The sequence below is a fragment of the Phocoena phocoena genome, chromosome 3 (assembly GCF_963924675.1).
Source record: "Phocoena phocoena chromosome 3, mPhoPho1.1, whole genome shotgun sequence".
Classification (NCBI taxonomy): domain Eukaryota; kingdom Metazoa; phylum Chordata; class Mammalia; order Artiodactyla; family Phocoenidae; genus Phocoena; species Phocoena phocoena.
This window is the reverse complement of record NC_089221.1, coordinates 137,494,948-137,639,126: the sequence shown is the minus strand read 5'-3', so window position 1 is coordinate 137,639,126 and position 144,179 is coordinate 137,494,948. Positions and strand designations below refer to the sequence as shown.

Genomic DNA, 144,179 nt, shown 5'->3' with positions numbered 1-144,179 from the left:
GATAACCTCCTCACAAGCTCTCTGAACAGTCACTGCGTCACCTGGACAGGGGATATCAGGGACCCCACCTGTACGGAGTCACCAAGACCCTCCAACCTCTGGTTCTTCAGAGTCTGCATCACCAATGAGGCAGGAGTTTGCTCCTGCACTGCTGAAGCAGCCAGGTCACAGCGAACTTCAACTGCACAGCCAGAACCATTTCTCAGCCGGAATGGAGAACAGGACAGAGCAACTCAGCAAAGTAATTGCCTCCTATTTACCGGGACGTACTCCACATTAGGAGACATTTTATCAACTTCATGAGATGTGTAGTCAGAAAACATGGAAACAAAAGAACAATACAAAGGCCTTTTAACCACTGACTGTTCACATTTATCAACACTCCTGCTCTACCCATTATAGCACTTCCCCAGTACAGAGCCCAGGAAACCTAAAGTTGTATTAAATCAATAAAAACCTGAATTCTCTTTTAAGACAGAACTCCATTGTGTAACTCTGTTGGGTAAACGTATGGAATTTATCCTACGGAAAGAAACCCACACCTGACTTGGTCTTGGTGTGTTATGATAGACGAATTATTCATTTCCGTTTCCAAGAATTCATGCCCTTCTCCTTCATGCGTTTTACCCACTCTTTGAGGAAAAAATAAAAACTAACCCAAAAGTTGTTATAAATAAGATTTTGCCGCCCCAAAATTACTACTGTGGCACTTTGCTCTTGCTATATACACTTAGAATATAGGAATGAGTTTCTAGTATGTGAGGCTTTTAGGAGAACTACTCATCTGGTATAACTTTGCAAATCTAAAATCCTTTCAGAGCTAAATGAATCCTGGTCTTCCAGTTCATTTCCCAAAGGTATAAAGGAGATGCTTCCAAATTGCTTTATATGCTCGCTACTAAAAAAACAGTCCCTTACATAGCACTTTATTTTTTTCTTTTATCTTAAACAGTCTGAGTGATTATCTCATTTAGGTCTCCACGCACAGCCTTAGGAGGAAAGCTGGAGCAGACATGGCCATATTAAAGAGACTGAGTTGACAAATCTTTGCCAGTAAGAAACTGCAGGGTTATCCTCCAGGGTTGAACTTCACTAGCCCTTTGTGTAAAACAAAATCCCCTTATAAACATGAGGTGAGTTCCTATGAAGAGAAAAGAGACTTAAAACACAACTCGCCAAACAACTGATTGCAGCCCATGCACGGGAAGAGGGTCAGGGAGGCACCTCTAGGCTCTAGGGCCCACTCGGCCAGGAATCAGGCAGAGCTTACTACAAAACAGGCTTAAAGTCTGCAGAAACTGATGGCTGGATTCACTCAGCAGAAGTGGGAGATACTTCTCTCTCTGGTCTTCCAGCCTATCCACTTTAAACTTGGTAACTGTCTCCTATGGGGGGGGGGGGGGGGGGAGGGGAGGATTCTAAGTTCCCTGTCCCTGTTTCCATGGCCTTGACTGTCTCTCCCTCTATCCACAGGCTCTGCCATATCCAGGGTCCATGCCCTTGTGGTTACTAGGGTACCAGTCTCTGGGGACTTCTCTGACTCCCTCCCACTTCCCCAGCCTTCGATGCTCACCTGTCAAAACACTAATTTCCAGAGTATTAAACTCTTCGGAGGCACAAACTGTAGAATTTTGACCTGAATGTACTCACAGAGGACACTCAAATAAATGATAATTATATAATTACCATAACAGCTAAGATGTATTAAGTGCTTATTATGCACCAGCCACTGGGCTAAACGAATTATCTCACTTAAAATTCACAAAAAAAAGCTATGAGGAAGGTACAATCATCAGCATCATTTTAAAGATGAGAAAAGGTTCAAGGGACTTGCCCAAGGCCACACAGCCAGCGAGTTAAGGAACTGGGATTTCAAGCTAATCATTCCAATTCCCGAACCCACGTCCCCAACAGCCCAGCTGCACAGGCTAAGTGAATTAACCAAGCTTCACTGAAGCCAGCAAACTAATGAGCCCCACCCAGACTCCAGCCCCTCCAGCTCAAGCCAGGGCAGTCCTCGCCTCTTCAAACCACTCCTGGTTTCACTGGAGGAAGTGAGCCCTTTGGACGAAGGTAGAAAGAGCCCACACCCCCTCCCCCATATCAGCCAGCTCTTCTTACACACTGGAAATAATCATCCCCATGAGAGGGGTTCTCGGACAAGCTTAACAGCAAACATTATGGTTTTACAAAAGCTACTGCTACAAAAGGGGAAAAAAAAAAACCTCTGGGTGACTAAGTCACATGAATTGCTGGAAGACAAGTCTTCCATCCAGCCCTCTCTGAACTGCAAGATGATGGTGTGTTTCAACGGTAAATGAACACAGCATTTCCAAAGCCACCAAGTGAATGAATCGAGCAAATCCTCAGTCTTCTCCTCATCCCAGATTTCTCTCTTCCCACTGGCATTACTGTCTTGCTTAGAGAATCGTTTCTGGGCCTTTCTGCTGTTCCACAAAGCTGGACTGTCACTTAAAGGCCTGTTCGCTAACTGGAATTGCTCTTCTGTAGCTGCAAATAAAAATCACAGGCAGCTCGGATGGGTTTATCATGGGAGCTGATTAATTAGCAGTTACAGAACCCTGAAAATAGAGTTCCATTTCATTAACATGTAACTTTGGGGCAAATATTGTTATGCTTTAAACACCTTTGCTCTGTGGTGGGGAAGCTATGGAGGTAGTAGAAAGATGGGAAGTCTGTGTGTTTATTAGAAGTGTGAGCAAATATAAAGGGCTTTTTAAATAACAGTAATAGCTAACATTGAGCTAGGATCTGTCCCACCAGTGTCTGTTCTGAGTGTTTTATGTGTATTTGCCCAAATGGTCAAATGGTCTCCTAGGACCATCCCAGGAGACAAACACCATTATTGTTTGCATTTTACAGAGGAAGAAACAGAGGCACACAGCTGCTGAACGGTGGAGCCAGGGTTAACGCTCAGGCAGCTAGAACCAGACCGGTGGTTCTCAGCCGGGGTGAGGGTGAGGCATGCAGGTTGGTCCCCGGGAGATATTTTCAGTGTCTGAACATAACTTGATTGTCGTGAGTAGTTAGGGCTGTTAACGCCTCTGGTGGGTAGAGACCAGGGATGCTGGTAAGCATCCTACAATGCATAGGACAGCCCCACAGCAAAGAATGATCAGTCCCAAAATATCAGTGGTACTAAGGAGGAAAAACCCTACCCCAGAGCCTAGCCCGTGTTACTGTGTCCGAGGCTTGCGCTCAAGGAACAGGGCATTCTCTACAAGACGCAGGTCACCAATGATGACCCCTCCCTGTGTACTAGAGAGGTACATGTGTTCCTTCCTGGCCAGTCACTTCAGCAGCAGTAACACCCATACACAGGGCTAATACTGCCTTCCTTCCCTGAGGTCCGGACGTGACCTCTTAAAAGCCTTGTAAGATCTCAGATTCCCTAGCAAAAGCTATGAACTCTCTAGAACTAATATTAATTAAACATATGACGTTGAGGCAGAAATAGCAAATGCATCAATAGAATAAAAGTAAGATGCTAGAAAGACATCTGTGTATATGTGGGAATTTAGGACCAGGCAAAAATATATCCTTTCAAGTCAAAAAGCAGCCGAGGGGAGTACACAGGAACTCTCTGTACTCTCTGTGCAAATTTTCTGTAAATCTAACGCTATCCTAAAGTTAAAAGCTTATTAAAAAACAAACAAACGAACTGCAGAGGGGGAAACTGGCATCTATAGAGGAAAATATTAACTTCAGATCTGTCTCACACCTTATGAAAAACACACTTCAGCTGGATGAAAGAGTTAACTGCAAATAAAATAAATATAAGAATAAATCTTTATAGCCTTCACTTCAGAAAGGCCTGTCTAAACAAGGCACATAAGCCATCAGGGGCAATACTGGCAGGTTTGAGACCACCTAGGTGGCCATACAATCACACACTGAAGACAGAAGGGGTGTCAGTTCAGTAGAGAAGGAATCAGAACTGTTTTCTCAACTTTCCTCTGGGAGAAACTTCACAGCCAAAGCTCTGAATCTCCAATTACAGAAGTCAAAGGGAAAGGGCCCAGGTGGACTCCCGCTGTCATTCCTCTCTAACTAGCTTTAGATTTAGAAGGGAAATTCTCCTTCCTGGTGTCACGGGGCTTCAAGGAAGTCTCTGGCAAGCAGATGGAGTGTTACTGGTGCATAGAGCCTAAGTCTTGGCTTTGGGAGAACAGGAGGCTCTTTCCTTGTGATTTTAATATCCGAGCGGATCTGGATGACAGTTCCTCAAGCAGTGGGAGCAGTGGTCACAACTACTGTAGGCCAGGCAACCTCTGGTCCCCGCACACCAGGCCCCCGGCCAAAAGATGGCACCGCATGCCTCTCCCCATACCTCAGGAGACAAAGCTAGAGACAGCTGTTCAGCTACACACGCAAAACCGTGGTATTAGTTTCCTCTGAGATCTGTGTGGTTTCATGCCTACACCTCCAAGAAATACTAAAAATCCAAGACAGTCATTTTTTCAGCATAACCTTGAATGTTTATCCCCAATAAGGAACATATCCAGACAGTCATGACCTTAAAGATATAAATTTCTGGCAGAGTAAGGAGCCTAAGAAAAGTCTGTATAAAGGGGTAGGGAAGCTCTTGGCCACCCTTTGATAGTACAGGCAACTGTTTGCAGTTTCTCAGTATCTTTTTTGGAGAATCAAAGACATTTTCCTAGAGAAAAGACAACAAATATCACGTAAAACACTATATCAGAGCCGATCTGGAGCGGAAAAATATCAGAAGATCTGAGTTCGAGTCCCTCCTGGGCAGTGGGGCTTTCAGTAGGTCACTTGACCTCTTTGAGTCTCAATGGGTAAAACGGGGATAATTCATTCATTCAACAAATATTTAATAAGCTCCCATTATGTGCCAATTCAACTGTCTCTACTAACCTTACAAATTTTATGGGAGAATTACATGAAATGACCCAAATGAGAATGCTCTGCAAATTGTAAACCATAAAAATACTTCATTAGTCATCATTAAAATAAAAAGAATGTCTTGTTGCTATTAAGACTGAGGCCAGGACCAAAATAAGGAACTTTTGCCAGATTGTAGAACAACCAGAGGGAGGAATCACCATTTGAATTTTAAAAAGTACCCAAAGCTGGCTTTTCGGGACCACACCCAAGCCTATAAAATGCTGACAGTCAGAGAAAATAAACATTTGCTACAGATTTAGCCCAAAGGCCCACACTGAGAAGGTAAGACTACACTGAGTTTCTTCAGGGTCCTTGGAAAAAGGTGGGACGATAGGAATTCAGAGATAAGAGGATGACCAAGAATCATCACCGGCCTTCCAGTCAGCACTGCACCCCATCCCATGCCTGGGCCTGGACAGATCCTGAAGAAAAGACTCCGATCCCAGCCAGTCCATGTGCTACCAATCCAAGCAGCTCCAAACTATCTGAGCAAACCCCCAAGTCAAGTTTCTACCTTCTTCTCCCTCTGTGAACTCCAGCATAAAGAGTTTGCTTATCTGTTCTCAAAAGTGCTATGACTAAGGACAGCAAGGTGATTTTTATTAAACAAATGAAGAGAAATCCACTCTATTCAAATCCATAGTTTACAACATGGGGGCAAATGTCAGCAGTGTACAGCAATCAGAAGAGTTTGGGGAAAAATCAGGCAGAACTCTGGGTAAGCAAGTGAAATAATGGACACTGAATGTACAGGTCCCAAAAGACAAGAAAATACAATAATACAGTTAAGCCTTTAAGAAAGAAAAGCTACACTATTTGCCCCATTCATATAAAGTCAGGTTCAGCATGTTAAAAACAAACAAAAAAAAAGATTATTTTCAAAACACAAAAACTCTTATACCCAAAGGCAGGACTGAATGAGATCCAATATTATGTAACAACCTAAACGGGAAAAGAATTTGAAAAAGAATAGATACATGTATATGTATAACTGATTCACTTTGCTGTATACCTGAAACTAACACAACATTGTTAATCAACTATACTCCAATATAAAATAAAGAGTACCATATGCACTATGTAATATTTTCATGCTACTGTCGCTGCAAGGAAGTTCATGACTTGCTAAGTAGAGGTTACAGTCTACAACTCCAGGGTTTAAAGCATATTATTTTATCATCCCTATAGGTTCTACGCCACTTCCAGACTCCATCCCACCCCACCCTGAAAATAACGAAAGGTTAAAAATATTTTCCTTGTGGAAATGGAGCCACATCTTAACTAAAGCACTGGAAATCTCTCCAAGGCCCTGACAGTTTTATATTTATAGACCGTGACAAAAGTCTCACCTACTTTTTAACGTCATTCAATATGCCTTAAACATCTTGATTATATCTTTAATGTGCCATTTACTCTGCAATAACCCACTGTACAAAAGCCAGCTACTTTTCAGACAGAGGATACGTACATAATAAATCAGCCTGCCATGATTATTTTTCCCAGCTCATACTCACAGCGAGCTCCTAAAATTTCGTTTTACTTTGTCTTTCCAACACAGCGGCCGTTCTTCCCCTCCTCTGTTTGCTACTCCCTCCTGTCCACCCGGCCCACCCAGGCGTTGCCGCTGCCGGGGTGTTACCACTTCACTCGGCCCTGCTGCCGCCGTCCAGGGAAGGAAGAGCGCTGTCAAGTGTCTTGGAGCAAGAACATCTTTCTGGAGAAAGGCTCTTGCTCGCAGGGGTAGAGGAAGGCACGCAAGGGCCTATTTGCATATGCTTTTATTCCATTTCCACACCCTGCACGCTAACGCTCTCTGGAAAGTCCCTTCTCGATTCCCTCCTGGGCGCAGAGAAGGGGGAAGAGGCTGGGCCGGAATGGAAGGTTCCAGCCTGGCAGGGTCAGCCTCTCCCTGGGGAATAGCCTCAACGTCCCTCCCGCTGCCCGCTGAGTCTGGACCCACGGGCGGGGGCCCGGGACCCTCTGCACGCGCGCTGGGGAAGCCGACGACGCGCTCGGCCGGCGCGCTCTGGAGAGTTCTGGGCAGGATGCTCGTGCTCTGCTCCAGCCTCCCCCGGGGAAGTTCTGGTCAGGCGCTCGGGTCCCGGGCTTCCTGTCTGTACTCTTCGCAGCCCCGCGGGGAAACCCCCGAGAGCTCTAACCGCTGCCCAACGAGCCCGTCCACCTTTCAAGTACGCGCAGCTTGAGTTTCGGCTCAAACCTCAATTTAACGTTAACCATAAATAAGTAAATCAAGAATGAATAAATAAATAACACGTGTGCAGGCATTCATTTAAAAAGAAAGAAAAGAAAAAGAGGAGAAGAAAAGAAAAAAAGAAAAGAGAATTAAGCCTTTGGGGTCAAGATCGGTGCTGCAGATACACAAGGCCTGAATCTGTTTGAACAAATGGGTGCTTTTAAACTGGCTGCTTGAAGTGAGCGCTGACCTGGCAGGCAGGAGACCCGGAAATGTTTTTCCCAGTACTTTTCTCTGAAATGTGGAGATACAAAGCTGCCTCACTCAGCTAAGGATAACAATAATAGCTCAACTTTAATGGGCTCTTACTATGCACCAGGCATTCTGCTCAGTGTTTCACAGGCAAGGGCTTTCCCAATCCCACAGCAGCATGTCAGGGAGCCGGTATTATGATCCCCATTTTACCGAGAAGAGAGTTTTATCTCCCAGGAGGCTGGGGTGACTTGCCCAAGGCCGCACAATTAGGAACTGCTGCCAGGGGGTAGTTTGCCACTCCTTTTCCCAAACTGGAAAGGCCCTCCTAAACCCTTGGAATATGCAATTGCAAATGAAGATCCCCAGACAAGATAAATATACCCTCCCTACACTGGAAATTTACCCGTGGACAGAAAAGAGCCAATTTAAAGGTTTTTGCTTCCAAGCAGAGTTAGTCATTTCCCTTACCTCCCCAGAAGGTGTTCGTTGCTCACCTTGCTGGGCTCCCAAAAGCTTTGTTTGCCCTTCTATTATAGGTAACTTTTTTAAAAGCACATATTTATTGAACACTTATTATATGCCAGACACTGTACATACATACAGGTTCTTATTCAATCCTCCCAACAACACCAAAAAGTATATCCTATTATTATCCCGATTACAAATGAGGCTCAGAGAGATTAAAAACTTGCCCAAGGTCACATAGCCAGAAATTAGCAGAGCCAGGGTTTGAACTGAGGTTCCCTCTCCTGGAATCTCTGAAACCCACGTGCTGCATTACACTGCCGCTGAAGGGCACCAACTTTAAAACTCTGTATTTATGTGAGATTCTCTCTCACGAGAAAGGAGCTCCTTGGGAGTATGGGCCTGGCCCCAGGCATCTGAGTCAGCTCTGGGCTGACTTTTAGGCATTATGTAGCATTTTCTGAAACACCGGATGGATGAGAGGAAGGATAGGTTGACCAGAAGAGTTAAGCGTACTCTTTACCCATTCCACATTGAAATAAGGAGTAAATGACCTATTTGTGAAGCTTTTACAAAGGGTTAAGAGCTACATCATGCCAATTAGTGACGATCTTGTTGAAAGAGATCTGAAGTCATTTGGATCCATTAACTGGGGCTTGACTCAAATGGAATACACAGAAGGAACCCAGGCCTGGCTGGTTTCTGCTAACAAGCTCATTACCCTGTTCCAGTCAGTTAACTTGACTTATGCATTCCTAAGGGCTCCTTCACAACACCTGGGGCTCCTTTGGTATGGTTTTCTAGAACCAAGCAAGTGGATGTGCAGAGCCAGGATTTAAATAGCTACATGCGGCCAGCTGTATGCACCTCCATTGTCCATTACCTGGGTAAGAACAGACTAAAATCTTGAGCCAGGTTTTCATGGATAATATAGGAATTTAGCCTCATCCTTTTATAGTCAAAATTTATATCATTTTTGTTTTATTTTGTTGAGGGGGGTGGTGAACTTAAACACCATTTATGCAATTTATATGCCAGGCAGAGTGCTAGGCACTTTAGCTACATTCTCGTTTAATGCACATAAAATAGGTGTTAACATCCATCCTACAGGTGATAATGTACAGATGACTGACTGAGACTCAGAGGAGTTTCATCACTTCCCAGAGTTACAGTTAGAAAGGTGATGCTGGGAGGAGGGGAATTTTTGAATGAATATGAATCTTCCTGGGTGACAAGAACACTGCCTTTCCTGGTTTGGAGCCCCAAACTAACTAAATGCCATGCTACATTCTTTACAGGTGCTCACAAACACGAAAATTAATAGGATTACTGGGCTGGACCTATTTTCTACCCAGTTACTTGGGAGGCAATGTGTACAACATCAATATGAAAAAGTTTAAGCCCTGCATTGTTTTATTTTAAATCCAAGCAGGGCCACCCTTCCTTTTGAATAACTCACTCACCCATCCCCCACCCTCTACCATTGTATTAGACATTTCTAAATGAATCCATATCCCACAGGAAATATTACATAAGGCAGTCCTTGATTTTCCACAAAACTGTGTTAACTGAGGGCTTCCCTGGTGGCGCAGTGGTTGAGAGTCCGCCTACCGATGCAGGGGACACGGGTTCGTGCCCCGGTCCGGGAAGATCCCACATGCCGCGGAGCGGCTGGGCCCGTGAGCCATGGCCGCTGAGCCTGCGCGTCCGGAGCCTGTGCTCCGCAACGGGAGAGGCCACAACAGTGAGAGGCCCGCGTACGGCAAAAAAAAAAACAAAAAACAAAAAAAAAACTGTGTTAACTGAAACTAACGTTGATATATAACTTGGCTTAAAGTTCATAAACTGATACAATATTATGATGTTATGTTGGGGAGGCATTTAATTAAACATTTATTAGCTTTAATTTTGCAGTTTTCTTTTTGAATTTTGGAGCCAGCCAGTTCTTCCCTAATGAACCCTGGAAAAGCACAAATAGGCAACATCCAGAGTCTCTGATATGTTACCTGGTTCCACGTTTAAGAGATGGCCTTGCTTCACGGTTCACGACGCACAAACACGAAGCTTGAGAATCTTGCCACTATCTGAAAATATCACAGTGTGGGCTCAGGGGTACAAAAAGGTCATACTGGAAAGATGACCTCAAACGTGCCCCTGAGTACGTTAGGGACGTCTCCACCTGAGTTCTTTGGCCCTCAGACGCTTTGATCCAGTACTAGGAAATTGTGACATAGATAGCTATGAAAAATACCTCCAAGTGTCACGATGATGCTTGTGTTTCCAGCCCACTCAGTAGCTGAGATGCTTGGGGTTCTTGAACCCAGGAAATCCCCAAGACAGGCTCTGTTGGGGTGAGGTTAGAGCTGGTGCCTCAAACAGCTTATAGTTCAGCTGGAGCCCGGAATGAGGATTCAACTCACCCTCCTCTCTGCAAGTTCAAGGGAGGGTTAGCTGTCCCTGGTGGACAGCCTCTAACCAAAGGAAAACCCAATGTCACCAAGTGCCCTTCGGCTCAGATGCCTCCTACAGAGCATGTGAGCAGCAGGCCTCCAGGCTGCCACACCCCAGCTTCCCCTCCCTCCATCGTATCGCAGGACTGTCTGGCATGTGTGCCTTGTCCAACGTTTTTAACTTTTCGTTTGTGCACAGCTGGTCTCTCCAACTAGCTTAACACCCTTTAAGACAAGAAGTAGTAGTAGAAAGAGCCAGACCATTAGATTCCAGCTGAGAAAAACTAACTTAGCTTTTACTGACTTCTAACACAACTGGGAATAACTCCTATCTGACAGGGGTGTGTTAAAGCTTAAATTTATTTTAAAAAAGCAGTAAAGTGCCAAACATAATACATGGTCCTTGGCACGCCCTGAAAATGACAAAGCAAAAAGGTCACCTATTAAATAGCTTTGTATTTCTTGTATGGCCTTTCCCCAAGCTGGACCTCCAGAGAGCTAGTGCCCAGTGCAGGGATGGTACTACACTGTGACAGAAACAGGCAGGAAGATAATAATGATGCCCATTGCATTCCTGCATTCTCAGAGGCCGTTCCTGAACCTGAAAACCAAGCAGCTCTAAGGTGGGAACAACACAGTGGGCCTGAAAGAGCAGTAGAGCATCACCATCCCCAGATGTGGAAGACTGACACAGTCGGACCCAGCAAATGAAGGAAGTCATCGATAATGTAGCAAAGATTTGGCCAAAAAATGCTCACGAGTAAAGCTGTCTTAACATCAAAACACTGACAAGTCTAACTGTCAAAAATAGGCAGTTGGCAAAATAAATTATGGTGCATCTACCAAAGAAGTGTATTCACTCTACTTAAAGTGATGATGCCAACCTAAATGTCCATCGACAGAGGAATGGATAAATAAGATGTGGTATATATACACAGTGGAATATTAGCCATAAAAAGGAACGAAATCGTGCCATTTGCAGAGATGTGGATGGATCTAGAGATTGCCACACAGGGTGAAGTAAGTCAGAAAGAGAAAAACAAATGTATAATATCGCTTATATGTGGAATCTAGAAAAATGGTACAGATGAACTTACTTGCAAAGCAGAAATAGAGTCACAGATGTAGAGAATAAATTTATGGTTACCACCAAGAAGGGAAGGTGGGGTGGTATGAATTGGGAGAATGGGACTGACACATACACACTACTACGTATAAAATAGATAACTAATGAGAACCTACTTCATAGAACAAGGAACTCTACTGAATGCTCTGTGGTGACCTAAATGGGAAGGAAATCTAAAAAAGAGTAGATATATGTATATGGATAACTGATTCATTTTGCTGTACAGCAGAAACTAACACAACACTGTAAAGCAACCATGCTCCAATAAAAATTAATTTTAAAAAATACAGTGATGATGCTAAAGAATGCTTCATCACAGCTTTTAAGATCTTATAGATTTTTTTTTTTTTTTTTTTTGCGGTACGTGGGCTTCTCACTGTTGTGGCCTCTCCCGCTGCGGAGCACAGGCTCCAGATGCACAGGCTCAGCGGCCATGGCTCACGGGCCCAGCCGCTCCGCAGCACGTGGGATCTTCCCGGACTGGGGCACGAACCCGTGTCCCCTGCATCGGCAGGCGGACTCTCAACCACTGTGCCACCAGGGAAGCCCATAGATATTTTTTAAAAGGAAATAATACTACAAAAAGCTGTTTTCATGTAATTTCTATAAGAAAAAGTGAAAGCAACACACCAAGAAGAGTAGTTACATGCAAAAGGGAGATGGAACTACATGAGATGTTTCTTAAATTTTCTCATTTGTGCTTCTACATTTAAAAAATAATCCAAGTGTATTACTTTTATAAAAAGAGGGAAAGTGTTAGTTTGAGAGAGAGACAAAGGAAGAACAGGAAGGAGGAGGAGAAGGAAAAAAGGGAAGGAGGTCAGCAAGCAGGGGTTCATAAACATCTTCCCACCAAGCTGCTTCCCCTCTGCAAACCTTTCTGCTCTTCTTCCTTCAAAGCTTCTGCTGAGGAAAAACAATACCAGCAATGCTGCTAGTAAAAGATGCTAGATAAAAGCCCAGGAATATATACCCCATGCATTAACAGAGCGTAAATATTTATAGATCAAAGATAAATGCAATTTAAGGGTAATTTTAAGCAAAAATTACTCTGTCTTTCCCATGAACTCCTAAAAGCATGATGGGACCCTGAAACTGCCCAAAAGCTTTCAACTAAGTGAAAAGATCCAGAGCAATATAGGAACATCATCTTCTTCAAAAAGCATCCCGAGGACTCCCCTGGTGGCACAGTGGTTAAGAATCTGCCTGCCAATGCAGGGGACACGAGTTTGAGCCCTGGTCCGGCAAGATCCCACATGCCGCGGAGCAACTAGGCCCGTGCGCCACAATTACTGAGCCTGCGCTCTAGAGCCCGCGAGCCACAACTACTTAGGCCGCATGCCACAACTACTGAAGCCTGCGTGCCTAGAGCCCGTGTTCCACAACAAGAGAAGCCACCGCAATGAGAAGCCCTCGCACCACACGAAGAGTAGCCCCCGCTCGCCACAACTAGAGAAAGCCTGCGCGCAGCAACGAAGACCCAGTGCAGCCAAAAGTAAATAAATAAATTTATTTTAAAAAATAAAATAAAAAGCATCCTGAGAAAAACTACAGATTACAGCAAATAGAATTAGGGAAGTGACTTTGTGGAGCAGAACTACTTTAGATTCCAACCTGGGTCTGGTAAAAACCATGGTGTAACGCTGAAGCAGCAGGTCCAGAGCCAGACTGTCTATGTTGAATTTGTTTGCTTCCACTTACCAAGTAGGCAACTTACTTGATCTCATTCTGTCTCTGTTGCCTCATCCTAGGGATAGAAAAAATAGTAGTGCCTCATAGGGTTTTCTTTAGCACTAAATGAGTTGGTACATGTAAAATACTTAGAACTATGGCCAACATACAGTAGATACTCAATAAATAAATAATTGATGATTCTAGTAGGCACTTACTATATACTGGCTGCCTAGTATCCACTTCCCTTCCAAACACTGCTGGAGATCTCCTTTGTGAAATCACCACTCCCCCATTCTCAACCCCGTTATTTTGAATGGAATTGCTCCTATGCTCCCCTCCAAAAGTGGTTATGATGGGCTTAAACCACACTTCAGAACAATGATGATTGGTTCAGGAAAGGGCCCATGACCCAAGTCAGGGCAATGAAAGAGAAGCAATTCTGAGGCTCCTTGAGGAATCTCCAAAAGACACCCTCTCTCTCCCCCTAGATGATGTAGTATATGGATATTGGGTCTACAGCTGCCATGCCATTTAGCTACCATAAGGGGCGGTGCAGCTGCCACAGGGACTCACGTAAGAGCTGAAAATGAAGCCGTCATTAAAAAAGAACTGCTAAACAATTCAGTTATGTGAGACAATAAACTGTGTATTACTTAAGCCAGTTTGTTTTGGCTTTCTGTGACCTGCACATAAGAAGCACTAATCGATTCCCTTTTCTGAGATGAATAATCCTTTGCATTTCTTTCCCTGGAACCATGTTCTAGGCATTCTCTACATCAATAGAATTTGAGTTGAGTCTCAGACCCTTTCTATGAAGAAGATGAAAGGAAACAAGCCTTCAGCTGCCTTCACCCTTTCCTGCCTCAACTATTTCAACCCACCCCAATTTTCAAGGTATCCCCCCAAACCAACAACATGAGTTGAAAAATGGTCCAGGCATTTGGAAAAAGAAAAACATAGTCAAATGCATAAAACTCTATGTTGTGTGCATATGTATCTTTTAATGTGGTAACTACCCAAGAAGGAAAACAAGAAATATGTATGTTGTAACATACTTAATCATTTTGATGAAATTCTACTACAAAATGAATGTTTCTGGGATTTCGTGATGAGCTACTTGAAGGACAGGGCACATTATCACACAGCTTTGAATCACCCCAGTACCCAGGCCATTGTCTCCCATCTAACAGATGACAACGATCACTTGTCAAATTGAAATGCCCATCGTGTAGGCTACACCCTGCTCAAACCACAACTACAACCATTTTTTGAGTACTTACTATCCACCAGGCGATTTGCTAGGCAATTCACACACATTGGCTTAGATAATTTACTTCAAAGCACGTGTGCATAGTAAATAGTGAACTTCCATTCCTATTTATAGAGGAGGAAACAGGGTCAATTTGTCCCCGGGCCACACAAGTAGTAAATGATGGCACAGAATCCTGGCCTAATATGTAAAAGACACATTACAGTGAAACACACATCACATGAGTATCAGTAGAAGAACAAAAGGTCACGTGGTTACAAGATGTAAAGGTCAAGGGCAAAGATATTTACTGAGGTGGGAGGAAGCATGATGTAGAGGGAAAAAGCAGCACAAGCTCACACTACTCTGCTATGATTGAACTTCATGAGCTTAAACAAGACAAAGAATCCATTCACTTGTTTGATCAATAATTACTCGTTAAGGCCTACTATGTGCTTAATACTTAGAAAACAAGAGTGAATAGGACTCCCCAGGTGGTGCAGTGGTTAAGAATCTGCCTGCCAATGCAGGGGACACAGGTTTGAACCCTGGCTGGGGAAGATTCCCACATGCCACGGAGCAACTAAGCCCATGCGCCACAACTACTGAGCCTGCGCTCTAGAGCCTGTGAGCCACAACTACTGAGCCCATGTGCCACAACTACTGAAGCCAGTGCCTAGAGCCCATGCTCCGCGACAAAAGAAGCCAACACAATGAGAAGCCTGCGCACCAGACCCAATGCAGCCAAAAACACAAAAAAACCCACAACAACTATATTTCAATAAAAGTTATTTAAAACTTAAAAAAGAAAACAACAGTGAATAAAACAAAACATGGTCCCTCTCCTTGTGGAACTTGTAACCCCATGAAGAGCCTAGAAAATGGAAAGGCCCTTCAGGATCACCTAGTCCAATTCCCCCTTTGACAGATGGAAAAACTGAGACCCAGAGATGGGGAGAGACTTGCTCATAGTTACACAGTGAGTTATAGTCAGTGGGCAAGCTGGACTAAAGCCCAGCTCTTCATACGACCCACTGCAGTGCTTCACAGATAGGAAGAAGATTGCAAATTCCATGGTGGTCCAGTGGTTAAGACTTGGTGCTTTCACTGCCGTGGGCCCAGGGTTCAATCCCTGGTCAGGTAACTAAGATCCCACAAGCCACACGATGCGGCCAAAACAAACAAACAAACAAACAAATGGGAAGAAGATTAACCGCCTGCCCTCACCCCAAAATAGCTCAGATGGAGTATCTGAAAGCAGCTGAAAGACATATAAAGATGTTCATTGCAGCACTGTCAGAAGTGGCATAACACAAAGACACATATACACAAACACACATACACACTGGAAACAACTTAAATGTGCTCCAAATAGGGAGCTGTTAAATAATAAACTATGGCACATTCATATGATGGATGCTTTTGCTATTAAAAAATAATAATAATAAACATGAGTTTCATTGGCTTGGTCCAGAGAATGGCCACGGTGCTTTATGAAGCTTGGGGGAAAGCAAGTTACAGACTAATGAATATAACATAATCCCATTTCTTGTTGGTTTCTTGCTTTCAAGGAGAAAATGTAGATGTATTTATAACTTTTATATACTCATGTTTAAACATAGAGAAAGATGTTAAAAGATATACATCACTGGGTTTTCTCAGGGGCTAGGAAAGGAAGACAGAAGGGACCATTATTAATTTTCTTTATATTCAAATTATATCATCTGACTTGGTACAAGCGTGTATACCTTTTATTTTTGATCATTTTTTGAATAGGTAATATATTCATATGGCTCAAGATTCAAAACAGAGAAAAGTGTATAGAGTAAAAGGGGTCCTCCTCACTCCATCCTCCTAGAGGCTCCAGGTTCCCATGGGCTATCAGTTTCCTCCATATCTTTCAGACATAGTTAATGCAAAAACGGAGATCTCTGTGTGAATGCAAGGTACAAACACTGCATCTTGCATTTTTTCACTTGACAATGTATCTTGTATATTCTATTTTCTCAGTCAACTCAGGCTGCTGTAACAGAATACCAGAGGTTGGCTGGGTTAGGCAGCAAACATTTAGATCTCACAGTGCTGGAGGCTGGAAATCCAAGAGCAGGGCACCAGCAAGGTCGGGTACTTGATGAGGACCCTCCTCCTAGTTTGCAGATGGACATCTTTTTGCCATATCCTCAGGTGATGGAGATCAGAGAGAGGAAAAGCAAGCTCCCTCTGTCTCTACTGACAAGGACACTAATCTCATGAGGGCTCCACTTTTGTGATCTAATTACCTCCCTAAGGCCCACTTCTAAATACCATCACATTGGAGATTAGGCTTCAACACAAATTTGAACATTCAGTCCATAGCACATATCATATGCATACAGAACGAGCTTTCTTTTCTACAGTGCGTTTATTTAACCTGCTCCTTACTAATGCGCATCTAGGTTGTTGCCTGTCTTTGCTCAAATGACCAATGCTGAAAAGACTATTTTAAAATTACATCAGATCATGGCACTCCTCTACTCAAAAACCTCCAGTGGAACCTGTTCTCATTCAGAGCAAAAATGAAAATCCATCCAATGGCCTACACGGCCCAGGGAAATGTGCACCCAACCCACCACCTCTCAGCTCTGGGACCTCATGTTCTGCCATCAGCCCTGCCCTCTCCAGTGGGTGACAAAGGCCTCCTTGCTGTTCCTCAGAGCTCTCCTCCCTACCGTCTCCATGGCTCACTCCTTCACCCCCCTCAAGGCTTTGATCAGCTCTCGCCTTCTCAAGGAGTTGCCCCACATTTTAAACAGCCCACACACTTCAGTACTTCCTGTCTTATCCACTCCCCAACATTTTTTTCCATAGCATTCATCACCTTCTGACATACTATATAACTTTCTTATTTAGTATATTAGCTGTCATCCATCTTCCCCAACTAAAGTGTAAGCTTCTTGAGGGCAGGAATTTGTGTCTGTCTTGTTCACTGATGTGTCCCCAGTGCCTCAAACATAGTCACTGGCACACAGGACAAAGTTAAAGAATGTTTGTTGATAAAGAAGATGTGGCACATATATACAATGGAGTATTACTCAGCCATAAAAAGGAAGAAAATTGAGTTATTTGTAGTGAGGTGGATGGACCTAGAGTCTGTCATACAGAGTGAAGTAAGTCAGAAAGAGAAAAACAAATACCGTATGCTAACATATATATATGGAATCTAAAAAAAAAAAAAAATGGTTCTGAAAAACCTAGGGGCAGGACAGGAATAAAGATGCAGACGTAGAGAATGGACTTGAGGACACAGGGAGGGGGAAGGGTAAGCTGGGACGAAGTGAGAGAGTGGCATGGACATATACACACTACCAAATGTAAAACAGATAGCTGGTGGGAAGCAGCTGCATAGCACAGGGAGATCAGCTTGGTGCCTTGTGACCACCTAGAGGGGTGGGATAGGGAGGGCGGGAGGGAGGGAGACGCAAGAGGGAGGGGATATGGGGATATATGTGTATGTATAGCTGATTCACTTTGTTATACAGCAGAAACTAACACACCATTGTAAAGCAATTATACTCCAATAAAGATGTTAAAAAAGTTTGTTGAATGGATAAATATGAATGAATTGCCCGTGTGTGAGCATCTTTTATTACACACATACTTTTAACAATTAGAGTGAATTAAAGTGTAGGGAAAAGGAAAGGCATATTGTATTTGGAGGAGGGAGCAGGGGAGTTATAGGTACGGACATTGTCTTTCAAAACAAGACCTATGCATATAACCTACCACATATTTCATGAGATGTGTTTGTGTCACCTTACACACACATCTCAGGCAATCCTCACAATGACCTGTGAGTTAAGTACTGTTGTTACCCCCTTTTAGGGTTGAGGGAACTTGGGCACAGACCAGTGCAGTGATTTGTCTAAGGTCACACAGTGGGAAGGGGGAAAGAATTCACAGCAGGGATCCAAATGCAGCGGCCTGGTTCCCCAGCTTCAACTCCAATTTCCACTCAGGCCAGTGGCCTTTTAATGCAAGTGAAATCCTATAAAGCCACTAATAAATCACTCTAGTCCAAACTCTTTACTTTCACAGGTGGACACAGCATCAAGAGAATCGTGCACCTGTCCAGGCTGAAGACACAATGAGATTTAAGTAACTCGTTCAAGGTCACACTGCTCTGTGCAGTGGATTTGAATCCAGACATTCCTCATGCCTGAGCTTACCCTCCAGCACCACACCACACTGCCTGCACTTGGGCCAGAATGAAGAAAAAATAAATTGGAGAGTTGCGTGCCTGTAAACACCAAGGAGCACCCAGGAGGTTCCTTGTCCCCAAGGACTCACATCAGCCACCAAAGCCACACTGTGTGCTCTCTGGAAAGTTCTGACTTACAAGGTTCTTTCGACAGGAAGAGCTGCCAGCTCAGATCTTACCTAGATCAGTGTGGTGTCTGGGAGTTCTCCAAGCCACATCAACAGGACACGAGACAGATAATACTGGGGCCAGCCGTGAAATATTATCTAAGAGGCAGCTGACCGTCATCCTTCAGAACGTCCAAGGGTCTGAATGATGGGCAGCGTCAGCACACATTAGGCCCCTGAGACCCACTGACTGTTGCTCTCCCTATCTACCAGGACATCGTAAACCATAGTTCCATCTGGGCAATGCATCCTTTCGGGGCAGGGGGTAGCCGACATTTAACATGCCATCGACCCAGAGCAGGCTCATGAGTGTCTTGATGCTCTGTTTGCATTTGTGAAATAAAAATGAAACACTGGGGCTATATTTGTTAATGGGTATCTGCCTAGGGTTCACTTACTTTAAAATGCCACTAGTCTGAGAGTTGGTAGACCTGTGTCAAGATGATGTCAATTAGTTTCTGACAGTCAGATGACATCTCTCTGGGTCTCAGTTTTTTCATCTGTCAAGTGGGTGGCTGGCATAAGGGCTGTGAATTTGGGCTCTGTTGCACTCTGAGTTCTGACTCTGGTCAATCCCAGGGCCGGGGACCCCTGTTCTTTGTGCTGCCCCATTCCTCACTCTGGCCACTGTCACAGGCAGGCTAAGCCCAGGCTTTGGGTCTCAGAAAAAAGCAGGGACACCAAAAAAGGAATGTCTTAAAAGCAAAAGATCCTTCAACAAAAACCACGAGGTGGTCCCTGTGGAAAAACATCTGAACTTTTTTATGTTATGATTTTTACTAATGGTGTATGGTGGGGGACATCTTTCCATGTTAACCTTCCAATCTGACCCTGTTCTAAAAATGTAGAATATTCTGACTTCCTTTCTCCCTCCCTCCCTCCCTCCCTCCCTCTCTTCCTTCCTTCGAGAAGATTCCTAAATACTTCTGTACCTTGCTCTCCTATTTTTAGAAGGGGAGAAACTGCCCAGAATTACCTCTTAGTGTGTACCTCTTACATATTTACATGTAAGGGGATACAGATCACTCACCGTGAGGGCAAACAAGTGTGTGCAAGGGTACTCTTTTTTTTTTTTGGCTGCACTGGGTCTTCCTTGCTGTGTGCGGGCTTTCTCTAGTTGCAGCGAGCAGGGGCTACTCTTCGTTGCAGTGCGCGGGCTTCTCGTTGCGGTGGCTTCTCTTGTTGCGGAGCACGGGCTCTAGGCACGCGGGCTTCGGTAGTTGTGGCGTGTGGGCTCAGTATTTGTGGCTTGCGGGCTCTAGAGCGCAGTATCAGTAGTTGTGGCGCACGGGCTTAGTTGCTCCGGGCACGTGGGATCTTCCCGGGCCAGGGCTCGAACCCGTCTCCCCTGCGTTGGCGGGTGGATTCTTAACCACTGCGCCACCAGGGAAGCCCTGCAAGGGTATTCTTCACAGCATTGTTTGCAATAGCGAAATAAGGATAATAAACTAAACATCCGTCAACATAGCACTCGTTAAGCCAATCTCAGGCACATCCGCTCTACAGAACACTAGGTGCCCTTAAAGTGACTGCAGTAGATCTGCATGTGAGGAATAGAACATCCTCCAGAACCCACTTCTAGATGAAAACAAGATGCAGAGCAATGCACGGTAGGCTTCTATTTGTGTTTCTTTTCAAGAAGTCTATATTCATATATGCTGATTTATACGTGGAATATTTCCAGAAGGATAAACAAGAAGCTATTACCAGTGGTTGCCTCTGGGGATTAGACTAGGCGGCCTGAGAGGGAACGAAACTTCATTTTCATTCTATATGCTCTTGTACGATTTAATTTTTTTTATCACTCACATGCAGAGCTTCTATTTAAATAGACAAAAGGGTTGCATCTAGGTACCATGCTGTTATCAATGTTAATGATAGAAGATAATGAAAGATTATAATCTGTCAATATCAATTAGAAAGCATCCATTCATTTGAAAGACTGATGGAGCATTTACGATGTGCAAAGCGATGTCTCTGGCCACGCAGAGGTGCCTGGGAGTGGCTGTTCTCTTTAGGAGGGCGCAACAGGCACCAGCTCAAGCTCTGGAGAGAGGCGGAATAGACTCCAGGTGCACCAAGGATCCACCACGTCCTTGCTGGGCGGCTGTGGGAAAATCAGGTTACCTCCTTGAACCTCTGTCTCTTTATCTGTAAAATCAGGATATTTAAAGAACTGACTCCCCACCCCTCACCCCCCAAGAGCTGTGATGAAGGCTAAAGGAGATAAGGCAGGTGAGATGTTCAGCCCTGGTCCTTATTAATGGTGATGCACACAGGTCACGGTTATGACAGCTGTCTTTCTCTATCTGAACTCCAGCCGCTTTTTCTCTCAAACTCAGGAACGTCTTAGTGCTTGATAACCCACTATCCCTCCTTACCCAAAGATTCTATATGAACTCAGAAGCGAAATAGACTCAGAGAGTAAGGGATATCCTTATTCTTAAGAAGCTTAGGGCTTCCCTGGTGGCACAGTGGTTAAGAATCCGCCTGCCAATGCAGGGGACACGGGTTCGAGCCCTGGTCCAGGAAGGTCCCACATGCCACGGAGCAACAAAGCCTGTGCACCACAACTACTGAGCCTGTGCTCTAGAGCCCACAAGCCACAACTACTGAGCCCACCTGCCACAAGTACTGAGGCCAGCGCACATAGAGCCCGTGCTCCACAACAAGAGAAGCCACCACAATGATAAGCCCACACACTGCAACAAAGACTAGCCCGGCTCGCCGCAACTAGAGAAAGCCCGTGCACAGCGCGCAGCAACGAAGACCCAATGCAGCCAAAAATAAATAAATTTATTAAAAAACAAAAACAAAAAAAAAGAAACTTAGAAGAAGAATCTAAGCTAAGCCTTGCAGGTTAAGTAGGCAGATTCAACAGGTATGGGGGGTAGGGGTAGATTCCTTGCTGAGGAAGCATTATGGGTGAAAGAATAAAGAAATAAAAATGCCTGAGGAATGGCCAAGAGCCCAGTGTGAGTAAGTCCATCTCTGGAGACCAGTGGACCCGTCAGGGCAAGGTTTCAATGAGGAGCAAGGGAGTTGCTTGACACAACACAGAGGTTATGAGGGTACTGGCAGTGAGAATGGAAAGGAGAGATGGACCCTGACAGACCCTAGGATGTGGACTATCTAGGGTCTGGTGACCACTTGGATGTCCAGCTGGGGAAGATGAGGAAGCAGCTAAAGGCAAACTCCAGACTCCCAGTTAACGCAATAAATCTGAGCTCTCCACAACAGTTAGAGGGAGAAATGGGGGTGCATGGGAGTTTGTATGATGTTGCCAAACCTAATTCACACTTTTTGTTTTAATTTCCAAACTATCAGATCTGAGCCAGCTTCTCTTTAATTCATCCAATAAATATTTATGGAGCATTTATTGTACATCAAGGACTACGCTATGAGCCAGGAATCTCACAGTAAAGGAAGTACAGTGCTTGATCTCACAGGCCTTAAAATCTACCGTGCAGTCCAGGCATGGTAACAGGCAATCACAACTGTGCTAGGTCAGTTCATCGCATGTTGGGATTTCAGGTAGGGGCACCTACTCCAAGCTTGGGTTGCAGTGAAGGCTTAGGAAGTGACTTCAAAGCTGAGAACGGAAAGAGAGGCAGGATTTAAGAAGAAAAAGATCCAGAAAAGAATATTCCAAGCAGAGTAGACAGCAAACATGATGGTCGCCAGGTCTGGAGGTGCTGAAGAGGCGGAGCGTGGCTGGATGGAGACGGAGAGGTGGGAGAAAGGAAGCCACAGTAGGACCAGATCACGATGTATGGTGTTAGGCTTGCACGCACAGGTATCACTCCCTGGGCATTTCTCAGTGCCAGCTTCATGTAGCGCAAACCCTGCCCCTGCAGCTCCAGTTTGCACACTTTGGAGAATCGCGTCCTGGTACGTGGGCCTGGGAGCATCTCCCCAAAGCCTGTGCTGAAGCACGAGTCCGGCCAATGAGTCGGAACCAAGTTTGGATTTGAAAATGATGACTTTGCTTTTGTGTCAGATTCCTAAATAGGGGTGTCTTTTTTTTTTCATTCCCATCAATGTCATGGGCACTGAGTTCCCCCTTTCACTCCCTTTAATAAAACCAAAAAAAGACAAAACTAGTGCAAAATCCACGTGAAGGTGGATACCCTGGTATGACGAGGTGGGACATTCATAAGTATGTAACCTTGTCTGCAGATTTCTCCCATCCTCCATCTGACAATAATAACAATTTCCAAGGGCCTTACAACAGTATCTCAATCTCAGGACACAGAAAGTAAGAGCCCGTTTTACTTTGATGTTGGTTCTGATGCTGGAAAATATTTTCTAACTTGCCCAAAGTCATCCAGCAATTTGTGGATCTAAGGGCAGGGCAGTTTGGTTTATTCCATTTTTCTACTTGTCTTTCCCATTTTCCTCCTCTCCATTCACTTTTTCTTTCCTTTCCCACTCTCAGTTGCACATCATAGAGATGTACTTGTTTGCCTTAAGCAATGGACGTAGGGCAGAAAGGGCAAGGGAATTAATAAGGTCGTTCATACAGGGGAAGCTAAGACCCGCAGTGGGGCGGCAGGAAGAGCTGGAACATTCCACACGCTGGCCCTGGGTCCACAGAGGCCCCACAGACACGGCAGCAGGAGGTCCTTGCCCTCAGGTCTCTGCCCTGCCATTCCTGGGATTCAGCTGCTTTCAGGGAGTGTTATTCTCTCTCCTCCACTACCAACCAGCTTTAAAACAATGTTTCTCACATTTTGGTCCTTGGGACATTAAAGAGACATGACAATTAAGTGGAATTCATGACCACAGGTAGGGTCCCGGGCTAGATAAAGGCCACTATAAGGATAACTGGTGAGATCAGAATATGGACTGAAGATGAGATAACAGTATTTTATCAATGTTAAGTTTCCTGAATTTGATCATTTTACTGTCGTTGTGTAATAGAATAGCCTTCGTTTTAGGAAGTGTACACTGAAGGACTTAGCAGTAAAGGGGCTTGGTGTAAATTACTCTCTAATAGTCCTGGGGGAAAAAAGCGTGTTTGTTGTTGGCAGAGTGGGGGGAAAATATAGCAAAATGTTTACAGTTGGTAAATCTGGTTAAAGAGCGTTCAGAAGTTTTTACAATTATTCTTGCAACTTTTCTTTAAGTTTGAAAATACATTTTAAGTTAGGAAACAAAATTAATTTTTAAAAAGCCCAAAAATGTGGTCCTGGACCAGATGCATCCGAATCTCCCAGGGACTGGTTTAAAAATACTGTACTAGTTCCCAAACCCCAACCCAAAGTAATGGAATCTGCATCTCTGGGGCTGAGGACTGGAAGTGGCCTGTCAAATAAGCATCTGGAAAGAATGAAAAGAGCATCAGTGAGCTATGAGTCCCAAGGGTGGAGGCAGGAAGAAAAACTATTTAAAGAAATAATGGATGAAAATTTTCTAAATTTGACAAAAACTATAAATCCAGAGATCCAAGAAGCTCAGCAAACCCCAAACACAAGAAACATGAAGAAAACTACAGGAAGGCACATTATATAACCTAATTACTCAAAATCAGTGATAAGGGAGGAGGGGTGGAAGCATTTGGCAAAAAAAGACTTTACCCACACAGCAACAAGGATAAGAATAAGGGCAGATTTCTCCGAGTTGAAAAAAAATGCAAGAAGAGAAGACAGTGGAGCAGCATCTTTAAAGCAGTGAAAGAAAAAGACCTGCCAACCTCGAATCCGGAACAAAGACTTTTTCAGAAATACAAAAGCTGGAAGGATTCATTATCAACTGACCCAGACTACAAGAAATGTTAAAGCTCTCCAGGCACAAAGGAAAAGATACTAGGTGGCAATACAGATCTACCCAAAGGAATGAAGAGCACCAAGAAAAATTATATTTTCTTATTATTTAAATCTCTTTAAAAGATAATTGACTGTTTAAACAACAATAATGACAATGTAATATAGGGTTTATAACATGTTAGAAAGTACAAAGTTATGACAACGATAGCACAAAGGGTGGGAGGGGAGAGATGGCAGTATATTGTTCAAGGCTCTTATACTATATGTGAAGTGATATAATATCACTTGAAAGCAAACGGTGATAAGTTAAAGATGTATACTATAAACTCTAAAGCCACCACTAAAAAAAGAGTTATAGCTAAAAAGCCAACAAAGAAGTCCATTAAAAAAAAAAATCCGGGGCTTCCCTGGTGGCGCAGTGGTTGGGAGTCCGCCTGCCGATGCGGGGGACACGGGTTCGTGCCCCGGTCCGGGGGGATCCCACATGCTGCGGAGTGGCTGGGCCCGTGAGCGATGGCCGCTGGGCCTGCGCGTCTGGAGCCTGTGCTCTGCAGCGGGAGAGGCCACAACAGTGAGAGGCCCGCGTACTGCAAAAAAAAAAAAAAAAAAAAAAAAAATCCAAAAGACAACAGAAAAAGAGGAACAAAGAACAGATGAAATAGAAACAAAATAAGATGATAAACTTAACCATACCAATAATCAACCCTACAGAAAAGTTGCAAGAATAGTTAGAGAACTCAAAGATACTCTTCACACAAATTCACCAATTTTTATGTCATTTCGTATTTGCTCTATCACTCCCTCTACATATGTTTTATCCTGAGCCTTTTGAGAGTATATTGTAGACATCATGCCCTTTTATGCCTATACACTTTCACATGTATTTATTTCCTAAAAACAAGGACATTCTCCTAACCACAGCCGAGTTAACAAATCCAGGAAATTTAACAATGATGCAATACCCTTATCTAAGAAAACAGTACATTTCAAAATTTCATCATTGTCCCAACAGTATTCTTCAGAACAACGTTTTCCCAATCCAGTATCTGGTCCCAACGACACACTGCATTTAATGGCCATATCTCTTCAATGTGCAAATTCAAGGTGCAGCCCTTTTTTGTCTTGCTTGACCTTGACGTTTCTTTTATACATCTTTATTGGAGTATAACTCCTTCACAATGCTGTGTTAGTTTCTGTTGTACAACAAAGTGAATCAGCCACATGTATACATATACCCTATATCCCCTCCCCCTTGATCCTCCCTCCCACCCTCCCTATACCCCCCCTCCAGGTGGTCACAAAGCACTGAGCTGATCTCCCTGTGCTATGCTGCTGCTTCCCACCAGCTAGCTATTTTACACTTGGTAGAGTGTATATGCATCGATGCTTCTCTCACTTTGCCCCAGCTTCCCCCTCCCCCCACCCATGTCCTCAAGTCCATTCTGTATGTCTGCGGACCCTGACATTTTTGAAGAGTACAGGTCAGTTGGGTATCTCTGTTACTACTGTTCTTGTTTAGTTTGGTTCGGTTGTGGTTCTCTGATAAAAATTAATTTTTTTTTTCTCTACTCTAAATCATATCACGACACTGTCCTACCTACGTGGCTCCCACTGTCCTACCCATATGGCTCCCATGACTACGTAATTACAAGGCCTTTCCTGATCTGACCTCTGCCCTCCTCTCCACCTTCATCTCCCATCCCTCTCACCCGGTCGTGTTCCCGCCACCAGGACGGGCTGGCTGGCTTCTCAGTCTGTTCTCGCCTCGGGGCTGTTGCACACGCTCCTCCCTCTTCCATCAGCTCTCATCCTCCTATCTTGGTTCACAACCACTGTCTCAGAGGCCTCTTCCCTCCGCATCACCACGCCAAAGTAGCCCTCCCCGAGAGCCAGCCTCGGTCACTTCTGTCTGTTTCCTTCAGAGCACTTACCACCAGCACAAATCACCTTGTTGACTTGCTTTCTACTGAACTAAAAGCCTCATAAGGGCAGGAATCTTGTGTCTTGTTCACAGATGAGTTCTCAGCACTTACAATAGTACTGGGCACACAGGCCTTCAGTACATAGTCTTGGAAAGAAAGAAAGGACAGAGGGCACCAAGAAAGAGAGAGAGAGAGAAGAGGAAAGAAATGTACTTTAGAAGAAAAGAAATCCTAGTGACGTCACTAACACCTGCTGGGTTCTCCACACGCTAAGCATTCTTCTAAGCACTGTGTATGCACCAGCTCACTCATGGGATGGTCAGTCTTGAGTAAGTCACTTAATTTCTGAGAACCTAGACCCTCCATTAGTAAAATGAGGAAGACCTGACATTCTGGGAATATCTGAGCAGCTAACCAAAGCCTCAGAGAAACATGAGGAGGTGTGCTCAGGTTATCTAAAGGCACCTCCACAGGGGGAGAACAGTGTAGAACAGCAGAGACCCATCCTGTGTGGCCAGAATGAAGGCACGAAGGGGGTGGAAGCCACCCGTCATGGTGAATGCCAAGCTCTCCTTCCGGAGAGGGACCCTTAGAGCCACGGGAGGAGGCTCCAAACCCCCCATTTTTACCACATGATTCTACCTCCTGGACTGAGGAAATAAAATGTCAGAAAGCAGAAAGAGAAAATGAAGAAAGAGCCCAGAGCAGCAGAGATAACAGCTGGAGGAAGCGTTCCACTGATGTTCAAGTTCCTGGTTCCATGCCATTCACCGTCTGGCTTCCCTCCTGTCTTTGCTTTCATGAAACACCCTACAGCCTTCAAGAGTTTTCTTTACTGAAGCTAACTCTAGCTGGTTGCTGTGTCTGCAGAATGCTTGTTGATTTGGGAGGGCTGCCTTCTATGATTTGGGGAAATCCCCCAATTAAGAGTCTTGGTGGGAAACAAACAAGTTGAAAATGTCAGTCACTCGCTCTCCCAGTATCCCTTGCAGCCGGGATGGTCCAGCACATGGCCCAGGTGCAACCAATCAGATGTTGCAATGAAATGGGGCCCTAGAGGATTCATTTTAACGGTTGCTGGCGACAGCTGCATCTTCCATCCAGCTTCACGAGTGGCAGCAGCATAAGCTGGGTTTGTTTGACGGCAGTGGCATCCATGGCCAGGCTGGGGCTGCATCATCAACTCAGACCACTATTCTGGCTGAGGCCTCGCCTCCATGTCACTGCTCTGTATCTCGTGCCTATTCTGTAGCTTTCCTGACATTTCTGTGGACCACTTGACGTGCTTTCAATAAATTCCTTTCCTGCTTATGTCAGCTGAGTTGGTTTCGATTGTCTGCAACTAAGAACTCCAATGAATGCAGTTACTTTCCACAAGAGTCCTAACTCATTCGAGGATCTCAGTGTTACCTGAGTCTTCTTTAAGTGCATATTTCTAGCCTCTCGACGACCCCTCTCTTCAGCCACTAATTAATACTGTCTACTGAGCCCAAACAGGGAGAGCCAACTTCAGGCCAAGCCCTTGGGTGGAGAATCTCCTGCTGGACCTTATATTTTGGTGTCCAAGTGTATGTTGCAAAGGCTATTACTGGCCCATGACCCACCTTTGTGTGAATTAGGAAAAGGCTTGGCCATCAACTGCGGATGGCTTGCGCAGGGAATAACCTGCATGGCCACATGAAAAGGCCCTGGTAGCACAGCTCTTGCACGGCCCTGCTGAGCTGAGACTGACTTTGCTGGACTGTGAGGGAGAGTGTACTAAACACATGTTTACAAATTGACAAGTTCTTCATTTGGTTCGGGTTCAGCAGGAAAGCCAACTTGGAAGGCAGGGGCTTCATAGAAGCTTGTAAGCTGAATGAAGCACAGAATCAGTGGTTTGCCACCTGGAGTCCACGGAGGGATTTCCAGGGGCGTCTTGGAACAGCCTGAAATTTTATATAAAATGTGTGGGGACCTACATTCTTCTGGAGAGAGAGTCTATAACTCTCATCAGCTTGTCCAAAGGTGCTGTGATACCTACCCCACATGTACAGAAATAACTTATCACTTAAAAACCACTCGTATGATCTAATCTTTCATTTTACAAATAAGGAAGGGAAGAGAAGTGTTCAGAAAGGTCACAGAGCCCATTAGTGGTCAGGTCAGAAAGAAAATCCAGGTCCACAGCTCAAACAACAGAACTCTCTATGTTTTAGGGAGTAGTTGTCACATGATCATCCCAAAAAAATGTCATCAGGGGAACTCCATCTGGTCAGGAATGTCCCAGAAGTGGCAGCAAGACCTCAGAGATAGATGTTCCCAGGACGAGCAATGCCGCTCTTCCAAACGACAGGCTCCCACTGCCCCAGCCACCTGGCCCAGCTCCACGTGGGCCAGAACAGGCCTGTCGTGGTGGGAGAGTGGATCAGGGGCCACAAGCGGGAAACTGTGTCACTCTGCCATCCCCCCATCTCCCCTGTCCCACGCACACACTCACAGGCACCTGCACCAAGGGGCCAGGCCGAGACGCAGGAAACCTGTGGGCTGGAAAGCCACAAGCTGCTCAGCTAATGCTTTAAAAACAAAAAATTATTTTTTTCAAAGTCCTAAAACCCACACAAATACGCTTGGCCCCCCCATTACTACCAAGGCCATGTGTAGGTGGGACAGCCTTATACATTCACACTCACCTTTCTCAGACAAGGCCTCCCCTTCTTGGGCGTCTATAATATTCACTTCATCAGTTTTAAAGATTTTGGGAACAGGGCCACCAAATAGTTTCCCCCAATGGCTTCCTTCCAGGATACCACCAAGTTTCATTAAAAATGAGCAAATGCATCTTAGGAATTATCATAATAAACAGGAATCACTGCTAAGCCACGGGCCAGGCACTGTAGTAAGCACTTGACATTATAATTTCATCGTCACAATAAGGATAAATACTATCACCCCTATTTTATAGCTTGAGAAACTGGGGACAAAACTGCTCAAAGTCACAAAACTTGTAGGAGGCCAAGCAGGGATTTAAATCCAGGTCTCTTGGAATCCAGGTTCTAAACTCTCAGTTTAGAGTTTAGAACTCTGCTATGTCAGGCTAAATTGCCCTGAGGGAGAGAGGGTGCTAGTTGGAATTTCTGAGAATCCATGGTTTTCCCCAGCCCCCTTCAAAGGTTCTAAGCACAAAACAAGAGGATGCTCACCTTAAGTCCTGGATCTCCTTCTGATGAGAATCAGGGCTTCAGAGTCTTCGACTGTTAGATCCAGAAGAACTTCAGAGATCATCTCTTCTAACCTCTTCATTTTACAGGTGAGGACAAAGAGGCCCAGAGAGGGCAGGCAACATGTGCAGGACACACAGCTAGTAAGTGGTCCCTTGACTCCCAAGTCCAGGAAGCCATCTGCTGTACCAATGTCTCCAGAGTAGGAGACATTTTCATCCACTGTTGTGTGGGAGGTGATTTTAGGAGTACAGGTAAAGCTTTAAACAACATGGATTCTCTTAAATAGTGAGAAAAATATTCCCTTTCACTTCTCTCTTAGTTCTCTGATTACTTTAGGCTAGTCTTGGTTTGGTGTGACTCTGTCTTTAACACTTGTTAAACTTCTTTTTTTTATAGAGAGAGACTAGACCTTTGGTGGGAAACCAAAGTACAGCAAGAATGTAGTAACATTGTTTTATTTATTTGGGTTTTTTTAAATTTTTAGGTTACCCTCTAATTATGCCAAGTGATATGTTTTACATTTATATATTCATTTAAGGTTTCTATTTAAATATACGTATTTAATAAATAAATAAATGTATTTAGGTTAAAGAAAAATTAAATCCACTAAAGAAAAAATTAAATCGATAGTTACCACTTGCTACAATACAAAGTAACCTCAAAAATAATTTAATGAAAATAAGACAAACGTGTAACTTCATAATCACTTTTTAAGCAAATGACTCAACAACAAAAGTAAAACTTTAAAGCACATGACTCTGATCATGGCACGTTCATGTGATTAGAAATCTAGCACACCCACTTGGGGGTCAGCTCCATGCTCTGTGACTTCCTCTCTTCACTCCCCGCCTGCCCCCTGACCACTAAGGGGCCCTCAGAGGGAGACAATCACACCACCCCAGGAGGAGTGTGACATGAGACCACTGGGACGGGAGAGGGGAGCGGCCCAAAGGCAACTCGAGGGGAGTCGACTGGGGGAAGGGCTCACAGCCGTGGAAGAAGTACGCCGCCCCCTAGTGGACCATTTGGGGATTTATGCTGGCACTTTCCATCGTCTGGTCTGTGTACACCCGCCAGCCTGATACTCAACTGATAGGTAGTACTGTCCTTCGTATTAGATGTAAGTATATATGTAAACATAGATATATACTGCCTTTGAATTTCACTTCAGAATAGTAAAATGGTTGTTGTAAAATACTTTCTACAGAAAGGGGTGTTTGTGTCTGACAAGGCTGAGAATCACCACCCTAGAGCAGTAAGACCTGCTCCTTGCTTTCAGGGCTCACAGGCAGTGCAAGCTCCTCTGGAGACCATTTCCCCTGCCTGACCAAACTCTCGCTGGTCCTCTTCTGTGCAAATCCTGTCTCCCTGCAGGCCACCCTCCTCTGCCATCAGCACACTTCACCGGGATTTGAACCAGATCCAACACACTGGCCTTCACACAAGTTACTTAACCAATCACAGCCCAGGCTTCCAACTATTAAAAATGAGTGCCCATACCTACGCCCGCTAGTGTTACTCTGAGAGTCCATGAGACGATGCACGTGAAGCACTGAGCACCGCCTAGCATGGAGTCCATGATCTGTAATGTCTGGTGGTGGCGGTGATACCCACAATCTCCTTTCCACCAACGCCTTCCCTCCAGTTTTATTTAAAGAAGTCTCAGTAAACCTGTATCGACTGATAAACAGAGTCGGGATTTTCAGACAAAACGTAGCACACTCACCGAGCTGAGAGTGTCCTGAAGACAAAATCGGGACTTGCCACCCACCTCAGCTAAAAGAACATTTCCAAATAAGAAACAGCAGACGATGAATGAATAAGAAGGCAGGGGGTGCCCTCTAGTGGCATAGTTACATATCTCGGGAAGAAAAGCAGGTTCCGGAAATGGAAAGCAGGAAGGACAGCGTAATTTTCAAGGAGAAGGACAAATCCAAGTGTTAAACTACGTCAGGGGACAGCAGTGCCTGGAAGATACAGCGGGAATTTACCATCTCCTCAGCGGAGCCTCACGGATACCTTTTTTTTTTTAATATTTATTTATTTGGTGGCACCGGGTCTTAGTTGCAGCAGGTGGGCTCCTTAGTTGTGGCATGTGAACTCTTAGTTGTGGCATGCATGTGGGATCTAGTTCCCTGACCAGGGATCAAACCCGGGCCCCTTGCATTGGGAGCACAGAGTCTTATCCACTGCGCCACCAGAGAAGTCCCACAATGCCTTTATTATCAGACTTTACCCACAGGAACTGGCTCGCTCAAGGTGAGGTTGCTGGTCAACAGCTGGGAATTGAACTCAAAGGTGCAGACTACAAATCCAGAAATCTCTACCTGGGCAGCAAACCCCTTCAGAGTAGGAGCTGTGACTTATGCCATTTTACATCCTCCCAGCACTTAGCAAAGAATTATGCATTCAGTCAACTGATGAAGTAATAATCAACATTTTTGAAATGATCATTCTTATACCCAGAACTGTGCAAAGTGGTATTAATGCATTATTTCACTTGTTCACAATACCTGTATAAGGTGGCCTAGCTGATAGACAAGGAAACTAAAGTCTCCGAGAGGTTAAGTAACTTGCTTGAGATCACAAAGCCTGGATTCCTACCCAAGCACACTAACTCCAGAGCCTGGCCTCTTATCCACTAGTTCTCAAACTGTTTGGTCTTAAGATTCCTTTACACTCTTAAAAAGTAAGGACCACAAAGAGCCTTCGTTTTGTTTATAAGGATTATATCTATCGATATATATATATACAGCATTAGAAATTTAAATGGGAATTTAAAAATATTTACTAGTTGATTTAAATATTGTAATAACCCTTTTAATGTTAATATAATTAACATATTTTTATGAAAAGTATTTTCTCAAATAAAAAAACATTTAGTGAGACTGACATTGTTATACTTTTTGCAGATTTCTTTTTTTTTAAAATATGTGTCTTAAGGATTTTTTTTTTTTTGGAGGGGGAGGCCGCATGGCATGTGGGATCTTAATGCCCCGACCAGGGATTGAACCTGCGTCCCCTACGTTGGAAGCGCAGTGTCTTAACCACTAGACCGCCAGGGAAGTCCCCACTTTTGCAGAATTCCTTAATATCTGGCTTACATGAAGAGAGCTGGATTCTTCTATCTGCTGCTACATTCTATCAGCTGTGATATCACACTTCACATAATTTCTACAAAATTCCACTATATGCTTGTGAAAAAGAATGAAAAGGGCAAAAAACATCTTGGTGCTATTCCTGAAAGAGTCTTGACCTCACACACCCCTAAAAGGGTCTCGGGGCCCCTGGGTCCCAGGCACCCTTGGAGAACACTGCTTTGTGACTTCCTATCTGTAGGGCGAATGAGTCACTTCTCGCCGAAGTTCATTCCACCCAAAACATTCCTACTGACGTTTCAAATGCCTTTTCTTCCTTTTTCCCTCCATTCTTTCTCTTTTCCTGGCAACTGCACGTCTTCTAAGTCAACTTTTTCTCCCACTGTGCTCTGGATGTAGCGTGTCAAGGCAATGATGAACCTCGGGACAGAATCCTACAAGCAGTAAAAAGAGGCTCTGAAGACCTCCATCTGAAGACCAAGGAGCATAAACGATTAATTCCTAACCGTTATTCCATTTTTAAGGAAAAGAACTTCTGAAAAATCCTCACTCAATTTCATCTAGACTGAGAAGCCTAATATTAAGAAGTAATAATCCCATTTAGGTTTCATTAAATAAATAAAGTCATCAAGAGCAATATCCTAGAAGTCAATCACATTTCACACCTAGAGGGAACTGTGGCCCCCAGCTGCCATCCCTCCCAGGCCTCCCATGAGCATCAGTGAAGAGGAGGCTTCTGCTCCACTGCTGCTTCCAGACCACATGCCCTCCCTCTGTCCTAAAACCCCAGGTCCAACCTCACGTGAACAGACTACACCATCCATTGCCTGTCTTGTTGCAAACACCTGGGTCAAAAACAAACCCTTCCCTCCTTGAAGAATTTGACTCTTGGCTCACTGCCATTCTCTCTAATACCACTCCTTCATTCTGCTTATTCCCTCCAAGACCCTGCTCTCAAAATTCCCTTACAGTTCTCCTACAATGAGCTTGGCTTCCACCTACCTGAGTCACTTACTCCTGTGGTCATCTCCTGGACACCATCACTACCAATAACTTCAAACTCTCTGCAACCTGATCCTCAGGCACCCCACTCCCCATCTTCCCAGCTCAGCACTACCCTGTCCTCAACAATCTTTTGGTCCTTCAGGAATCTACACTTAAGATCCAAACTAATTTCCATGGCTTTCAAGATTCTACATGATTTAGTCCCGGTCTACCTCTCTGGCACTGTCTCCCAATCCTCTCCCTATTACTCAAACCCCGCCCCCGCCCCAGCCTTTCTGACCTTTCTGCATTTTCTCAAACATGCCAAGTCCACTCCTACCTCAGGGCCTTTGCACTCGCTCTCTCCTCTGCCTAGACAGTCCTAACCCTGGATGTCCTCAGGGCTCCTCCCTCACTTCCTTCCGATCTTTTTTCTAAAGTACCTTCTCAATGTGGCCATCTATAATATGTAAAATTCCAACCCACCCAAAGGACATACCCTCTTCTCTAATTTATTTTTTCTATTGCACCTACCACTTTATAGCATATGGTGTAACTTACTATTATTTTGCAGATAGTCTGTTTCTTCCAGCTAGGATGAAGACAGAGATTTGCATCTGTTTTGTTCAATGCTATATTTGTATCTATATGCTATATTTGTATCTGTTTTGTTCAGTGCCTAGAATGGTGCCTGGTGCACAATGACCACTCAATAGATATTTTCTGCATAAAAAAGGAAACTGGACTATGCAGATTTCTAACACTAAAAATAAAAGGTTATTAAGTCATCTTCTACACAAATTTTTTTTTTTTTTTTTTTTTTTTTTTTTTTTTTTTTTGCGGTACGCGGGCCTCTCACCGTTGTGGCCTCTCCCGTTGCGGAGCACAGGCTCCGGACGCGCAGGCTCAGCGGCCATGGCTCACGGGCCCAGCCACTCCGCGGCATGTGGGATCTTCCCGGACCGGGGCACGAACCCGCGTCCCCTGCATCGGCAGGCGGACTCTCAACCACTGCGCCACCAGGGAAGCCCCTACACAAAATTTTAAACTGCAAAGCATCTACCAATTTTTCAGAATTTATCAAGAATCATTTTTCAAAGTTTTAACAGGTTTAAAAATGAAGTGTAAGTTATGTTTATGTCACTACCACTTAGCTTTGCCTCTTTAATAGAAACACACAATATCTATTATGGGCTGAATTGGGTCTCTCCTCCCCACACCTGAAATTCATATGGTGAATTCTTAACCCCCAGTACCTCAGGATGTGACTACATTTGGAGATGGGGCCTTTAAAAAGCTAATTAAATTAAAACGAGGTCCTTAGGGTAGACCTTAATCCAATATGACTGGTGTCCTTTAAGGCGATTAGGACACAGAGGGAAAACCATGTTAGGACAGACAGCAGGCAGCCATCTGCAAGCCAGAGGAGGGAAATCTCAGGAAGGATCAACCTACCAACATCTTGACCTTGGACTTGTACCCTCCAGAATTGTCCGAAAATAAAGTTTTGTTGTTTAAGCCCCCAGTCTAGGGTATTCTTTTATGGAAGCCCAAGAACACTAATATAGCATCCATGTGAGGATTAGTCTTCAATTACTTAATTTTTAATTACGCAAGGTCTTAGGAACACATCCCTCCTATAAAATTCAACAGGCCTGAGTATGAGTGCCGGCTGGGTGCCAAGCCCTGTGTGGTGTTATGTCTGCTACCTTCTGAGTTCCCAGTTCTGTTTCCTTTTCAAGGTATGAGTCTGGGGACTTCCCTGTCTCTCTCCACCTGACTGCCCCCTTCAGCATCTCTCCACACCAGCCTCACCCCTCTGCCTCTTTCAGTCTTTCTGCAGGACTGAAATATAATTTGTTTCACTGCTCTAGTTACACGCCCAGTTTTCAACCAAGGAATGCACAACACTGCTCAACTAGCTTTTGATCTTTCCAGGAAGACCAAGATGCTTCTTAACTACGCGTCCCGTCCCTGGACTACATCCCTCGGTTAGTCTCCCCACAGTGCCCCCAGTGGGCTGTCCCCTCTGGTGTGTCAGTGCGAGTGTGTAGGACACCAGAAGACAACCGGGGCCTGGGGTCTGAGCAGCATAACAACGGCAGGCAGCTCGCACCCCTGCAGCAGTGCTGCAGCATGGGCAGGAAGTATGGTGCATGCTATCGTCGTGGCAACCCCCTCCCACTCCTCGGGCACCAGAGGAAGGCAGGGCCTGCAGTTTGTTCCACTTCGTGCTCTGGGAAGAGAAGTGGCTCATCCATCCAGGCTCCTCTCATGGGAAAGAGGCCCCTTCATCGGGAATATAAGCACGCATCCTCCTGGGAGCACGTGCACCCAGGGACACAGGCAGCCACTTGGCTGTCATGCTTCCTGCTGTAACTCAATCCCATAAACTGTCTGTCTACGCCAGGCATGGCTGTGGACTTGGAGACTGCAAAGATAAACCACCCCTCAGCAGGCGTTCACTCGAGCTAGAGAGGGATGGAAGATCTGCTATTTCATTGCTCCTGTTGCTTGAGCACATGGGGCTAAGGTCCCCAAAAGCCACGAAATGCAACATGTTCTAAAGTTCGTTCTGGGCTTGCTGAGAGATGCCAGAACCAGCCCCGGAGAGCGTCAACCATTAGGAAAGGAAAGCCTGATAAGAGTTAGCTTTTGGGTGTCTGCAGGGAAAACCCATGTCCATGGTGGGAGGGCGTGGTTCCTCCCCCCCCGCCCCCGCCGTAGCTAAGAGTAGCTCTAAACAAATCACATGTGAAGATTGGGGGACCTGCAAGAAAGAGAAAGTGGTATCTTGTCCCCTAGGTGCACACCTGCTGAGCTGCAGAAATTATAGGCCCCCCTGGTACCACCAGCAGAGCCAAGCATGGTGGGGAGCATTCTGGGTGTCTGAGAATATGGTGGGTGTCTTTTTCTGTCTTCTCACTGCACTGTGGGGAGGGAGGGGGGATCACTGGCGGGTGGGGACTTGAACTCAAACACTGGTGCCTGCTCGTGGCCCAGAGATTTCTCACCTGCCAGAGTAGTCGAGGACTACAGGGTCTGAAGAGCCTCTGACGTGGTGTGCCTGGGAAACCTTCACCCCATCCCATTCTCTGTAGCCCTCGAAGGTCCCCATGGTTATTACTGTGACCCCTTTCCTGTGGAAAGGACCCAGGTGGTTATTAACAGAAGGGCAGAGGCCATGGCTGTGGACCAAGCAATAGGAGGCCCACCTGGGAGAAGTGTGGGAAGAGGCATGGCTGCCTTAGGAGGGACGGGGGTCCACAGCCATAGAGGACTGTGTGATCACACACAGCCCCAGACCCAGAGCAAAGCCAGGACGCTGTTCATAACCAACATGCATCCGGTCCCACGAGCAGAGTCCCTTCTCCCTCCAGGTGCCCACCCTGGCACTGGGCTGCCAAAGGCTCCCGAGGGGCCTGGCAGCTTCAGGGGAGGGGAGGTGGGAGGAGAGCTGAACAGGCACGTGCTTGAGTCCCAGCTCTAGCCTGTGCTGCGGGACAGGGAGAAGAGCTCAAAGTGAGTGTGAGACTGAAGTTTTGAAAGGAACAGGACTGAGGCTTATATTCCAAGCCCCAAATTCATTTTAACCAAAAGTAACCAGAGAGCTAAGGAATCTGTTGAGATTCTGTTAAGCATCACCCATCACACCCAGCCAGGAGAAGAGGTCAACAAAACACCACTGGTAGTAATTACAGAAGAAGGAAAACGGGTTCACATTTCCACCCTGATGGCTGGGAACTTCTCGGAACACAAATGATTACCTACGCTGTGTGGGGGGGAGGCAGCCCCCCACACCTGTGCTCCGCCACCGCCTCTCTGCAGAAACCTTTGATGGGGTTAGGCTCCTCGGCCCTGACTCTGCATGACGCTAACATTGGACATGCTGCAGTCACCGGAACTCTTAAGAATCGGGGACTGAGGACATATTCATTTCAGCAAATACCTGGGTACCTACCACGTGCCAGGTAAGACACAACAGCAGACAGACATCAGCCAGCTCCCAGGGTGGCAGAAGAGACAGACAGCCAAACAGACAGACACAGCTTAGCGTGCTAAGCGCCAGAAGTTTAAGAGTCTGGGGCCAACTGAGCAAAAAGGAAGGAACCTAGCTCAATCTCAGGGTATCAGGAAAGGCATCTGGTAAGAGAAGTATCTCGGTGGAGAGCTAAAGGATGGATAGGCGTGAGCCAGGCAAATTCCAGAGGGCAGTGGGGCATCGTTAAAAAGTAAATGAAATGAGGAATGACTGCATAGGTTTCTTTTTTTGGAGTGATGAAATTTTCTGAAATTAGGTAGTAGTCATGGCTGCCTAACACTGAATGTACTAAAAGCCACTGAGTTGTACACTTTGGTTAATTCACCATTTAATTTTTACTCGAGGGGCGGGGGGGGAAGACACCTAGAGGGAACTTTCAATTCCAACCAAGATGGAGTAACAAGGACCAATTTACCCTCCTGCCTGAAACAACTAAAACCAAGACAAATCTATGAAACATGGTTTCCAGGAGAACAGACATCAGGCAACAAAGGACAGTGATCCCTGAGGAATGGGAAACAAATGAGGTGAGCCCTAGGATTGCCCCAGTGTATTGCTTTGAGAGTTTCGAGGCCACAAAGTGGGGAAGAAAGGAAAGCCAAGCCAGCTCTCTGAGCTGAAGAGACAGAGCAGAAGTCAGGGAATACCATGGCAGCTAGAGTTTGCAGGGCAGAGCACTGGAGAGGAGAGAGAACCCTGGAAATCTGCAGAGGGTCTCCCCTCCAGTGTCCACTGCATGCATGCAAGAAAACTACCTGAAAGGATTAGAGAGAAGAATGCCCAGAGCTCAAACAGGGCTGGGAATAGCGTCTGCTCCCAACAGACAGACTGTAAAACCTCGGAATTCAGGGAACAGTGGACAGACTACTAAGAGTCTTACCTCATTCCTCAAAAATTAAAAATAGAACCACCATATGATCCAGCATTCCTACTTCTAGTACATATCCAAAGGATATGAAAACAGGATCTTGAAGAGACGTCTGCACTCTCGTGTTCACTGCAGCATTATTCACAGATACAAAAACAACCTAAGTGTCCATCAACAGATGGATAAAAAAGATGTGATATACATACATACACACACACACAATGGAATATTATCCATCTGTGAGAAAGAAGGAAATCCTGTCATTTACGACAACATGAATGGACCGTGAGGGCATTACACTAAGTGAAATAATCCAGAGAAAGACCAATATGGTAAGGTATCACTTATATGTGGATTCTAAAAAAGCCAAATTTATAGAAACAGAGTAGAGTGAGATGTTGGTCAAAAGGTATGAACTTCGTTTTAAGACAAATAAGTTCCAGGGATCTAATGTACAGCATGGCATTATGGTTAATAATATTGTATTATATGTTAAGAGTAGATCTTAAATGTTCTCACCACAAGAAAAGAAAAAAGGGTAATCATGTGATGTGATGGAGGTGTTAGCTAACACTATAGTGGTAATCTCAATAAAGCTGAAGAAAAAAAAAGAGAGAAAGAGAGAGGGAGGGAGGGAGAGAGGGAGGGAGGGAGGGAGGGAGGGAGAGAGAGAGAGAGAGAGAGAGAGAGAGAAAGAGAGAGAGAAAGAGAGAGAGAGAGAGACACCAGGGCCAGACAGATATGAGTTTGATTCCAGGCTCCAACAACTGCCAGCTGCGTCACAAACCTCGGAAGCCTCATTTCCTCATCTGTAATATAAGGATTCATTTGATTGTTGTAAAGATAAATGGAAGAACACATGTTAAAAGAGTTTTACTGGGGCTTCCCTGGTGGCGCAGTGGTTAAGAATCCACCTGCCAATGGAGGGGACATGGGTTCGAGCCCCGGTCCGGGAAGATCCCACATGCCGCGGAGCAACTAAGCCCATGAGCCACAACTACTGAGCCTGTGCTCTAGAGCCCACGGGCCACAAGTACTGAAGCCCGTGCGCCTAGAGCCCGTGCTCCACAACAAGAGAACCCACCGTAATGAGAAGCCTGCACACCACAACAAAGAGTAGACCCTGCTCGCCACAGCTAGAGAAAGCCCACGCGTGGCAACAAAGACCCAATACAGCCAAAAATAAAATAAATTAAATAATAAACAAATGAAAGAGTTTTACCTCAGTACTAAGGGGAAATTAACCCTAGCCCTGCCTAACAAACCTTAAAAGCAAGACTCAAGTGAATCAAACTGTTTCCAAATAACTTAACTACATCCCAGAACAAAGTTTAAGAACATTTCTAGAATTGTAAAAATACCCAGCATAAAAAAAAAAGGTAAAATTCACATCTGACACCTAATTAAAAATTGTCAAAGCAGTAGGAAAACATGAACCGTAATGAGGGGAAGAAACAAACATTGAAACCAACACAGAGTTGACATAGATGTCAGAGTGAACAGACAAAAACATTAAAACAGATTATAACTGTATTCCATATGTTCAAAACATTAATAAGAGACATGGAAGATATAAAAAGAAAAGACGGTAATCAAACTCCTGGAGGTGAAAACTTCAGACACCTTCAGGTGTCTGAAGTTAAATGATACCGTCACATTTGCTGAATGGGAAACCTCATCCTGACTGCCGCCTAGAGAATGGCTTTGGGGAAATAATATTAAAGTAGAAATACAAAGATATTAGAACACCCCAGGTGAGAAATGATGGCTGTCTGAATAGGGATGACAAGCACTGGAAGAATCAGGAGTTTGTGAAACATTTAGGAGGTGGAATTGGCAGGACAAGGTGACTGCTCAGGCGTGTGAGGTGAGGGAGCTGAAGGTGACGAGGTGAGACCTAAGACGAAGGGAAACGGGCAGCTCCTCCACTTGAGGTGAGGTCAGAGAGCATCAACCATGCCTTAGATGGAATCAGCAATGGGCAAAGGAAATGCAGTTCAGGAGGCAACTGCCATGAAACCAGGCAACGCCTCCTGCAGGGGCCACACCAGGGGCAGGAGTGGTGCACTCAAGAACTGAAGGACGGGTGCAGCTGGCTTCAGGGGAGAAGGAGTGCAGAACAGGGGACACTGGAGGGTCAGGCAGGGCCCAGATCAGGCAGAGCCTCCAGGACCAGGGAGACAAGTTCAGATGTTACCTGAGGCACGATGGGAATCTACTTAGATTACAATCTAAGCAGGGGATTCACAATTAGATTTGCCTTTTCAAATGTCACTCTGGTCAATGATCTGAATGGACTGGAAGGGGCATGAGCAAAAGCTGAATGACCAGTTAGAGGGCTTTGGTCAGTGTAAGAGATAACGGCTTGCACTGGAGGGATGGGAAAGAAGTGAGCAAACTAGAAACATAGTAGAAGCAGAACCATCAGGTTTGGTTTGGGATGAGTAAATGCCATTTATTGAGATAGAGGAGGCTAGCAAAAGGCAGATTTGGGAGGGGAGAACCAAGAGTTCTAATTTAAATGTGTTAGATTTGAGATCTCAAGTAAGCAACTACAGATAGGGGTCTTGGAGTTCAGGGGAGAGACCTGGGTTAGAGATACAAACGTGGGTTAGAGTTACAAACGCAGTACAGAGGTGGGATTCTAAACCACAGCAGTAGATAAGATCACAGGGGAAGGTTTGTAGAGTGAGAGAAGAGGCCAACACTGAGCCTTACAATCTGACATTTAAGAAAGATGTGGAGATAAGGATTTTTAGAGATGGAGTTGAGACTAGAGAAGCTGCAAAAAATAAAATAAAAAGGAGAAGACAGTGATAACTGACCCAGAGCACAAGTGAAGGGACACTTCTTTTGCAAGATGCAGGCAGCTTATAGAATAAATGATAGCACAATGAGAGCATTCCTGACTGTTGGCAGGAGCCAGTCTCTGCAAGGAGGAGGTACAGTACCCAAGAGGCAGGGGTGCTGGGGAGAAAGGTACAAGTTAAGACAGTAGAGAAGGTATGAAAACATGTGACTCAAAGTGGGAGAATGAATATGAGTGTCAAACTGTCAGGTAGTGTTGTGTGCCCAGGTCAGCTCCTAAAGTTGGTTGATCCTGAATCCTAGGGATGCCAATTGGCCCAGAGGGTGGGGTTTTCTCCAGGAATGATCTTCATTTCTCAAAAGGCACTAATACCAAAGTACCGGGACTTCCCTGGTGGCGCAGTGGTTAAGAATCCGCCTGCCAATGCAGGGGACAGAGGTTCGAGCCCTGGTCTGGGAAGATCCCACATACCACGGAGCAACTAAGCCCGTGCGCCACAACTACTGAGCCTGCACTCTAGAGCCCGCATGCCACAACTACTGAAGCCTGCACGCCTAGAGCCTGTGCTCCACAACGAGAGGCCACCGCAACGAGAAGCCTGCACACCGCAAAGAAGAGTAGCCGCCGCTCGCCGCAACTAGAGAAACCCCGCGCACCGCAACGAAGAATAGCCCCTGCTCACCACAACCAGAGAAAAGCCCACGTGCAGCAATGAAGACCCAACGCAGCCATAAATAAATAAATAATTTAGGAAAAAAAACACCAAGTACCACATCCCACTCCTAGCCTCCTTTGAGGCTGTTTCAGAATCCCCTGCACGATCCCCAACCCAAGTCACAAACCAGGTATTCAGACATCCTTAAGTATCCAGATACCTTAGGAGCAGGTATCAAGGTAAGGCTAAAACCTGACGTCCACAACTCCACAATGAGGTCTGTGGGGAATCAGCAAGAGGAAGACAATCTCTCCAGACTCCAGGCTCTCAAGGTTCCAGAGGGAAGGGCGTTTTCTCTTTAAGTGGTATAATCCTATTAATATACACATTTCATAAATTTAAACTATGCTAATCTCCAGTATTCATACACACACAGGATAATCCTAAGAAGAGATGAACACATAGCTTTACAGATAATTTTTATACCCCCAAATAAACCTAACTGTAACAGTAACTAAAACTCCCAGAGGCTTACTCCTTGACGAGCCTGCTTTGGGCGTTCATGCATTAGCTCATATAATCCCCCTGACAACCTGCCCAAGGTCACAGAATAAGCTGCTGAGCCAGGATCTGATTTTTGAGGCTATACTGCTCACCACTATGCTTTCCTGTCTCATGTAAGCATATATGTATTTAAATAAAAGTGATCCTAAAGACTGTTCTACAACCCATATTGTACACCAAAAAAGTTCCATGGTTATCTTTCCATGTCTACATATGTAGATCTACTTTGTCCTTTTTAATGAGCACATTTTACTCCAGTGTTTAACTGTATCATGTTTTCCCATTATAAATTATGCAGCAACAAACACCTTTGTAAACACACCTGGGGACACTTGTATGAGGGTTTTCCCCATGTACTGTTGCTCTTTCCTGTGCCTTCTCCCCATCATTTGTCATCCTGCCAATTCCAATGCCTGGATCCCTCCCGAAGCCTTAGTCTTTCCTCCACTGTCGTCTCTTCAAGGTCATTTCATCATCATCATCTTAATCTGCAACAGACTCCAAACTGGTCTCCCTGCCTCCAGAGTGAGGTTCTAAAACACAAACCTGACCTTGTTACTTCCCTCCTTAAAACCTTTCTGGCAGAGGACTATGTCCCAGATGAAGGAACAATGTAAAACCCCAGAAGAACTAAGTGAAGAGGAGATAGGCAATCTACCTGAAAAAGAATTCAGAGTAATGACAGTAAAAATGATACAAGACCTTGGAAAAAGAATGGAGGTACAGATCAAGAAGATACAAGAGATGCTTAACAAAGACCTAGAAGAACTAAAAAACAAACAGAGATGAACAACACAATAACTGATGTGAAAAATACACTAGAAGGAATCAATAGCAGAATAACTGAGGAAGAAGAATGGATAAGTGAGCTGGAAGACAGAACGGTGAACATCACTGCCATAGAACAGAATAAAGAAAAAAGAACAAAGAGAAATGAGGATGGCCTCAGAGACCTCTGGGAGAACATTAAATGCACCGACATTCACATTATAGGGGTCCCAGAAGGAGAAGAGAAAGAACCTGAGAAAATATTTGAAAAGCTAATAGTTGAAAAATTCCCCAACATGGGAAAGGAAACAGTCACCCAAGTCCAGGAAGCAAAGAGAGTCCCAGGCAGGATAAACCCAAGGAGGAACATGCCGAGACACAGAGTAATCAAATGGACAATAATTAAAGACAAAGAAAAAATATTAAAAGCAACAAATAACATATAAGGGAATTCCCATAAGGTTGTCAGCTGATTTCTCAGCAGAAACCCTGCAGGCTAGAAGGGAGTGACAAAAGTGAAGAAAGAGAAGAATCTACAACCAAGAATACTCTACCCAGCAAGGCTCTCATTCAGATGTGACAGAGAAATCAAAAGCTTTACAGACAAGCAGAAGCTAAAAGAACTCAGCACCACCAGACCACCTTTGCAACAAATGCTAAAGGAACTTCTCTAGGTGGAAAAGAAAAGGTCACAACTAAAAACAAGAAAATTACAAATGGAAAAGACCACTGGTAAAGGCAAATATACAGTAAAGGTAGGAAATCACCTGCACACAAACATGATATCAAAACGAGCAACTGTGAGAAGAGCAGAGCACACATACAGGATATTGGAAATGCATTTGAAATTAAAAGACCAGCAACTTAAAACAATCTTGTTTATATACAGACTGCTATAACAAAACCTCATGGTAACTGCAAACCAAAAATCTACAGTAGATACAAACACAAAAAAGAAAAAGGAATCCAAATACAACACTAAAGTTAGTCATCAAATCACAAGAGAACCCAAGAGGAGGGATGAAAAAGACCTACAAAAACAAATCCAAAATAACGAAATGGCAATTAAGTACATATAGAAAACTATCTTTATAAACATAAACAGATTAAATGCTCCAACCAAAAGACGCAGACTGGTTGAACGGATACAAAAATAAGACCCGTATATATGCTGTCTACAAGAGACTCACTTCAGATCTGGGGAGACATACAGACTGAAAGTGAGGGGATGGAAAAAGTTATTCCATGCAAATGGAACTCAAAAGAAAGCTGGAGTAGCAATATTCATATCAGACAAAATAGACTTTAAAATAAAGACTGTTATGAGACAAAGAAGGACACTTCATAAGGATCAAGGGATCAATACAAGAAGATGATATAACAATTGTAAATATATATGCACCCAACATAGGAGCACCTCAATATATAAGGCAAATACTAACAGCCATAAAAGGAGAAATCGACAGTAACACAATAATAGTGTAGGACTTTTAACACCCCACTTACACCAATGGACATATCATCCAGAAAGAAAATCAATAAGGAAACACAGGCCTTAAACAACACATTAGACCAAATGGATTTAATTGATATTTACAGAACATTCCATTCGAAAGCAGAATACCCTTTCTTCTCAAGTGCACATGGAACATTCTCCAGGACTGATCACATGCTGGACCACACAGGGAGCCTTGGTAAATTTAATAAAATTTAAATAACATCAAGCATCTTTTCTGACCACAATGCTACAAGATTAGAAACAACTACAAGAAAAAAAAAACTATAAAAAACATAAGCACGTGGAGGCTAAACAATATGCTACTAAGCAACCAATGGATCACTGAAGAAATCAAAGAGGAAATCAAAAAATGCCTCGAGACAAATGAAAATGAAAGCACAGCAATCCAAAACTTACGGGACACAGCAAAAGCATTTCTAAGAGGGACGTTTATCGCAATACAAGCTTGCCTCAGGAAATAAGAAAAATCTCAAATAAACAACCTAACCTTACACCTAAAGCAACTAGAGAAGGAAGAACAAACAAAACCCGAAGTTAGCAGAAGTAAAGGAATCATAAAGATCAGAGCAGAAATGAAATAGAGATGAAGAAAACAATAGAAAAGATCAATGAAACTAAAAGATGGGTTTTCGAAAAGATAAATGACATTGACAAACTTTAAGCCAGACTCATCTAGAAAAAGAGGGAGACGGCTCAAAGCAATAAAATTAGAAATGAAAAATGAGAAGTTACAACAGACACCACAGAAATACAAAGCAACTATATGCCAATAAAATGGACAACGTAGAGGAAATGGACAAATTCCTTGAAAGGTACAATCTCCCAGGACTGAACCAGGAGGAAATAGAAAATATGAACAGACCAATCACAAGTAATGAAATTGAAACTGTGATTTTAAAACTCCCAACAAACAAAAATCCAGGACCACAAGGTTTCACAGGCAAATTCTATCAAACATTTAGAGTAGAGTTAACACCTATCCTTCTGAAACTCTTCCAAAAAATGGCAGAGGAAGGAACATTACCAAACTCACTCTGTGAGGCCATCATCACCCTGATATGAAAACCAAAGATACCACAAAAAAATAAAATTACAGGCCAATATCACTGATGAACACAGACACAAAAATCCTCAACAAAATACTAAAAACAGAATCCAAAAATATATTAAAAGGATCATATACCATGATCAAGTGAGATTTATGCGAGGGATGCAAGGATTTTTCAATATCTGCAAATCAATCAGTGTGATGCACCACATCAACAAACTGAAGGATAAAAACCATATGATCATCTCAATAGATGCAGAAAAAGCTTTTGACAAATTCAACATCCATTTATGATAAAAACTCTACAGAAAGTGGGCAGAGAGGGAACCTACATCAACATAATAAAGGCCATATATGACAAACGTACAGCTAACATCATACTCAACAGTAAGAAGCCAAAAGAATTTCCTCTAAGATCAGGAAGAAGACAAGGATGTCCACTCTCACCACTTTTACTCAACATAGTTTTGGAAGTCCTAGCCACAGCAATCAGAGAAGAAAAAGAAACAAAAGGAATACAAATTGGAAAAGAAGAAGTAAAACTGTCACTCTTTGCAGATGACATGATACTATACAAAGAGAATCCTAAAGATGTCACAAGAAAACTACTAGAGCTAATCAATGAATCTGGTAAAGTTGCAGGATACAAAATTAATGCACAGAAATCTCTTGTATTTCTATACACTAATGATGAAAAATCTGAAAGAGAAATTAAGGAAACACTCCCATTCACCATTGCAACAAAAAGGATAAAATACCTAGGAATAAACCTACCTAGGGAGACAAAAGACCTGTATGCAGAAAACTTTAAGACACTGATGAAAGAAATTAAAGATGATACCAACAGATGGAGAGATATACCATGTTCTTGGATTGGAAGAATCAGTATTGTGAAAATGACTATACTACCCAAAGCAATCTACAGATTCAATGCGATCCCTATCAAATTACCAGTGACATTTTTTTACAGAACTAGAACAAAAAAATCTTAAAATTTGTATGGAGACAAAAAAGACCCTGAGTAGCCAAAGCAGTCTTGAAGGAAAAAAAATGGAGCTGGAGGAATCAGACTCCCTGACTTCAGACTATACTACAAAGATACAGTAATCAAGACAGCATGGTACTGGCTCAAAAATAGAAATATAGATCAATGGAAAAGGATAGAAAGCCCAGAAATAAACCCACACATCTATGCTCGATTAATCTAAGACAAAGCAGGCAAGACTATACAATGGAGAAAAGACAATTTCTTCAATAAATGGTGCTGGGAAAACTGAACAGCTACCTTTAAAAAAATGAAATTAGAACATTCTTTAACACCATACATAAAAATAAACTCAGAATGGGTTAAAGACCTAAATGTAAGACCAGATACTATAAAACTCTTAGAGGAAAACATAGGCAGAACACTCTTTGACATAAATCACAGCAATATCTTTTTCAATCCATCTCCTAGAGTAATGGAAATAAAAACAAAAATAAACAAATGGGATTCAAAAGCTTTTGCACAGCAAAGGAAACCATAAACAAAACGAAAAGACAATCCACAGAATGGGAGAGAATATTTGCAAACAATGCAACGAACAAGGGATTAATCTCCAAAATTTACTAAGAGCTCGTGCAGCTCGCTATCAAAAACAAAATAGTAATCCAATCAAAAAATGGGCCTAAGATCTAAATAGACATTTCTCAAAAAAAGACACACAGATGGCCAAAAAGCACATGAAAAGAAGCTAAACATCACTAATTATTAGAGAAATGCAAATCAAAACTACGATGAGGTATTGCCTCACACCAGTCAGAATGGCCATCATCAAAAACAAAATCTATCAACAATAAATGCTGGAGAGGGTGTGGTGAAAAGGGTACCCTCCTACACTGTTGGAAGGAATGTAAATTGGTACAGCCACTATGAAGAACAGTATGGATGTTCCTTAAACTAAAAATAGAGCTACCATATGATCCAGCAATCCCACTCCTGGGCATATATCTGGAGAAAAACATGGTCCAAAAGGATACATGCACCTCAATGTTCATTGCCGCACTGTTTACAATAGCCAAAACATGGTAGCAACCTAAATGTCCAGCGATAGATGAATGAAGATGTGGTCCATATACACAATGGAGTATTACTCAGTCATTAAAAAGAATGAAATAGGGACTTCCCTGGTGGCACAGTGGTTAAGACTGCGCTCCCAATACAGGGGGGCAGGGTTCAATCCCTGGTCAGGAAACTAGATCCCACTTCCATGCCACAACTAAGAAGCCTCTCGTGCCACAACTAAGGAGCCCACCTACTGCAACCAAGGAGCCCAAGTACTGTAACTAAGAAGCTGGCAAGCCGCAACTAAGGAGCCCGCCTGCCGCAACCAAGGAGCCCACCTGCCACAACTAAGACCCAGTGCAATCAAATTAATTAATTAAATTTTTTATTTCTAAAGAACGAAATAATGCCATTTGCAGCAACATGGATGGACCTGGAGATCCATACTAAGTGAAGTAAGTCACACAGGGAAAGACAAATATCATATGATTTCACTTATATGCGAAATCTAAAAAAATGATACAAATGAACATATTTACAAAACAAACAGACTCACAGTTTTCGAGAACAAACTAATGGTTACAGGTGGGGGGGGGATAGATTGGGAGTTTGGGATTGACATGCACACACTGCTATATTTAAAATAGATAACCAAGAAGGACCTAATGTATAGCACAGGGAACTCTGCTCAATACTCTGTAATAACCTACATGGGAAAAGAATTTGAAAAAGAATAGATACATATATAACTGAATCCCTTTGCTGTGTACCTGAAAGTAGCCCAACACTGTTAACCAACTACACTCCAATATAAAGCAAAAATTTTTTTTTTTTAATTTATGATGCACCTTGGATACAGTATATATGATTTCTATAAGAGCATAAAGAGCTTGTAAGGACTGGAGATGGTATATACAAAAGAGCATTTCTCAATATGGGTCCCTGGAACAGTACAGAATTTTTTCTCTATTTCAAGGGGAAAATATTAGTGAAATTTGTATTTGCAGATATAAGAAAAAAATTAAACACATCAATAGCACAGAAGGATGATATTCAAAGTGTGTATACTGATACAGAAGCAGCATTTACCAACTAACTACCACATGTATGCTCTTTTCAATAAGTGGTTTTTGCTATGTATCTTGTCATAATTTCAAATTTTTCTGTAATGATATTTAATATTTCTAAGTTTGTATACAGTTTAAGATATATGTATAACTATTGCTGAAAATAAGTGTGTACATTTTAGTTTGCTTTATTATGCAGGAAAATACTATTAAATAAATGATAAATGGAAAACAAAATGAAACCTTTCCATGGCACCAAACACCCCCAGGACAAACTCTAAACCCCTTGCACAGTTCAAAAAGCCATATGGCCCCTGCTTCACTGTCCAGACTCCCTTGCTGCCAAACACACTCCTTGCTCAAACCTAAATAGGAGAAAAACAGAAAGGCAGTTTTCACTTAACAAGCTATGTTATCTTGCTTCCTGCCATCTGCAAAAGCTGTTCTCTCTGCCCAGAGTGCTTCTCTTCCATCAAGTCTCCATCCACATGTCCCTCCCCAGGAAGCCTTCCCTGTCCTTCCCTAGACTGGGCTGGGGAGTGCTCCCCAACTCCTGGTCCTCCCCACCCCCACGTGCATCTTCCTGTATCACAATGGCATTTGATACCTCTCTCCCCACTGGATGCCAGGCACCTGAGGGCAGAGGCAATGTTGTTACTTAACCATGGTAGGCGTAGGCTTGGTCCCTAGCACACGGGGCCTCAATAAATGGTAAATGATTAAACTACTGGAAAGAACAAAGTCAACTTACGACATTTCTGCCATAGTATTGACCCTTTTGGAACTTGGTATAGGGACTAACCTTCCTATATAGGTTAGTTCAGAATTAGTCTAATAGAGAATATTAGCATTAATATATTTAAAAGGCTTTGTGTCCCTGTTGAAGGTTAACTGGAATTTGAAATGCAAGAATGGTTAAAGGGAATTTGAAACCTGAAAAATGCCAATGCAAGAATAAGTTAGGTGTGGGACTTCCCTGGTGGTACAGTGGTTAAGAATCCGCCTGCCAGGGCTTCCCTGGGGGCGCAGTGGTTGGGAGTCCGCCTGCCGATGCAGGGGAGGTGGGTTCGTGCCCCAGTCTGGGAGGATCCCACATGCCGCGGAGCGGCTGGGCCCATGAGCCATGGCTGCTGAGCCTGCGCGTCCAGAGCCTGTGCTCCGCAACAGGAGAGGCCACAACAGTGAGAGGCCCGTGTACCGCAAAAAAAAAAAAGAAAAAAAAAAAAGAATCCGCCTGCCAACACAGGGGACACGGGTTCAAGCCCTGGTCCAGGAAGATCCCACATGCCGTGGAGCAACTAAGCCCCTGCGCCACAACTAATGAGCCTGTATGCCACAACTACTGAAGCCCACATGCCTAGAGCCCGTGCTCCACAACAAGAGAAGCCACCACAATGAGAATCCTGTGCACTGCAACAAAGAGGAGCCCCCTCTCGCCTCAACTAGAGGAAGCCCGCGCGCAGCAACATAGATACAACAGACAAAAATAAATAAATAAAATAAATAATCTTTTTCTTTAAAAAAGAAGAAGTTAGGTGTGGATGAACCTTACATAGGTAAGAGCATGTTTCAGTCCAGTGCCCGGGAACTGTGATTGAAAGAAACTTTAATCCTACAGTATTACTGCTTGGACAGATTAGATTTCCAAACAGGGCTTCTCATAAGCTTTCTCAAGTAATGAAGCGAAACACATGCTACTTAATAAACTGTTTACAAACAGCAACAATACCCACAAAAAGAATTATCTATATTAATGGAAAAGCATCTGTTTAAAATTCTCAAAGTCACCAAATATTAAGCACTTTGCGTCTAACAGCAGTGAAGAGAAGATCAATTGTGCCCAGGTCTGACCAAGGACAGTAACTAACTGGTAAAGGACTGACCAGTTGCCTTGCTCCCAGCCCTTTGTTCCCTCCACCACAACAAACCACTTTCCAAAGTTTCTAAATATATTGTAGGGTATGAAAGTCGCTCAAAACTAGGCTTTGCTTTTCAAAGTGGCCCTATTATACCTGAGGATATAAGGTCTAATCCTCTCCCTTAAAGTCAAGTGCCGAGTTGTCTTACTTTATTCTCTTTTAGAGGTCTTTCTACTAATTTCAGAAATCCAGGCTGGTTCAGCTATGTTTACAGGGTCAAAGTTTGAAAGTCAGGGGACTTCCCTGGCAGTCCAATAGTTAAGACTCTGCACTTCCACTGCAGCGGCATGGGTTCAATCCAGGGTCAGGGAACTAAGACCCTGCATGCCAAGCAGCACAGCCAAAACATTTTTTTCATTTTTCCTAAGTAAATAAAACTAAAAAAAGAAGTTTTAAACTCAGGATCAGAGTCTATATGTGTTCCTAGTGTTTCATGCCTAATATCTTGCAGATTCCTCTAATAACGATGGAAAAGGAAAGGCTCACATTCTAACTTGACTATAGATGCTACAGATGTTTCAGGAGAAAGCCTTCCTATATAAGTTAGTATTTAGCAAGGATCAAATTCAATTGGCTGCCTGGCCCAGGCAAGTTAAGTGAGTTACATAGGCTGAGTCACAGAAGACAGAGAGTAAGAGGAATACTTCAGTTCTCCCCTCAAACCATCTCACATAGGGTTCAGAGGACGGAAAACCCACACTTCACGTAAAAGGCAGCCACTCCACCAGGTGTTGGAAACAAGGGCCTACTATAAACAGGTCTGCTTTTCCAAGAGAAGCTCTAAAACCAAAGATATGTGAAACTCTTAATTTAAAATGGTGGCAACAATTAATTTTTTTAAAACATCATCCAGCCCCTCTGCCCAAAAGAAAAAAGAAAAAAAGAGAAAATCCATGAGCAATCTGATATTTTGATTCCAATCTCAGTTATGGAATCAAAATACCAGTTCTATCATTTTCTAGCTCTTCGTGTCTTTGATATATCAGTGAACTTCTGAGCTCCACTGTCCTCATCTGAAGAACAGGGTCATGAACGTGACACACAATAATGCTTATTAAAGACTTAAAAACAATTCCCAACACAGAGTTAGCAAATAAATAGAGTTTCCTATAGGTAGAGAGTGGATCTTACGATCAGTAAATTATCTGCTGTGGTCTTCAGAGAACCCAATTGAAGAGCTCAAGAAGGCAGAATTCTCAGATTTAGAGCCTTTCAAATTCTGATCGCTGAATACAGAGTATTGAAGGCATTAGAAACTAAACAGAACCAGCAATAAAGAATGCCTAGCAACAGACACAGTGAGCTGGAAGTAGCTCTTCCTATTAAGAGATCTATTAACTGTCAGTAGTTAATGGCCACAAAAAGGTAGTAAAGTACACATGGTGGGGTATATGTTTCAGGGAAAACAGTGGCAGCTTCTAAAATAAGCTGTTAAAACAAAGCAGAGAGTTTCAGGGAAAGTTTTTTAACTCGGACAAACTTCTCTTCTCAGATTATAGACTCTTGTCTGTTAAACACATCTACTAGTTTTCATACTGTTTTAAGCAAATTCCAAACAATACCAACCACAATATTAGGAAGAGTTTGTTAAACAAAGAATTGCTTTATTAATACAAACTATTAATACATACCCACAGACTATAAAGTGCTAAGAAATTTAAATATCTAAGTCATAGCAAACAGGTGGCAATTCAACATCCAGGGTCGACAGAATGCTTGAGGGAGACTGCAACAGATCTAGAAAACAGGAATTTCTTGTTCAATATCTGCAAATCCTCGTGTCCATCAACACACACACTAGTCATCACTCTTAATCATGAATTCTTGTTTTTCCCTCTGTCTAAGGAATCTTTACCCCCGCCCCACCTACACACACACATACCCGCTCTCACTTATTTCTTGGAAAGTGGCTGTGGCCACAGAATTAACCTTCATTATGAGATAAATCATAGAAGTACCTGAAATTCCATCATCCTTAGAGACCCAAGTAAGGGCCAACAATTATCATTAATGCAATTGAGCAAACAGTATGAGGTATTCCATCAGAACAAATAGAAAACATACTGATGATGGCTTTTGACCACCAGTTTGAACCAAGACCTCAAACTTTCTGCAGTAAAGGTTTGCCAATTGATGCTATTACGTGGGTCTTGATCCTACACGAGCTTTGGGTGTAGCTTGGAATTCTCATTCCAAGCAAGTTCATTATACTTCAGCTTATAACCTAAGAAGTTACACACTAAATTTCCTCTGGTTTTGCTTGTATCTAAGACTGTCCCGATTCCAGAATGACAATTTTACATTTGGGACTAAAAAGCAGTACCAGTTGAGAACAGTTTTCATTATCCTGAAACCTTATCCCTGCAGTCTGAAGGATAGAAATTACTTACAGGCTAACCTTCTGCACAACCTGTCCCCGTGGTAATGGAAGTGTTATGACACAGATTGTTTACAGACCTTCTAGAAGGGCACTCGTTCACTTACTAGACTCCCACGGTAGAGGAGACATCTTCAGAGGTGAAGGGGGGCCCAGGTGTAACAGCTGTTCAAGCTCCCTCTTCTCATCGAGCATCATGAGAGGCACTCCATTCAAGGGCATGTGTGCAATCTGGTGCTCTTCAGGCAGGTCGAAACTCTCGAAATCTGCCACAGAAAAGTACTTTGTCAGGGCAGCACTCCTCAGGGTGGTCAGCTTTCACAGGGCCCATGAGCTCAAGCTATTTTTTTTTTTTTTTTCTGTACGCGGGCCTCTCACTGTTGTGGCCTCTCCCGTTGCAGAGCACAGGCTCCGGACGTGCAGGCTCAGCGGCCATGGCTCACGGGCCCAGCTGCTCCGCGGCATGTGGGATCTTCCCGGACCGGGGCACGGACCTGCATCCCCTGCATCGGCAGGCGGACTCTCAACCACCGCGCCACCAGGGAAGCCCTCAAACTGTTTTTTATAATAATATTAATACGTTTTTCCACTGTGTTGACATTTACAATGATGGTCCAAAAGCAATGGCAGAGAAAACTGCTGTGCATGAATCAAGGCAGTGGCAATAAACTATGCTTAGTAGTCACTATATTCCTCGCTGCCATTCACTTGCAGTAAAAAATGCGTTTCACATAATGTCACTTTACCACATGCAGTAAACAGTATTAATTTTATTAACTCTCAACCCTTGAGAACATGTCTTTTTAGTATTCTGTATATGATGTGAAGTATGCCATAAAACACATCTACCGCATACTGAAGGACCATGGTGTTTTCCAAGAAAAAAGATTCGTGCAATTATTTGATTTGCAAGCGAAACTAGAGGCCTTATTCCTGGACACCATTTACTTGAAAGAACTGAAAGACAAACTGTGGTAACTCGACCTTGGATATGTGTTGCACATTATTTTCCGAGGAATGAAAGAAGTCTACCACTTAAAGGGAAACGGTATTTGTTGCCAATGATAAAATTCACAATTTCAAGGGGAAAAAAAACTGGAATATCAGTAAACTTATCTGTAAGCATTAGCTTAAGAGCTTCCTAATACTGAAGACTTTTCTGATTAGATCAGTGGTGATATTAATGAGTGTGCTTTTGATACTTCATAATGAAACATTTCAACATGACCTACATTTCCCAGGGTACCAGTATTTCTAAATGATCAATAGTGATAAATGCAAGATAAAAGATACCTTCAAAATGCAAAACAGACCAATGGATTTTATTGTCAGAGCACACAATGTTTACTGAAACGGTTTTGGATTCCACATTGCAACTATGCCTACAGAAACAGCCACTTGTTGAATTTTAGTGTAATGGCAAAGAAAACTATCTATACTTATCTAAAAGACTTAAGGGCTTCCCTGGTGGTGCAGTGGTTGAGAGTCCACCTGCCGATGCAGGGGACATGGGTTTGTGCCCCGGTCCGGGATGATCCCACACGCTGCGGAGCGGCTGGGCCCGTGAGCCATGGCTGCTGAGCCTGCGCGTCCGGAGCCTGTGCTCCGCAACAGGAGAGGCCACAACAGTGAGAGGCCCGCATACAGCAAAATAAATAAATAAATAAATAAATAAATAAAAGACTTAAAATGCTTCTCTGCATAAAGCCAGATTTTCTTCATATACTTCAACCAAAACAAGATGCAACAGATTGCAGAATCCATGTGAATCCAGCTGTTTTATGTTAAGCCAAATTAAGCAAATTTTCAAAAATATAAAACCATGCCATTCTTCTCACAATTTATACATGTAAAAAAAACTTTGTTTCAAGCTATGTACATTAATGTAATGTGTTTTTTTTAAACAAATTCTTTTTTAATTTCTCAATTTTAATTTCTAATATAGAATACATAAACACTACACAAAAGTTCTTTGGGGTCTTCACTAATTTGTAAGAGTGTAAAAGTCCTAAAACAAATTTAAGAAATGCTGTTTTAGGCAACATTTCTTCTTAAAATCCAAGTGCCTTTCAGATTAGGAATTATTTAAAACAACTAATTTTTGACAGTAACAAAAGTAGGATTAGAGTCTTGCCTCTTTTCGAAGAGGTAATCAAGAAGAAACAGATAATTTGAACAGACTGATCACAGTCATAAAACTTAATTTGTAATTTAACAAAACTCCCCAAGAGGTTAATTTAAGCATTTTCTCAAAAGCTAAGAACAAAGATGGACGGAGAACCATCATATTCTGAAGTGCGAAAGTTCTCTAAAGCCTAAATACTAGGAATTGGTCTATTCTTTTTCAAGACTGATAAAGCTCAGAATTCAAAAAGGAATTGCGTGATATGTGACTACTTAATTTAAACACTGAATTGTAAAGGAAAGCATAAACAGACAAAAGACCCCAGAGGAAATAAGTCTGCAACATACAGGGCTAATTACCTTTATCCACAGAGTTCTTTACACACTTACACACACACACACACACACACACACACACACACACACACACAGTGTAAGCAAGTCACAAAAATCAAGAGAAAGCAAAGATACAAACAGAAAATTAAAAAACTATAAATGACCAATAGTCAAATATGCTCAGACACACTCATATACCCCAATTTAAAACAATAAAATACCAATTACCTTTCTGATTAAGATTAGAGCTTTAAAACATTCGCAGTTAGATTACAGGGGAAGCAGGCATCCTCATCCACTGAAGGTGGCTTCAATAATTTATGCTCCTATTTTGGAAGGCAACTTAGCAATATCTCTTTCCTCCAACACAGCATATCTTAGTCCTCTTTCCTGGTCAATATGCATAAATCTACCTCATTTTCCTGAATGGTAATTATTAGAATGGATGTACCACATTTTATCAAAACTTAATCACACAGCTTTCAGACCCAGCAATCCTTCTTGGAGTTTACTCTCCAGAGAGACTCACAAACTCTCAACAATAATTGCATAATTGTTTTGTAATATATAAAAGCCAGAAACAACCTAGATGTATACTAGTGGGATGATTAAATGCTCTTTGGATCAAAGGGCAAAAAATCCAGCTCAGTAATCTCAAAGGACCTGTGTGATTTGTCCCCATCCCCTCACCAGTACCATCCTTCACCTCTGCCTTTCAGCTTCCCAGAACCACTCCAGTCCTTTTTTCTGCCTCAGGATCTTTGCACACACTTTGATCTGCTACAGTGCTCTTGCCCTGCCCTAATCCTTTCTTCACCCAACTATCTCCTTATATCCTTCAAGACTCCACTGGGTGTCACTTCCTGAGAGAACTCTTCCCTGCTCTTACAGGCTAGGTTCAGTCCCCCTAACAGGCCCTGTGTTTCTCCTTGCTCACACTCAAAGTGAGATGATTTGTTCAGTGCCTGACTTTCCCTCCAAATCATGGGCTTCTCAGGGTGGGGCCTGTCTTGTTAACCACTGCATCCCAAGCTTATTCGTGCCTGGCGTATGGTAGCCTCTCCTCAAATGTGAGTAAATTAAAGCTTGAAAAGCTGGTTCTGTAATAGAAAATATTTCAGATACGTGTAGCAGGTTGAAGGAGTAAAAAAAAGCACGTTTTCACTGGCTATGTGGATTTTTCAGGCATTGTTTTTTGGGGGTTTTTTTTTAGAAATATTTAATATGCTTGTGGAGAAATAGGACAAGCAAGCGTTGGATTCACAACTTGTATATAGTTAGTATTGCTGACTAAATGCCTTAGCTTAGAAAGAAACTAAGTTTTTTTTTTTAATTATTTTTTATTTGATTTATTTTTGGCTGTGTTGGGTCTTCGTTGCTGCACATGGGTTTTCTCTACTTGTGGCGAGTGGGGGCTACTCTTCATTGCGGTGTGCAGGCTTCTCATTGCGGTGGCTTCTCTTATTGCGGAGCACGGGCTCTAGGCACACGCGCTCAGTAGTTGTGGCTCGAGGGCTCTAGAGCACAGGCTCAGTAGTTGTGGTGCATGGGCTTAGTTGCTCTGCAGCATGGGGGATCTTCCCGGACCAGGGCTCGAACCTGCATACTCTGCATTGGCAGGCGGATTCTTAACCACTGAGCCACCAGGGAAGCCCTCAGGCATTGTTCAACTTGACATAGAGCCCTCTTTCTAAATGGTTTTCTAAGAAGACTGTCCCCTAACGTTGAATAGGTGTAATCTCCCCCTAGGTGGTTAGCTTTTGAGGACAGGAACAATGTTTTCCACATCTTAGCTTGGATTCCTCTTCTGACCTAAGATTATACCTTACAAATAAATTCACAACAAGTGTATTTGTTCAAAGCAACCCAGATTCAGACAGCCTTGTTACAGTCTCGGATCACATGTCTTATTCATAGCTATATCAAGTCACAGTTGAATTGGATCCTAAGAGAAACCCAAGGCTAAAGCATTTGTGCAATACCAAAAGATATTACCTAATGGGTTGAAGGGAAAGAATTTTTCTATTTCTGGATAGGTGTCATCTGAGGCAGGAACAGAGCTTTTTGCTTTAGCGGTCTTCTCAGTCATCTAAAACAACCCAAGAAAACATACATTAGTGAGAGCGGAAGCCTTGTCAACTGATTAGTACAAGAGATCATAGGGCTTCTTTAAGACATGTGACTGCTTCACCCCATTTTAAATTGTTTTCAATTTCATGCTGACTTCTAAGAAACCATAATCCTTCATTCTCAAAATTACACACAAATACAATTCAGCAAGCAATTCTAATATCATGGCTCAAAAGTTAATTCTAAAATATAAGTATCAGCACCTGTTAGCATAAGTTATCAAAATGTAGAGTGGAGTTAATTCAGAACTAATTGACTCAATCACCCAACCTAACAAAGGAGAAAATGGGCGTGAATCACCTAGAACAGAAGCTAATCCTGGAAGCCATTTTTGGCTGTTGGAAATATAATTTTCCATTGGTGTGTCCATCAGTGTTACCTAAATTATTTGCTTGGTTAATTTTAAAAACCAATTTGTGTTCCTCAAATACACAGAGTAAGTGGCAGCCAAAGACAGCCAAGGACTTTAGAAGCCCACAGTGGATAATTCCCTAGTCTGGAATTGGCAGGCAGTCCACAATGGTGGGCCAAAATGGAAACCTGCATAGTCTTGACTTATGCTTACGTCACATGTGCATGGCTAGAGGAAATTCCTAAGGCAAGGTTTCCCACATTTCAGTTCTGTCAGATTCTCATCACTTTTGCTATATCCTTGCAATACTTGCCTTTAACATTTCTCTTACTCAACTCAGTTTTTTTAAAAAGACATCCTTGTCCTAAAACCACACATGTAAGTCTCAGTTTGAGATCAAGTACTAGTTGTTTTTTCCTAATACACACTAAACAAAACAATTAGTGAAATGAAGTGTTAATCCACATGCTAAAGTTATCTTTCATAGCCAAGTCCTCTCAGTCTAGGATGCACTAACCTACAGTTTGTAAACACACATACCAAGGTCAACATGCTACCACGTTATAACCTAAAAAACTGGTGCTTGCTCTGGAAGGAAGGGAGAAGGATGGCAGCACCTGAGCTGTTATATTAGCAACATGACCTCTTGCAAAACACCCTCCCTCTCAGTACTTTTTAATCTGTAAGTACATTCTACCAATCAATCTGCTTCAAGACACTCATTAAGGGCAGGTGAGGCAAAAAAAATTCACCAGCTGCTACTGAGACGTGATCTCGAGTTACAGGGGAAGTCCACAAAGACAGTATGATGATTCTCTTCTGCTAATCTATGTTTGCTAGCCTCTATTTCTTTCTATTCACACAGGAGAAAGTCGGGTAGGATGCCAATAGTCATTTTAAGAGTCACAAGAGCTTAAGTGTTTAAACAGCATCTTTATTTATAACCAACACTTACCTTTTTGGTAGAGAAGGCTGTCTGTTTCTGTTTGAGGGGTCCATTAGTCTTTATTGACTTTTCTGTAGCTCTGTTAACAGTTCCCAAAGCCTTTCTGGCAGCTTTAGGTAAAGCTGGTGGAGCATCAAACATTTTGCCAACATGTGGTGTTGAAACCTGAGATCTCCCATCTAAAGCTTTGACTGCTAAAGAAAAAGTCTTACCGTGAGATTATTCCAGCAGTAAACGCCTGTGCAACTTGAAGGCTGACCTTGCCTATAAACGTGGCCTAATTCTCACACCCAAACTTAACCCCTTTTTGACAGCGGCATGGTCCTATGCCTAACAGTACTTCAGTTCAGTACCCTCTTAAATAATCTCCTTAAGATACTGAACATGAAAAAGAGACCCATAACAAGAACCTGGCAGTAGCAGTATTGGGTAAACCTGACTCCAATTGCTGGCAAAGTATACTAAATGCCTCCCCCAGCTCCAGGCCACACCCACCACTGATTCACAATACCTGTGTACCTGATTGCCGCCTGTATACTTACAAGGCCCAGACCCCAGCTTCAGCCCGTCCTTAGGAGCCACACGGGTGCCTGGTTCTCCATTTTCCTTGTCAACATAGATCAGAGTAGCCATTCTGGATTACCTAGGGGTGTGAAATACTCATTAAACCCTGGGAGTTAGGGAAGATGAAAGAACCTAAGGTGTAGCACAGACCCAACTTTCTACCCTGGGCACGTCTATGCAAAAACAAGAGCTAAGCAGAGGGAGAAGCCAGTTCTTGAGCCGACAGGCACTTAATCCAGCTCTTAAGTCTTGAAGCCTGAGTCAGGGGCCCTAAGTTCCAGAAGAGTTGGCGGTTTGGGACTGGCACAGGCCCTGCTACCCATCGGAACCGAACCGCCGTGGGTTGCGGACGCAGTCCAAAGGCCGTGGCTCAACCGTCTGGGCGCTACAGACGTCCCGGGTTTAGTCCTAGCCCCCAATCCCCAGCCCCGGCTCCCAGACATACGGACCCCGCTTCCTACCCCGCCGGACCCCTCCCGCCCAACCACTCGCGACCGCTCCATTCACCCACGTTGGGAACAACAGCCAAACTCTGGCGAGACACGATCTCCAGCGGTCGCGCGGGCCTCGGCGTTTAAACCACAACTTACGCCGCTATTGGTTCATCCGTCCAGGAGGCGGGGAAGGAGTGGGGAGGAGGCTCCCGCGAAGAACCAATGGTAGGAACATAAGCTCCCTGGGCTCCGCCCCGAAAGCTTCCCCCGGCAACTTTGTCGCTTGTTTTCCGGGAGAAGAAATATCAAACCCGCTGACACCTTGATCACGGATTTCTAGTTGTTTTTTAACCTGCTCCCCACAGAAATAGAAGGGGAGTAAATATGGTCTCCAATTCCAAGAAATAAATAATTATGACGATTATTGTAATACCAAGATACAGAGTTGGTTTTTGGAGTTTTTTGTTTTTTCCTGAGACACTTTGGTGTCCAAGACGTTTTCAAATGAAAAGATTGTGAAGTTCAAAAAGTCAAGGTGAGGTGGTGACAGAACTATTTTCCTAAAGTCTTCAAGTAATCAACTATTTTTCCAGAGAGTAAATAGAGCAGATCAAATCTAAAAGAAGGGGCAGCACTGGAGGAAAGGCATTGTAGTCATCAGGAAAATGACGAAGAGAGACGGATACATAATTGTTGTATTTCAATTAGAGATATAAAAAATACATATAACAGGACTTCCCAGGTGGCGCAGTGGTTGAGAGTCCGCCTGCCGATGCAGGGGACACGGGTTCGTGCCCCTGTCCGGGAGGATCCCACATGCCGCGGAGCGGCTGGGCCCATGAGCCATGGCCGCCGAGCCTGAGCGTCCGGAGCCTGTGCTCCGCGGCAGGAGAAGCCACAGCAGTGAGAGGCCCGCGTACCGCAAAAAAAATAACTAAATAAATAATAAAATAAAAAATACATATACAGTCAATATATAGTCCGGTGGGGAAAAAAACCCATATTAGGTCCAGTGAATACTAGCAGGGCTGAATTAAAAATTAAGAAATGAAAGTACAGGTAGATAAAACGGCAGTGTTTGTGTCATTCTGTGGTGCTTGTGATTAAGATGGACTGATTCTGAAACTAATATAATAAATCCATTATACTGCAATTTTTAAAAAATGGACTGATTATTTCCTAATTGCAAGACTATCATCAATATTTCAGGTTAGGATGCTGTCTCTGTTATACAGAATCTGACTTAGGAACAAAATAATGACCTAATGAGTACATAATTCAGGCTTCCTTTAAACTTCTATCATTTAATAGGGACTTTTTTTGTTTGTTTTTGGCCATGCTGCATGGCATGCAGGATCTTAGTTCCTAGACCAGGGATCGAGCCGTGCCCCCTGCAGTGGAAGCGCAGAGTCTTAACCACGGGACCGCCAGGTGAGTCCCAATAGGGACTTATTTTAAACTTTTAACATCTCAACAATATATTCATCAAAGCTGGTGGGGGAAGGACAGAGGGTGAACAAGAGAAAAAGATCAGAGGAATAATAAAGATATACAAAAGGAATTCCAATTTCCAAGATATGGGGAGAAATTGTGCTTGAAAAAGTTGGTGACCTTTTCCTTTCTACAATAAATAGAAATATATTGAACAAGATAAAGAAATCAATTCAAAAGACCAAGGGTGACCTGTGTCATCCAAACCGTACTCCCAACAGGTCACCAGATACGTTTTAACTTGCATGTAAGTTGGGAGAGAGGAGTTGAGCCTACATTACTCTTTCACAAAAGGCTTAGCACTACACCTGGCATAGATATAGTTTGAAACATATGCCAGTTCATTGTCCCATCTTCCCTGGCATTTCAGGACCAAAATTGATTGAATGTCTCATTCATTCAACAAATATTTATTGAATGCTTATTAAATGCTGGACATCATGAAGAAAAGAGGAAGGACAAAAAAATGCATACCTTCTTTGCCCCTTCTCTGTCCTTTCTCCTTTATCCCTACCCCTCCCCTTATTCCCTCCCTGTATCTACTTCTAAATGTCTCAGCTCCACATTACATCATCAACACACAAGTGTTCATTTTGAAACCAAATCTGCATGACACTGTCAAAAAACAAAATTCAATCAAGTAAACTTTAAGATCTAATTGGCTTTATTCAACAACTCATGAATTAGACAGCATCCCACCTAGCAACCAGACGCATGCTCCAAGGGGTTGTACAAACTGAAAAGTTTTTGTAGGAAGAAGGGTGGGGCATGGAGCTATTAGCAGAATAATAGAAAGGATTATTTTTAGGCTGGGACATCTTTGAGGGGCGGGGAAGGGGGCAAGGAACAGCAAGGTTTTTACAGCTGATTGCCTCTTCTTCCTCTGAGAGGCAGGGTGGGGGTGAGGGGATGATAGAAAGGTCCACGTGACATATTACCTCTTCGGTACTGACCAGGAAATTCCAAACTGGTTGATTGGATTACATTTCTGGGGATTACATTTTGAAGTTGTGATTACGTTAGGTGTTAAATCTAGGTTTGGTATCATGGGCTTTAGCACAAGTAACACCATTTTGGGCCTGTGGCTTTTATCCTTAACAACACCTACAGCTTCCAAGTGGGGATTCTTTATCTCCTGAAGTTTTGGGGCACAAGGTTTATATCTCCCTAGGGTAAGTCTTCCCTCTACAACAGAAAGCACTGTGTCTCCCAAGGTCATGCAGTAACTGCAAAATGCACAACCACTCCCTCTTTGAGTAACCACTGTTTCCTTACTAATGATGCCCCAAACCCACTCTGCTATACCCCAGACCATTACTGGAGATACCCAATTGCTAAACCATCCTCACCTTATATCTGCATCTAGATCCTAATCAATCCCAGTTTATCAAATAGCAACCCATCCAGAATTGATCCCTGCTTCCCTAGACCCTCCTCAGAATCCTCCAGGGGGAATCTGAACCTTACAAAAGGTTCTTCTCTCTTGTCCAGCACATTCTATAATTCCTCTGAGAGATGTACTCCCTGGCTTGTGCCTGATAGTTTTAACTAAATACACCTTAACACTTCCAAGCAAATTTTGGGAATTGTTTTAAGGAGATAAAAGCAAAGTGTGAGACTTCCCTGGTGGCACAGTTGTTAAGAATCCACCTGCCAATGCAGGGGACACGTGTTCGAGCCCTGGTCTGGGAAGATCCCACATGCCATGGAGCAACAAAGCCTGTGCGCCACAACTACTGAGCCTGCACTCTAGAGCCCACGAGCCACAACTACTGAGCCCGCGTGCCACAACTACTGAGCCCACATGCCTAGAACCCATGCTCCGCAACAAGAGAAGCCACTGCAATGAGAAGCCTGTGCACCGCAACTAAGAGTAGCCCCCACTCGCTGCAACTAGAGAAAGCCCGCGCGCAGCAACGAAGACCCAACACAGCCAAAAATAAATAAAATATATATTAAAAAAAAGCAAAATGTGAGTGATTCAGACTACTCACTTTCAGACTATTTTCTGACAACTTCTGTCCCTTCAACTATTGCCCTGTAAAATCAAAATTAATATTTACATTCCTATGCTAAGCACTGAACATTCTTAATAAGAAAAAATAGATTATATTACGATGAGATCTCTTATTGAAGCAAGGATGTCACTCTGACATTTGAAAGGAACACATACTGTTTTGAAAAATAAAACGTGACCGGAAGAGAGAGGATAGGACCAAAAAAAAAAGGGGAGGGGGATTCTACTCCAACATTAATATTTTACAGTATTTTATTTCATATTATAAAGGAAGGTTGAGATGTCATAAATATTACTGTTTTCCCAAAATGGAAATCGTTTTATAGTATTTTTTTCCTAATGGTAAAATACAATATCACATTGGGACGAGGTGTCACAATTACGGAATAATGCCTCATGTTCTCATAGCACCTGGTATACCTTTCATAGCGGCTTTCTAGAACTATACATTTTTGAATAATTCAGTGTCTTTCTCACTCCGTATGATGTAAATTCGAGGAGAGGAAGACACTTTGTGTTTACCTTGTCCCCAGCGTGTTACACTACCTGGCTACTAATTAATGCTAATTTTAACTTTTTTTTTTTAACTTCACGCACTTCCCCCTTCATTTCACAGCGCTCTAGTGAGGCTTAAGCTGTCGTCTGCTCTCTACTACGTTTTTCTTTGCTTGTTTTGTTTTACGTCGTATGACGCGGCGACTCTTAAAAAAGAGTTTCAAAGAACAGACCGAAAAAGAAGCTGCTCAAACCTAACCCATTTCATAGACCCACAGTAGAGAAACGGACACCGCTCAACATCTCGCGAGACCAGCTCCGCTTGGGATTCTGAGACTCGAAGAGTTCTTAGCGCGCATGTGTGGGTCGTCCGGAAGGTGCCGCAGGGGCTGCTGGGAGAGGGAGGAGGTCAGGAAGTAAACATAGATGGTCGGCTTCCTTCATGTCCGGCTGTCTTGGTGTCAGCAGCGGCGGGACCGGGTAGGGAAATATTGTGAGAACTTCAAGAGGGAGGTGGGTGAGGGTGAAGAACCCCGAGAAGTGGACCAAAGGCTCCTAATTGTTACAAATATTCTTACGAGACTGATGAACGCCACGTTGAGGAGGGAACGGGGACCTAGAAGGAAGCCGCCGTCCTAGGCCTCAGTCGTAGTACCTGTGCCCAGTCAGACCAGGACTGTCTTCAGTGGTTTTTAAAGTAAGAATTATAAGATGCCATTGGGGCTTAACTGTCCAGTACAGTAGCTGTTAACTGTTGTGGTTCTTAAGCACTTGAAATGTTGGCTAGTCTGAATACGTGTAAAATCCATGTCACATTTTAAAGACTTAGTTTTTCTAAGTCTAAACAGATTTTTTCCTATGTTGAAATGATAATATGTTGGGTATATTGGGTTAAATACTGCAAAAATAATTTTACCTGTTTCTTTTTACTTTTCTAGTATGGCTGTGGAATATTTTAAATGACATATAGGCCTGGCATTATATTTCTCTTGGACAGAGCTGCATTAGAGGGTTTTAAGCTTGGGTAGTGGACATGATATGATCAAATCTGTGTTTTGAAAAAATAACACTGCAGTGTGGAAAACTGATTGGAGGGAATTGGGAGAGACTGGTAGGGAAAAGTATTAACACTAAGGTTATTTACAGTAGAAGTAAATGGATTTGAGTGATATTCAGAAGGTGAAAATAACGTTACTTAGTGATGAAATAGGTGTGGGAATTAGCTGGAACACTTATGAAAAGGGATGGATGGTGGTGTCTTTCATCAAGAGAGGGAACAGTGGAAAAAGATTTCATAGAGAAGATTATGAATTTTTTTTAGTTGAAGATTATGAATTTGAATTAAGATTTGTTGAGTTCAGGTTTCTCAGAGACATTTAAGTGGAGGTACTTTGAAGTAAGCAATTGGAATATATTTATTGGAAGCTCAGACAAAAGGTCTGGAGTAGAGAAATAAATTGGAGAGCCAGCAGTTGTATACTGTGGCTATCGAAACCTTGGAAATAGACGAGCTTGTCCTCTGGTGGAGTTTAGAGTGATGAAGAAGGCCCCAGGATTAACCCTTGTGGAATCCAAAATAAAATAACTGGGCAGAAATGGATGAACTTACAAAGGATTCAGGAGAAGCAGCGAGAGGGGTACAAGAAAAACCAGGAGAGTATAATGTCACATAAAGTCAAAGAATAAGAATATATCAAAAGGGGAAGGAACAGAACTGAAAAATGTCCAGAGGACTAGGCACATTGATAACTTAGTGGTATCTTTGGAGTGGGGGGAGGGGTGTGGGAGCTAAATCAAAGTGATTGAGAAGGGAAGCAGAAGATGAGGAAATAGAGACGATGAATATAGGTAAATCTTAAAGCATCCAGTCTTTAAGAGGAACAGAGATAGGACCCTACGTACTCATTAAGGGTTAGTGTGGTAGAAAAGTTTGAGACACTTACGTAGAGAGGAATTCGGGAATATATATGAGAGAAAGTCTCATGAAATTTTAAATACATGTGTATGTCTCTCTCCACTTAGAGTTGAGAGAAAAACTGCAACAGTATATAAAGACTTTTGTGGAGGGGAAAGAGACCTTCCCTTACAGATACTATGAAGAAAAAGACATAAGTTGAAAAATAATTGATATTACAATTACAAAGGTAGTCTGTACAGAATCTAAGAATAGAGATGTTGTAGTGGGAAGGGAGAGACAGAATATGCTTGTTATCTCTATAATAAAAAAAATTAAAAATAAAATAATTTATATTAGAGTGAAAAAATTTCCAACAAAGAAACTAAAAATAGTGATATAACTAAAGGGGGAGGAGAGATTTAGGAAGATAGGGACCTATGTTAGTGATTAATCTTGTATCAGAGCAAGAAGTTAACTAATAATGTCTAGAATATGAAACATTCTGTATAACACACAGTACGTGTCATTAGAGTGTACTTTTTTTTTTTTTTTTTTGCGGTACGCGGGCCTCTCACTGTTGTGGCCTCTCCCCTTACGGAGCACACTCTCCGGACACGCAGCCTCAGCGGCCATGGCTCAAGGGCCCAGCCGCTCCACGGCATGTGGGATCTTCCCAGACCGGAGCACAAACCCATATCCCCTGCGTCAGCAGGCGGACTCTCAACCACTGCGCCACCAGGGAAGCCCTACAGTGTACTTCTGATAGTTTCACTGGTGAATTCACCAAGGGCTAGTTTATACTAATAGATATTTCTTCCTTTTCATAGAGAAGGCCAGATAACCATGTCAGCTGCAGCCATGGATGCAGGTAATGTGGCCACCCTTTCGGGGTCCAAAGAAATGAGTTTGGAGGAACCAAAGAAGATGACCAGAGAGGACTGGAGAAAGAAGAAGGAGCTAGAAGAACAGCGAAAATTGGGTAATGCCCCTGCAGAAGTTGATGAAGAAGGAAAGTAAGTACTTTAATTTTTTTTGCAAGATCTGTTCAGAATTCAAATAAATGTCTACTTGGTTTACCAATTTCTCATCCTTTGCCTTGACAGGAAGCCATCTTTATCATTTACATCATTTTTGTTTTTATTTATTTTATTAAACTCATATGTATAAGGTTTAGTAATCATAATAATGAAGGACTTGTAATGAATAGCTGAAGTCCTTTTCGGTTTTCCCACTCCCTGTCCTACTCTACACAAGTGACTATAGTTGACCCTTGAACAACACAGGTTTGAAATGTGTGGGTCCACTTATACTCAGATTTTTTTCAATAACTACGTGCAGTACTACACAATCTGCCATGGGTTGAATCCTCGGATTCCAAACCATGGATACAGAGGCCCGACTGTGCAGCTTGAGCATCCGCAGGTTTTGGTATCTGAGGCAGGTCCTGAACCAGTCCCTCTCAGATACTGAGGGATGACTGTACTTGTCAGTCTATTTTGAGTTTTTCTGGTTGATACCTCCACATCTCCAAATAACATACCTATACCATTATTATAATCAACTCTAGACATTATTAGTTCTTGCTCTGATACAAGATTAATCTCACTAACATAGGTCCCTATATTCCTTCATCTCTCCTTCCGCTTTAGTTATATCACTATTTTTAGTTTCTTTGTTGGAAATTTTTTCACTCTAATATATTTTCTTTATTTTTAATTGTTTTTTTATTATAGAGATAACAAGCATATTCTGCCTTTCTCCTCCCAGTACAGTATCTCTATTCTTAGATTCTGCATAGGCTACCTTTGTAATTGTAATATCAATTATTTTTCAACATTCTGTTAAAAAAATTTTATTTTATTACAGAGACATCAATCCTCATATTCCTCAGTATATTTCTTCAGTGCCATGGTATATTGATCCATCAAAAAGGCCTACTTTAAAGCACCAGAGACCACAGCCAGAGAAACAAAAGCAGTATAGCTCATCTGGAGACTGGTACAAGAGGGGTGTAAAAGAGGTATGTATGCAACTTGTATATATGCATGTGAAAATGGAGATTTTATTTTAAGAACTTAATATAAGAACCTCTAAAGCAATACTATATAAAATAGAAACAGATTATATGACCTTTTATGTGGTATTAAAATTCACAGTACATACTACTTTAGTGTCTATATTTTATAAATTTGATATTGCTGAAATCTTTAAACTTTCTCATTTATAAAAGTGCAGGGTAAGCTGTGACAAAGTGAGAGAGTGGCATGGACATATATACACTACCAAACATAAAATAGATAGCTAGTGGGAAGCAGCCGCATAGCACAGGGAGATCAGCTCGGTGCTTTGTGACCGCCTAGAGGGGTGGGATAGGGAGGGTGGGAGGGAGGGAGATGCAAGAGGGAAGAGATATGGGAACATATGTATATGTATACTGATTCACTTTGTTATAAAGCAGAAACTAACACACCATTGTAAAGCAATTATACTCCAATAAAGATTTAAAAAAAAAAAAGTGGAGATTCTAACTGGTTTTCCTCTTAATGAATAAATCATTTCACTAGACAATATAGGAACGAGAGCCAAAGCTATTTTTAACTTATTCAGATAAATAAAAATTTTCCTTGTTTTTCTTTACATCCATTTATAGAATTCCATAACTACTAAGTACCGTAAAGGAGCATGTGAAAACTGTGGAGCCATGACACACAAAAAGAAAGACTGCTTTGAGGTGAGTTCACCTTTGAGAATTTTGGAAACTGTTGTCAGAGAGTCTCTTTATTCCTGTCAGAGAGCTTCATTCTGTTTTTTAATTACCTATATTTAGGTACAAGTTAAATAAAAATTAATTTGAATGAAATTAGTTTAGCATCATCAGAAGTTTTGCTGGAAGACTAAATGATAATTGAATAAACCATAAAGTCCCATGGTATGTTCACATCCACTCTGTAAAGATTATATGAAGTTTTCCTCTGGGCTATAGATACTTAGGAAAAGATTTAATCTTATTGTGTTTTCCAGAGACCTAGGCGAGTTGGAGCAAAATTTACAGGTACTAATATAGCTCCAGATGAACACGTCCAGCCTCAGCTGATGTTTGACTATGATGGGAAGAGGGATCGGTGGAACGGCTACAATCCAGAAGAACACATGAAAATTGTAGAAGAGTATGCGAAAGTTGATCTGGTGAGCACAGTTCACTGCTTTCCTGCTATCCTTAAAGAATGTACATTTTGCTGTATCTCTAATTTAACAACTCTATTTTTTGAGTCTTCAAGCAGTATAAAAAGGATGGCATTTTTATTATTGTAGTAGTAGTAAGCCTAATTGAATAGTGAAATAAACAGTGTGCTAGCCCTATTTGGCAGCAATTTCTTTTTATTTCATTCTTATATTGTCCTTTACTCCATGACTTAGGTTGCAAAAAATACTGGAAGCATTAGAACAGATTAGTGTCCAAAGCTTTTTCCTTTCTTTTAGAAACTCTTGGCCCCCAGACTCTATCTTGCCTATGGGCCTGTTTTATACTTGTCTCACATAGCATTTCAGGGTGGGGGAAGGGGAAGAGGATAAGTCATTTCAGAAAATTGAATTTTATTTTAATTTAACCTAAATTTTTTCTGTTATGATTTCACCTACTCACTCCCATTTTTCAAACACCACAGGCACATTGCTTTTTTTGTTTTTGTTTTTAAGTAGAGTTAGCATTTAAAATCATGGGATTTCACATAAAAATCTGAATTTTATATTTCTTGAACAGTGAAATATGCAGTAATCCTGGGCCAGCCTGGAGAGGTCAGTCATCTCGAGTCAGGTGGCACCTCGTCAACAGGGATTGTTCTCTGCAGTTTACCCCTGGTGGTGTCTAACTTGGTTTACATTAATGCCTGGTTCAAACAGGAGTTTGTAACTCCTGTTTAAATATGGCTGATTGAATCCAACTCATTTTCATTTTTTGTTTTTTGGGGGGGTTTTTTGTTTTCGGGTTTTTTTAACTTAATTTTTTTATACAGCAGGTTCTTATTAGTTATCTATTTTATACATATTAGTGTATATATGTCAATCCCAATCTCCCAGTTCATCCTGTTTTTTTGTTTTTTAATTTAGTTTTTTTTATTGAATGAGAGTCATTAAATTCTACAGTGCCTTACAATTTTCAGAAGTTTCACACACATGATTTCATATAATCCTATAATAACCCCCCCTTTTTAAAATTTCCTACCCTTCTATTACCCCTCCCCCCTTTCCTCTATTCATTGCTAACCACTAGTTAGTTCTCTGTGAGTGTGCTTCTTTCTTGTTTTATTCAGCAGTTGTATTTTTTTAGATTCCACATACAAGTAATATACAGTATTTGTCTTTCTCTTTCTGACCTATTTCACTTAACATAATGCCCTCCAAGTCCATCCATGTTGCTGCAAATGACAAAATTTCATTCTTTATGCCTAAATATTCCATTGTATATATATTCCACACATCTTCTTTATCCATTCATGTTTTTTTTTATTAATTTTTATTGGAGTATAGTTGCTTTACAATGCTGTATTCGTTTCTGAGGTACAGCAGAGTGAATCAGTTATACATATACACGTATCTACTCCTTTTTAGATTTCCTTCCCATTTAAGTCACCACAGAGCATTCAGTAGAGTTGGGGGGGGGGGGGGTTTTGTTCGTTTAGTTTTTGGCCACACTGCATGGCTTTTGGGATCTTAGTTCCCAGACCAGGGATCGAACCCAGCCCCTTGGCAGTGAGAGTGCAAAATCCTAACCACTGGACCACTAGGGAATTCGTTGTAACTCCTGCTCTTTAGGAGCCAGAGGTCTAGAGCTACAAAACATGACCTTGTCCAGTGACCTTTACTGAAAACAATAAACGTACGCATTTTACACATATAAAAATTAAATGTTCATTTGACTAAGTAAATTTCAAATGTTTCTTTTTTCTTAGGCAAAACGAACGTTGAAAGCCCAAAAACTCCAAGAAGAATTAGCCTCAGGAAAATTAGTGGAACAGGCTGTAAGTAATAAAAATGATCATTAAAAAAAAATTCAAACTCCTAGTAATCAAAAAATGAAGATTGAAACAAAAAATTCATTTTATATCTCTCAAGTTAGAAAAGATTTTAGGGAGAGAGAAGTGCTATTGAGGAGAAAGAGTAAAACTGACTTATAGGGTTCATGCGACTATAAATTGATGCAATCATTTTGGAGAGAATATTGCCATAAAACATTTATATACCTTTTCTGGAATTAAATTAGTAAATCCATCCATCCTAAATTTTTTCTAGTGTTCAGAAAAGTCATTATGCACAAAGATGTTCACTGCAGCACTTTTTACAACAGCAAGAAATTGAAATAGTTTAATAGGGAATTAGTGAAGTGAGCTATCCTTCCTCTGCATGATAGAATGTAAAATGACTTTTGTCAAAACTTTGTAACAACACTGGCTAACACTTATATTTTAATGACACATGTAAAATATTACAATATTACCACACAGGGAAGACAACCAGAACACCAGTTCTCATTTAATATAGAATTAGTGAATTTTTCTTTTTATTTATTTATTTTAGTATTTCCCACATTCTCCATAATGAACATGTAATAATTTTATAGCTAGGCAAAAAATTTTCAAACTAACAAAAAAGATGTATTGCAGACAGGTTTTTTCCTTTTTTTTCTTCCAGTCAGTCAACTTAATAGAGTATATTATACTTATTAGAGTTGTGAACATTTCATTTAACAAGTTAATGGCATAAGTAAATAATAAACATTTTCTAGTTGTCGAGTTTAAACTTCTAAAAGGGACCCTTAGCAAGTATAAGTACAAAGAAAACACAACTAGGTAAGTTAATCACCAAGTCTGAGCAGTCACAGAAGCTACCTATCAGGCAGGTTCAAAGCACAAGTTAACAGACAGATAATGTTAAAACCCAGCTCTGCCCCTGGCTAGCTAGGTGGTCCTAGAAAAATTAATTTGCCTCTCTGAGCCTCAGTTGATCATCTCTAAAGCAGAGATAACAACACCTACCCCCACCAGGAGGTTTAGCATACATATCACAGAGTAAACACTTGGTAATTTGTAGCTCTTGTTAATCATTACCAACTCTGGAAAAAAGAAGAGGGCCTTTTTCTGTTTTTCTAACATATTCTTTGTTGTTGTTTATTGTAAACATATTATAATTTATTTTCCCAGTAAGCATACTTACTGGGAAAGTAAGTATGAATTTTGCCCATTTGGATATGAAGATTAACTGCATATAGTAGAGCTATGTGTACTATAGAGATTTAGCTGTCTGTGTAGCAATATAAATGTCCTTTGTTGAACTGGCAACTTGTAAGAACTCCAAAATATATATATATATTTAAAATTCCCAATTTTGAAGGCAACAAATATTCAGAAAAAGTACACAGAAAATTATAAATAAGAAAAATATCCCCTATGTTAACTGTTAACATTTTCAAGTAGGCCTTTCAGTGTCCCAGTACACCCCCCACATACATCCATGGATGTGTGTGATTATCATACAACATGTTTTTTAAATGGATTCATCTTTACATACTCACTTATCACCTACTCTTTCAATTTAACAATATACAGTGCAGTGAGGACTTGTTCTCCGTATCATTAAATGTAGACCTGTAACATTTATTTGTATATAAATTCACATGGTTCAGTAATCAAAATAATTTAAGAAGATAGATGTGCCTCCATCCACCCTATCTCTAAACCTCACCCCCCATAACCATTTTTTTTTTTTTTTTGTGGTATGCGGGCCTCTCACTGTCGTGGCCTCTCCCGTTGCGGAGCACAGGCTCCGGACGTGCAGGCTCAGCAGCCATGGCCCACGGGCCCAGCCGCTCTGCAGCATGTGGGATCCTCCCGGACCGGGGCACGAACCTGTGTCCCCTGCATCGGCAGGCGGACTCTCAACCACTGTGCCACCAGGGAAGCACCCCCCATAACCATTTTTATTTTTCTTACAGATCCTTTCAGAGTTTGTTGTGTGAATACAAACAAATACAAATATGTAATCTTATTCCCATCCTTCCCTCTTTTTTTTCCCCCCAAAAAAATGGTAGCAAAGTATATGTGTTTTTCCACACCTTGGACAGAATGACTTTAATGGTTGTTCAGTGTTTATTGAGTGCAATATTTTATATAACCAATCATCTCTTGTTGATCTGTTTTTTTCCTAATTATTTGTACAATACCAACACTAGATTCTTATAAGGCTTTATATAATAGACATTTTTTCTTTATGATAAATTCCTAAAAGTGTAATTATTGATGCACTGAATATGTATATGTAAAATTTGATGACTTTAAAAAAAAAAATTTTGATGACTTATCACTTAGCTAGCATTCAGAAAGCCTGTACAAATTTTTGCTTCCACCAATATACCATATATATATATATATTTTTTTTATACACATGTTTCCACATCCCCCCACTAATGGTATAAGGTATTGTTTTAAACGTGTGAAGCCTTTTTAAAAGGACATGATGAAGTACTGAGCACTTTGCTCTCAGCATTTTGTGGAGATAGAGAATATCGTGACCAACTGCTAATGAAGAAAGAGTGTCTTTGAGGCAAGGATTTTGCACGCTTCTTAAATCACAGCGTGTTGTCACCTGAGTAGATTTCTTCAATGCCTAAATTTTACTAAGGCTGTTTTGGCTCTAAAGATACTTATTACATGATCCTGGTAACTTTTCTTTTTGGCCTTAATAGAAAAACAGTGAAGTTTAATGAAAATGTTATGTCTGAAGATTGAATACATATGAAATGAATATTTTTTAGGTATACTGATCAACTTAATCTTTCTATTACATTTGTGTGATTATAGTCCTATTATCATCAATGAAAATTTTGGATTTGTAGACAACCTAATAAAATTATTCACAATGACATACTTGTACTCAAAACTTATGTGCTCGCTACAAGTGAGAAATACAAGAATTTGTTCAGTTAAATTTGTTATATTATTTTAACTATGTTTTTAAAGTGTTAAATAATTGATTCAGTGGAATACAATTACAGATTCGTTTCCTTCTTTCGTGACACAGAATTCTCCAAAACACCAGTGGGGAGAAGAGGAACCAAATTCTCAGACGGTAGTAAATATATGCCCTATCTGGATATACATGAAATTTTTAAAGTTCTGATGGCTAATATTAATAGTAATATATAATTCATAATAATAATAGGTTTAAAGAACACAGTGAGTAAGGGTTTGGTTAAAGGGAAAACAAGAACTAGATGCTGCTCTTTTTTTCTTAAAAATTTTTTTCCCTCTCTCTTCCTCTTTCAGGAAAAAGATCATAACAGTGAAGATGAGGATGAAGATAAATATGCAGATGACATTGACATGCCTGGACAGAATTTTGACTCTAAGAGACGAATTACTGTCCGGAATCTCAGGATTCGAGAAGATATTGCAAAAGTAAGCCTTGCCAACTCAACATACATATTCAAAAAATATTTGTCTTCCCAGCCTAAATTTTGTCTACTGATATGGTACCTCGGTAGTATATGGGTAATATAGTCAGTCATTCCAAGGTTAGGTGTCATTCCGGTTTTCTTTCTCTTCACCTGTACCCCAGACATGCACACACACATTTAATTGGCTCCTCCTACTAGTCTGCTGAAATCTTCTTTGATGAAAGTAAACATTAACACAGCCTTAAAATATTTTTTTCCTTCTAGTATTTGCGGAATTTAGATCCAAATTCTGCTTACTATGATCCCAAAACCAGAGCGATGAGAGAGAATCCCTATGCCAATGCAGGAAAGAATCCAGATGAGTAAGTACCAAGTTCAGTGTAAAGATTTCAAGAGGGCGGCTGGGCCCGTGAGCTATGGCCACTGAGCCTGTGCGCCTGGAGCCTGTGCTCCGCAATGGGAGAGGCCACAACAGTGAGAGGCCCACGTACCGCAAAAAAAAAAAAAAAAAATTTCAAGGTAGGGGAGGGGAGCTTTTATTCATAAACCACAATCTGAATTAAAATGAGCATCACCTATGGTCAGGTCAGAGAAGAATTTCTTTAAAGAAATCAATCTCTGAAACAGTTTTTTTTAATTTGTGTTTACAGAGTGAGCTACGCGGGGGATAACTTTGTTAGATACACAGGTGATACCATTTCAATGGCTCAGACACAATGTAAGTGTTTTCTCTATGTCAAGGTATTTTGTATCAGCTCATAAGAAATTTAGGGGCATTTTTTAAAGCTTGTTTCCAAGAAGCATGAAAACAATGTAGGTGACAGCTCATTACGATGTTTTTAATTACCCTAGTGTTTGCTTGGGAAGCCTATGACAAGGGGTCTGAAGTGCATCTGCAAGCTGATCCTACAAAACTAGAGCTGTTGTATAAGTCCTTCAAAGTCAAGAAAGAAGACTTCAAAGAACAGCAGAAAGAAAGCATCCTGGAAAAGGTAATTTTGACCAAACTGCTAAAGGAAGACATTTCTTAAATAGAAATTATCAGTTAATAAACATCTGATTTACATTTGGAATACAATATACAGTCCATTTTAATCCATTAGGATTAGTCCTGTCCTTCCACTGATGCAATCAATTGGTATACAGTATCAGTGAAACTATATCAGTGAGCTTTTGCAGCAAAACAAATCACCTCAAAATGTAATAGTTTAAAAAAAAAAATAGTTTAAATAAACGTTTCTTATTTCTCACCATTTTGTATGCCAGCTGGGTCTCCTGGTCTGAGTCTGCCTATCTGAAGTTGGATGATCTAGAATGGCCTCACTTTGGTTTCTAGCAGTTAGCAGCCCTCATCTGTCCTGAGAAGGCCCACCTGGAACAGCTCATCTCTGCCCCACATGGGTTCTTATCCTCTGATAGGCTAGCCCAGCTTCTTTACATGGCATTCTCAGGATACCAGAAACTAGCAACAAAGTGTGCCCCAGTGCACAAGTGTTTTTCAGGTCTTTGCTTACATCATATTTGCCAGTGTTCCATAGGCCAGAACAAGTAGCCTGGCCAGGCCCAGATTCAAGGGAAGGAGCAGCAAAGTCATGTGGCAAATGGGCATGCACAGAGGATAAGGGGAATTTTATGAGCATTTTGTAATTTACCACACTCAACAGATGAGTAGCAATTGAGACATCTTTTATTTGCCTGTGAAAATTTGGTGACATTTTTTTCACTGTGTTTTGTATAACAAAGCCCATGAAGAATAGTCCTCTAATCTTCCTGATTGGAAATAAACCCTTCAGTAGAGATTTGAATGCAAATCTTTGTAAAATATATTTAATAATGTTCAATGTCCTTTTAGTACGGTGGCCAAGAACACTTGGATGCCCCTCCAGCTGAACTGCTTTTAGCTCAGACCGAAGACTACGTGGAGTACTCAAGACATGGGACAGTCATCAAAGGACAGGAGCGGGCTGTTGCCTCCTCCAAGTATGAGGAGGATGTGAAGATCCACAATCATACTGTATGTGTTCAACCAGAATTATTTTTGTATCCTTGTTAGCATTTTGCTCTGGATTGTATTTTTCATTAGTAAGTCGTTGTGTTTCATTTTGTTTTTTTGCATTTTAACTTTGTCTTATTTTTTAATACAATTTTTAAAGGTTATACAGCATTTACAGTTATTACAAAATATTGGCTGTATTCCCCACATAGTACAATACATCCTTGTAGCCTGTCTTACACCCAGTAGTTTATACCTTCCACTCCCTGACCCCTATATACTGCTTCTCCCCTCCTCCCCACTGGTAACCACTAGTTTGTTCTCTATATCTGTGAGTCTGCTTCTTTTTTTGTTATATTCACTAGTCGTATTTTTTAGATTCCACATGTCAGTGATATCATACAGTATTTGTCTTTCTCTGTCTGACTTATTGCACTTAGCATAATGCCCTTCGAGTCCGTCCATGTTGCTGCAGATGGTAAAATTTTGTTCTTTTTTATGGCTGAGTAGTTTGCCATTGTATATATGTACACCACATCTTTATTCATTCATCTGTTGATGGGCATTTAGGTTGCTTCCATATCTTGGCAATTGTAAATAATGCTACTGTGAACATTGGGGTGCATGTATCTTTTCGAATTAGTTTTTTGTGTTTATCAGATATATACCCAGGAGTGGAACTGCTGGGTCATATGGTAGTTTTATTTTTAGTTTTTTTGAGAAAGCTCCATACTGTTTGCCACAGTGGCTGCACCAATTGCTGTTTTATGAAATTTTCCCAAAATGTGACAGAATACTATTATTTTTACTCATATACCCACCATCTAGATTCAAATTTTTTTTTACAGATCGCCATATACGCTTTGTCTAGAAGAGTGTGTGTGTGTGTGTGTGTGTGTGTGTGTGTGAGAGAGAGTGTGTGTAAGTAACTGTATATTTTTTTGACTGAAACATTTGGAAATTACAGATATCATGACATTTCACCCGTAACACTGTATCATGTACCCTAAAATTAAGGATGTTCTCCTATATAACTACATTACCATTATCACACTTCAGAAAATTGACATTAATGCCTTAATATCACCTAATCTCTAGTCCTTTATCACATTTTCCAAAATATACCCCAAAATGCCTTTAAATAACTGTTTGGGTTTTTTTGGTTGGAGTGGGGATAACTGTTTTGTGCGTGAGTGTGAGACACAGATTCCAGTCACAGCTTACGTTTATTTTGTTATTTGGTTATTATCTCTCTTTTTTCTAGCATGTATCTCCCCTTTGTCATGACAGTGACTCTAACAGATCATGCCAGTTATCTTGTAAACTGTCTCATATCCTGTATTTGACTGGTTCCTAGTGATATATAACTTATTCCTGTATTCCCTGTATTTCCTATAAACAGGAATTCAGATCTAAAGGCTTGATTAAAGTTAACAGGAACACTTCATAGGTGATACAGTGTATGTCATATTGCATCGCATGATAAAGCATATAATTTGCTGTACTTTAAGTACCCAAACTACACTTGTCTCTCTAAGTAAGAGTCAAAAACCTAGCTACCTAATAGGAGCTAGGCCAGTAATCACAGATGAGTGAAATGAGCCAGGCAAATTTTATAAACTAGAGAACACAAGCCCTGTCTAATAGGGGCATCCACTGGTCAGCAACAGCCAGTTATTGACAAGTGGGAATGTGAGCCCAGAATTTCCCAGTCCTCAATTTTTCAAGAGAAGTCAGATAGCCTAAAATTTTTAATTTTGGGGGGGCATAGAATGTAAGACCGTTGTAACCACACCTTCTCCCTGTTAGTTAGCCCTAGCATCCCAATAATTTTCCTCCTTTTATCACCAGTATATGAGAATAACCAACAAGGACCTACTGTATAGCACAGGGGACTATACTCAATATTCTGTAATAACCTATAAGAGGAAAGAATCTGAAAATGAATATATTTATAACTGAATCACTGTGCTGTACACCTAAAACTAACACGACATGGTAAATCAACTATACTTCAATTTTTAAAAACAAATTAATTAATGATAGAATTTTTTTAAAAAAAGAAAGAAAAACAGTATATGAGAGACCCTGGTTTCAGGTTCATTTTTAAATAACCTCTCTGTGTCTCTCTGCAGCATATCTGGGGCTCTTATTGGAAAGAAGGCCGTTGGGGATACAAATGCTGTCACTCTTTTTTCAAGTATTCCTATTGTACTGGCGAAGCTGGGAAGGAGACTGCTGTAAGTAATTGCCCTCTAGTGCTTAAAAGTGAACAATAGCCAAAGTTCTTAAGTCAAAATTTATATGAAACATATATTTTTATGTTTCAAATTTTAACTTTTTCTTAGATGACTGGTAACTATGACTCTCAAGTTAGATTACATATATTTTCCCACAGAATTCAGAGGAGTGTATTATAAATGATACAACTGGAGAAGAATCTGTGAAAAAACCTCAGACCCTCATGGAGGTAAGTCCATGATCAGTTGTCCTGAATTTTTAAGTCTTGGAGGGAGGACTTTAAAACTTGTGCTAGAACTTTGTTTTGGCAGTAACAACACTATATTTGCATCCTCGCAATCAGATGCATCAGGAAAAACTAAAAGAGGAGAAAAAGAAGAAAAAGAAGAAGAGGAAGCATCGAAAGAGCAGTTCAGAGAGTGATGACGAAGAAAAGAAACATGAAAAATTGAAAAAGGTACTTTGTGAAGGCTAAATAAACAGTAAAAGTGACCACAGCATTCTTTATTTGTAGCGACCTTAGGAAATTCTCTAGTCCTATTTACAAGCTCATTTTAAAAATGAGCAAATGAGCCCCTAGTCTGGGTGATTTGCTCAGGTCACCTATCAGGTGTAGAATACAAATAGAGATTTTGTGTGTCTCGGTATTGCCTGCTTCTTGAACTATTTGTTGAATATCACTAATGCACAGAAGAAAAATGCTTGGTATAGTTGTTATTTTAGAGTTATGACATGTTCGCCAGAGAGACTTGCCATCTGGCTCTATAATTTGTAAGTTTCAGCAAGTCTTGGGAAAAGTCAGAATTGCAGTCGCCACCAAAAAGCATCAGTTGCCGGCTTCTGTCAGTAAAATAAACCTCATTCAATTTTCGTTGTTAAATAAAATTTCTTTGAAATTTCATTGAAAATGTCATAGAATGTATTGTGCTCTATGAAAATGTACGAGCCAAATAGTGATTAGTTGTAGCTTGACAGCGAAAGGGCTGACTCGCAAGCTCTTCCAGGCAATCTAGGTTTTTTGTTGTTTTTGGTTTTTTTGCGGTACGCGGGCCTCTCACCATTGTGGCGTCTCCCGTTGCGGAGCACAGGCTCCAGACGCGCAGGCTCAGCGGCCATGGCGCACGGGCCCAGCCACTCCGCGGCATGTGGGATCTTCCTGGACCAGGGCACGAACCCGTGTCCCCTGCATCGGCAGGCGGACTCTCAACCACTGTGCCACCAGGGAAGCCCACAATCTAGGTTTTTGATGTAGTAGTTCATACTCAGTGGGGTCTTCTGGTACTCTACCACTTTTGCACAAAAGAGATCTGATGTAGAGCCACGGTACTCATTTCTTTCTTCTCACTATAGGCACTGAATGCAGAGGAGGCCCGTCTTCTTCATGTCAAGGAGATCATGCAGATTGATGAGAGGAAGCGGCCTTACAGTAGCATATATGAAACTCGGGAACCCACTGAAGAGGAAATGGAGGCCTACAGAATGAAGCGTCAGAGGCCAGATGACCCCATGGCCTCCTTCCTCGGACAGTAGTAACTGGTCGCAGATGGTCACCGAAGATAGACTCTGCTGATACATTCTTTTAGATTCTTGCTGATGATTATCAATGGAAAAATCTGTATCTACTCTCCTTGCTGCCTGACTTTAAAGCATCCAGAAGACTTATAGTAAATTCATTCCTTTCCATACTGAAGAAACAGAGAAGAAAAAAAAAGCGGTATATTAAGTGCAGATTAAGATTTTATTTCCAATTTTATATTAATGATGTGGAAAAAGGTCTTGGCTCTCCACCTATCACAAATATCTTAACATTTATTTATTAAGTTTCAAACTTCATTTCCTCAATTTTTATGGCCCTTTATCTAGTGTTAGCACTCATTTTGAAGGCAGTTAGTTACTCTTTCTCAAAACAAGGGCTTCAGTTTTTTTAAATTAGTAGTAACTATAACACTAGTTATTTGATAATCATTTCTTTTTGCCTTCTTGGATTTTTCTGATCTGAAGCTAATATCCTATCTTGAGCTCTGGGTTACTGAAAGGACTGTAGAACGTGTGAAAACTTTATCCCTGATGTCAGTCTGTGTAGTAATAATCCTGTTTTCCACTTGGTTATAAAATTTTGATTTTCAGAACATTTCCTTGTATCTTATACTCAGAACTAAATGCGTTAGGCTTTACATGGAAAAAAAACTATTTTGTCACCCTTGAGTCAGTGTTAGTACTAGGTCTTTTACCATTCTAGACATGAGTGTTTAGACACAGAAATCCTTTTCTTTAGCATAGAGGATATGGTCTGGGATACTAATTGCTGTTTTAATTGTGATTGCCTTTATATAACAATCATGAATATTAGATTTTTAAAAGATTATAGAATAACTCTTGTACCTAATCTTCATAGCCAGCAGGTGTCTTTTTGTAAAATTTGCAAAAAGCAAAACCTGAAGTTGAAGGTTTCTTCAAAGAATTACAAGTATAGCTTGTAGGGCTATTAGTAACTGAGATTGCTGCAATTTTTAGCCTTCTTCTAAGAACACTGTGAAGATAGTACTGACAGTGAGAGTGGGATCAGTGAAAACAGCCTGTTTAAAACCCCTGACACAAGGACATTGACTTTTAACAGCTCACTGGCTTTTCTAAACTACCAAAACCCACTAGAATATTGCATTAAGTTAGCATCTCAGAAATAGTGCTGGTGGGAGAGTAACTGAATCAGATTATCAAATTCTGTGGATATACATGGTATCTAGATTCAGACCAGTATGAAATTAAAACAGCAATGCAAATACATCGAATTCTTACCTACTTTAAGAGTGTCAAAAATTTACATTTTCATATTCCTACCTTAACATAGACTTGTTCAACATAGTCTGATATTAGTGTCTATTTTGTATTTTATTTATCTTTTGTTGATAAAGATGTATAACAGAATACTTAACTGTGAGTGGTTTGCAGCATTATTTCAAATATTTGGGGACTTTGCTGGTGGTCCAGTGGGTAAGACTCCACGCTCCCAATGCAGGGGGCCCAGGTTCGATCTCTGGTCCGGGAATCAGATCCCACGTGCATGCCGCAACTAAGAGTCCACGTGCCACAACTAAAGATCCCGCATGCTGCAACCAAGACCTGGCACAGCCTCAATAAATAAATAATATTTAACAAAAAAAAAAAAACAAATACCTGGCAGACAAGTGATCTATAGGACTGGCAAGAAGCCTGGGTTAGCTTCTGTGTGTTTGAATTAGAAAATTTCAGGAGGGACTTCCCTGGTGGTCCAGTGGGTAAGACTCCACGCTCCCAATGCAGGGGGTCTGGGTTCGATCCCTGGTCGGGGAACTAGATCCCACATGCATGTTGCAACTAAGAGTGCACGTGCTGCAACTAAAAAAAAGATCCTGCATGCAACTGAAGATCCCACATGCCACAACTAAGACCCAGCACAGCCTAAATAAATAAAATATTTTTTTAAACAATTTCAGGACTCTAAAAAATGTGTCACCTAACATTTCTGTTACGGCTTCTGTTCCCTCTTCTTGAAACCTAATTTACTCTGATTTTAGGAAGAATTCTATAATATATGAAATCATATCTTATTTCTGTTTCATTTTGGATAAAAGGTAAATCTAGGACATTCCTCAAGATAATGAACTTTGATTTTATTATCTCAATTATAGCTGCCTTTTGAGTGCTGGAACTATGTAATGTTTTCACATGTTATCTCCTCAAAAGAATTTCATGGGGTGAGTAATGGATGATATCCATATTTCACAGTAAGCATAAGGACTTAAATGAGTCCAGGTGGTTTGCTAAGTCCTAACAGTAAAAAGTGTTGGGGCCAGAACATAAACCCAAGTCTCTGACTCTAAAGCCTACTCCTTTCTCTAGCATTTAAGGCCCAGGTTTCTGGGCCAAGCTGGTGTTTTGCAATTTCTTTCACTGACAGAAACTTTAAGCAGGCTCTCAATCTTTTTATCAGGTTCACTCTCAATACCTGAAAATAAAGTATCTGTCCCACATTCTTTGACACTTCCCCCTCCCCCAGCCTTGTGGGATGCTTCTCCCAAGACTAACTATACAAAAATGAGTAAAATGTGATTTCATTAAATACCCTCAAAATAGGAAAGAGGGCTATATTTAGATTTGTTTCAACTTTTTCTCATTTCTACTTTAGGGTTTTTCTCAGCAATCTCTCTAATATGGGTTTATTTATCTAGGAGTCTGTTGTTAAAAAGAATTTTAAATAAAATTTAAAATCGTTTCTCAAAGGTGAATGATGATGATTAGCAAATTCATCCACATGCTGTAATTAATGGGAAGTGGGGGGAGGGCAACGTGCATGGGCGAGAGGACACAAGCTCAGCCTCCACCATTAGTATGTTACTGGAGTGTACAGCTTGTCCCATTTGCCTGAATGTTTAATTTGTAAGTAGAATGCGCTCCCTTCTCTTTTTCCTCATTGATTCCACATAGAAAATGGTTAATTATTGAAGCTTTACAACCGCCAAGCTCAAAGCCTGACTTAATATAAAATTTTATCTGCAGTGCTTTAGAAAGTAGAACTATGTGGGCTTCACAGGGCCTTCCATTCCCGAGATTCTACGATTCATCCTCTCTGGCAGACACAATAAGCAAAAAATCCCCAGCTCCAAGTCCCTCATCTGAAAAGAAAACCAGCGCGCGTGCTCCTTACTCAGGGCGGCGGGGCCCTCAGCCGCTTGCCAGTGCGCCTGCGTGCCGGGATCCGCCTCGCCCGGTCTGCGGGCGGGAAGCCCTCCCCGAGAACCCGGATGGGACCCGGCGCGGCTGGAGCGGGGGACGCCGCGGGCGCTGCTGTTTCACCGCGCCCTGCAAGGTCCTGCTCGGGAGTCGGACACGAGGAACCGCCACCTAGACTGGTTCCAGCGCCCGGAGGCTGGGCCCCAGCCTGAGCGGAGGGCGAACTGGAGCCTGAAACGGGCGCCTAAAAGAAGCCCGAGCATCCCTTGGGCCTGCTCCTCTGGCTAGGAGACGTCGGGTGGAGACCGAGCAGAGTCTTCTTCCCGCTCCTCCGGGCGTCCTTAGCTCGCCCGGGCCGCCTTCTAAACGCTCCGTCCTTATAATACACCAAGAGGTCCTACCAGTTACGAGCTGGTGTTGTTTACATGCATTCTCATAATTAAACTTCCCAACAGCCCTGTAAGGTAGGTACCATTGTCCTCCCCGGTTGAGGGACTGAAGCTTGGACAGGTCCCAGCCTAAGTGACCAAGGCAGGATCCCAGGCGTTTGCCTCTGGCGCATTTGCTCAGCTATTGCATTCCCGTCCCTTCTTTCCTGGCTTTTGCTCTTAACGATGTAAAATGTAATGATTCAATCCTCTGCCTCCCTGGACACCGACACCTACCATGGACGGGCATAGGCGGTGGCCAGGTACAAGTTGGATTGTGTTTGGTTTGGGGTTTTAGGTTTACAACTGCACTTTAGTGTTGTCACTGCTGAAATAGATGTTTTAGCCTTGCTCAGGTATTTCTGTTATGTTAATGTTCACTTGTAACTGACTTTTTTCTCTAAATTGTGATGCTTTTTCGTATCTACCCTTCATAAATTTGCAAAACATTTTACTCTGTTATATCTGGTCTTACATTCTGCCTCTTCAGATAGCTTTCAACAAACTCTCAAAAGAATCATTCTAAAAACTAATTATGCCTATCTTAATAAGTAAACCTTTTTGATTATTTTACTGTTTATTATGGAAATTTTCCAGCATATATAGAGTGAGAATGGTGTAATGATGTGTACCCATCATCCAGCTTTAGCAGTTACCAACTCAAGGTCAATCCTGTTCTGTTTCCACCCTATTGTGTGTGTGTGTGTGTGTGTGTGTGTGTGTGTGTGTGTGTGTGTATGTGTGCTGATGTACTGTATTTCAAAGGAAATCCCAGACATCATTTCACTTGTAAATAACTAAGTCTGTATCTCTAACAAATGAAGACCTTTTTTTAACACAACCATACCATTATCACAGTTTCAGTTAACAATAATTCCTTAATGTGATGCTTTTTTAATGTTTACATATTTTAGGATATTGTGATTGCTAAATACCACAAAGGAGCAAGTGAAAATGGTGAGTTTCTAAAACACAAGAAAGCCTCCTGGGCAGTAAGTTCATCTTTGAGGGTCTTGAAAATTCTTGCTACCTATTCTCCCTTTTTGAGGGGGATGGAGAAGAATACTATAAATGAGTTTTTCTAAAAATTCTTTTCCAAATAGGTTAATCTTCAATCAGAATATACTTGAGCAGCATAGTCAGAGAGGGGAACAATGGACTCTAAACTCATCCTATAATGATTTCTAGTGAGAAATCATTTGAAGTAAAGCTTTTTCCTTCACTCCCTCTGTTCCCCAAAATATAAATAACAGAATACAGAAAGATAAGCATTTTTTATGCTTATGTCATCATTTTGTTATCAGTTAGGCGAGGTTCTAAACACAGTTGGCCCATAGTCTCATCACTTGATAAAGGAACGCTTAAGATCAACTCTAAACTTTAAACTGCCTTTACTGACTGGCAGACATCTTCCAATTTTAAACTGACTGATGACAACCATATGGCAGATCAACTTACTAGTTACACAGAAGTGCATTTTACAACTAGTCATTCTTGGCAGAGCCTCTAGAAAGCTAATGCCTTAATATTCTTGGCTTACTTAGCTGTGATTTTTTTTTAATGGCCAAAGTGGGCATTTGGATTTAAATGTACTCCTGTTACATTATTTCAGCCATATTCTGTGGCACAGAACTCTGGAAATTTAGGGGATCACTTATTTACGTGGGAGATAGAAATGTTTTCTAAGGTATATTTGAGTCTACCTGTGGATTACACCTTTACTCATTGCTCAGGAGGGAGAAAGAAAAAAGCATGTCTTTTTAGGTCCCTCAACTTTCTTTCTTTTTTTTTAATTTAAATTTTTTTAATGTTTCATTTATGAGTTTTTTTTAGTTTTTATTGGAGTATAGTTGCTTTACAATGTTTTGTTTCTGCTGTACAACAAAGTGAATCAGTTATACATATACATATATCCACTCTTTTTTTAGATTTCCTTCCCATTTAGGTCACCACAGAGCACTGAGTAGAGTTCCCTATGCTATACAGTAGGTTCTCATTAGTTATCTGTTTTATACATAGTACTGTATATATGTCAATCCCAATCTCCCAATTCATCCCACCCTCCCTACCCCACTTGGTAACCATAAGTTTGTTTTCCACATCTGTGACTCTATTTCTGCTTTGTAGATAAGTTCATCTGTACCGTTTTTCTAGATTCCACATATAAGCAATATTATATGATATTTGTCTTTCTCTTTCTGACTTCACTCTGTATGACAGTCTCTAGGTCCATCCATGTCTCTGCAAATGGCACTATCTTGTTCCTTTTGATGGCTGAGTAATATTCCATTGTATATATGTACCACATCTTCTTTATCCATTCCTCTGTCGATGGATATTTAGGTTGCTTCCACATCCTGGCTATTGTAAATAGTGCTGCAATGAACATTGGGGTGCATGCATCCTTTCGAATTATGGTTTTCTCCAGATATATGCCTAGGAGTGGGATTGCTGGGTCATATGGTAGCTCTATTTTTAGTTTTTTTAAGGAAGCTCCATACTGTTCTCCATAGTGGCTGTACCAATTTACATTCCCACCAACAGTGTAGAGGGTTCCCTTTTCTCCACACCCTCTCTAGCAGATTTGTAGATTTTTTGATGACAGCTATTCTGACCAGTGTGAGGTGAGTTATAGTTTTGATTTGCCTTCCTCTAATAATTAGTGATGTTGAGCATCTTTTCGTGTATTTTTTGGCCATCCATATGTCTTTTTTGGAGAAATGTTAGGTCCCTCAACTTTCCTAAGAAGTTGTCATCAACTCAGAAAACATAATTGCCTGTTAAAGCATTTAGTGTTTACTTAGCAACCTAGAATATCGGTAAGCTAGGAATTGGCCCGAGGATATGTTTCATTTCTCTAAATCTGTCTATGTACTAGGATGTGTATCAGAATCACCTGGACAACTTTATTTTAGATTCTTTTGTCCTACTTTTGGAGATGATGATTTATTAATTCTGAGGTGGTATAGGGACATGTATACTTTCAAAGGGGCTCCCAATGATTGTGATAGGCATCTCTTGTTAGAGATTACTGTTCTAGGTACTATTCATAAGACTTATCTAAAATACTTATTTAGAATACAGATTTGGGGCCCCTACTCCAGAGCTAGGGAATCAGAATATCTCAGGGTGGGGTCCAAGAATCTGCATTTTCACAAGAGACTTATATGATTCCTCCATTTACTAAACTAGAGAACCACTGCCTTCTACATCCTGTCGTACTGTAATTAAGGCTTTTCTTCTATGAGAGAGCTTTTTCTGAAGTTTCAGTAACAAGAATAGTTGTGTTTCTCCCGAGCAACTTGTTTTGCTTTTTTATATGGACAGTGTGAATCATGGACTGATAGTGTGTATCCTACTTCTGTGTCAAGGGTGGCTTGGTCAGACCTGTTTGAAATTCTCTGCTTAAGTTGGAGTCAAAGCCACTCAAGGATCAAATAGTTTTATAGACCTGTCTAATCCTTAACTATTAGAAAGAACTGGCCACCATGTCAAAATCTGCCCTTCCTTACAGTATTTAGTGAATTACTCCCTTCTCTCTTCACTAGTTCATAACTGGGGGTGTGCATACATCCTTGGCATAAGATGCAAAGAAGGGGGTGGTAGTGAGATGCCTTTTCTGGGGATACAAAATGTACCAGATTTGTTTGGAACATACATCATTGAAAACAAATTAAGCCATAACTGCAATTCATCAATAGAGAATTTATGGGTAATCACAATTTGCATAAGCCCTAATCTCTCGTACATAACTTGCTGGCAAGGTATTTATTCCAGGGCTTTAGCTGTGAGTTTGTTAGGTTTAAGTTGGGCTGTCATGCTGTCATGGCTTACTTTGAATTGACATGTTGCAGGATATTTCTTGACATGTACACAGATGACAGGATGGCATGTGATGTGGCTTTGTTTTAATTCAGTTAGCCACTGGTTTTTAATGTCTGGGTTATATTTTACTTCCAAAGCAAAAAATCTGCGACACCTCTGGAATACTACGTGAGAATTTTGGGGTGCCATGTCGAAGAAACGCAAATGGGACGATGACTATGTTCGTTACTGGTTCACCTGCACAACGGAGGTTGATGGAACTCAGCGCCCACAGTGTGTATTGTGTAACTCTGTATTTTCAAACGCTGACCTCCGACCATCAAAACTGTCTGACCATTTTAACAGACAGCATGGTGGTATAGGTGGGCACGATCTCAATAGCCTGAAACATGTGCCAGCACCATCTGATCAGAGTGAAACCCTGAAAGCATTTGGAGTTGCATCTCAGGAGGATACCTTACTACAGGCATCATATCAGTTTGCGTATTTATGTGCCAAGGAGAAGAATCCTCATACAATAGCTGAAAAATTAGTGAAACCTTGTGCCCTGGAAATAGCACAAATAGTTTTGGGACCAGATGCACAAAAGAAGCTTCAGCAGGTATCCTTATCAGATGATGTGATCCATTCTAGAATTGATGAAATGAGCCAGGATATCTTACAGCAAGTTCTAGAAGATATAAAAGCCAGTCCTCTTAAAGTGGGTATTCAGCTTGCTGAGACAACAGACATGGATGACTGCAGTCAGCTAATGGCATTTGTGCGATACATAAAGGAAAGAGAGATCGTAGAAGAATTCCTGTTCTGTGAACCATTGCAGTTAACAGTGAAGGGAAAAGCTGTGTTCAATCTGTTCAGAGACTTTTTTTTGAAGCATAAGATAGCACTCGATGTATGTGGCTCTGTTTGTACTGACGGTGCCTCTTCTATCCTAGGAGAAAATTCAGAATTTGTTTCCTGTATGAAAAAAGAGGTACCTCATATCGTGATCACACATTGTTTGTTGAACCCTCATGAACTTGTCACAAAGACACTGCCTACAAAACTGAGGGGTGCTCTTTTTACTGTGGTGAGGGTAATAAATTTTATCAAAGGGCGAGCTCCAAATCATCGCCTGTTTCAGGCTTTTTTTGAAGAAATTGGAATAGAGTATAGTGTTCTCCTTTTCCATACTGAAATGAGGTGGCTTTCCCGAGGCCAAATACTTACTCATATTTTTGAAATGTATGAAGAAATAAATCAGTTTCTTCACCACCAAAGCAGCAATTTAGTTGATGGCTTTGAAAACAAAGAGTTTAAAATTCACCTAGCATACCTTGCAGATTTATTCAAACACCTAAATGAACTTAGTGCATCTATGCAAAGGACTGGAATGAACACAGTATCAGCTAGAGAGAAGTTGTCTGCTTTTGTCAGGAAGTTTCCATTTTGGCTAAAGCGAATTGAGAAAAGAAATTTTACCAACTTTCCTTTTCTTGAAGAAATCGTTGTTTCAGATAATGAAGCAATATGCATTGCAGCTGAAATAACAGTGCACCTGCAACAGTTGAGCAACTTCTTCCACGGATATTTCTCTGTTGGAGATCTTGACGAGGCAAGTAAATGGATACTGGATCCATTTCTTTTTAATTTGGACTTTGTTGACGATGGCTATTTAATGAAAAATGATCTTGCTGAATTACGAGCTAGTGGCCAAATCCTAATGGAATTTGAGACAATGAAGCTTGAGGATTTCTGGTGTGCTCAATTCACAGTGTTTCCAAGCCTAGCAAAGACAGCTCTAAAAATCCTTATACCGTTTGCAACTACATATCTTTGTGAGTTGGGATTTTCATCACTCTTGCATTTTAAAACAAAGTCCAGAAGCTACGTGAATATGAGTGATGACATCCGTGTGGCTATTTCAAAAAAAGTTCCTCGTTTCTCAGACATCATTGAACAAAAACTACAGCTACAGAAGTCACTGTAAGCTGATAGACTTTTTCAATGTATAATTTTTAATATATTCTTAATTCCAGTTATAAGTTATAATTCTGTCTCTTTTGTATTTATGATATACCAAATCCTTTAAAAGTTTAGCATTTTTAACTTTTAATTTTCACGTGAGATGTGAAAATATGTTTTGAGAATAAAAGCACAAGCAGCAGAAAAGATTAAGTGCTGCTGATACATAGGATTCTTCTAAGTATCTGTTTAACCTTTTGATGTGATACATAAAAAAAGACACTCAGGCACTACAATATCCAAGCTAAATGGTATACAATAGGCTACGAATAGAGTCAAGAGAAAAAGACCTCCCAGAACATGCATCTCATGTTAAAAGTCAAAGGATGAAATGACAGACTGAGTCCTCCCATGTCCTTGAGGGCTGTTTTGGGGAGGTTAATGAAATCAGAAGAGGATTATGAAATGTTATAGTGAGAGAAGGGATGGCCCTAGTTAATGTAAGATTTATTTTGAAATGTATTCTTTGGAGTTAGTCTCACAATATCCATTCCTCTTAGTTCCTATGCTCTAAATTCCATGACATTAATAAACATCCTAATATCCTGTTAGTCACTCTTTGTCTTCTTTTACATTACATCCAGACTCCAAGTCATCAGGGCTGCTAAAGCGGAGATCCCAGAGCCCTATTTGAGAGATTCTAATTTAACTGGTCTGGACAAGATCAAGGATCTTCATTCTTAACCAGCTTTCCATATGGTTCCGATGGATACTTTGGTCCTCTCACCTCATCTTATTTTTCCTACACTTATTTTTCCTTTACCCCAGTTTCCTCACTTATTTTACACCTTATGCTGTATGCATTTTTCTAAGATAGTTCAAAACTTTTGAATGGATCAGAATATAAATACTAAAGAAATTGACATGAAGTCACTGTAGTAATTCAGGGCCACCAAAAAGCTCCCCATGGGAATCTAGGTTAATATACTTTCCTGGATGATAATTTGGCTAGATTTATTTTTAAATGTGAATAAACTAACATTTTTTATTTCAAAATTCAATGTTTTATCCAAGTACAATATGCTCAAGGCTGGAGAAGAAATGAGCCCTATAATGAAAAGCCACAGTCCCCTTCCTACCCAGTTACCTTAACCATTTCTGCTTTAACATTTTATGGTCCCACCCATATATCTAAGTAATATGATACCAAATACATAGGCCAGTTTTGATTTATCAGATTTAGAAGTTATGTGTTGACTCCTCTAGATAATAGGTAAGGACTGAATTTATAAAACATCCATCTCCTCTCCTACTACTTCCAATTTTTTTGTTATGATAGTACTAATTTTCATTCCTCTTGATCCTTCATAGCCCTTTGATTGAGGATTTTTCCCTCTAGGAATTTATCACATGGAAAGAATCAGGGGTATCCACAAAGTTTATAAGGTGGGTAATCATAGCACTTTTGAAATTTTTTTTTAAACTTGAAGGGGAATGAAGTCCAACTATCAAATTTAGATGCCACTTGAGTACACAAATTGAATTTTATATTTCCTACACAAAACTAAACTTTATCACTGTCCATCAAAATGCTTTATCAATAAATATAAATACATGCCTTCTTTTCTATAAAAATATAGTTAGAAAATGTAAGTCCTAATTTTTCCCAGTATAATCTGACATCAAGAGCAGTGGAGGAAATTTCCAAAGCTAATACAGGATTAAATCTGGAAGAGTATGTATAAAGTTTAATATGTATGCATATCTAAAGATAGGAAGGCAGTAGGAATGGGAGCAAGGGTATGAATGAAGCCTGGGACCTAACAATACAATAGCAAGATTAGGATGAAATGCCAAAAGCAAACGACCGAGATAGCCAGTCTTTTGTTAGGTCCACTACAGTTTTCTCTTAGACTGAATTCATTAGTTTCTGCTCTGAAACAAAAACCCAAAGGACACTTTAAAGGAAATGGCTAACCGAGTTTTTAATTCTTTTTCAAATTCTACAACAGTTCATGTTCCCCTGATCAAATGAATGAGACTGCTGTGTCTGATAAAATGAAGAGGAAACTTAGATTTCTTTTTTGAATTTAAAAAATCTCCCACAGTGGTACATATATTGGCATATATAAGTCCTATGTGTTCGTTCCTTTTTCTTCCAAGGAATACATAATTGTTTTTCTTTTTTTTTTTTTTTTTGCGTTACGCGGGCCTCTCAATGCTGTGGCCTCTCCCGCCGCGGAGCACAGGCTCCGGACGCGCAGGCCCAGCGGCCATGGCTCACGGGCCCAGCCGCTCCGCGGCATGTGGGATCTTCCCGGACCGGGGCACGAACCCGCGTCCCCTGCATCGGCAGGCGGACTCTCAACCACTGCGCCACCAGGGAAGCCCAATTGTTTTTCTTATATTTTCATAATATGAGGTCGTCGACAAATTGCAGAAAGGAGTCAAGACAGTGTAAATAATAATCTTTATGACCAGCAGGTGTCACTCTCAGTGCATGACTGGTTGAAAGCAAACTTACTCTCATTACAGATTTTCCCAAATACCTGATTTTAAACATCTCTAGAAAAGGGATTAGTAGCTCAAATTAAAAATGCCCCACCTGAGCCTCTGGTGGTGACAAGTCTCATGGAGCCAATAACTACCAGACTGCAAGAAATCATTGAGAAACAGTGGGAAAGAGAAGATAAAAAGGGCTTTTTGCCTAAAACTGACTTGACCACGTGGATTTTTGACATCTTGGCTGCTTTCCTAAGCCACCAAAAGCCACTTGAAGTGAATGGATAGGTCAGTGTTTTCAGACAATCCAATGGGAATCAAAACCAAACAGACTTATACTTTTAAAGGGTGAACTTTATGATATGTAAATTACATCTCAGGTTTTTTTTAATAGGGTCTGGATATTTATAGTTTAAACTATAGTTTATTTATATTATTGTCTTTAGCATTAAATTATACCAAAATATTGTAAGCTTGGCTTTAATATCTACCAAGCATTTAGAAAAATTTGAAGCTTTCGAAGGCTACCTTAATTTGAAGGACTGTATAAGGTAATTGTCGAATTCATTGTATTTTGTACTTTATCTTCTGAGAGTACCTTCTGAGAACCTAAGGTTATTTCCCTTTCATTTCACAGTTTTGCTCTAAGTCTTACTCTAACACAGAAATGGATTCCAGTCCTGTCTCAGCTACTTACTAGCAGGTTAAACTCGATAGCCCTCGGCATATAGGAGTCAAGAGGTCTGGCAGACCCGTCATCTCTTATTTTGCCCTGCTCGGCATTGATTCAATCATTCACTTGCTTCTTTTAATAGCACCCTTATTTTTCTTTAAGGAACTCTCCTTACCACCCTGTCAGTCTGTATGGCCCCATCCTGGCTAATTAGAGTCAGCTCCAGTACTTTTGCTGGGAAAGATGCTATACTTGCTAAACTAGCAGGATGTGAGTCTGGAGCTTCCAGTGATCAACCTTGCTGCCAGACGGTGAAGCCAACAGAGACAAAGCCAAGAAAGGGAAAGAGATTCCTTATGACATTGCTTCCACACCTAAATGCAGTCATACTTTTTTACTTTTCAGTTATATGGGCTAATTCCCTCTTGCAGTTTCCTGTCACATGCAACCAAGAGACTTACTTCATATACTTGGTTTCCAATCTTACTTATGAATGGCTAATGGGAAAGTTTTGACTCCATTAATTTTACTGTGTGATTTTGGACAACTCTTACCTGTCCTGGGCCTCAGTTTTTCTCCCCTATAAGATGAAACAGACAAGTTTTCTCTAGAGAACCTTTTCATTTTTTTTCTACAGAGGTCATATTTCATTCACTTAATTTTGGTGGTGTGACATAGTAGATAGAACCTTTTCTAGATATAAACAGAAAAATAGACTTTTTGTTGTTTATTTTTTTGTTTTGTTTCGATTTTTTTTTGTAATGGCATCAGCTTGGTTTCTGGAGCAATCACAGTTCTATGTATCATTTCCTTCTACTATAATTTTGGAGACTTTCACCCTTTATCAGGTTTTTTTATTCTGGTACTGATATTTATCCAGATTTTCAGGAGACCTTATCCCTAATGCTTTATTATGAAAGGTCTCAAATATACCAAAAAGTTGGAAGAGTAATACAATGAACACCCATATGGCTGTTTTCTAGATTCAAAAAGTGTTAACATTTTGCTATAGCTATCTGTTTATATAAATGTATAGGTATCCATGTATCAAACAGGGTCCAGTAAGATCAGAAACTGTACCAATTTTTAAATAAAAGGAATCTACAGTGAAGAATCATTGGCCAGGTATTAGAGAACTTAATAGGCAAAGGGGGATACTGAGGTGTCACAGAGATAGTAAATGCAGGAAACAGCATCACTAGGGCTAGATGAACAAGAAAAGAGGCTGGCATTATTAAAATGTGAAAGCTTGGATGAGGGGTCCCTTGGAAGTGAGACTCCAGTGTCTGAGGAAGAGGCCCTGCCTGACTGGCATTACTGTCTTAGGAGCTCAAAAGTCTGAAGAATGGGTGCCAGCCTGCTGATGCTGCCGTCTCTGAGCATGTAGGATGAGGCGGCTCTGGAAGTGTGAAAACACTGAAAACTTAAACCAACTGCTGCTCCTAAACTAACTCTCACTGCCAGGGTGAAGAACCACTGCAGGGAGGATACTGTCATCAGTAGGAAGCAAATGAGGAGGGAGTAAATCCCTGGTCCTTCCTCTACGTTTCCACCATGTCTCTTGCACCCCTTATTTGCAGAGCCTAACAGAAAGCTAGGTGATAAAGAAATGTACTTTGTGAGGTCCCAGCCCCAGCATGACAAAGCAGATTACAGGACATATAGAGGGTGGGTCTGAAGCTGAAAGACAAGAGCTTAGTAACCAGCACAGCCCATCTCTTTGGCCAGTCATCCTTCTATCCATAATTGAATTTCTATACAATAAACATAGGTTTGTGGTTCTCTTAAGAGGTAACTATCCTCTGTACAAATAAAGATGCTCTTACCTTCTCTCCAGAATGAGGAAAACACAGTCTCAGCTCCTCAAATTTAGTAACAGTGCCATTAATTATTCTGTTGCCTAATGACTAGCCCCAACCACCAAGGTTTGTTTTTTGTTTATTTTTTTGTGGGATTGAGGGGGTATAGAAGAAGTCTCCAGGTGTAAGTCACATCTATATCACTGTTACAGTAAACAATGATAACAAATTGATACAAACCACCCTGAAACTCCTCAGATACACGGTTAGAAAGCGACACTATTCATCAGGATATGCCATGCCTTGACCAGACCAATTTCAGGCCCACCGGCATTAACCCCACAGCACAAGCCAAATACGGTCAGCCAGCAGTATCAACTCCCAGTTCAGTGGAAACACTGTTACATCCTTTGGTGAAAGCATTCCTCCCTTGGGAACCGAGACTTCCAAAATATCAAGAGTCACAGTCACAGCAATGGGAAGCAAAAATGCTGTGAATTATTAGGTGCCCATCCCTTGATTCTCAGACCAATGTATTCTGGCTTGGGGGATTAAAAAAAAGAAAAGTATATTCATAGGTTACCAATTCAAAGCACATTTGCATCCTACAAGATAGAACTTTATCTTTTTAGATTCTTTTCTCCCAGTTGCAAGTAACTGAGTATTAAGTAGCTCATTCTATCATTCTAACAGACCAGGTGCCTCTGAGTGATGAAGTACATGACAAGACCAATAAGTTCCACAGGTGTCAGTCTGTTGCCACACTCTGTTATGAACTGAATGTCTGTGTTCAGCCCCAAATTCATACAGTGAAATCCTAAGCCCCAGTGTGTGACATCTGAAGATGTGCCTTTGGGAGAAGGTAGTTAGGTTTAGATGGAGTCATGAGGGTGGGAGCCTGGCCCAGTGGGATTAATGCCTTTATGAAACGCTTGCTCTCTCTCTGGCGCATAAAGAAGAGGTCATGTGAGCACACAGAAAGGTGGCAGCCTCCTACACGCCAGGAAAAGAGGCCTCAGGATTAAACCTACCTTGCCACACCTTGATCTTGGATTTATCAACCTCCATAACTGAGAAGTTTCTGCTGTTTAAGCCACCCAGTCTATGGTATTTTCTTATGGCAGCCCAAGCAGACTAACATACACTCCTTTGCACATCAGAAACTTCACCAAGGTGGATGAGTCCCTGAATTTTTATGAGGTTTATTTCCCACTCTCTGACTCACATGCATTTTACTAAGGCATCTAAAGTACTTGCTTCTACCTTCTTATCAGATGCCATCTGTATGTCATCAGTGAAGTGGACAAATTTGATGATCTGTGAAATGTCAAGATTATCAAAATCTCTGCAGATTAGATTATTACAGACATTAAGTCGATGTAGCCCTAGGGCAGAACTGTGAAGGTGATCTCTTGGTTCTGCAAGGTGAAAACAACCTGCTTGCGTTATTCACTGAAATTGATATAGAGGGGGTAAAAGTATTTGCCAGGTCAGTAATGGTATACGAGTTGCCAAGGGTTATGCTGACTCTTTCGTAGAGATACACATCTGGAACAGTAGCTGCAACTGGAGTCATTATCTGTTAAGTTTACAGTAATCCATAGTCAATCTCCAGATCCAACAACCTTCTGCACAGGAAAAGCAGGTGAATTTAAACGGGGATGTGACAGATATTAAGCCTATGATGGTGGCACTAATCCCTGCAATTTCCTCCAGGAATGTGGTGTTGATTTTGGTTTACTACCCTGGTAGGGAAGGGAACTTCTAGGGACTTCTACTTGTCCCTTTTTACCATAATAGGCCTCACTCCATGGATCAGAGGGCAAATCTGGGGGTTCTGCCAGGAATTGAATATATCTATTCCAATTACACATTTAAGAACTAGAGATATAACCACTGGGTTCACAGACCTACTAGGCTCTCTGTAATTTTAGCTTGGGCCAATACTCCATTCATTATCTGACCACCACCAGTTCTCACTTTGACTGGTGGACCATCGTAGCATTTTGGTCCCAGGAATTAGCATCAATTCAGGGCCAGTGCCTATTATTTAATCCCTAAAAGATCTGAGGCTTTCCTTTTTTCATAATACTAAGTCACCTATTAAAGACTGCAGGTTTCTGGGGAAGTCTTGGAGGAAGTCTCTAGTATATACTTGTGGCAGTGTCATGGAGTTCTTAAGGGAACTCAGCATGTCCTTCAATCAAGGGGCTCTGGATCTGACAACTGGCTTAGGTCTGGAAGCTGGAGAAGAGGTTATGACTCTCTCTGTAGTGACTTTAGTCAGATTTCTGGGCACCAGCCCTAGGGTTTTTCATTACATAGATCAAGCAATGTTTTAGTAGACTGCCTATCTATCCCATTCTTAGATCTACTGTACCATTTAGCTACTGTATTAGGGTTCTCCAGAGAACAGAATCAGTAGGATTGACTGACTGATTAGAAGGAATTGTCTCACATAATTATAGAAGCTGGTAAGTCTAAAATCTGCAGGGTGGGTCAGTAGGCCAGAGAGCCAGGAGAGCCAATGCTGCAGTTCCAGTCCAAAGACAGCCATCTACAGAATTCTCTCTTGCTTGGGGGTAGTCATTTTGTTCTATTCAGGTTTCCAACTGATTGGATGAGGCCCACCCACATTTTGGAGGGCAATCTGCTTTACTCAAAGTCCACCACTTTAAATGTTCATCTCATCCAAAAACATCCTCACAGAAACACCCAGAATAATGTTGGACCAAATATCTGGGCACTTGATGACCCAGTCAAATTGACACATAAAATTAACCTTCACAGCTACTATCAACAATCCCTGTGGATCAAAACATTCTGATTTCTATTTTTTCTGTGCTGGGCACTAAGTGCATCCACCTTCTCTCTCATGACTGAACACTGCCACTTGGCTTCGGCTACTCCAGGATCCTATCGACTCCACTGAAATCAATGAACTCATCTCAGTGGCAGCATCTTCTACCATCATACAAGCCCACAGAGATTTCCAAGGATATCGGTGATCTCACTAATGTATTGCTCAATATCTCAGGGAATGAGTGTCCTCTGGGTCCTCTTCAACCATATAGTTGGGGGGGTGGGTAGTGGGTGAGGGAAGTTCAAAGGTCACACGTGATAAGTTTAGCAACATTTCTATCTCCCCAAGTCTTTTAATTCCTTTCTCTACATTGTGCCAGGGAAGTTCTGGGATCTCAAACTCATTATATGTAGGTCACTGTTGAGTTCAAGTTATCCAAGTAAGTAAATTCTTATATGAGCTAACATATTAAATCCAGAATCCCTGATACATACACCCATATCAGTAAATTTGGCCTGTTACATTCTGCCTTTTTCCATCTAATGCTCTTAGAATCCCATTCCCACATATATTCACCTGGTTTCTGCCTATACAAATTAGAAAAATATTGCAGTTCTTTTTTATTATAAATTCTTCCCTCCAGGTTCAGACTTGTACTTGTTCCCTTGGAATATGCTGGATCTGACCCTAGTTATGGGTCTAGTGGCAGCAAGGAGTAGTGGGGTAGGTCTTGAAGAGTACAGGCATCTCCTTGAAAGTCACCTGCCTCAGGTGAGAGTATTACAAGGACTTTAAGCAAAGGAAACCTAATCTCAGACACAGAAGGTGAAGGCATGGAAGGCTCAGAGTGACTTAGGGGTTCAGATTCTCAGTTTCATCTGTGTCCATGCAGATGTCCTCATTCCAAGTCCTTGGGACACTCCCAACCCTCATCCTAACTTTCACTGAGAGACATAGGCTGTGAGCTCAATTTACATTAAATTCTACAATGATCACAATTAAATCTTGTGTCTGAATTGGCAGCTCTAACAGATTTGCAATACTTTTAGAGCTGCCATAGAATCTCTCTAGTTCTCTGACCAGGACTTGGGCTGAGACTTTAAAGGGCTGAGTGTGTTGTTTTCTTTCTGTACACACTCCAGAGCACCCAGAAGGAGGCATCCCACCCCACAGTCCCTGTAGGTCATCATTATTCCCAGTAGCCACTTGGTCCCCCAAGGTACCTGCTTCAGGAGGTTCTTTATCACAATAATCTACAGCCAATAATTAGATTAATCAGGGCCACTCCATGCCATGAGTTACTAGCATCCCATTTCCATGACAAGGAGCTCAACATTGCATTCAAGTCTAAAGACAAACCCAAACACCTAAAAAAAGGGTCTGTTTCCTGAGACTCCTAGTTCCAGTTTCTGTATCAGTCAAGGTTCAGTCAGGAGACACAAACTCCACCAGTTACTTTTGCAGAGAAAATTTAATATAAACAACTGTGAACCAGGTATCAGAGAACTGGAAAGGTAAAAGGAATACTGTATAAACACAGAAAGCAGTTACCATTCCTAGGGCTGGGAGAAGAGCTCGGGATTAATAGAATTTAGAAGCTTGGACAAAGGGTCCCACGGAGCTGGGTTAGAGAAGGCTTTGCCAGCTGATACAGGTATGTCTGAAGACAGGCTGTATTCTGAGACTGTGGAAAAAATGTAAACCTAAACCAGCTGCTCCTACAGGAAATAACTTTCATTGCCAGGGTGAGGAACTGTTGCTCAGGCAGGCTGAGAGTAACAGGAAGCAAAACAGAAAGAAGCAAGCTCTTTGTGGCTCCTCTAGACTTCCAGTCCCCTTCTAATGCCCCCTATTGGCAGACTAACAGAAGGCCCGCTGGCAAAGAAGAAATGTGATTTGCAAAGTCCCAGCCCTTACATCACATAGCTGAGTTTGAAGGTAAGACTATAGCTTAATAACCAACTCTGTTTTGTGTGTGGGGGGGTGGGGGGTTCATGTGTGTGAGTGTCTGTGCATTCATGTGTGTTTTCTGAACCATTTTAAAGTAACTTCCCAACACCATGTGTCTTCTCCCCTCCATACTTCAGCATTGCATCTCCTAAGAATAAGGACATTATCCTATATAACCACAAAACCATTATTCACACACAAGAAAATTAACAATAATTCCCTAATATGTCTAATAATCAGACCATATTCAAAGTTCTTCCAATTGCCCCCAAAATATCTTTTATTCCTAATTTTTTGAACCACCTTTTAATATTTCCATGACATTTAACATTTTAAAGAATGTCCCACTCTCTGAATTGACTGTTTTCTCCTGTGTTGTTTAACTAGTTTCTCTATTCCCTATACTTTCTGCTAATCAGAGGTTAGGTGTGAAGGCTTAATTATATTCAGGTTAAAACCCTGGATGTATCATATAATGTCAGGTTTTATGCCCTTGGTAATGCTAAATTTCCCTACTTGGTTAACAGCGTGGCCGCCACATCTCTCCATTATAAAGCTACGTTTTTCCCTTTGAGGTTTTTTAAGAGTGTGTTTTATTTTTAATATGTAAAACAGGCATCTGGTAAATTGAGACAGTACAGTGAAGGCTGTACCTCCCACCCCATCTCAGCTCCACAGTTCTCCTCCAAGACACAGCCAAGGCTACCAGGCTACATGTCTTCAAAGTGTGGTTACACATAAACGTGTGTGTGTGTGTCTGTGTGTGTAACCTTTTTTCTTCATAAGCAGTAAGACACACTGTTGTATGCTTTAATGTTTTCAATTTTTTATCATACCCATAATAAATTAAGTGGATGAGACATGTAGAGTTAAGTGTTTTCTGAGTATCATTTAAAAGAAATGTGTAGAAGTCTTTTAAAAACACAGATTTTGAGAAATTAGTCTCCTTCCACTTCACAACAGCTAACAGATAAAACATTTCTTTTAGCCACTAGCTAAATCCCATTTATGCAGTTTCATCAAGCCTCATTTCCTCAGTCTGGGATTTCTGCTTTCCATCTCAGCCAAAAGGCAGGGATAGACCCTACATTTCTCATATTCCCTCCCAAAATTATGCTGGCAAAGCAGGGCAAAGCCTTCATTTCTATACTCATTCATAGGTTACTTTCTCTAAGCTTGATTCTACAAAGCACAAGCCTCTAGACCTTCTTAGCAGAGCATCTCCCTCAAATCAAATGTCTGTTCATTTCTGATCCACATACTGAGTTGAGAAACCTCATCAAGAGAGGTTTTTGCATGAGATTCCAAAATGAAGTCTCTCCAACTGAAGCCTTTCAAGCTACATCTGGAAACTAGTTGGATCTTTTCTGGGTCATTTCCCCTAGAATATAAGTGGTGTCTATTTTGGTCTGACTTCATTTGCTCTGGGATTGTAGCTGTCTCAAGGCCTTTAACTCTTCCGAAACCTCAGGCCAGAAGAGCTTCTTATAACTCTCTGGTTCTTCTTTTCCTTCCCGTGAAAACTACTCTGCTTGTTGAAGCCCTCTGCCCAGCTAAACACTGTCTGGAAGAAGGAACTTATGCCTGGGCAAGATATGAGCTCTCATTCCAACTCTGCCCCTTGCCCACTGTGTAACCTTGGGAAGATGGCCCTGCTTCTGGGCCTCAGCTCCTTCGACTATACAATGGGGAAAATACTTGTCCCAAACTTGGAAGACTGCAAGAGACTGTTCTTTGAAAATGTTTTTTTAAAAAGAAAGTCTATAATTGTTGGGGGTTTATTATTATTAACTCCCTAAACTCTCTGCCACATCCCCAGATCTGGCTCATCCATCACAGCAAAGGAAGAATTTCTAAAAAGTGCAATACGGCATTTCCTTATTTTTTATTTTATTGAGGGGAGGAGTGTTGAGTAAGTAAAAGATTTCCACTGTTTTAAAAATCAAATTGTTCAGGCTTCCCTGGTGTTGCAGTGGTTAAGAATCCGCCTGCCAATGCAGGGGACACGGGTTCGAGCCCTGACCCAGGAAGATCCCACATGCCGCGGAGCAACTAAGCCCATGCGCCACAACTACTGAAGCCCGCACCTAGAGCCCGTGCCCCGCAAAAAGAGAAGCCACCACAATGAGAATCCCGCGCACCACGACAAAGAGTAGCCCCCACTCGCTGCAACTAGAGAAATGCCACGCGGCAACGAAGACCCAACGCAGTCAAAAATTAATTAATTAATTAATTTTAAAAAATCATGGAGGGGCTTCCCTGGTGGCGCAGTGGTTGAGAGTCCGCCTGCCGATGCAGGGGACACGGGTTCGTGCCCCGGTCTGGGAGGATCCCACATGCCGCAGAGCGGCTGGGCCCGTGAGCCATGGTCGCTGAGACTGTGCGTCCGGAGCCTGTGCTCTGCAACGGGAGAGGCCACAACAGTGAGGGCCCACGTACCACAAAAAAAAAAAAAAAATCATGGTACCAGTTTTCTTTAAAAAAAAAAAAAATCAAATTGTTCCAAAAGACCTAAGCGAAAAACTACGCCTCTCTCTTACTGCTGTTTTCCAGTTCCTCTCTCCAGAGACAACTTCTGCTGTTGCAATTTTTTGTATATCCTCCTAGGGATAAATTGTGTTCATACAAACATGTGTGTCTGTGTTTTCCTCACCTCTTCTTTTTTTTTTTTTCGCGATACACGGGCCTCTCACTGTTGTGGCCTCTCCCGTTGCGGAGCACAGGCTCTGGACGCGCAGGCTCAGCGACCATGGTTCACGGGCCCAGCCACTCTGCGGCATGTGGGATTTTCCCAGACCGGGGCATGAACCCATGTCCCCTGCAACGGCAGGCGGACTCTCAACCACTGCGCCACCAGGGAAGCCCCCACCTCTTCTTTTTTTAATTTGAATGGTAGCAAACTATACACACTGTTCTGCTTCTTATTTTTCTCACTAAACAATATGTCTTGAAGATAATTCCATAATAGTACAAAGATTTCTGCCTCTATGTATGTATGTATAATGATTAATTAGTCCCCTATTACTTGGCATTTAGATTGTTTCCAGTCTTTTATTAGTTCAAACAAGGTTGCAATGGATATCCTTATGCACACTTCCAAGAAATAATTACAGGAAATAGAACAGCTATATTAAAAAAAAAGTTGTGGCACTTCCCTGGTGGAGCAGTGGTTAAGAATCCGCCTGCCAAGGCAGGGGACACGGGTTTGCTCCCTGGTCCGGGAAGATCCCACATGCCACAGAGCAACTAAGCCCGTGTGGCACAACTACTGAGCCTGCGCTCTAGAGCCCAAGCGCCACAACTACTGAGCCCGTATGCCGAAATTACCGAGCCCGCGTGCCGCAATTACTGAGCCCGCGTGCTGCAACTACTGAAGCCCGCGCACCTAGAGCCCATGCTCCGCAACAAGAGAAGCCACCGCAGTGAGAAGCCCAGCAACGAAGGCGCACAGCAACGAAGCCCAGCAACAAAGAACACAGCTCGCAGCAACAAAGAGTAGCCCCCGCTCACCTCTAGAGAAAGCCTGTGCACAGCAACGAAGACCCAACGCAGCCAGAAAAAACAAAATTGTGTATTTTAAATTTTTATAAATCCGCAAAACTTTCCTTACAGTTCAACTATCATCTTGTTTCATTCTAAGTGATATAATACACAGAGCAGCCAGCCTTCACTCCAACATCATGCTCTTTCCACGCAAAGGCAGCAAGTCCCATCTACTAACAACTGTCTCCCAGTGCTGCCACATTAGTAAGACCCCATCTGGAATTATCTCATTCTGGAGACTTCACAGCCCCAAAGTCCCTTGTTGAAAGTAAGCACTGACAACTTGGATCTTGGCCATTAGCAGTTTGGAATGATTCAACATCGTTTTTAAACACTCTTCTGTACCCAAACCAGAGAAAGGAAAGGTTGAAAATGACATACAGGAAGACTAGGAAGGCCCGCATTTTAATAATGCAAGTAAGTCAAAAGGTCTTGGACTTGGTCTTGACTCCACAACTGACTACTAAGTCACTGAATGTCTCTGGACCTCTTCGTCCTTGTGTATGAAATGAAGACCATTTTATTTCTCAGGACCCTTCCTCCTTTGAGATTCTGAAGACTCACATGCAGTGTATTTTGGGGGCACTTGTCTCCCCAACCTCACCATATTCAAAAAGCAAAAGATGTCATGAATTAGTACATGATTAACATCGAAATGGGTGGTACAACTGAGAAGATTTAGACAGTGGCGCGCTGGTAAACAGGCTGAGGTGGGAAAAAGAGAGCCTTGATTTGTAGTATTTGTGGATTTCCGTGGTGTAATTATTCTCACTATGATGATTTCAAATGGCAGCATGATGTCACTAAACTCAAAGTTGGGAAGAGAGGCACAGAACTGGCTGCTGGCTCCAGAAAACCAACAATTACGGATTCAAAGCAAGCATTTTCTTCAGACTGTCCTGTGTTGAAAGGATTTCATGGAAGAGGAGAGATTTGAACCAAGCATTGAAGGAAATTACATTAGGACTCTTTCCATAGTAACTGATGGAAACAATCCAAACTAGCTTAAAGAGAGAGAGAGAATATAAGAATGTGAACGCTTTAGCACAAGTCTCTGAATTAAGGGCTCTAATAATGTGCTCACAGAACTCTCCCTCCACCTCTCAGTTCTTCTTGAATCTGCTCCTACTTGTGTATTGATGTCATTGTCTCCTGCCATAAGCAGGCTCTTTCCAAATGGCAGGCTCCCTGCCGGTGGCAGCCCAGGGCTCTGTACTTACAGTTAACAATTCAGAAGAAAAGAGGGCCCTGTCACGGAAAGCCCATGGAAAGACTGGCTGGCTCTGCTTGGGTCTCACGTCCACCATCTGGGCTCTTAAACGGGCACAGGAAAGGGTACCTGGTCCACATGCCTGGGCAGGCAGAGCACTCTTCCTCTACCACTCAAAACACATGAGTCATCCAGTACAAATTCCCCAAAGGACAGAGGGATGCTGGGCAGAGAAAAGCCATGCATTTCTAGTAGACATATGGGTAAGGCTTTGTGGAAGACAGGTAATAGTTAGAGGGAACTGCTTAAGGGGAGGTACAGAAACATAAAGGTGCATTCAGGAGCCAGCAAGAAGACCACTTGACCAAAGGAGGGCTACCCACGGGGCAGCAGTTCTCAAAGGAGGGCGATGTTGCCCCTCTCGGAACATTTGGCAATGTCTGAAGATATTTTTGGTTGTCGCAACTAGGGGCAGAGGCCTAGTATTGTCATCTAGAGCAGCGGTCTCCAACTTTTTGGCACCCAGGGGCCGGTTTCGTGGAAGACAATGTTTCCATGGGCCGGGGTGGTGGGCAGAGGGGTGGGTTCAGGAGGTAACGCGAGTGATGGTTCAGGCGGGAATGGGAGCGATGTGGAGCGGCAGATGAAGCTCCGCTCGCTTGCCCGCTGCTCACCTGTGCGGCTTGGTTCCTAACAGGCCGCAGACTGGTAGTGGTCCGTGGCCCGGGGGTTGGGGACCCCTGATGTAGAGGGTAGAGGCCAGAGGTAGAGACTAAACATCCGACAAGGCACAGGACAGTCCCCACAAGGAAGACTCATCCAGCACCAGATGTCAACAGTGCCGAGGCTGAGGAACGCCGTCACACAGGAAAAACAGGAGACATGTCTGGGAAGACGTCAAATCATAGAGGGCTTTCAGTTAGGCTACAGAAAGGCTACAGAGTCGAGGCATCACCCTATGACTGTTACACAGGGAGCATAGGAAGATGCTGAGATAGGTTAACGTAGCTCTCATACACTCTGCTCCTTCTGCTGACGCCTCTCCCGCTCATCCTCTGCCACCTTGGCACAGCTGGCCCTTTTTTATCCTGTGCGGCTCACCTTAAACGTTACCTATTTGAGCGATCATCCCAGATCTCCCAATCAAAATAAGTTCTCTCGCAGACTCCACACCATCGTTCTGTGCCACAGTTCCCTCTTCTTTTCCTTCATAACTCTTTCCACAATTTTGAATTCTGTGTTTGAGTGCTAGTAGAACATCTGTCTTTGCATAAGCATCATGGAGACAGAGACCTTGGGTATCTGTTCATGACTGTGACCCCCAACATCACAGTGCCTTGTACACTGTAGTTGTTTGATACTTAATCAATTAATTAATTTATTTGAAGGTTGATTATAGGATCGAAGAGGGGCTGAGGGTAGGAGGTGGAATTGAAAGAGGAAAAGAGCAAAGAACAGCAGTCCTCTGGATTTCTTCCCTGCTTGTTCTGCTGTGCACTCATCTCCCTTCTCTGACTTTTCCAGCACCTATAGTTCACAGCATGACATATCAATTAGGGTTCAAGTGAAGAGACAAAACCCTTCTAGCTCTTTTAAGCAGACACGGATTTAATAAAGAGAATCAACTGAGTTCAGAATCAGGGCAGAGCAAGTTGTGCCTGGGCTGCCAGGAATGATTCCTAAAACATCACCCCAGTACTGACCACCTCCCCTCCCCATCCCACCCACAACCTGGAAGCAAGAGCTCAGGGAGCCACTAGCCCAGTCTCTGGCTACCGGAACACACCACCTTAGGTGTAATCGGAGGACTGGGAGCTACTGCCAGAACTCCAGAGCTGTGCTGTACCTTTGGGTCAGCCCCAGCAAAATGGAGTCCTCCCAGGCCGCTGTCTCCTCTGCACCTAACTCAACTGGTTTTTCTTCCTAACTCAGCTTTGAGTCCAGGTCTTACACAGCACACAGGACTAGCTAAACCTAAATCTCAAACAGGAACCCAGCAGCAAGGAGCCTAGAAAACAGATTTTTAGCTTTTTGGCCTCTGCAGTATAGGAAGGCACACTCAATGAGAGGCGTGGAACAAGCAAGAGGCGTGGAACAAGCAAATCTACCCCATCTGGCACATGGCTGCCCCTGCCAGACTGTCAACTCTCTGTGGCCATCAGTGTCATAATGTATCCACGTTCTCTAGAATGAATGAAAACTATGGAATGAACTGAAATGAATCAAAGGGGGAAAGACTTCTCATTTTTTATAACACATTGTACCTTTCCTATGACATGTATTGTATTTTGCATCTTACAGTAATTTGTGCTCACATTCATTTTCCCTGTAGACCAGAAGTTCATCTCCTTGTCTCCACACTCATAATAGGTAATACATGTTTGTGGACTGAATAAAAGACATAAACAGGCTACTGGGGAGAAGTCCTGAGCCCTGTTCCAGCTTGAACCAGCTCCTGAAATAGCCATTTCATGAGTATTTTGGATTTCCTGCTCTGTGATGCCATCACCACTGCAAGGATCCACAGGACAAGGCCCCAAGGGGGAGCTTCAGGGGACCTGGGTTCCAGGACTCCTCCAAACGCTGGAAAAACATCTGTTCCCATTCAGCCAGCCAGTAAACATTTATCTACTGGGTGCTGAGTGTGGCACCACTGCCTTTCCCTATACTGTTCATTAACCATCTTCTTGCCAATAAGGGCATGCCAGTGATTTCAACTTGTGTCGCAGTGGAGTCCCATGGGTAACACATGGAGATTCTTACTCTACCCTAGGAGAGGGGCTTTCCTGAGCCCTTTAGATTCTGAATGGCCTCCTGGCATCCTAAGCCTGGATCCCTCACCTTTTCCATTCCTGACACATCTGGGAACAGACCAAGGTACCCAGAGTGGGTGGTGGACAGAGGTCCCCTTTCCAGCCACCTGTGAATTGACACACTAAACCCCACTGCACGTGTCATCTTTCAGTCATGTTTAGAGCTCTCACCCTCTCCCTCAGGCTCAACTGGACATCACTTCCCCAGGCCTTCCCCTGGCCTCCCAGTTTCATATTCAGTGTCTTCCTCTTCTGCAACACTTATTTCACATGAAACCACTTGTATCATCCTCACTAGACTCTAAGTTCCACGAGGCCAGGCACCAAGCCTATTTGGTTTACCTCTAGATCCCCAGCACCTAGCCAGGGACTGACACGTAATAGATGCTTATTAAATGTTTGCTAAGCCCACTAACTTTCATCCTCAAATAATCTTTATGTAATATTAATAATAATTCTCTACATAGTTTGATTGCTTACCAAACATCTCTATGAGTGAGTGTCCCAACTCTAGGGGGAAAGACAGTGCAGGTAATATAATTATTATTCCTCCTCCTTTTCAGAAATGAAATACCACCTATGAGATAACTAACTTGGCTAAGGTGGTGGAACCAGCTCTAGAATTCTAATGCATATCTGCATTAAAATTCTGACTATAAACCTTGGGTCATACACCATCTGTTCACCTGATGCTCTGGCAGCCAAGTGAAATACTGGTAGCTAGTGGAAGAGAGCAGTGGAAGGAATAGAGAGAAGCAAAACCCAGGCCTCTGATGACTTTTCTTTCCTCTAGTGTCTGCTTGCTACCTAAACATGGTCACTCTGCCCATCTGGGAGCTGGGGTCCTCGAGCAGGGGCATGTCTCTAAATGACCTGAGGCTGGGCAGACAGTTAGTGAGGCCAGCGAAGCCTCATCTTCTGGGGAGGACGGAGATGAGGGCTGGGACACAGGGGTGCCTGTCCATTATTATGTATGTGCACACTCACATTATGGACCAAATCCACACCAAGGCACATACACATATAAACGCATACAGAATGCGCCACCGCACAAACAGGTGCCACACAGCATTATGCACATACACACTGATATGAAGTTACTGCTGACTCATACACACATTTAAACGTGCACCCAACACATATATCCAGCAACTACTGTGTACACACTGAAACTGAAGTACACTTCTGCTGCACACCAAGCTGCAAGCTTGGATATGTGCGTATATATGTGCAGACACAGCCCTGACGTATGTTTGGGCACATGCACTTATGCATGCACACACACACACAAAACTAAACATGTACACACGATTCCTAATCACTCTCAAGTACACGCACATTCAGTACACAGGAAGAGGTACTCTGTTATAAGCTGTCATGCCCACAGCACAACCCCTAGATCCACAGCGAGATGAATGCTCATGTACAAGCAACACACATGCCCCTTCAAACACATGCACACATACCCACGCACTTGCAAACGCCTGGGTAACAATCACTCTCGTGCACAGAAAATTTCAAATGCACTGACAAGTTCTATGCACAGAGCGATGCATCGACACACTCAAGTTGTTGCCGGAGCTAAAAGGTTTTTCCCAACCGATGCCCAAGAGAGCGCGCCTCGCTGCGGGCCGGCCCACGTGACCCGGCGGAGAGCTCTCCCGCCCATGACGGGATGGGAAAAGTATGCCCGGGGCGGGAGCCGGCTGAGCTGCAGCTACGGAAGGCGGGACGGCCCAGAGCTTCGTGGCTGCAGACCCGTCTGGACGTGGCCGGCGGCGCTGAGGGTAAGTGTCTGTGCGGTCTGCCCAGTCCGCACCCCCGCCACCCTCCGGCAGGGATGGAAAGTGCGGGAGGGGAGGGGGGATACGCGGTGCTGGCGCGGGTAGGAGGAGGTGGGAGGGAGGGTACTGCCAACACCCCCTCTTTGCAGGCCGGGCAGCCTTATGAATTACAACATGAATTGACATTTATTGAGCGCTTACCGTGTGCCAGGCTCTGTGCTCAGAGGTTTTATCATTGATAGTAATAGCTCGACCATTTGTCCTGCACCTATTTTGTGCCAGGCCCTGCCAGCCCTCCACTTAAGCTCTTTCGTTTCCATGACAACAGGTTATCACCACCTGCAGAAGGGGCACCGGGCTCAGAGACGTTAATGACTTGCTCAGGTTGCACAGCTAGTAGTTGGTGGTAAAGGGATTTGAAGCCTGGTAAGTCTGAGCCCAATACCCGAGCTAACAATCATAGTTACTTATCAAGTGCATTATCTAATTGACTCTTGACAACATTTCTTTAATCAAGTATATCACACAGACAGGCAAGCTGAGATGTGCACCCATTTCTTCACAACTCTCTTCACTCTCCCTCCCCACTACTTGTCTCCAAGCCTTGTCTTATTTACTTTGTTTTTATTTCTCCATCCCCACTGCCACTGCCACTGCCCTATTCCAGGGCTGTTCCTCTCAACTAAACGGTTGCACTGGCTCCCTGCAGCCTCCCAGCCCAGGCCTCTCGCCTAAAGCCTGAATCCTTTGCACAACCTCAGTGCAATGGTCCTCTACCCTTTGACTGCAAAACTCTCCTGCGTGGAACCCTTCAAGGGTCACCTCCTTAGACTGGCCATCTCCCAGAGACCCCACTGAACCAGCAGCAATAGCAACGACAGTGTCCTATATGTGCCAATCCAAGGCTGATGCTCAGTTAGTGTTCCAAGTCCTCTCTGCTCCTCCATTTCTGCCCTCCCATCTGCACAGCTTTTCTCTGATTCATTCCGTTATCTGGTAATCACATCCAGTATGCTCACTTTCAACTGCCGCTCGGCAAACCTTCCACACTTTCCAGAACCTCACTACTGCCCTTCATTCTAATACATCCAGAGCAGCACAGGCTTCCTTTCTTCCCAGATGTCTTACTTCTCCCCATCCCCTAGCAGGGACACAGCCTTGACCGTCTTCCAATCCTTAAGCCTTCAGGTTACCTTTTGTTTTAAATGATACAAAACTGACAATGCTTACCTTAAAAAATTCACACAGTACAAAAAGGTGGAAAGTGAAAAGTAAAAGGTCACACACTCCTTCCCAATTCTGGGAGGTAACCCCTTTAACAAGATGTGTGTCCTTTCAGGAATTTCCCCCACAAACATACATACACATCTCTATTTATCTGTCTCTATCTTGTTTAAACTCAAGAATAAATCGTACTTGACATTCCCTGCTGCAACTTGCTTTTTCACTTAACAGTGTACACTGGCCATCTTTCCATATGTGCGTATACTTTGTTCCCGTGTACAGTGTGTCATTACACAAATGAATTGAGATTTCTTTCACAAGTCTGGGGCATCTCAAACCTACTCTGCCTCCATCAAATATTCAGCAAATTCCCCCAAGAAGTTACTTCTTTCTCTGCAAATCCCTCCATTCTTCCCTATCTTGCTATTCCTCCTCTCATCTTCACCTGCAGATTGGACACAGATGACTGGACCTTCTTTCCTACAGTCCCAGTGTCTGGTGCTTTCTACTCCTGAATGTTCACCATGGGGCAACACAGACCCTTTATATACTCACAGCTCTCCCCACTCCTTCCTCCAGGTCAGAGGACTGCCAAGCTGGCTTTACCTCCATGAGGCGAACTCCTGCATAAGTCAGATTTCTGTTAATCAAATTCTAATCTAGGTTTACTTTTGAAGGGAATTCTATGCCAAATCTTTTTTCAAGGAAATAATCTTCCTTTGGATTTGTGCATTGCTGTAACTGGCTTACTTCTATAACACACACACGCAGCTGCCCTGTTAGTTAAGGCTTTATGTGCATGGGTCCTGTGCCCAAGCAGAGGGGCCGTGATAGAGGGGCACGAGCCCTGGGCCCTGAATCAACAGGCTTGGGTTACATCCCAGCTTTGACCTGGGAAAAATGACTTCACTTTTCTGAGTTCTGTATTCTCTCCTGCCAAATGGGGATGATAGCATCAGCCTCTTAGAACTGTGGGGAGAATTAAAGGAGAAAACGAACATCAGAGCTTTGAAATAAGAACATACACGCAGAACAAACACATGGAGAATACCCTCTTCCTCTAGATCATATGCCAACAAAGGCTGTGCATGATACATAAGTGAACAGAATGCATGACATTTAGGAGTGGTGAAGACTTGACACTGAAGAATATAGGTCCTGTGTATTACTTTGCTAGGGCTGCCATAACAAAGTCACAAAGACTGGGTGGCTTCAACAACAAAAATGTATTTCCTCACAGTTCTGGAAGCTAGAAGCCCATGATTAAGGGGATGGCAGATTTGGTTTCTTCTGAGGGCTCTCTCCTTGGCTTTCAGATGGCCACCTTCTGACTGTGACCTCACATGGCTATCCCTTGGTCTGGGTGTCATGTCCTAATCTCCTCTTCTTATTAAGATACTAGTCATATTGGATTAGGGCCCATCCATATGACTTTGTCTGACCTTAATTACCTCTTTAAAGATCTCATATCTAAATACAGTCCCACTCTGGGCTTCTGGGGGTTAGGACGTCAACATATGAATTCTGGGGAAACACAATTCAGCCCATAACACCTTGTCCAAGAGGTAGCCAATTGTTGCCCTGCCAGAATGCTGCAGATCCTCCAGATTCTCAAGAAAAGCTGGAAATCTTTTTTTTTATTTGAAGTATAATTGAGTTATGATATTAGTTTCAAATGTACGACACAGAGATTCAATATTTTTACACACTACAAAATAATCACCACAATAAGTCTAGTTACCATCTGTCACCATATAAAGTTATTACAATATTATTGACTGTATTCCCTATGCTGTACATTACATTCCTGTGACTTATTTATTGTATAACTACAAGTTTGTACCTCTCACTCTCCATCTGTTTCACCCATCTTCTCCCTTACCTCCCCTCTGGCAACCATCTGTTTGTCCTCTGTATCTCTGAGTCTGTTCTGTTTTATGTTTGTCCATTTGTTTTGTTTTTAAGATTCCACATGTAAGCGAAATCATATGGTATTTGTCTTTCTCTGTCTGACTTATTTCACTTGGCATAATACTCTCTAGGTCCATTCTAGGTCCATCCATGTTGTCACAAATGTCAAGATTTCATTCTTTTTTATGGCTGAGTGATATTCCATTATATATATCTTCTTTATCCATTCAGCTATAGATGGACACTTAGGTTGCTTCCATATCTTGGCTATTGTAAATAGTGCTGCAATGAACATAAGGGTGCATGTACCTTTTCAAATTAGTGTTCTTGTTTTCTTCAGATGTGCATTTTCCCAGAAGTGCAATTTCTGGACCATATGGAATTTCTATTTTTAATTTTTTTAGGAACTTCCTTACTGTTTTCCATAGTAGCTGCACCAATTTACATTCCCGCCAACAGTGCACAAGGGTTCCCTTTTCTCCACATTTTGGCCAACACTTATTTGTTGTCTTTTTGATAACTGCCATTCTGACAAGTGTGAGATGATATCGTGGTTTTGATTTGCATTTCTTTGATGATTAGTGATGCTGAGCATCTTTTCACGTGTCTGTTGGCCATCTTTAGAAAAATGTCTATTCAGGTCTTCTGTCCAATTTTTATCAGGTTGTCTTTTTGCTGTTGAGTCGTATGAGTTCTTCGTATATTGTGCACATTAACTGTTTACCAGATGTATTGTTTGTAAATATCTTCTCCCATTCAGTAGGTTGTCTTTTCATTTTGTGGATAGTTTCCTTTGCTGTGCAGAAACTTTTTAGTTTGATGTAGTCCCATTTGTTTATTTTTACTTTTGCCCTTGGCTGAGGAGGCATATTAAAAAAAAATATTGCTAAGACCAAAATCAAAGAGCATACTGCCTATCTTGTCTTCTAGGAGTTTTATGATTCCAAGTCTTTAATCCATTTTGAGTTTATTTTTGTACATGGTATAAGAAAGTGGTCCAGTTTCCCAACATCATCTATTGAAGAGGCTGTCTTTGACCCATTGTATATTCTTGCCTCCTTTGTCATAGATTAATTGACCATACAACTGTGGGTTTATTTCTGGGCTCTCTATTCTGTTCCATTGATCTAAATGTCTCTTTTTGTGCCAGAACCATACTGTTTTGATTACTGCAGCTTTGCAGTATTGTTTGAAATCAGGGAGCATGATACCTTCAGCTTTGTCCCCCTTTTTCAAGATTGTTTTGGCTATTGTTTTGGGGTCTTTTGTGTTTACACACAAATTTTAGGATTATTTGTTCTAGTTCTGTGAAAAATGCCATTGGTATTTTGATAGAGATTGCAATGACTCTGTAGATTGCCTTGGGTAGTATGGTCATTTTAACAATATTAATTCTTTCATCCGTGAGCATGGTATATCTTTCCATCTGTTTTCTTTCATCAGTGCCTTACAGTTTTCCAAGTACAAGCCTTTTACGTCCTTGGTTAGATTTATTCTAGGTATTTTATTTTGAAATCTTGATTTTAACATAAAATCTCCCAAATTTTACATTGGCAACAATTTCAAACGTTAAAAAACAACAAAAACAACAACAACAAAAAAACCAGAAGCATGGTGCAGTCTATGGTTTGCATAAGGTCATTGATAAGCCAGCTGGTCACCCCTTGTCTAGATTATAACTTCCTCGGTGGCAGGACCATCTTCCATAGTTCTCAGCCAGAGGTCCTTGCACATTACAATCTTAACAAAAATCTGATCACTGAATGACAAAATTCCAATTTTACATCCTTGTTTAAAGTAGGGCACACCCGTAGAAATCCTGCACCTTTGCATTCATGCCATGCTGTAAAATCACCTCAGCTGTTACAACTGCCTTCGGTGCCATCTATCCCAAAGCTCACAACCGTTCAACTCCTCACAAGCTCACTGTTCTCACCATTTTACAGATGAGGAAGCAGCAGACCCAGGCCTGCTCATTATTCCTTCTCCCATTATATCTCTCATTGTTTTCATATAGTGCAATTATATCAGAATAACACTACTACTACTGAGTGCTTACTGTGGGCTGTTACTGAATGGTCCTATTTAATATTCACAGTTACTCTATAATGGAAGTATGAGCAATCAAATTACTCATGGAGACATTCCTCAAGACCTCACATAATTCAAACTGGTGTAATTCAATACAGCTGAAGGATGGCAGGTATTTCTGTTCACCCATGAGAATTTCTGTTTACCTATTAGAATAGCCTTGCAAGGTTGTTGACAAACGTTCACACATAAAGTGAAACAATAAATTTTTTTATACCATGCTATTTCTAATTCAAATGATTCAAATCAGACGATACACATTGCTTTTCCCATTTCACAGACAAGAAAACTGAGAGATTAAATAACTTAACAGAGATCAAACAGCTAGAAAATGATTCTTAACCATTACTTAACCACCAGCTCAGCTCTGTGCTCTCGAAGGCTAGCATTGTGTCAGATCTTTAGAGTTACCCTGAATGCCCATCACAGCCTGACTGGAAGTGACTCCATGGAAACCAGCAAGCCCAGGGAAGTCAAGGAAAACTTAGTGGGCTTCCCTGGTGGTGCAGTGGTTGCAAGTCCGCCTGCCGATCCAGGGGACGCGGGTTCGTGCCCCGGTCCGGGAGGATCCCACATGCTGCGGGGTGGCTGGGCCCGTGCGCCATGGCCACTGAGCCTGCACATCCGGAACCTGTGCTCCGCAACGGGAGAGGCCACAACAGTGAGAGGCCCGCATACCGCAAAAAAAAAAAAAAAAGAAAAGAAAAAAACTTAGCTTTTTCTCCCCAGCCCTTCAGAGTTCAGACTCTGTTCCTCTCCCTCAGTTCCTGGATCTTCAAGCACAGTCCTTTCTACACCTTTCCAAGGAATCATCTAACCCCCAAATTTCCTTCCCCTGCCTTCTGTATGGTCCTGGATGCTCCTCAGGGGAGCCTGTATCAAAGAGAAAAAAGGAGCAAGGCTTGCTTTCTCTCCTGGTATAGGTAGGCCAGGTGGGACCCTCAGTATAACCAGATGGTGTGCCCTTTAAAAGCAGCAACCACATCTTTTCATCTTCAGATCCCCAGTATCTGGCCTCCAAGGCAATAAGAATAAGCCACACCATTTATTAGGCAGTCTTTCCAAGCCATGGTACCAAGTACCTGCATACGTGATAGCCCATTTGGCCTCCTGTCACTTGATGAGATAAACACTCTCCCATTGATTCACCTATCTCTGTACTGTGGAGCCTGAACAAACCAAGTGGATCAGGGGTACAGGGCCAAGCCAGACACCCTCATCCTTCCCTCAGGACGGAACGGCAGGAGTGAAGGCCAAGCCTCCCTAGGAATCTCCTTTGGTAGCAACAGACAGAAATAAAACTCAAACTATCTTACCTGAAAATGGAGAATTTATTAGGAGCCTACAGGGGCCTCCACCTGAAATGCCACAGGACTCATGGAGGAGATCAGGGTGTTTTTCCGTTGGCTGAACTGCTGTTGGTGACAATTTTAAACAAGGTCTGAATTTTTGTATCATGTTTTGCTTTCAACATCCATCATCTTGTTTGCTTTTCAGAAGGACAAATAATAGCTAATGCTTTTATATCTCTTCCATATGGCAGGCCTTACTCTAGGAAAATTAAATCCTCATAAAAACCTTCTAAGGTAGGTACTATTATTATCGTCCTCATTTTGGAGAGGATGAGGATGAGGGAGAGAAGATAAGTAACTTGTAGAAGGTCCCACAGCTAGTTGGTGGGATTTCAACTCCAGCAACTCTGCTTCCATCTAATACAATACCCACTGTGTGGCTATCAAGCACTTGAAACGTGGCCAGTGCTGCAAGTGTGAGATACACACAGGGCTTCGAAGACTTAGTGGCACTTAAAGAATGTAAAATGCCTCAACAATTTTTACATTGATTACATGTTGAAATGATGATATTTGAGATATACCGGGCGAAATAACATATGAAAATTAATTTCACCTGCTTCTTTTTACCTTTTTCACGTGGCAGTGAGACCGCTTAAAATGACACATGCGTCTCACATCCTCCTCCTATTGGGCAGCGCTCTGGTCGGCCACTTGGAGGCCGGCCCTCAGGAGAAGCTGGATACAGGGCTCTGAACACCCTCGGGCCTCCTCGCCCGTCTTCACACCCCACACGTCAGCTGCCTGCTTCTCTCACTGCGGTCCTTGGTCTCCAGGGCGGAAAACAGCTGTGGGCAGGTCCAAAGCTTGACGGCTTTGGCTTCAGCCGCCCGGGAGCCTGACTCTAGCCCTCACTTCGAGGACTTAAGTCCCAAGTGAAGCAGCCAGGGACCCAGAGGGTGGGCTCCACGCCCACCACATCACATGCCACGCGTGTTGGTGTGTAAGAGTTTGGGCGTATCTGTCAGAAAGTACACCTTGGTGGCGGTAACGCAGGGCCCACCACGCTGACTTCCGCGGTGCCGTTCGAGTTCCCGCTGAGACAAACCTCGCGAGATCCTGGCTCCCGCTCCGTCATTAGGTCTTGCTTTGGTATTGGACCTCTTTATCTAGACTGAGCCAAAAACAGGGGCACGGGGGTGGGGGGAGGAGAAAACAGCAGATCAAATATTTTCTGAGGCCTCTTGGCAAGTGGGCCCCATGACTTTTAATCCTCTGTATGTAGACTCAGTGCTGGAGTGTTTCCAAATGGGCATCGGTCTCCAGATCCCAGGAAAGGGGGCTGGCTCCGTGAGCACTGCGGGGGGAGCGGCAGCCAGACCCTTTCTCCTCCCACTGGCCTCTGTCAGCTTCTCAGAGAAGCTGTTTCCAATTTGCTTCTTGGAATTCAGGGAGGGCATGGAGTGTTTTCGGAAATTTCGCTCCCATCAAAGCGAATTTTCAGTGAGCTTCATCTGCGAGCAAGCGTCACCCCAATCCCATCACCAGCCCTTTCCTTTTAACTGCAAACGCAGGGAGAATTGCCCGGCTGCATCAGGCTCAGGTGTCCTCCACCTGAAACACTCCAGGGGCTCCTAGTGGGAGGTTAGGACTGCACGCTGTTAGTTCCGCTGCAGTTGGTGGCAGTTACGATTTTTAACAAGGCTCTAACTTTTGTATCGTGTTCTGCTTTCAACATTGGTTATCTAGTTTGATTCTCAGGAGAACTCTGTAAGGCAGATGGGGTGAGGGTTATGATCTCCATCTTACGGGTGAGAAAATGAGGCCTGGCTAGGAGGAAATGACTTTTTCCACGTGGCCAGTGAGTTATAAAACCAGGCCTGGGACCCACATGTTCTGAATCCAAGACCAGTGTTCTCCTTGGGTTTCCCTCAGTAGCCAAGTGTGGTTTCGTCATCCTTTTGCTCCCTTTGCTCTTTTGTTACACGAGTGACCATTTCATTCAAGGCCATTGAACAGCTGTGAGTTGAGCTCTTACTGTGGGCAGGACAGACCCTGTGCTAAGCTGTGGCCATAACAGAGAGCAAGACAGGCAGGGCCTCTGCATTCCTGGACCTTCCACTCCAGGGCGAAGACAGATAACAGAAAGTTAATGAGCCAAGGAACAAAAAATGTATAATCACAACTTGGGCCAAGTGCTTTGGAAGGAGTACCAGGGTGGTCTGAGCAAACAAGCAGGGGTGGGCCTCTCTGAGGAAGTATTAGCCCTGAGACTTGAAACATGGGGCAGGCAGCTATCTGACGGCTTCTGAGGGAGAGGGTTACTGTGTCACACTTGGGGCTAGAAGCTTTGAATACATTATCTTATTATTCCTGGATGAACTCCATGAGGTAGGTATACTATTATTCCATTGGATATAGTTGAGAAAACTAAGTGGCTGTGTTTCCCACAGCTCTTAGTCACTGAGTGAAACACCATCCCTACCTGTCAGTGTGTCCATCCTCATAACCAACAGGTCAAATTTATTTGAGCACAATTTATATCTTCTGGTCTCCAAGGGAGATTGTGCAGAACTCAGGCTCAGCCACGTTGCTCAAGGCCCAGACAAGTGTCCCTGGAGTTTCCACATTCCGGTAGAGGCATTGAGAGACCCATATCTGCACTGCTGGCCCTTCTCACATCACAGTCTGAATAGAGGGCCCTTGGGAGGGAACCAGGGGTTCATGTCCTGAGAGCTAAGGGCAAGAGCAAGGAGGAGGAAGGCTCCGCCTCTGACAGGGGACCTCAGGCTGGGGCCCTTTCAGCGTCTAGTGTTTTCCTAGAACCCTTGTCTTTACGAAGCATGAGCTACTTAACTCAGAGATGAGGAACCCAGGGACTGGGTAAATTAAAACCAGACTAAAGGGGCTTCCCTGGTGGCGCAGTGGTTGAGAATCTGCCTGCCAATGCAGGGGACACAGGTTCGAGCCTTGGTCTGGGAAGATCCCACATGCCGCGGAGCAACCAGGCCCGTGAGCCACAACTACTGAGCCTGCGCGTCTGGAGCTTGTGCTCCACGACAAGAGAGGCCGCGACAGTGAGAGGCCCGCGCACCGCGATGAAGAGCAGCCCCCACTCGCCGCAACTAGAGAAAGCCCACGCACAGAAACGAAGACCCAACACAGCCATAAATAAATAAATAAATAAATAATTTAAAAAAAAAAAAAACCAGACTAAAGAACTTCATCCCAGCTTAGCACCTCCTGATTCCATTTTGGGGGTTGAGCCAAGTAACATTTTTTTCCCCTCAGCAGGAAGACTACCAGGCAGCCTTCCCTGGTCAACTTACACCAGCAAGGACAATTTAGGAACTAAGATAGTTTTTTTAAAGGTGAAGAAGGACTAATGCTTATTTTTTCTTATCAATTGAACAGACATTTATGGAGTACCTGCTGTATGCAAAATATTCTGCAAGCCCCTTCCCTGGAATGGGGGTAGGGGCCCTGTGCTCCAGGAGGTCAAAGGAAGGAGGGATTAGAATTGGATCGGGTTTGGGTTAGAAAATCTGGGGAAAGGAGAAAACTTCTTTGAATCCAGGGGTATCAGGGCCTTTTTGGATTTAGACCACAGCCTTGTTTTCTCTTCACCGTGAATTTTCTTCAGGGCGGAGTCTGGGTCTCAAACACGCATTAACCAAGCAAATATTTCTTGAATACCCACTGTGAGCAAAGAAGTTGGAAGCCCTGGGGATATAGCTGGTGTCCCTGCTCCCATGGGGCTTCCATTTTAACGGGAGAGGCCCAGTAAGTGGGCAAGCAGACAAATGCAGTGAATACAGGCGAGATGTAAGGGCTGGAAAGACAGGACAAGGAGCTGGGCTCCAAAGGGAGAGCTGTCTGAGAGGAAGGCCTTGGAGGAAGTGACATTTAAACTGAAACACAATAGATAAAGAGCCAGCATGCCAAGAGGGTGGGCCCCCGGGTTGCAGGCAAAAGGGTGAAATGGAGCTTCGCCTGAAATGGGGGGGAGTGCAGGAAGAGAGGGGAAGAACCAGGGTTAGGATGGAGGCAGGGGGCCATTTCCTTTAGGGCCACATCAAGGGTTTGCTATTTGCAGCCAGCAGCCACTGGAGCAAGACCGTCCAGGAAGTGATGTGGCTGAGTTATGTTTGTAAAGGATCTCTCTGGCTTGGGCTTGGAGAGTGCCAGTGGAGGCAGCAAGAGACAAGGCTGGAGGCTCTCGACGGCTCTAAGCAAGGAATGAGGTGATGAGGCTGAAGGGGAGGTGCTTTGTACACCCTGGTCTTTTGGTTCACACCCCGTTAATACTCCAAAGGGGCATCCCAATGGTGGGATGTCAGGGCTCAGAGGCTGCTCCCCATCACCTTGGCTAAACCACGTGTGGGCCTCTCAAAGGACAGGAGGTTTCCTCAAGCATCAATCTCAAGTACCCTGAAGGAGAAAAAGCATCACTTTTACATTTTCTTAACCATGTATTTTATATGATATAATAAAAGATGAGGCATCAAAGAAATTTCCCTGTTGCTGTGTGTGGCTTTGGCCTATGCTTCAAGGTCTCTTCTGTAATTTCAGATATTTAGGAAGAAAAATCCAAAAAACACTGACATAATGGAAGGCATTTGGGCGTTAAGGTCTGCCAAACCCAAGTTCAAATGTAACTTCTGCCATGAACAAGTTGTTTAAACATGAGCAAATTTACCTCTCTGAGCTTCAGTTTACTTTTCTATAAAACAGGAAAAAAAAAAATAGCAGAGAAGGGAACAAGGCATAGTACATTACATATAGTCTTCAGAGCCCCTCAGACACACGTTCGAATGTTCTCCCCAGTACTCGAATTGTGTGATTTGGGGTAAAATCATTTCACTTCTCAGACCCTCTGTTTCTTTTCTTTTTTTAATATTTTATTTATTTATTTTGGCTGCATTGGGTCTTAGTTGTGGCACACGGGATCTTCGTTGAGGCATGCGAGATCTTTCTTTGCAGCATGCAGGCTTCTCTCTAGTCGTGGCACGCGGGCTCCAGGGTATGTGGGCTCGCGGTTGAGGCTCACGGGCTCAGTAGTTGTGGCGCGCAAGCTTAGCTGCCCCGCGGCATGTGGGAACCTAGTTCCCCGACCAGGGATCGAACCCATGTCCCCTGCATTGGAAGGCAGATTCTATACCACTGGACCACCAGGGAAGTCCCCAAGCCTCTGTTTCTTCCTCTGAAAAACGGGACTATAAGTTTACTGCCTTCATAGGGTTTATTGTAAACTTCAAATAAAATAATTCCAATAAAGAGCTTTGCACAGTGCCTGGAAGTTTGTAGGTGTCCAGTTAAGTCAGTTTGCTTCTGCCTCAGTTTCCCTGTCAGTAACCAATGAGGTTGGCTTAAATGGCCCGTTGGGGCTCTCTTCAAGTTTGTCATTCTAAGTTTATTTTTAAGCCCCAGCAAGAGTTCACCTGTCTGGATGCCTTGCGGCCTTGGCCCCCCTCCAAGCCCTCATCCCCAGGTTTTTTCACCACTGTGGTGTGGAGAGTAGGCTGGGAGCAAGGCTATTTGGAGCTGGTTTTTTCAGAGGTGCCCCGGAGACAAGGAGACACTCTGCTCCCTCCCTCTAGGTTTGGAACCAGAATCTAGTCTCCCCGCCTTTATTTCCAAAACAGTTCCTGGCTCGAGCTGCTTCAGGAACCTCCAGGCTCCAGCTCTGAGAAATCCCTTCCTCCCTGCGTGTTCCAGAGCCTCCGCCCCGCCACTGGGGCCCACCCTGGGCCAGCATCACTAAGCGGGATCACTCAGTGAGCCCCCCTCTCAGCTCACTTCCTCCGCCCTCCCTCCCTCCCTTGTCCCAAATATTCACAGGTTGCAACTTTCCAAACTATTTCAAACCTGCTTTGAGAAGTCGGTTTCTCTTCTGGGGCCCCAGATGTGTCCCAGCTCACAAGTAACACTAAGACCAGTTTTGTAAGATTCTCATCAAGTAGACAAGGGAAGGAGATGGAGATTCCTGGGGCCTGGGGAGTGCCTAGGACAGTTTTCCAAAGTCCATCATGCATGTAACTTCCACGGAGTTTGCCTCCCACCTCCCACTATCACATATGCAGCCCATGTGGAGCCCAGGTGGCACCAAAGGTGAGACTTCTTCCTGTCCCCCAGTGCGGGTGTAAGACTGGCTGGACCACCTGCCCCCCTTCTCAGCTCACCTCTTTCCAGGCTGAAGGAACGAGGGGAAGGAGAAGTAAAGGGACAGACAGCAGGGGGATTCTTGTTTCTTGGCAGGAGCAGGGCTAAGCTCCTCGGCCCCTCTGGGCCTGGCAGACAGGGATGTCTCTTTTGTTGGGGGCCTTCTGCGGGGCTCCTTGGCGGTTCCCAGGTTGAGCCCTCTGACTGTAACAGCCGTGAAGCGGGCCACCACACTTTCTTTTGCCGGCAAGTCGAGGCCTCACCCTCAGCTTCTGGTTTTCGGGTATCCACCCTGCATGGTTATCACTGCTGGGCCCCTCACTTTCTGTCCTGGTGCCTCCAGCTCAGGCCGGCTGGGGCTGCGGAATGTCTGGCACCTTCTGTCTACCAGGGAAGGCAGGCGAGAAGGCAGGCGAGAAGGCAGTCAGCAACTGAGAGCTCTCTCTTCCCCCTTTCAGGCAGCAACCAGCCACTTTCCCACCCACCAGCTTCCAGAGGCAGGGCTCAGATTTATTCCCACGCCTCCTCCCCTTCCCCACCACACGGGTTGCATTTTATTCAGTAAAATCCAAGAGTGCCCAGAGTTCTGGAATGAGCTCTCAGACTCTTCCTTTGTCATTTCTTCACTTGGCCTGACCTCTCAATTGAGCATATAGCCTCTCGTGAGTCCCGGTGCTCAGGTGAGAATTTTGATTTTAAACACCCTCCTTCCCTGACCCACTAAGTCTTTCTTTGCACCCTCTCCCGAGGGCTAGATACCCAGACCTAACCTGTGCCCCTGTCAAGTCCCTTTCTTTACGTTGTGCCACAGGCCTTCCTTGCGTCCTAGCAGATGCTCTGTCCCAGGGTCCCTGGCGCTGTGGCCCTGTCTGGGGGGTTCCAAGGTTTCCATGCTTATTTGTGGAGCCTTGCTCAAGATTCTTTAATAATGGGTGTGCACTGCCACAGAAGACAGTGTTCTCTGTGCAAAAGGGATATTAGAAAGGGGTATAGAGGCATGAAAAATGTACTATCACCAAACGGAAACTTTTTTCTTCAATTCATCAGGATTGCAGAAACTGAAAAGACAATAACTTTGTTACTATGTGATGTCATGTTATTTAAGGCAGTATCTGGTACTAGATCATCTCTACCTAGCCAGGGACACCTCTGTGACCTTTATTCTCTGAGGTCCAGAGAAGGAAAGTAACTTATCCAAAGTCACCAGGTTGGTGAGCCTTGGAGCTGGAACTAGACCAGGCCCCCGAGTGGCTGCACAGCGCTGTGCTATGGTCTCCCCTCCTCTCCCTGGCAGGGGAGGCCTGGTCTTCTCTCGCCTTCATCTGTTCCCAGGGTTAAAGATTTGGAGGGGTCAGGAGGAAAGGTAGAATCGGCCTGTTTCCAGAGGTGGCGCAGTGGTCTGGACGGGCTCCCAGGCCTCAGGCAAAGCAGCATGTGAAGGGAAGGGAGGTTGGGGGCCCAGGAGGGAACTGTGAGCTCCAAGGGTGAGACCTGAGCGGTGGTCCTCCCCTACTGCCAGTGCCACGGCTGCGGGGAGCCCCCTCATGCCTGAAGGCTGTGATGAGGCAGCTGAAGGCTGTGCGGGAACGGAGAAGCCAGCAAGACTTCATATCTAGTAAGAGAGGGCCAAGTGGAGTCTGAAAGTCTCAGTCAGCATCAGAGGTGAAGGGGCTTAGAAATCATCTAGCCCAGTGGTCCTCAAAATGCGTCCGTGAACCGACAGCATCAGTGTCCCTCACATACCACACAATAATGCAAATCTTCCAGCCGCAACGCAGACCTACCAAATCACAAACTCTGGGGGTGGGACCCAGCAGTCTGGGTTTGGACAAGCCCTCCAGGTGGATCTGATGCATGCTCGAGTGTAGAAACCAACCCCTTATTTTTCAGTGGGGGGAACTGAGGCCCAGAGAGGGAAAGGGGCTTGCTTAAAGTCACAAAGCCAGTTACCACTTCAGAGCTCACCCTAGAGGCAAGAAGTCATACCTGGAATGTTCTCTCTCCTGGTTTCATTCCAGGGAGAGAGGCTGTTGGTCACAAAGTGACTGAGCCAGTTTGTTGAGAGATCTTGAACAAGTGGCTTATTTCTGCTCTGGACCTTGGCTTCTGCATCTTCCCGGTGAGGGGCTGGAGGTAGATAATGTCTGGGCACATAACACTCTGGTCTCTGGTGTGATCATGCCCCAGCCTTAAGGACATGGTGTGAAATTAAGACATATTGAGGCTTGCAAATTGTCCCCCAAAAAATTACATCCCACACGTCTTTTCCAGGAAGCTATTACACCAAATGTGCCACCAAAATGAGAGAGTGAAAAAATAAAATAAAATAAGAGAAAGACATGGGATTCGTAAAGCAGGAGATACAACGCAGGAGAGAGGCAAAGACAATTTCCATGATGGTTATAAAGGAAAATCTTGGGATGACAGCTTAGCATGTACAAAGGTTGGAAAAAGAGAATGGAGGGCTCCAGGACTTATGTCTTTAGGAAAATAAATGGAAGAGGTAAATTATCTGATACGTTTGATAATGTAGAAAATAGTGGCGTAGAGAACTAAGCAAATAAAATTATTAATATCTCCAGTAAGGAAAGTGTGTATAAGAAAGGAAGTATAATTATAGTTCAGTGCTTAGCTTAGCAGTAAACAAGACACAATAATTCAGAGTGAATTTTGATTCAGTCAAAGATTATATCTGAACTGCATGGGGGAGAGAAAACAGGGTCCTAGAGTGACGGGAGAGGGCTGAATCCTCATCTGTCACATACAGGAGTTCAAAAGGAAATGTCCAAAATTGATAAAAAGAAACCATGTAAGCGTATTGTCTTTTAATGTCAGTAAATGCCAGAAGAAATACGCAAAAGAGTTTGGAGCGGGGGAGGGTTGAGGGGTGGGTAGGAAGATCACACACAATTTTTCATTATAAGCTTTATGGTATTATTTGACTTTATAACAATGTGAGTGTATCATTTTTATTATTTTTTAACTGGGAAAAAAGAAAAAAAAAAAGCAGTGTAGCCTGAAGCAAAGCACACAAGCTCTGGATTTGCACAGCCTCGTTCAAATCCCAGCCCTGCCAACTGCTAATTGCCTGACTTAGTCACGCTGTGAACTTCTCTGAGCCCCCATTTCCTCTCCGTATCTATTCGGTAAGGATGCCGTGAGATTAAGTAACGTGTGGAAAACTCTTAGCCCAGGCCTAGTGCACAGGGAGCCCACCACAGAGGAGCTGTGCCCACGGCCCACCGGTGCTGCTGAGGCTTGGGGCACCTTCGCTCAGAGCTGACACCTCACTTCTCACCCACCAATGTGCTGCCCCAAATCCTCTGGGAGAGGCAGCCTAGTTGCAAATCACCGCCTGCATTTGGAAGTATTGATAACTTGTAACTTTCCATTCATGCCACATATTTGAATGAAACCATGGATCGTTTCTCTCCATCCACAGCTCCTCCCCAGCAGCTGTCACTGGGCTGTCAGTCCTGCCACTCTGGAGCGTGACAGTGTGAGGACATGTACCTCCCCCGCAGGAGCCCTCCCAAGGGTATTCTGAGTCCATGACTCAGCTCATCCAAATATGTCCTCAAGATGTGATGACACTGTCCAGCTACTTGTATGTGATGTGGGAGATAGGAAGGATCAGAAATGTAACTGTGTCTCTCCCAGATGCCCTCTCCTCCTCTTGATGCCTTTCTGACTGACCCCCAGTTAGCTCACAGCTCTCTTGCCTCCCATAGGTGACCACCATGATCCCCTGGGTGCTCTTGGCCTGTGCCCTTCCGTGTGCGGCCGACCCGCTGCTTGGTGCCTTCGCCCGCAGGGACTTCCAGAAGGGCTCCCCTCAACTCATCTGCAGCCTGCCTGGCCCCCAGGGCCCACCGGGCCCCCCAGGATCCCCAGGGACCTCAGGAATGGTCGGAAGGATGGGCTTTCCAGGCAAAGATGGCCAGGATGGCCAGGACGGGGACCGGGGGGACAGCGGAGAGGAAGGTAAGAAGCCCAGTGCCTGTCTCTCCTGTCCCCACCTGGGGTTGACAACATCTGACACGAAAGGGGTTTGCAAAGTTATGAAAACTAATGTGAATTCCATTTCATTGTAAACCAAATTAATGTGTCTTTAAAAAACAGAGCAGTATATTCTCTGGAAAGGAACAGTGAGCATCAGATCTTCTGTTCCTGCCCCAGCTGCACCGTTGATTTGCTGAGTGACTTTAAGCAAGTCTCCTGAAATATTATTCAGAACTCTTTCAGTCGCAAGTGACAGAAACCCAATTTATAGCCCCAAATGGAATTTATTGGCTCATACAACTAGTAAGTCCAAGAGCTGAGCTTCAGGAATAGCTGGGTCTAGGAGCTCAAATATTGTTGTCAAGGCTTTGCTTCTCTCGGTGTGTTGGTTTTGTTCTCATAAAGGTTGGAAGTTATGAAACGCCCACTGGTGGGCTCAAGCCTACCTCCTCATGGCTTGATCCACAGAGCAATTCTCAGGATGACTGAGTCTCCTTGATCACATGTGCATCCTGGACCAATCCCTTTGACTATGGAGGTGAGGTACCACCATTTGCTAGGACTGGGTCAAGTGCCCACCCCTTGGTGTGTGTGAGTGTGTGGTGACGGCAGTTGGCCACTGTGACTGACAGCCTCCCTAGGACCACATGAAGTAGTGAAGGGCAGTTTCCCGAAGGAAGGGGTGCCAGGCAGGTAGCAGACAAGTTGGATACTGTCTACAGCCCTTCTCATCCTTGACATTCCTTATATCTCTGAACGCTTACCCCAGTAACCAAGCACTTTTCAGTGTCAGCAGCATCCCAAAGTGTACATTTCGAGCATTAGTGAAATCATAATTTTTATTTGTATGGCATTTTAACATTGACAAAGCACTTTTGAGTATGCTGCTCATTTGCTGGTATAGCAATACCATCCTATGGATGAGGTATTCTTATTATCCCCATGTTACAGATGAGGACACAAAATCAGAATGATTAAGTTGAGAACAGCACGTCGTAGCTGCAAGAACTTAAACTTTGTAACAAACCTGGATACCAATTTTGACAAATTACCTCGCCCGTCTCCAAACCTCAGTTTCCTCTTCTCTAAAATTGGGATTATAACAGGACCTACCTCACACGGGTGCAGTGAAGATGAAATAAAATAACATGTGAAGCACCTGTCTCAGAGTAGACATACAATAAATGGTAGTTGCCCCTTAATAGACATGCTGAGCTCACACTACAGGCTGGTAGCAGACTCCAAATCCAGGCCCTTTCCTACCAGATCAAATTAATTCCTCCAAAAGCACCTCCTTTCCAGAAGAATAACTATAAAAATAATGATAATGGCTTTGACTTAAGGGGGGTCAGAGTATGTCAGGCACTGGACAACATAGTTCCCATTTCCTGACCACGGGATCAATTCGGATCTGAGCGTGTGCTCCAAGCAGAGCCAGCCAGAGTTTGCATGACATTTTATGACATGATCCATCATCCTTATGAACCCTAAGAGACACAGGATATCTCTGCTCTTGACTTTCCCCACCTTGATTAAGAACTCTGAGGATGTAGGTTTGGGGCTGTTTTGGCTGTCTCTTCTGCCATGTATTGAGTCTCTGCTGAGAATTAAGCCAACACACCAAGGAAGGCAGTGTTGAGAGATGCAGAGTCCTGACACACATAACCCAGATAAAGCTGGGTCTTCCTGGGACCAGTCACAGGACAGGATAATCTCCAACCACCCTCCCCCTGACATACACATACAAACCCACCTCCAGAAAGGTCTTGACAAGTAAAAGTCAGCTTTTCCAGAAGTTTCTCAAAAAAGGAAATCAAAAAGGAAGCACACACCATAACACGTCATAAAACTTCCTTATCTATTTGTCTTCCCCAAAAAACTCCAATCCAAAATCACCCCGTCTTTATTCCTCCTCTTCTCATGGTCCTTTCTCCCACCTTTCATTTATTTTCATTTTTTCAAAGAACAGCTTTTTGACCTTTCTTAGTTTTATTTTTTCCCCATTCCTTTTATTTATTTTTAATTACACGTATACTACACAAATACATTTTCATTGTAATATATTCAAACAGTATAAATAAAGCAAGATTTCTTCTTAATTCTTACCCCTCGTCATCCTCCTTTCATCCTCCAAAGGTAACCACTATTAATTGGTTAAATGTATAAGCTCCCCGGCCTCTCTCATATAGTTACATGTGTGTATCATAATACCAAACACTTCCAGGCACTCAGCATAAGCAATCCGTTGCTGGAAACTAGATGTTCAGTGAGAAAATGCTATTTGGAAATCTATTTCCCGGTTACTTAAAATAGGAAAAATTTAAATGCATTACACGTTAACACAAAACTCTAAAGCACAGAAAAATCCCTGTATGTGTACAAGTAAGGAGCCAAGTACCTTGTTACGATGTGAAATATCTGCAACGTTACCTGCTGATCACCCAGTTTGTAGGATGGTTAACGAACACTTGCTCTGTGTGCTGTGATAGATACTGTGATAAGATATTGCTTAGCACCTGGCAACCCCTCCAGCAGCAGGCTCCCTGACTGACATCTGGCATCTACCCACAGCTCTGCCAGTCTGCCAGTTGTATCAACCGTACCACCATCGTGTTTGGATGTGACTCCAGTCGTTACCCAGATACAGTTTGTATAAAATGTTGTATTGAGTTTGGGGGACATAAATATAAACGTTTCCCACATAATCATCAACCAAAAAATGTTGTATTGAGAGAAATGCACATTATTAGAGTATGGGTATTAAAAACCCAGAGGTGTTCTGCAGACACATATTACTGTGAAAACGTAATACTGTGAAAATGTTCTGCAGGCTATACCAAGTGTATTTAGCAAGTGTTTACTATGTGCCAGGCACTTAAATGGGTGTACAAATAGCGTTGTGGTTTCCTCTGAACAAAAAGAAGTTTCTGCCACCTGCTTGTTCCTCTTCACAGTGTAGTTTAGAGAAGTTTTCAAACAGTGCATGCAAATCTGCCTCATTTTTTAAACTCCTGCAGAGAATTGCACATAATGGATGGACCATCATTTTTCTCATTATCTCCCTTTGGTTGGGCATTTAGTTGTTCCTAGTGTTTTGCTATTGTAAGCAATGCTGCTGTAAAAACCCTTGCCCTTGGGGCTTCCCTGGTGGCGCAGTTGTTGAGAGTCCGCCTGCCGATGCAGACACGCGGGTTCGTGCCGCGGGCCGGGAGGATCCCACATAATGCGGAGCGGCTGGGCCCGTGAGCCATGGCCGCCGGGCCTGCGTGTCCGGAGCCTGTGCTCCGCAACGGGAGAGGCCACAACAGTGAGAGGCCCGCGTACCGCAAAAAAAAAAAAAAAAAGCCTTGCCCACGTGGGCAGGGATCTTGGGCACTGGGCAGGGAGTTCACTAAGGTCAATGGTTTGAAGTCAAGAGGCTTCTTGCAATTCTTGTCTCAACCCATTACCAGCACAGCCGGGGGAAGGATTGACCTGGCAGACAAATCAGACTCTTCCTTAGAAGGCAGGACAAGGGGAGGGCATGAATTGTTACAAGTTATTTTTGCCCTGATCCACATGATTCTGGAAGGTATGTGTCACATTCGCATTTTCCAGATAAGAAGGGAGAAGTGCCCCTGGTTGTACCATCAGGATTTGCACCCATTTCTATGCGACTCCACAGCCTTCATGTTCTTTCCCTTATCCAAAGGCTTGTGCTCTAAGGATGGAAAGCCCAGGCCAACGGCCTCTGCCTAGTTCTCTGAGGTCCCCTCCGTAACACCAGCTGCTCTGTCTTCCAGGTTCACCTGGCCGGACAGGTAACCGGGGAAAGCCAGGACCAAAGGGCAAAGCAGGGGCCATTGGGCGGGCCGGCCCTCGCGGCCCCAAGGGGGTCAGTGGTGCCCCAGGAAAGCATGGCACACCGGGCAAGAAGGGGCCCAAGGGCAAGAAGGGGGAGCCCGGACTCCCGGGCCCCTGCAGCTGCGGCAGTGGCCACGCCAAGTCGGCCTTCTCCGTGGCAGTGACCAAGAGCTACCCAAGGGAACGGCTGCCCATCAAGTTCGACAAGATCCTGATGAACGAGGGCGGCCACTACAACACGTCCAGTGGCAAGTTCGTCTGCGGCGTGCCAGGGATCTACTACTTCACCTACGATATCACGCTGGCCAACAAGCACCTGGCCATCGGCCTGGTGCACAACGGCCAGTACCGCATCCGGACCTTCGACGCCAACACGGGCAACCACGATGTGGCCTCGGGCTCCACCATCCTGGCTCTCAAGCAGGGTGACGAGGTCTGGCTGCAGATCTTCTACTCAGAGCAGAATGGGCTCTTCTATGACCCATACTGGACCGACAGCCTCTTCACGGGCTTCCTCATCTATGCCGACCAGGACAACCCCAATGAGGTGTAGACAGGCCAGTGCTGGGTCACCGAGGAGGGCACCAGCTCCTGAGCTTGGGCTTCCAGAGCAAGACCCCTAAACTGTCTGTTGGGAACTGGAAGTTGGGAGCTTCTAACCTCTGGCCGACCTCCTCTGCCCCTCTGTTCCTCCACCATTAAATCCAAGCTTTTTAATTCATCCTTCCATCTATCCATTTGCTAATTTTCTTAATATGTACTATGTGGCGGGCACTGTGCTACACTCCAGAAGGTACCTCAGTGACAAGACAGACGGTGGTTCTCTCCTCGTGGGGCTTACATTCTAATGGGAGAAAAAATTTACAAACAAACCAACAAATAGTATAATTATTGTGGCAAGATGGAGATGCACATGCCATGGTTGAGAGTAATAGAAAGAACAGGAGACAGGGAAAAGGGTGAAATTGTTTTTTTAGATATCATCTTTTGGGGTTTACTTACATAAAGTCTACAAATCTTAACTGGACAGCTCAATGAATTTTCACATATGTACACACCTTGTCACCTCCATGTAGATCAAGAACAGAATATCTCCAGCCCCCCCCCCAACTCCTCAAGGCTCTCTGAAGTCCCCTCCAAGTCAGTACCAAGAAGAAGTTAATTTTTAAGCTGGACCCTAAAACAGGAGATATAGCAAGGCAAAGGGGGAGGGGTGTCCTGGCAGAAAGAGCGGCAGGTGTGGAGGAAAGAGCTTGGCACACCTGTGGAACTGGCTGAAGGCCAGAGGGATGGGTGAGTGAGAAAGGAGATAGGGACCTGAGGTGCGAGGCTGGAAGGTTACACGGAACCTCACAGGTCGTGGCAAAGAGTTCATTCAGCTCAAGAAAGCAGGAGTGAGCGTGACAGTCATACAGGGATAACCTTGAATCTGCTCCACGCGTGAGGCAAGTCAGTGTCACACTTAAGCCCTTCATTATTAGTAACAAATCACCTGCAGGACCGCTTCTCAATCAGTGAGGTACTTGGGTTACCCCAGCATGCCTGAGAACCACTGGGCGGACGTGAGTAGCATACAGATGAATCTCTTCCCCCGCCCCAGGGGTTTCCAGCGTACAGGGACCTGAGTGGCTGGTGCTGAGAAGCCTCCCACGTTGATTGCTGGAGAGAACTTTCTGATGGAACCGCAGGTCCCTGGCAGATTGGGTTGACCGTCTTCTAGCTGGAAAAGTGGGGCTGGGGGGCAAAGGAAAGGAAAGGAAACACTGCTTGAGGTGGTCCTGGAAGGGGTGGACCCCTCCGTAAATGAAATGGAGTTTACTTAAAATAATTCCATTCTCTTTAGGCCACAAAACATATGAGTTTGGGATGGGTCTGAGAAACCCAGGAAGGAGTTGGGGGCCCAAGCAGATTAGTGTGTGGTTGGGGTCCTGCCCAGCACCCCTGTAGGAAAGGGCCAGCTTCTGAGCTCGAGGCATTTTTGTCTATGAACAATTCTTTTGTCTTTTCCTTTCTTCTTCTTTATTTTACATTCTTAAAAAGAGTACCTTTAGCCACTTCCTCTTCCTACCTCCAGGGATTAAAGCATTTGAAGGCAGTTGACTCAACTCTGTGAAACCTCGGTAATAAATGCAGCCTGAGCAAGATGGGCAGGACCCTGAAGCTCTGTGGTTGCCACTTCTGGGCCTGACCTAAACCCATGTCCCCTTGGCAGCCTGCCAGGGAATCCCCAGGAGGGGGACAATGGGGTGAGGGGAGCCTTAGCACTCTTTGTAGGGGATCGGGCAGGTGGAGGCAGAGGCCTTGCAGGACCAAGTTCTGGGGTCTCGTCTTCCTTGGATGTGGCCCAGGACTGCTGGAAGTGGTGAGGTGGGAGCGCTGGGTTGGTGGCAGGTGGGCAGAAGTAGGTGACACAGTTGAGAGGGGTATCTGGTAGCCAGTTGATGGCAAGGAGGAGGGCTGGTGTGTCCCCTAACACTTCTGAGGGTGGCTGACTCCTTGGTACCTTGAGTACTTGGAGTCCTCCAGCAGGTGGTGCAGGATGTAGGCCCAGTGGAGGAAGGTGTTCCAACGAGGTGGCCTTCCCAGACATGCTGGGGCACCAGACCCTCCTCCTAGTCTAGCTACTTACTGTGGACCCCTGCAAATAGGGCCTATCTTTAAGCCTTCATGCTTTTTTGTCTTTTGTTAAGTTTTATTTATTTATTTGTTTATTTGTTTATTTTTGACTGCACCACGTAGCTTGCAGGATCTTAGCTCCCTGTCCAGGGATTGAACCTGGGCCCTGGCAGTGAAAGCACTGAGTCTGGCCAGGGAATTCCCTAGGGCTTCATGCTTTAGGCATTGAGGAAGACCCAGAATTCAGTGCATCTTTGTGCAATAAAATTGCCCTTGGCTCCAGGGTCTTTTCTCATAAAGGACACTCTTCAAAAGTCAGCCGTTATCAAAGAGAAACAAAGCTGAACACTGGGGGCTTCCCTGGTGGCGCAGTGGTTAAGAATCCGCCTGCCAATGCAGGGGACAAGAGTTCAAGCCCTGGCCAAGGAAGATCCTACATGCCGCAGAGCAACTAAGCCCGAGTGCCACAACTATTGAGCCTGCACTCTAGAGCCCATGAGCCACAACTACTGAAGCCCGCATGCCTAGAGCCCGTGCTCTGCAACAAGAGAAGCCACTGCAATGAGAAACCTGCGCACCACAACGAAGAGTAACCCCCGATCTCTGCAACTAGAGAAAGCCCGTGCACAGCAAGGAAGACCCAAAGCAGCCAAAATTAATTAAATAAATTTCAAAGAAAAGTTGAACACTAGTTAAAGTGGTAAGAACTGATTTTAATCAGTAATATACTATTGTAGTATATTACTGCATTGGAAGAGTCCAATGTGAATTGGGCTCACTTTGCTTTATTCAGTGGTGACTGGGTGTTTTAAAGGGAGGATGAGGGAGTGGGGATGGGGCTGACTGGGGGCTCTGTAGACTCAGGGAAAAGGGGGAGGGGACTGGTCCAGGTGAAGCCCTTATGGACTTGCTAACTGGCCTCTATCAAAATGGGGTTCCTACGTTCCCACAGCGACTGGGAAACAGGGGCGCTATCTTCAGATGTTGGCTGGAACAAACAGTACATGATTTTGGCTGCCTTGAGTGTTTTCAGGCAGCCACTTTAAGGGGGGGCATGGGTCACAGGGCCTTGAGCTGTTGGAAACGATGTTAGTGTTTGTTCAAGTCTTTATAGGCCCAGGTTGACAGGCCTAGTAAAGAAGAGGGCTCAAACAAAAAAAAAAAAAAAAAAAAAGAAGAGGGCTCAGAGGAGCCTGGCTAGAGTTTGGGCAAGGAGAGGTTCTTTGTCACCGTTCGCTTCTGGAGAAAGCCTGGGAAATACGCAGTTCTGATTATTTCAGTGCAAAAGCAGCAGACCACACTGCCCTAACAGGCTGGCCCAGCCCAGCCCTTGCCGGGCCTCAGGGCACCTCCGACAAGTGAGGGGGTCAGCACATCAGGTATCTGCGGGTTCTTCCAGGGCCGCCTTCTGGATTAAGACTATGGTCGGAAAATAAATAAAGAAACAAACAAATAAATAAATAAATATTTTAAAAAGACTACGATAGGGGGAGGCAAATGGGGCACTCACCTCACGTGCAAAATTTAAAGGAGGTGCCCCCAAAATAATCAATATAAATAATATTTTAATTCAATGTCTTAATAAATCAAAATTAATACCAAAAAGTGTTTTGATGAACAGAATATCACAATTTTAAGTAAAGATGGGATCTGACAGTGCTGGCATGAGGGTGAGGTAAGGGAGGCCTGGCTGTGCAAGCTGCATCAGACCCCTTGGGAAGCCAGGTCCTGGAGGCAGAAGCTTCTTCACTCCCTGCCTGTCATCTTCACTCATTCCACTAGGGGGCAAACGTCTACCACACAAACCTCCAGTCCTGAGGCTTAGAGGCTGGAAGATCTACCCTGGTTTCTTCTCCAGGCTGTTTTCTAGATTCTGAGCCAAAGGAAAAAAGAGAGAGAGAGAAAGAGAGAGAGATTCTGATCCATGATATTATTCGACCATGACCCTCAGCTGGAGAAAAGAAAAAGAATAAGAACACAAGAACCACACATCTTTCTAGCATTTTCAGTTAAAGGGATTTCACACACATTCTAAATTACAGAGGCAGCTGGTAGAGTGCAGGAATACCGCGGTTGTCCGGGAAAACAAGAAATCTGGGTTCCAGTCCCAGCTCTGTCTTCTTCTAATTCCTTGTGTGGCTTTGGCCAAGCCATTTCACATCAGGTGGCCTCAGTTTCCCTATCTGTGAAATGAAGGATTGAATCAGATGGTTTCAGAATCCATTTTTGTGCTAAATATTTATGCTTCTGTCTCCAAAGCAGAGCTAAGAAAAGAGCCTGAAATTCCTGAAACATAAATTAAAACAGCTGAATGAATCAGGCCAGCATGTTCTGAAGCATTGAACGTTCACATCTGGCCCTCTGCTTCCACTGAAGACAATCAGTGGTTGCTGTTATTAGGTTTCCTGAGCTGGAAGATAATAACATTATCTAACTGAACATTAGCCACATGCTGGGTGTTATGTGTATTGTCTCTTCTCAGCTTCTCCACACCCCTGTGAGCAGCTACTATGATCAACATCCCCACTTTACAGATGGGGAAAGTTGAGTTCTAAAGAGCTTGGGTCAATGCCAAAGGTCAATGCAGTAGGACTGGAACCAAGCGGGCGCATCTAGAGGCTGCACTTTCAGCTACATTGGCCATGAGCGGGCCCCTCTGTGGGCAATAGGCCCTCCCCACCAAGTGCTCTGACTTGGAAGCACTCCTGTGTGGTGGGGTTTGGGTCCCAAGTATTTCCCTCCCTCGAAGCAGGATCCTGTCTAGTCAATTACAGATTTCATCTCAACTCAGCAGACATCTCTGAAGGCCTCACTGTGGTCAGGGATGGCGCCTGTGGTCCCCAGGACAGGTGGGGAGTCAGAAGCTCGCAGGGTAGAGAAGGGTGTGGACGCAGCTGCACCTCCTCCAGCCCTTTAGTTTCCTTGATGGGACGTGGGAGTCTGGCCCTTTACAAGCTCCTCAGCCAACTCTGAAGTACAGCCAGCTTTGCCAATCCCTGGGCCAGGCCGAGGGGAAAACTAGAATAGAAAAGACTCAGCTTCTACTCTTTGATGGGGCTGGAGCCTATGTGTGTTTCTTTTTCTTCATTTTCCCCTTTCCTGGTGTCCCTTCCACAGCTGTCCTCAGGCCCAGGTCGGCGCTGGCTGTGGAGCTCTGCGGGTAAGATGGAAGTTACCCTCACAGGCCTAGCTCCTCATGCAGCAGCTGAGGCCAGGAGGAGGGTAGGTGCTTACTTATTGGCTCCTAATAACCTCTGCAAAATTCCAGGCCTCTCCCTGCTCTGGAGACAAAAGCCTAAACAGAATTTCTCAGAAAGGGCCCAAAGATGGCTCTGGGCAAGTCGCTTTTTAATTTTTATTTATTTTTATTTATTTTTCCTCTGAGGCATTTTATCTGCACGTATGTATTACATCCCTGTGACCCTGATTAAAAACAAGAAGGAAGGGACTTCCCTTGGCGGTCCAGTGGTTAAGACTCAGTGCTCTCACTGCCGTGGGCCTGGATTCATTCCCTGGTCGAGGAACTAAGATCCTGCAAGCCTCACGGCGTGGCCGAGGGAAAAAAAAAAAAAAAAAACCAAGGAAGAGTTTAGCTTCATCTCTGGTATTTATTTTCACTGATGCCCTTGTAAACTCACAACCCCAATTCATCCCCACCCCAAGTGATTTTTCAAGCTGAGGCTGACAATAACCTAAAATGGCCTCCTGGTGTGAAAAGTCTATGTTCCACATGGGGCTTTCTCATCCCATAAAGCGCATTTAATGTATGAGCTTAATTACATGGAGATCAAGGGCCTCAGAGGTGAAAGGCTAAGGAGGGCATTAAATCCTGAAACACTTCTCAGCTGCCCCACCACTTGGCAGAACTCTGTGGGCAAATCACTCTTGAAAAGCACCCCATCGGCTACTTTGAATCCCACTCCAAGCGTGGTACAACAAGAACCTGTCCGAGGAGGACCTGGACGTCTGGAAGAGCCACCTTCTATAGGAGGGAGAGGAGAGAAGAGTGGGGGTCCCGAAGCTGCCGGCCCACCCCTGCAGGGCAGTCCTCTAGTCCAGGGCACCGACTGCTGCAAGGAGCCGCATTTGAACTGGTGGACTTTATCAAGAGGCCAAATTTGGGCCACTTATTCCATAGGTATTTATCAAACCTCAACGCAGTGAGTTAGGCACTGGGGATGCTGGGGTGAGCAAAATGCAGATATGGTCTCTGTCTTCTTGGAGCTTAGAGTCCAGCACAGGTGACGAGCATTGGACAAATGCCCAGAGAAATAAATGTAAAATGTCAGCTGTGAGATGGTGCCATGAGAATGACAAGGTGAGGATTTGTCCTGGTCAGAGTGTAAAGAACTTTACTGGTAGAGTGATATGACCAAGCTGAGATCTACAGGGTAAGATAGCAGGAAGAAGAGTGGGGAAGGCATTCCAGGGGCGCAGTGATGGGAGCTTCATATGTAAAGGCCCGGTGGTGGGACCAGCAGGGCGGGTCCGGGGAATCAAAGGAGTCCCCTCCCCCAGGTCATGGTGTGAAGGGAGAAAAGACTGCAAAATAAGAACGTGAGGGGGGGCTTCCCTGGTGACGCAGTGGTTAAGAATCCGCCTGCCAATGCAGGGGACACGGGTTCGAGCCCTGGTCCGGGAAGATCCCACATGCTGCCGAGCAACTAAGCCTGCGTGCCACAACTACTGAGCCTGCGCTCTAGAGCCTGCAAGGGGGAACCCCGTGCCACAACTACTGAAGCCCATGTGCCTAGAGCCCGTGCTCCGCAACAAGAGAAGCCACCGCAATGAGAAGCCTGCGCACAACAACAAAGAGTAGCCCCGGCTTCCAGCAACTAGAGAAAGCCCACGTGCAGCAGCAAAGATCCACTGCAGCCAAAAATTAAATAAATGAATAAATAAACAAATAAAAAAGAAGGTGAGGGGGCAGAGCCTTGGAGGCTGCTAAGTCAGATTCAAGACTTCTGTTGACTCTGAGAATAAAGGAAAACCACAGAATGATTTTCAGTGGGTGGGTGATGCAAGCAAATTTGGGTTTTGAGAAGATGATTCTTGCAGCCATAAGAACATTTCAACTTAACCTAAAGAGGAGCTTTCTAATGGCATGCTTGACCTTGGGAAAGTAATAACAATAAACACATTTATTGGACTCTTACTAGGAATGAACCCTTTGTGCCATGTGTTTATCATGGATTAATACCTCTGGCCTTGAGGACAACATATAAGGTAGGTGTATTACTACGATGCACTTTTTACAGAGGAGAGAATAGAGGCTCAGAATGTTGGTTGAGGTCACTTGGTGAAGTCGGAGAGCTGGAGTTCAAATCCAATTCTGTCTGAACTCAGAGGCCCCAGAGAGCTGCAAGGAACCACAGCCCTGGTCCTCAGCCTGGGTTGCACAGTGGAATCTCCTGAGTGGGCTGTAAATATTCAAATCCTCCCCCCTTAGAGATTCTGATGTAAGTAGCCCAGAGTGCAGCCTGGACTTTGGGAATTTTGTAAACAGGTGAGTCTGTTATGAGTTCCTGTGCCTCTCAGCCAGTCCTGCTGCCAGAAGCCTCCCCCTGCCCTACCCCTGCCCCCAGGGGACTGGGTTTCTGGAACTGGCAGATGGAGGCTAAGGGGCCTTGGTAACATCGCGTTGGCTCTAATGGCTGGGCAGGGAGAGGCAAGCCCTCAAGGCTACATCTCTGAGCCCTGCCAGCCCCCTCACCTCTGGCTCAGACCCAGCCTGCAAACAAGTTGACAGGAGGAAGAGAAAAGGTCAGGTATCTCGGTGGGCACAGCCAGAGCTGCTGTTGGCTGTTGGCCCGTTACCAGAGACCGATCCACACCTTCGAGGGCACCCGGAGCATTTACAAGTAGTGGGAACATCCCTTACCTGCCCCCTTGGGGCTCCTTGGCTTCTTGGGGGTTCGGCTGCTTGGAGCAGGTTACGGATGTTTGACCTCCTCCCCTTTCCCTCTCCAGCCAGGCTGGTCTGCTGCCACTTAAACCTGCCAAGTTTATTCCCCCTTCTAGGCCTTTGTACTTGGCGGTCCCTGGGCTTAGAATGCCTTCCTCCAGCCAGTCACTCGGCAATTCTAAGCCTGGAACTCAGGTGGGGCGCAGACGGAGCTCTGAACAGACTCTGAGCTGAGAGGCTCAGAGGCAGGCGATACCCAAGGCTCCTGCGCCTCTCAGACACGTCCTGCCTGGCACGTGGGGGGACTCTCTATCTGCCCCCAGGGAGAGCAGCCCTGCCTGAACCACCATCACTTCTGCCGTCCAAAGACTCAGGTCACAAATGCTTACCTGACCCTCTCTGAGCCCGGTGGCTGCACAACCACAGGAAATTAGAAAGAGACGGGGCAGCAGCGAGTGAAGAACAATACCTCACGTCTGGGGGTTGCTTTCTGCCTTTTCCAGAGCCTTCTGGAGCTATTATCTCACTTATAGACTCAGAATCTGACAGCCTCATGGTGACCGCATATGCCCCGCCCCCATAATACACATAAGAAACTTTAAGGTCGGGGGGGGGGGGGGGATGTTGCAGAGATTTTATAGCTGGTACAAAGTCATGCAACCTAAACTACAACCCCAGACCATTTTGAGGCACCTTTGATTTTCCAGATAACTCTGCAAGACTGGCAGAACAGTACCATCAGAACATCCATCATTGGACAGATGAGGAAATAGCGGTGCGGAGATGAATAATACGCCCAGGGTCACACTGGAACTCACTGGCAAACAGAGACCAGAAATCTATGCCCTTGGCCCTTGCCAGCATGACACCACAAAGCCCTGCTCCTGAGAGGCACAGAGAGAAGGCAGGTGGGGTCCAAATAATGCCAGTCGACGTGAATGGAAAAGTTGCTTTTAAGACTGTGAGTTCAGGCTTCCTTGGTAGCACAGTGGTTGAGAATCCACTTTCCAGTGCAGGGGACACGGGTTCGATCCCTGGTCCGGGAAGATCCCACATGCCAAGGAGCAGCTAAGCCCATGTGCCACAACTACTGAGCCCACGTGCCACAACTACTGAAGCCCATGCGCCTAGAGCCCGTACTCTGCAACAAGAGAAGCCACCACAATGAGAAGCCCGTGAACCGCAGCAGAGTAGCCCCTGCTCGCCACAATTAGAGAAAGACCGCGTGCAGCAACAAAGAGCCAACGCGGCCAGAAACAATAAATAAATAAAATAAAATAATAAAATAAATAAATTTATTAAAAGAAAAAAAAAAGACTGTGAGTTCTCAACTCCTCAGAGCTAGAGTTTGCCGGACAAGCTCAATCCCAGCCCAGCTTTTTTCTTTGACCTCTAGGAGTCTTGGTTTTCTCATTTATTAAATGAGGATAGTAATAATCTCCTTACTTCGTAGGTAATTTCGAGGATTAAATGAGATAAAAAGCCCCCAAAATGCATGACCTGTACTTGACAGGCAACAAAGAGTAGTTGCTATTTTTACTTTAATAACTATTATTAGAATTTCCATTATAATAATAACCATTCTGGAAAACAAACCATTAAAACAGCTTCCTCCATGGATGGGGCTTCCCGAGCTCCCAGCTGGTGAAATCAATCCAGAGAGAATCTCTCCCTTCGTCTTTCCTTTTTTTTTTCCTCGAAATACATTGGTGTACTGGAGCCAATGTACTGGCTTCTGAGGGCCTATTGTTCCATCTTCAGGAACTTTGTGGGCTGGTTGTTAAACACAGCCATTATTAAAAAATAAATTATATAGGCTGTTTGGAGTCAATTCTTCATGAGTCTCTCTCATTTCAGCTGGTCCTGTGAGTGGAAGCACTGAATATCTTTGTTCAGGACTATCTTTTCAAACTTGTTTGTATAGTGTTTCCCTCAAGATAAAAAGGGCAGTTTTCTTATTGTCCAGAGTAATAAAGATAATGTCTGCCTTTGAGCATTATAAAAGATGATAACTTAGCATTCGGATCCCTAAACGCAGAATTCCTCTCCTATATACAGCCCACTGCATGGATAAGTGCCATTTTGCATCACCATTTGAGAATTGGGGCTCAGGGAACTAGTACAAGGTAATGCTGACACTCTAGTTACTGCAGTTGCTGTAAGTAATAAAGTCCTTTGTCTCTAATCCAGGAGTCTCATGTCTTCTGCCAGCATCCATGAAACTGACAATGTAGCTTGCAAGTAGGGTAACCTCTTTTTTTTTTTTTTTTTTTTTTAAAAATTGAAAGATTTTGTTTTTACTGAAAAATAAACCTTGTGCTCTTGAAACTGACATCTTAGGGTAACCTCTTAGAACCTCCAAAGTTCTTGACATAAATTTAAAATTAAGTAAGTTATATTTAAAACAAAGTTGATAAATACTCAAAACGCATCATTTCCTTCCACATTTTATTATTATCTATACTTCTGAGGTCATATGCATCTCCTGTAAGTGTGGGCATATTACATAATGGTGTGCTTCTGTGAATCTCTTCCCAACTCTGTGCTCAGGGGCATCATATCAGTTGCTTGCAATCAGCTATAAAGGTTGTATTTATACCGTGGAAATTATCCCTCCCTCACCAAGAACTGGTTGTGAAACATTTACCATCACATCACCAAGTAAATCCCACAAATCCCTCCCCAGAAGTTCTCAGACCTTGATGTTTCTAAAGATTTGTTAAAATGCAGGCTCCAAATTGGACATCCATAGGTTTAAAAAAAAAAACTCAGGGCTTCCCTGGTGGCGCAGTGGTTGAGAGTCCGCCTGCTGATGCAGGGGACACGGGTTCGTGCCCCGGTCTGGGAAGATCCCACATGCCTCGGAGCGGCTGGGCCCGTGAGCCATGGCCGCTGAGCCTGCGCGTCTGGAGCCTGTGCTCCGCAACGGGAGAGGCCACAACAGTGAGAGGCCCGCGTACAGCAAAAAAAAAAAAAAAAAAAAAAAACTCAATCTAATCTCACACTTTATTTTTTATTTTTTTTATTTTTAAATTTAGTTATTTACTTATCTGGTTGCACTGGGTCTTAGTTCTGGCAGACGGGCTCCTTAGCTGCAGCTTGAGGGCTGCTTAGTTGAGGCATGCAGGTTCCTTAGTTGTGGCATGCATGTGGGATCTAGTTCCCTGCCCAGGGAATGAACCCAGGCCCCCTGCACTGGGAGCACAGTCTTAACCACTAGTGCCACCAGGGAAATCCCTAATCTCACACTTTATACAAAAACTAACTCCAAATTGATCATAGATTTAAACTCAAACTATAAAACTTTTAGAAAAAACATAGAAGAATATCTTTAGGATCTGACTAGGGAAAGAGTTCTTAGACTTGACACCAAACCATGACCTTAAAAGGAAAAATGTTTAAGTTGGACTTCATCAAAACTAAAAACTTTTAGTCTGTTAGGAGGATAAGAAGACAACCTACAGAGTGGGAGAAAATATTTGCAAACCACATATCTGACAAAGACTATATCTAGAATATATTTTTAAAACTTTTTAAAACTCAATATTAAAAAAGCAAGCAATCCAATCAGACCGTAGGCAAAAGACATAAAGAGACGTTTTCCTGAAGAAGACATACAGATGGCAAATAAGCAGGGAAAAAAGATGTTCAAGATCATTAACTATCAGAGAAATACAAATTAAATGCATGACATCACTGCACACATAACAAAATAGCTAAAATAAAAAAGGGTGACAATACCAAATGCTGGCAAGGACGTGGAGAAAGTGGATCACTCTTACACTGTTGGTGGAGATGTAAAATGGTATAGCAACTCTGGAAAATGGTTTGGCGGTTTCTTTTAAAAAGAAAGCATACAACTACCACTCAGTGCAACTCAGCAATTGCACTCCTAGGCATTTATCCCAGAGAAATGAAGGCTTAAGACCTCGTGAAAACCTGTACACAATGGTTTATAACAGTTTTATTCATAGTAGCCCCAAACTGGAAATAGCCAAGATGTTCTTCAATGGGTAAACGGTTAAACAAAGGGCAGTACATCCACACTATGAAATACTACTCAGCAGTTAAAAGGGGCAAACCACTGGTACAAGCAAAAACTAAAGTGAAGAACTATAGAGAATAGTCATCCCTTTGGCCCAATAGTTCTGAAACCACACAACTCAGATTGGGACTTGAACCCAGCTAAAACCCAGACTGTGGCTTGAACCCACTGTCTTTTAATTGAGATCACACACCTGGTCTCAGTACTTAATGAAGCTCAGGTTCTTTACATCTAGTCACAGAAAGAATTCAGTGAGAGACAAAGGGATAGGTAAGAAGTGGATTTATTTAGAGAGATACACATTCCATAGACAGAATGCAGTCTGTCTCAAAAGGCGAGAATGGTCCTGGGAGAAACGCATGCCACAGACAGAGTGTGGGCCATCGCAGAAGGTGAGAAGCCCCTGGAATATGGTCTGGGTAATTTCATAGGCTGACAAGTGCGAGGATTATTCCAACTATTTTGGAGAAGGGGCGGAGATTTCCAGAAATTGGGCCACTGCCCACTTTTTGACCTTTCTTGGTTAGCTTTGGAACTGTCATGGTGCCTGTGAGTATGTCATTTAGCACGCTAATGTATTACAAGAAGCATATAATGAGGCTCAAGGTCTACTGGAAGTCCAATCTTCCGCCATCTTGATCCCAGTTGGTTCTAACCAGGTTATGTTATAGCCTCAAGGGTTATGTCATTCTTTCAGAGGTTGTGCCCTGCCCCCTTCCCTCCTGTTTCAGTTCCAACTTAAAGAAGGGATATGCTAAATACATAAAGACTAGTTCATACTGAGTACCTATATGTGTTAGCTCTGCTCTGGACAGTGGTGATAAAGCAGCAAACAAAATAAAGATTCCTGCCTTCGTGGAACTTATACTCTAACAGAGAGAGGCAATAAACCAGGTAAAAAGGTAAAATCGTATGTTGCATGGTCTTAACTACTATGGAGAGAAAATAAAGTAGGAGAGAGCGTAGGAGGCTTGTTAGGGGTGGGTTACGACTTCAGCGAGGTGTTCCAAAAACGGTGTCACTGGGGTTTCCCTGGTGGCGCAGTGGTTGAGAGTCCGCCTGCCGATGCAGGGGACACGGGTTCATGCCCCGGTCCGGGAGGATCCCACATGCCGCGGAGCGGCGGGGCCCGTGAGCCATGGCCGCTGAGCCTCCGTGTCCGGAGCCTGTGCTCCGCAACGGGAGAGGCCACAACAGTGAGAGGCCCGCGTACCGAATAAAAAAAAAAAAAAGGTGTCACTGCAAAGGTGGCACTTGAGTAAAGACCCTCAGATAGTGAGATGCGACTGTCTGAGGGTGCTGAGGGGGAGGGGGAGCATTTCAGGCGGAGGGAACAATAAACGCAAAGGCCTGAGATAGCCGCTTGCAGGGTGCGTGCGTACAGCCAAGGGGCCCCCGTGGCTAGAGAAACAATGGCGGGGTGATCAGGGATGGCATTAAGGGCCATTGACCCGACGTGGGCTTAACATGCAGATGGAGAGCCCCTGGAGTGTCTTGAACAATGGCTTTACATAAATGATGTGCATGTAAACAGGAAATAAATGCAGGCTGCAGGTCCCCCTGCAGAGGTGTTGAACGGGTGAGCCAAATCTGACAGTGTTCTGAAATCGGATTCATAGTGATTAACAAAATAAAGGGAGGGGGGCAGGAAACAGCATCAGAGAAATCCAAGTCCTTGAACCTAGTTAGAACAAATTATAGATAAGAAGTAACCCCGCAGAGCAGGGGAGGGATGTTTTCCCTCTTCTTTTTCTGTCTTGCTCTGCCAGGTCTTTGCGCAGATAAGGTGACATGGAAATCTTAGCAGCATTCTGGGCTGGGAAGGGGGACATTGGAGGGCTGCAGCTGCCCCTCCTCCGCGCCCCCCTCCACCCCAGGTCCAGACGCTCCCCTAAATGCTTTACCTACAGCATCTCATTTCCGCTGACTTAATCCTCACAACAGCCTTATGAGCTGGGGCCTCTCTGCTTCATTACATTTTAAGTCAACACCCAGAAAAAGAATTGCCTTCCGCTTTATTCCTTATCCACTTAAAGACAAACACTACCCCTTCACATGGGTTAATTTTGAGACACATTCTCAATACGAGAAATGTCAAAACGTGAACGATAGAATTGAGGCATTTTGGAGTTACCACATCCATTTCAGATAATGAAATTGGGGCTCCTGCAGTTAGAAGTGTAAAACCAGAGACTTGAACATGCAACCCTTGGTTCCAACCCCAGTTCCCT

The 144,179-nt window shown here is 43.4% G+C and overlaps 4 protein-coding genes across 5 annotated transcripts; 3 read left to right on the top strand and 1 right to left on the bottom strand.

The window, feature by feature from the left end:
• Nucleotides 1-52,603: 52,603 nt before the first annotated feature.
• PTTG1 (PTTG1 regulator of sister chromatid separation, securin) lies at nt 52,604-59,929 on the bottom strand. Its single transcript, XM_065874629.1, has 5 exons — nt 59,835-59,929; nt 59,302-59,486; nt 57,860-57,953; nt 53,512-53,670; nt 52,604-52,764 (listed from the first exon to the last, which is right to left on the bottom strand). The coding sequence occupies exons 1-5, from the start codon at nt 59,923-59,925 to the stop codon at nt 52,685-52,687; spliced, it is 609 nt and encodes a 202-aa protein (XP_065730701.1). The 5' UTR covers nt 59,926-59,929; the 3' UTR covers nt 52,604-52,684.
• Nucleotides 59,930-64,703: 4,774 nt separating this feature from the next.
• On the top strand, nt 64,704-80,925 carry SLU7 (SLU7 homolog, splicing factor). Its single transcript, XM_065873615.1, has 16 exons — nt 64,704-64,773; nt 67,020-67,203; nt 68,057-68,210; nt 68,841-68,921; nt 69,212-69,376; nt 71,140-71,208; nt 74,264-74,311; nt 74,509-74,640; nt 74,904-75,001; nt 75,290-75,357; nt 75,492-75,631; nt 76,492-76,653; nt 78,768-78,872; nt 79,031-79,102; nt 79,217-79,330; nt 80,224-80,925. The coding sequence occupies exons 2-16, from the start codon at nt 67,034-67,036 to the stop codon at nt 80,401-80,403; spliced, it is 1,758 nt and encodes a 585-aa protein (XP_065729687.1). The 5' UTR covers nt 64,704-64,773; nt 67,020-67,033; the 3' UTR covers nt 80,404-80,925.
• Nucleotides 80,926-83,672: 2,747 nt separating this feature from the next.
• Nucleotides 83,673-90,388, top strand: FAM200C (family with sequence similarity 200 member C). The gene is made up of 3 exons (XM_065875302.1): nt 83,673-84,047; nt 84,926-85,003; nt 87,974-90,388. The coding sequence occupies exon 3, from the start codon at nt 88,024-88,026 to the stop codon at nt 89,803-89,805; it is 1,782 nt and encodes a 593-aa protein (XP_065731374.1). The 5' UTR covers nt 83,673-84,047; nt 84,926-85,003; nt 87,974-88,023; the 3' UTR covers nt 89,806-90,388.
• A 34,886-nt stretch (nt 90,389-125,274) lies between these two features.
• On the top strand, nt 125,275-129,950 carry C1QTNF2 (C1q and TNF related 2). Of its 2 annotated transcripts, XM_065874856.1 has the most exons (3): nt 125,278-125,521; nt 129,322-129,339; nt 129,544-129,935. In XM_065874856.1, exons 1-3 carry the CDS (start codon nt 125,278-125,280, stop codon nt 129,933-129,935), a joined length of 654 nt encoding a protein of 217 aa, XP_065730928.1. The 2 variants fall into 2 exon arrangements, with proteins under 2 accessions (XP_065730926.1, XP_065730928.1); XM_065874854.1 differs by having other exon boundaries at nt 125,275-125,521; nt 129,322-129,950.
• The last annotated feature ends 14,229 nt before the right edge of the window (nt 129,951-144,179 follow it).

Bases quoted from the DNA above. Each gene is read 5' to 3' on its own strand.
- SLU7 (XM_065873615.1), top strand. From the start codon at position 67,034: ATGTCAGCTGCAGCCATGGATGCAGGTAATGTGGCCACCCTTTCGGGG. The intron at 68,211-68,840 runs GTATGTATGCAA...ATCCATTTATAG, and splicing joins ACAAGAGGGGTGTAAAAGAG to AATTCCATAACTACTAAGTA. The intron at 75,002-75,289 runs GTAAGTACCAAG...TTGTGTTTACAG, and splicing joins GCAGGAAAGAATCCAGATGA to AGTGAGCTACGCGGGGGATA.
- PTTG1 (XM_065874629.1), bottom strand. From the start codon at position 59,925: ATGGCTACTCTGATCTATGTTGACAAGGAAAATGGAGAACCAGGCACC. The intron at 57,954-59,301 runs GTAAGTGTTGGT...GGGTTGTTTTAG, and splicing joins CAGCCTTCTCTACCAAAAAG to ATGACTGAGAAGACCGCTAA. The intron at 53,671-57,859 runs GTAATATCTTTT...TTTCTGTGGCAG, and splicing joins CTTTCCCTTCAACCCATTAG to ATTTCGAGAGTTTCGACCTG.
- FAM200C (XM_065875302.1), top strand. From the start codon at position 88,024: ATGTCGAAGAAACGCAAATGGGACGATGACTATGTTCGTTACTGGTTC.
- C1QTNF2 (XM_065874854.1), top strand. From the start codon at position 125,278: ATGATCCCCTGGGTGCTCTTGGCCTGTGCCCTTCCGTGTGCGGCCGAC. The intron at 125,522-129,321 runs GTAAGAAGCCCA...TCTGTCTTCCAG, and splicing joins GGGGGACAGCGGAGAGGAAG to GTTCACCTGGCCGGACAGGT.